The 139,995-nt window shown below is 37.4% G+C and overlaps 5 protein-coding genes across 12 annotated transcripts; 2 read left to right on the top strand and 3 right to left on the bottom strand.

Annotated features, from left to right (window-relative positions):
• The first annotated feature begins 29,108 nt into the window (after window positions 1–29,108).
• Window positions 29,109–39,647, top strand: LOC136205289 (pentatricopeptide repeat-containing protein At5g27270). 7 transcript variants are annotated; one of them, XM_065995813.1, is made up of 9 exons: window positions 29,109–29,727; window positions 29,941–31,336; window positions 31,518–31,829; window positions 32,129–32,233; window positions 32,319–32,406; window positions 32,535–32,656; window positions 36,945–37,009; window positions 38,194–39,345; window positions 39,463–39,647. In XM_065995813.1, exons 1-8 carry the CDS (start codon window positions 29,191–29,193, stop codon window positions 38,761–38,763), a joined length of 3,195 nt encoding a protein of 1,064 aa, XP_065851885.1. In that variant the 5' UTR covers window positions 29,109–29,190; the 3' UTR covers window positions 38,764–39,345; window positions 39,463–39,647. The 7 variants fall into 7 exon arrangements, with proteins under 7 accessions (XP_065851885.1, XP_065851884.1, XP_065851887.1 ...); XM_065995812.1 differs by having other exon boundaries at window positions 38,194–39,350; XM_065995817.1 differs by having other exon boundaries at window positions 29,596–29,727; window positions 29,925–31,336; window positions 38,194–39,350.
• Window positions 39,648–46,827: 7,180 nt separating this feature from the next.
• On the top strand, window positions 46,828–60,027 carry LOC136206802 (NADH dehydrogenase [ubiquinone] iron-sulfur protein 6, mitochondrial). Its single transcript, XM_065997978.1, has 3 exons — window positions 46,828–47,078; window positions 59,530–59,614; window positions 59,724–60,027. Exons 1-3 carry the CDS (start codon window positions 46,965–46,967, stop codon window positions 59,831–59,833), a joined length of 309 nt encoding a protein of 102 aa, XP_065854050.1. The 5' UTR covers window positions 46,828–46,964; the 3' UTR covers window positions 59,834–60,027.
• Window positions 60,028–60,277: 250 nt separating this feature from the next.
• On the bottom strand, window positions 60,278–65,844 carry LOC136205112 (4-coumarate--CoA ligase 2-like). Of its 2 annotated transcripts, none has more exons than XM_065995596.1 (4): window positions 64,546–65,844; window positions 61,243–61,378; window positions 60,906–61,119; window positions 60,278–60,825 (listed from the first exon to the last, which is right to left on the bottom strand). In XM_065995596.1, the coding sequence occupies exons 1-4, from the start codon at window positions 65,581–65,583 to the stop codon at window positions 60,597–60,599; spliced, it is 1,617 nt and encodes a 538-aa protein (XP_065851668.1). In that variant the 5' UTR covers window positions 65,584–65,844; the 3' UTR covers window positions 60,278–60,596. The 2 variants fall into 2 exon arrangements, with proteins under 2 accessions (XP_065851668.1, XP_065851667.1); XM_065995595.1 differs by having other exon boundaries at window positions 60,281–60,825; window positions 61,180–61,378; window positions 64,546–65,842.
• Window positions 65,845–69,087: 3,243 nt separating this feature from the next.
• Window positions 69,088–75,664, bottom strand: LOC136207354 (triosephosphate isomerase, cytosolic-like). Its single transcript, XM_065998621.1, has 7 exons — window positions 75,580–75,664; window positions 74,674–74,745; window positions 74,513–74,595; window positions 74,350–74,424; window positions 73,477–73,609; window positions 73,137–73,231; window positions 69,088–69,371 (listed from the first exon to the last, which is right to left on the bottom strand). The coding sequence occupies exons 1-7, from the start codon at window positions 75,662–75,664 to the stop codon at window positions 69,297–69,299; spliced, it is 618 nt and encodes a 205-aa protein (XP_065854693.1). The 3' UTR covers window positions 69,088–69,296.
• A 5,179-nt stretch (window positions 75,665–80,843) lies between these two features.
• On the bottom strand, window positions 80,844–81,649 carry LOC136207166 (FAS1 domain-containing protein SELMODRAFT_448915). The gene has a single exon (XM_065998455.1). The coding sequence runs from the start codon at window positions 81,603–81,605 to the stop codon at window positions 80,898–80,900; it is 708 nt and encodes a 235-aa protein (XP_065854527.1). The 5' UTR covers window positions 81,606–81,649; the 3' UTR covers window positions 80,844–80,897.
• Between the last annotated feature and the right edge of the window lie 58,346 nt (window positions 81,650–139,995).

Genomic DNA, 139,995 nt, shown 5'->3' with positions numbered 1-139,995 from the left:
AGAACCCAAGTCAATAAATGCAAGTAGGGAATGCCACCAATATGGTAAGTAGATGGAAGAAGAACTGTAATGAAGTACTCATACTCTCTCTAGAAGACGAGTCAGGATGGTGCTTTTACATTTGAAATTAAAAGATAGATAATTCAACCTACTTGTGGGAATGTCACCTAGGCCATATAAACAAAAAAACACATGTTCAAGCTTCATCAAGAATGAGCTTATAAACTCAGTTGATTTTTGAATCAATGGACACATGTAAGTCTTGTTTAAAGGCAAAGATGACAAAGACACCCTTTAGCAATAAAGGAGAATGTGTATCAGACACTCTATGACTAGTACATTCAGATGTAGTTAGTCATATGTCAACACAAGCAAAGAGAAAGGTTCAGTCACTTCATTAGTTTCAAAAGATGATCATACCAGATATTGATACATCTTATTGATGAAGCATAAGTCAGAAGCTTTTGAGAAAGTTCAAATGATTCAAACATGAAAGATTATTTCGATTAGATCGAGGCAGAGAATATTTTTCAAATGTTTTCCTGAATTATCTAAATGAATATGGATTCATTAACAATGGACTCCTCCGTATACACCACGATGTATCTGAAAGGAGAAATTGTACTCTTTTAGATACAGTACAATCCATGATGAGCATAACCTCTCTTCCAAAGATGTTCTAGGGCTACACCTTGGAAACCGCCTTATGTACTTTACATCGAGTATCCACAAAATCCGCCAGTTCTATTCCATTTGAATTGTTCATGGAAAAGAAACCCAGTTTCTCTTTTATGAGAGTTTAGGGGTGGTCAGCATATGTTAAACACATCACATCAGATAAGTTAGATTCTAAATCTAACAAATACTTCTTCATTGGATATCCGAAAGAAAAGTAGGATATTACTTCTATCATCCAGATGATCGAAAGTAACAGTATCCAAAGACGCTATACTTCTAAAGAAAGAGTTTCTTCTACAAACACAAATAGAAAGCATAATTTAACTTGATGAAGTTCAAAAGGAAGGATAGGCTGAAATAGCGGAAGCGATGGTGGAACATGAATCTGTCTCACAAGATGGGACGCTGGTGACATTACTAACTCATAGGTCTGGTCAAGTTCATCAAAATCCCTAAGAGATTTTGGATTTCTAGTGGGAGCCGATGAAATCCCAAAGAGATTTGGATTTCTAGTGGGAGACAACCTAGGAGGTTCAAGTATTAGACAATAAACCTACAGCTTATGAGGAGACTCTTGCAAGCCTATACATGTAAACTAGTGGGAGCTCGTATGAGCCTTTACATGTAAACTTGGGAGCTTGGTCGTTTACTTAGTATGACATTTCGATGATATTCTACTAATGGGAACGACATAGCTACACTGCAATTGGTAAAAGATTTTGGTTATCGGATAAAATTCTCCATAATAGACTTAGGAGAAGCAGCTTACATCTTAAAGATTAAGATCTAAATTAAGAAGACTGCTTGACCCCTCTCAGTCTAAATGCATTGGCAAAGTGCTCAAAGCGTTTCGCACTAGACCTAACATCATTGTTACTTTAAGCATGACAAAGTCGATTATAGGTCAATCCAAGTGATGGTCACTGGATTGCTGTCAAGGACAATCTTAAGTACTTAAGATAAACTATGGACATGTTCCAAGTATATGGAGATGATAAATTGAAAGTTGAAGACTTTCATATATAAGTCATCATACGGATAAAGATGATTTCACAGAATACAAGTTTATTCTGAAAGAGGTATGGTTAGCTGGAATAGTTCCAAGCAGGAAACCGTAGCTGAGCCAAAGGTCAAAACCAGAGTATGTAGCAGCTTTGGAAATAGCTGATCGGAAGTTTGGAAAGGAAGTTCATTAATAAACTAGGTGTGGTACCTGACATTGTTAATGAGATTAACAATAGAGCTATTGCTCTTGCTAAGGACCCGCAGTCTCATAATACGTCCAAACACTACCTCAGTCGTTACTATCTCTACCGAGAGATAACAACAAGAGTAGATGTGAGAATCAAAACGGAGTGCCCATAAAAGGACAATCTTATAGATCCATTTAAAGAATGCCCTAACCCCAAAAGGTTCATAATGGTCATACGAACGCTTTTGGGAATGTTTTTAGAAACAATTGGCTTTAGTCCAAGTGGGAGTATGTTGGGGTTTAGTGTCCTATAGACAATTGTTCTAGGATATAAACCAGCTGTAAATGAATTGTTCTTTATGTCATTTGTTTTAATAAGATATGGTTTCATAACTGTATAAAGGCAACCTCTTTTAAAGAACTAAATAAGTCTAATAAAAGGAAATCCCTAAGTTTATTTAAAGTGATTATAAAGTGTTCATACAAGCATTAAGTGAGACGAAACATTATAATAAACTAATAAACTTAAAACCACCCCAAGTCAAATGATATCTTTTGAATAGGGATTGACATAACAATGTTGAGACTTGCATGTAACAATGTTTTATGTTGAGACAGAGAGTTGATCTCACAAGCTTCAGATATGCAGATATCTGGACAGTTACATGGATCCAATGAAAGGGGTTCATTAGGATTGGGGACCCGGCTTGAGATAACAGGATGGGTAGATTTATCCTTGTCATCTGTTCATCTCATTGGTATTAATAGGTATAAGTAATCCTAAGACTCAAAGGAATGTTAATTAGTGATTCTGGATTATGGAATGTGATGCTTTGATCCTGTTGTAACACGATCCATAACAGGAATGACTCTGGGGTGTGTACGGCAGACGTTGGGTATCACATGAAGTAATTGCAGGATAGTTATACATTGGATTGAGCATTTTTCACTCTTGATAAATGGGAGATACGTCCAAGGATCGATTGTGGAAGACTTAACTCTAAATCCTTGCAAGGTGATAGCTTAAGACTTGAAATGCAGATTTCACTTAACCTATCTAATTGGAGTTAACTCGGCATGTACAAGTAAAATGAACGTCTCGCTATATATGACTTGACATTATCCATAGTCATAAGATTCTGTTCAAGGATGTAGTTGACAAAGGATCGAATTATACTGTAACTAATACGAAAAGGTCAACGACAGAATCAACCTGTCTTCTTATAGCTCTGGGGGAATGTTTCAGATCTGCCAATCACAGTTCGCGTACTCATTCCGTTATACAGAGATTAAATATAATTCTGAGAAAATTAATTTAATGGTTGTATACGGCTAGAAGCAATAAGAACCTAATGGGTCACACATAAGACTTGGAACCCAAAAGAGAAACAGATGTTAATTAATTGACGGAAGCCCAACTGAGTCCACTAAGGCCCAGTAGTATAAGGGGGGTGATTTATGTATAATAAATACATAAAGGAATTAATTTAATTTAAACAATTATAATTCGATTATGATTATGAATTAAATTAAGGGTAAATTTCAAATAAAACCCCTGTGGTTTCACTAATTTTCAGATAAAGGACTGTGGTTTACTTTTTGTCAAAACGAGGATTGGGGTTTCGCACTTGGATTAATGCTATTAAAACCATCTTTAACGACCTGAAAATGAAAATTTTTAAGAATTAAAGTTGTTCAATGTCATATTTTTTATGGAACTACATTTTCGATTTTCGAAAATCATCCTTTTTAGAACTTTCTCTCTCTAAACATTAACTTTCCCTCTCTTTATCAAACGTCATCTAAACAATCTCAAAATAAAAAAGTTGAAGAATTAAAGTTGTTTAGAATATTAGTAGTTCTTAAAATATGTCATTTTTGAAGTCGTCAATGGTGATTTTAATAGTATCAATCGAAAAAGTCCTTATTTTGCTAAAGTTGAAAACCCCAATCCTCGTTTTGACAAAAAGTAAACCACAGTCCTTTATCTGAAAATTAGTGAAACCACAGAGGTTTTATTTGAAGTTTACCCTTAAATTAATTATAGGATAAATAAGTTAGGAGGTTTAATGAGATTAAATTGCTTCTATTATTATCGTATCAATAAGTTATTATTATCTTTATATTTAATATAATTATAGATAATAACAATAAGAATTTTATTCCGAATTAAATTCTTATTCAGTAACCTAATTCTATCTAACTAGGGTTTAGATGGAAGAGGCTATATATACCCCCTTAACTGTGAATTTCGGCCAAACCTAGTCTCCCCGCAGACTGAGAATTTCGACCCCTACAGTAGAGGATGGAATTCCACCGATTGCTTCTGAATCAATTGATTTCATCTCTTTCTTTTTCTCCTTGATCTTGTGTTGATTAATTAGAGGCAATCTATCTTGATTGCTATTACTTGGTTGAGTTCTAATCGTTTACTTATATGTTTTGCTATGTTCATGAATGTAGAAAAGACATACAAAATGATGGCCTCCTCAGAACCCTTCAGAAGGAGCTGGAGGCTGTGCTCAGGCAGGAGGAGCTTCTTTGGTTTCAAAAGTCTAGGAAGTCCTGGATAAGAGATGGGGATCGTAATACCAAGTATTTCCATCTTTCTACCATTATTAGAAGGCGGAGGAATAGAATTGATGCCATTAAGGACTCTAATGGTGATTGGGTGTATGAAGATGAGGAGATTCGGAGATTGGCCCTGGAATTCTATAAGGATCTGTTTAAAGAGGAGCCTGTTTATCTGGAGAGGGCTCACTCTGTTGCTACCTTTCCTATGATTGGAGAGGATAGCATTTAGGATGCCTTTCACCCTATCTCCCTGAAGGAAATAGACCAAGCCATTTTTAGTATTGGGGCTACTAAAGCTCTTGGGATTGATGGTCTGCCTGCTGGGTTTTACCATAAGCACTGGGAGGTTGTGAAGGAAGGTATCTATAATTTTATCATAGGTGTTTTTAATGGTTCTCAGGATATAGAGCTGGTGAATAGAACCCTTCTGGTTCTGATTCCTAAAATTGAGAAGCCTTCTTCCTTTTTGCATATGAGACCTATCAGTCTTTGTAATGTTCTTTATAAGACTGTTACAAAGATTGTGGCTAATAGAATCCGTTGCATTCTTCCTGAGATCATCTGCCAGAATCAGGGAAGTTTTGTGCCTGGTAGACAAATGATGGATAATGTGGTGATTGCCCAAGAGATGGTCCACACGATGAAGATCACGAAGGGGAAGAAAGGCATTGTGGCTCTTAAGTTGGATTTGGAGAAAGCCTATGATCGCATCAACTGGAGTTTCCTGATGGAGAGTCTGGAAAGAGCAAGGATCCCTGACAGTTGGAGAAGGTTAATTAAGGTTTGTATCACTTCTCCTGTTTTTCAAGTTATGATTAATGGTGATATGTCGGAGGAATTCTCTCCAGGCCGGGGTATCCGTCAGGGTGACCCAATGAGTCCCTTCCTTTTCGTTATTGCTATGGAGAGGTTGTCTCATCTGATTCAAGATGCTATTGATAATGGGAATTTCCACCCAGTGGCTATCAATAGTTTCTGTCCCCAGGTTACTCACTTATTCTTTGCAGATGATGTCCTAATCTTCCTGGAAGGTAATGAGGAGCAATTGAGTGTTATTATGGATATTCTTGATTGTTTTTGTTCGGCCTCTGGGCAGAAGCTTAATGTCCAGAAGTCTAGGATGATGTGCTCTAAAAATATGAACCAGAGAGTCTGTAAAAGGTTAAGTGATCTGTCGGGTATTCCTCTGACTGGCTCCATAGGGAAGTATCTGGATATTCCCCTCCACAGTGAGAGAGTGTCTAAGGTGTCTTTTAAAGATACTTTGGATAAAGCTAATATGAAGTGTGCCATGTGGAAAGCCAAGACTCTCTCTCTCGCTGGCCGCCTTACATTAATTCAATCTGTTAATTGTGCGACTCCCAATCATATTATGCAGGCTTGTCATCTTCTGGATCCTGTGCTTAAAGATCTTGATAAAATTAACCGTAGGTTCCTGTGGGGGGAAGCTGAGGAGGGGAGAAAGATCCATCTTGTGCCTTGCCTAAAGATTCAGGAGGTCTGGGCATTAGGAAAGCTAAAGATAATAATAAAGTCTTATTAATGAAACTCCTATGGCGAATGTGGCAGTGTCCTACAGCTCTTTGGGTCCAGCTCTTATGCGGGAAGTACTGGAAGGATAAGGTGTTGGGGGGGCCTAAGGAGAGAGTGGTTAATTGTTCCTTTCTTTGGAAAGGCATTAGTGCTGTGTTTGCTGAATTTTGTTCTGGGATTGGGTGGAATGTGGGTAATGGCAGGTCCATCAGTTTCTGGAAGGATATTTGGGTAGGTAAGAAGCCTTTATTGGAGGTTTGTACTTCCTTGCCTCTGTTGGACGTTCAGGACTGGAGGATTGCTGATGTTGTGGATTCTGAGGGTGAGTGGATTTGGGATAAATTTGATTCATACCTCAGTCTGGAATCGCTCCTTTCTATTAGAGGGGTTCACATTAGTAATCAAATTGAGGATCAGGATAGTTACTGTTGGGCGCTGACAAACAATGGGGCCTATTCGTGTAAATCTGCTTTTCAGGCATTCTATCAGGGTTTGGATTCTTCTTCCCTAGGGGTGTGGAAGATAATTTGGGGCTTGAAAGTACCATACCGCATTAGGAGCTTCCTGTGGCTTGGGGCTAGGAATAGGTTGCTTACTAACTCGGATAGAAAAAGGAGGCACCTGGTGGATTCTGGACCCTATGGCAGATGCAGAGGGTTTGAGGAGACGTTGTGCCATGCTCTTAGAGATTGTGAGAAAAGTTTAGAGGTTTGGAGAAGAATTCTCCCTAGGGATGTGCTTCCTTCCTTTTTAGCCCATTCTGAAAATAATTGGTTTGTTGATGGTATTAATGGGATTCTTCTGCCTGGGAATCAGGGTGTTCTTCTTTTTGTGGCGGTGTGCCATCAGATTTGGAGGTGGCGGAACGAGGAGATCTTTGGAGGAGGAGTGGTTTCTATGCCAAATGTCCTTGATTTCTTTTCTAAGAAGATTAGTACCTGGGTTGAGAGTTTTGGTGAGGACCCCTTAGCTAGGGTGGTTCAGAGGAAGGAGGTCAATCTTTTAGGCTGGTGTAGGCCGAGTGAAGGTGTGGTTAAGCTCAACACTGATGGTTCTTGTCTGAGAGACGGGAGAATTGCTGCAGGAGTGGTCCTTAGAGACGATAGAGGCAGGTGGGTTTCTAGCTTCTCTCAGAATTTGGGTATTGGTTCTTCCTTTTCTGCAGAGCTTTGGGGGATTCTCTCTGGCCTGAAGCTGGCTAAGGATCTAGGGGTGAAGAAGCTTCTGGTTGAGTCAGATAACCAAGAAGCGGTTAAAATGATTTCTGAGGGCAAGTCTGTTTGCCGGAATAGCTTGAATATTATTAAAGGCATTAAAAGGATTGGGTCCTCCTTTGAGTCTATTAAGTTTGTTCATATTTATAGGGAGCAGAACCGCGTCGCGGACCGTCTTGCAATGGAAGGGCACTCTGGTTTGCTGGGTCTTTCTACATTTTCTTCTCCACCGGGCTTCATTTCTTCTTTGATCTTGGAGGATGTGGTGGGGGTCAGTTTTCCTAGACTGATCCCGGGTTGAGTTGTTTTGTTTGTTTGTTTTTTTTTCTTTCCTTTCCTACCAAAAAAAAAGACATACAAAATGAGAAATTCGTTTTGCTCCTCATATATCAGGTCAGTTCACGATTTTGCGGATTCACGGAGATTGAACCGTCGATCGTCACGATTTTTGGACAGGAGCTTCTAGATATATTCTTCCACGTTTCCACCGTTGGGATTGTCGTTCGGAGGTCTGGAAGGTCTGTTCGGGTAGGGACAGATTGGTAGACAGTTTTCCATCTCTTTTGAAGTTGTGGGCACTTCGTTTGCAACGGTAGATTGATCGTCATAAAGTTATTTATGTTCAATCCCTCCTTATATGAAATAACAATTGACGGATCTTGGGAAAAGGAAATAGGTAAAAATTTTATATTTCCGCTGCCAAACGTTTGCCTATTTTCCTTCATTATTTTATTAGAAAAAAAAGATGCATAAGCATACGGAGGAGGACCAAAATTAGGTTTAACCTGATTTGTAAAAAAGAACGGAGACGAGTCATCCATTAACTGAAGACCCGCGGCTGTTGCATGAGGAACACCCCCCGACAGATCGTTGATTTTGTGATAGAAAACCGAACTTTGATGGACAGTGGTCGACAAGCAAGGAAGATCAGACTGCTGCATCTTTGACGGACAGAAAAACAAATTCCGATCGATGGTTGACGGCGATAGGAGTCGGACGACTAGCAATGTTTTCCATAGCCAAACACGCGATATGGGCGACTGCTGATTAGTCAGTGGTGGTCATGTCTGTCAATCAGCCAGGTTACGTATGAGCGGCATATTCGTTGTTTTGACTATGAAGATCGATCGCTAATTGACTTGGATTGAAGGGAGAATCAAACCGCCATCCGAAACTCGGTTGAAGGGAGAAAGCTGATTCTGTGACGTATGTGAACGAGGGTGGTGCGGCTACGGATGGAATATTAGTGGATGTCGGGTTGTAAGACGTAGACGCTGGTAAATATATTAGATATATTATTCTTACATGGTATCAGTGTAACAATGTTTTAAACACCAAATATCCTAATTTTTAACTTTGTCTAATTCGATGTCTTCCTTGAGGAAGAAGAAGAAAAAAAAAGTCGTGTGAAGAAAAAAAAAGAAGATTTCGAGAGAATATGGGTGGATTGCTTGACAATTTCTTATCGTGAGAACGAGTGATCCCGCTACGAGTAGTGCTTGTCTTCTTGGATTTCTTTCTCTTTTTTTTTTCTTTTAATTCTCTTCAATACTTTCAAGTACCCATTTTCTCTTAAGTAAAATTTTGAGTTTAGTAGTCTTATTTTTCTCCCGCTCAACATTGCAAAAACTAGAAAGTTGTTTTTGTTTCTGGTTCATCTCGATGATTTCTTTGATCTTGCACTTTATTTTTTTTCTTTCTTTCTACGCCATCTTCAACACTAGTTTTGCTTTTCTTATCTTGAGTTCTTGCTTTTCTTGTTATTTATACATTTATTGCTTTCATCTTGAATATTGTGGGCATATTCTAATGACTACTAGTGGCCAGAGGCCATTTTCTCTTTCTTCATGCCAATAACCATTTTCTATTTGTTCGGTACAAGCTGACAGTTCGCCCACTCCCTGTTCAGCTTGAGGGGGAGTATTGGAAGAATACAATTGTTTATAGTTTAGATTGTGTAGTGTGTGTTAGATTAGGACCGAGTGTTGGACTAGCAGTCCAATTGAACTTGGTTTCTTAGTTAATCTAAGTTTATGTTACAAGAGCTAGATAAAGATTCGTCTCCATGAGATAGTGAGAGACTTGATATATAAGAGAATTCATTATAACTTTTATACTCCTCTCTCTATCTCCATTATACATATATCCTTACTGTATATTCACCATACACTCAACGTATATTCAATAGATGATAGGATACATATAGAGATAAAAATAAATATTGTGATAGAGATAAAGATAAATTTTAATCTTCGTTACTATCACTTCCCCTCTCATTCCATTGTCTCATCTAACTCTCTTATTCATTAACTTGAAAAATAATTGGGACACTATACTAAATTTTTAAAACTAAAAAATGTAAGAAATAATAAATTTTGATAGAAACAAATTAGGTTTTTTCATTTGTATAAGTTAATCCCATATTTAATAACACTACTTGATATTTCAAAAAAAATAAAAATAAAAATAACACTACTTGATATAAGTAACGGACATTTTCTTATACTGGTATCTCCTAAAATAACAAACATGGGGACAATTACAAAACTAGCACCTTTTAAGGGGTTAGTTTTCTTTTCTAACTCCTTTTGAAAAACTCACCAAAACTAACACATTTCATTAACTAAATTCCAACCTTGCCCTCCTCTCTAACACTCCGCTCCCCGCTCTCTAACATTCAAACTTCTATCTCTCTAACCTAACACCCCGCTATCCCTCTCTCTAACTTTCCGACGATTCATTACCCGATTCTGTACATTTCATTCGGTGAATCTCTATTACTTCGAGTGGACATGGCGAGAACACGAAGCTCAAACAAACAATCGAATTCAGAAGGAAGGACGAAAAAGAGGGTAAATAACTTGACTTTAAATTTGCGATTCTCTCTTGTATTGTATGTACATTTGTTGGGTTTGAGAATGAATCTTTCGTTTCGTTTCGTTTACTTCTTCTGGTGTTAGGGTTTATCTGGGTTCATCTGGTGTTAGGAAGTCATTCGGTTTGGTCGAAATGCATCGATATGTATGTTCTATCGGCAACCTAATTGTAGATAATACATAGATATAGACAGTCTAATTACCGATAGAACATAGATACCGACGACCTAATTGTCGATAGAACATAGATACCGATGACCTAATTGTCGATACAACATAGATACTGACGACCTAATTGTCGATAACTCTCTTATTTTAGCATACGCTAGCTCATTCTAGCTCAACATTATAATTAGCTTAATTGCATGTGAGCTGATGATATATCTACAATAAATTTCAACATGATCGTGGACACAAAAGGAAGAGAGATGAGCATGGCTCTTCTTTGAAGAAGAAAGCCAATGAGGACTCTGAATATAAATACAAAAAAGCATTTGGAACGGAAAGCGTCATCACAGTTAGGTGTAACCTAGAAGCAACAAAACATATAAAGGAGTTTTTAACACAAAACCAAGTAAATCTATTTAGGAAGAGTTGCTTCGGGCAGTATTTGGATATGACCAATACAGTATTTGCAGGAGTCCTCTGTCATACCCTTTTAACAAGGGAGATCATATGTGAAGACCTCAAACCCAGGGAGCTTTGCTTCAAAGTTAGAGGTGTTGAGTTGAGATTTGGGGATTGGGAGTTTGGACTCCTAAGTGGGTTACGGTTTGGAGACATGGAAGCATTTACCGAAAGGTTTAGTGCGCTAAATAAGCCGGATAGATTTAGGAAGAAGTTTTTTCACACAACTCTACACCAACCTTTAGAGACGTGGACACAATTATGAAGCAAACTGTTTGGAAGAATGAATCTGATCAGGATGCAGTTTCATTTGCCATGCTGTACTTTGTCATTGGCTGTGTGTTGGATAACACTACCAACAAACAAGTGTTGGTCCCGTGTAACTTAATATGATTAGTTCCAGGGGGGGTTAGGAACTAATATAACTTTTTCGCTTAATAAGGTTGACTTAATTAAATGTTTGATAATTTAACTCAGCTTTAGGTCAGTAAGGCTGAGTGAAGTGTGAGACAGCTTTAATCAGACACTGACTAGAGCTGTTTCAATTGTGAGTTGGGAGATAACACTTTAGGTCAGCTTCCAACTCAGCACTCAGATTACTCAGCGTCGGCTTATACAAATTATGAACTGAGTAATTTAAGAAAGCAACACATTCATATATATATCAAGAGAAAGGGTTAGATATTACTCAGCAGACTTATCCTGGTTCGGCCTCACCGCTTACGTCCAGTCCCCAGAATCCTTCAGGGATTTTTCAATCCACTACTGAGCTCTTTAAAGGTAGAGCACAAACTGTTTACAAAGCAATTGAGTATGCAAGAGTACCGTCCTCTATTCGTCTACTCAATCCCACTGAGTGCTATAACCGAACACTCAGATTTTCTCTACCACTGAGTACTAAAACCGAGTACTCAGCTTCACTCTTCTAACCTTTACAATTGATACAGGATTGTTCTCACTAAATGAAGAACACTTTAGATGGATACAAATTCACTCTAGACTTTTACACAATGATTGGAATTGGGTGTAAGAACTTGCTTTTTCTAATCAGACAGCTTCTCTTTTGGATCTTTTAGCTTAGTGAAGATCTTGCTTGTCTTTTTTCTTTTTGTAATTCGGCAAAAGATCCAAATGATGAACTTGCCCTTTTATAGCAAATTCTGAAGCTTCAATGATTTGAATTCGCACATATCCATTGAATTCAAACGGTCTTCTTTCGTCACCTACTTCCAGAATTACAGGCCAATCTTGTCGTATGAATTTAGCAGGCGCCAGGCTTGCCAGTTTCGTCTTCTTGCACCGGGTTCGTCTTCTAGCGCCAGGTTTGTCTTCTTTCCAAATGCCAGTTGATCCATGCATCTCGAAAAGGTCTTTGATCATATTTCCGAGGCTTCTGATTTGTCGCAGAGATCTGTCGGACCTTGTCTTTTAGTAAACGGATCATTCGTGTTGTCCTGACAACTACTCAGCTTGATTGCTCGACTTTGCCTTTAAGATATCCTTTGATGGAGCTGAGTTATGTTCTACTCAGCTTCTTCGATCGGCTTCACCTTCAAGCGTTTATTCTGAAGAAGACTTTTCTTTTACAATGCTGAGTTTGTATTTCACTCAGCTTGTGTGGCTTATGCTGACTTCGTTCTACCTTACTTTTAGTTCCTGTTCTCGTTAGTAGACATACTCAACATTGAACAAACACATTAGTCCAATGAAATCAAAGTACTTAAATTTAATTGTTTTAATCATGGGATTAACTTAAATAATTTTGTCAAATCAAAATCATGTGGAAAGGTGTTTCAACAAACTCCCCCATTTTGATGTTGGCAAAAGTATTTAATCAAGGAACTCAGTGTTGAGCATCCCTCATGATTGATGGCCTTTTATTCTTATGAGATTACTCCCCCGTAAGGGTTGCATTTGTTGACTTAGTTCAACTCTATGTTGGGGTTTAGTGTCCTATAGTCAATTGTTGCGGGATACAAACTTATTGTAAATGAATTGTTCTTTATATCATTTGTTTTAATGAGATATATGTTTTATAACTATATAAAGGCAATCCATTTTAAGCACTGAATAAAGTCTAATAAAAGGAAATCCGTAAATTTGTTTAAAGTGATTATAAAGTGTTCATACAAGCATGAAGTGAGACAAAACTTTATAATAAACTAATAAACTTAAAACCACCCCAAGTCAAGTGATATGTTTAGGATTGATATATCACAGTTGAGACTTGTATGTAACAATGTCTTCTGTCCGACAGAAAGCTGATCTCACAAGCTTCATATATATAGATATCTGGACAGTTACATAGATCCGGTGAAACGTTGTTCATTAGGATTGGGGATCCGACTTGAGATAACAGGATGGGTAGATTCATCCTTGTCAACTGTTCATCTCATTGGTATTACTAGGTATAACTAATCCTCAGACTCAAAAGAATGTTAATTGGTCATCCTGAATTACTGAATGTGAGACTTTGATCCTGCGGTCCCACGATCCTTAACAGAGATGACTCTGGGGTGTGAACTGCAAAGGTTGGGTGTCACAGGAAGTAATTTCAGGGTAGTTATACATTGGATTGAGCATTTATCACTCCCGATTAATGGGAGATACATCCAAGGATCGCTTGTGGAAGACTCGACTCTAAACCCTTGCAAGGTGATAGCTTAAGAGTAGAAATACGGATTTCACTTAACCTATCTTTTTGAGTTGACTCGGTCAAGAACAAGTAAAACGAACGTCTCGCTATATGTGACTTGACATTACCCATAGTCATAAGATTCAGTTCAAGGATGTAGTTGATAAAGGATCGTATTATACCGTAACTAATACGGAAGGGTTAACGACAGAATCAACCTGTCTTCTTAACGGACTCTGGGGGAATGATTACAGACTTGCCTATAACATACTCCGTACATCATTCCGTTATGCAAGGATTAAATATAATTCTTAAAGAAATTAATTTAATAGTTGCATACGGCCAGAAGTAGTAAGGACCTAATGGATCACACATAAGATTTGGAACCAAAAGAGAGATGGATATGATTAATAGATGGAAGCCCAATTGAGCCCAGTAAGGCCCAAATATATGGAGGGGGCCGGAATTTATATATAGAAATAAGGAATTAATTTTATTCCATTAATCCTAATTTGATTAGGATTATGAATTAAATTAATTAAGAGATAATTAAATTAGGAGTTTTAATTAGATTAATATACTCCTATTATTATCCAATTAGGTTATTTATTATTATCCTAAATATATTAGATATATAGTGAGATAATAATTAGGAATCCTATTCCGAATTGGATTCCTATTAAGTAACCTATTCCTATCTAACTAGGGTTTAGATACAAGCAACTATATATACCCCCTCCCTATAGGAATTTCGACTAAGCCTATCCCTTCCCCTTATAGTGATTTTTGAAATTGCTAATTAGAGAGAGAAAAAGAATTCCCATCCCCTAGTTCGTGGACAAGAATTCATACGGCATCCCATTGATTGATTAATCTTATTCATCCCTCTTTCTCCTTGATCTTGTGTTGGTTAATTAGAGGCAATCTAATTTGGTTGCATCTCATAAGGGTTGATTTTATCTTAACCTCGCCGTATTCTACTTTGCGGTTGGAACCTCGGAGAAGAATTGTGGGCGCTTCTTTAACAACGGTAGATTGTTCATCGAAAGGTATTCCTTCTTATCCCTCTTTATATGAAATAACGATTAACGGATCCTATGGTTAAAAGGAAATAGGCTAAAAAATTTATATTTCCGCTGCTATACCTTAGCCCTAATTTCCTTCACTCTAAACCTTCTAAGATCTAATGGAGTGAGACTAAGACTTGAGTTCACTGACTTAGTTCAATTCTAAACCTTCTAAGATTTAATCGAAAAGAGTCTAAGGTCAGTTTCTGAAGAAGGTCAATACTTGGAACATTTAGTCATTACTCACTTTCAAATATAGGTATCAGAGTTTGTGCTGAGTATGATTTACTTGTATATTCTTTATGTTCACAAGTTTTAATTTGTTGTTCAATGAATATTAAATGAGACAGATCAGCATATAAACACAACAAGTAAGCATCACATATATAAAGACAGTTTGGATAAAAGATGCTTATATATAATATTACTCAGCTTAACATGAACATGCCATAAAATATAAGTTACAAGCAAAGACTATAGACTATTGCTAGCTCTATTTCTTAATATTGGCTTGAACTTGATTCGACTTGGGTTTGGTTTGGGCAGTTCGTTGTTGCTGAGTGTGGGTACTCGGGACAGCAGAAGTTGAGCCAAGAGGCTTCTGCTAAGTTCCGGTAGCTGGCAGTTTAGCTTTACCTTTCTCCCCCGTTTTCTGCTGAGTTCCAGCAGCTTGCTTCGTTTGATCTTTCTCCCCCGTTTTGCCAGCATCACGAGATGGAGGAGGAGGAGCATAGAAAGTCCCTTGAAGAACAGCACGAGCCAGTATCGAGGAATACTGTTGCATTTGACTCGTACTCTCCCTTAGACCTTGAAAGACCTGCATACCATCGGCCATACTTGAGGCAGGGATTTTTATGTTGGCACTGAGCATACTGAGTAAATACTCTTGAGATTTCCCGATGCAAGTTATTGATTCAGTCATCCGTGCATAGGATTGATAGTACATCTTGAGCAGCATAGTATCATATGACTGACGTTGAACATTCGTGTGCCGAACATGCGCAAGTGTGGATTGAGTGCATTGCAGAATCTCATTGGTCTTGACCTGGTCAGTGTCCATCTCTTCTTTGCTTAAGTTGAGTAGGCGAATGGCTTCACCGATCTGTTCGATGGAGCATTGAGAAGAGGAGGAGATAAGGTCACGAGCTCCGGTCAGCTCAGAGGACAGCTGGGAGAAAAGGTGATTGACCTCGGCAGAGGTTGCATATGTTGAGTTCGCAGCTGATAAGGCATTAAGTTGTCCTTGGATGGAGTTCTTGTGATTTACCATCATCAGCTAGAGTTCATCCAGCTTCATTATAGATTCCTGCTTGGGCTGCTGTGAGACTAAAGAAGTCATGACACTCATCAGTTCCTTGAGACCCTTAAGTTCGGTCAGAAGTTGAGTGACAGAGGAGAATTGTGTTGGCTCAGCAGGAATAGGCCCAGCAGCATTGGCGTGAGACTGATGAATATCTTGAAGTAGAGCTTGAGCTGAGTCGATGATTTTCCTCCCAGACTCAGAGGCATTCAGATAAGCGTAGGATTCACCAGTGTTTTGCTCAGGGGCCGTATTGTTGTCAGCACCGGATGGAGGAGGTGTTTGGTGCTGCCCGGAAGCGGAGGTGCCAGCTTGGTCAGCAGCTGCACTTTTATTTAGACCAGCAGCATGAGCTGACTGGTTTTCTTTCTGCTTGATAGGAGTAGAAAGAGGTGATCAGCAGAGTTATTATCCTGCTCAGTGTCAGTATGAGGTTGAGTAGAGTTTGGAGGTTGAGGCAACTCAGAGTTGTCTTGAGCAGGAGGAGTTTCCTTTGCTAACTTGTTGGGTTGAGCAGCATGGACTTCAAGCACTTGCTCAATGGAAGGATAAGCAGAAGTTTCGGCAGAGATTGGACCCTTAGTGACTGTTGGGTCGGCTTATTCCTCAGCTCGAGAAACAGAGGCTTGTTTTTCCTTTACTTGGTCCGGAGTTGGCTCAGTGATGGTGGTGAAAAACTGGAACTGAAGCCCGGTCAAGTCTGTGATTGGGTCCCTTAGTGGGGATTCATCCAACAGATCGATGATGTTGGGTTTTTGGGCTTTGCGTTTGAAACGCTTGTCCGTACTGACCTTTGGAGTTTTGGTTGGAGAAGAGTTGGCAGCAATAGAGTCAGGTGACTCAAAGGAAGAGTTTAGTCCGAGGTCAGCATCAAGGCCTTCCACAACCTTGTCTTTCACTAGTGACTCAGCTTGGTTCTCTGTTTGCTCAGCAGTAGCTGTTTCACTTGGCTCAGCAGGACCCATCTTGTCAGCATGAGATTGATCCTTAGTACGACCTAGTTCTTCCTCCTGATCACAATGAGTCTTCTCCAAATCAATTTCTTGACTTAGCATGAAGTGTGATTCCTTTGTAATCACAAAGTCAAGTGGGTTAGCATCGATCGGCTTCAACCCAGAGGTTTTTTTTCTCTTCAGAGGCTGATCAGGTGTTTCCTCACTTTCTTCCTCAGGCTCAACTTGCCTTTTCTGTTTCTCAGCTGACTTAGGTTCTCCTTGAGCTTGCTCAGCAAGAGCAGCTTTCTTCGCACTAGACACTATCCTAGTCTTCTTTGGAGCTATGTTAATGTCTTTGGTTGAGGATTGGTCAGCTTTCCTCTTTCTTTCATTTTTGGTTCGCACAGCAGGTTGTTCTTCAATCATAACTTTCTTCCCTTTCTTGGTCAGCTCAGCCTGTGCTTCTTCAACCATATTATCCCCTTCCATATCATCCTCAGCGGGTGCTTCAGTAACCATAGCCCCATTTCCTTTCTTATGTTTTATAGGTTGGTTGTAAGCTAAGCCGAACAGCACTGCTGCGGTGATTTCCGTACCCTCAATCTTAATTTCTTCTATTAAGCTGACCTGGTGATCCTGAAGTATTCTAGTGATGAGTGAACCCATCCTGAGGATCCCGGTGCTTCTTTGGAATGCTCCGATGAGAAATACGGGCATGTTGAGCGGCTTGTAGTTCAGCATGTGCCAGATGAAGCACTGCTCAAAGTTGGAGGCTGAGGAGGAGGAGTTGACCTTGGGGAACAGGAAGTTGGTCAGGATATAGTGGGCTTGCTTTTGAGGCTGACCCATGCAGGTGCTGGCGATTTCTCCTTTGTGGTTCTTTGGTTTACAGAACTCAACAACGTAATTAACTCACAAGTAGTCGTTCATGCACCTGAGCTCAGATCCTTTTTCCTTCAGCTTTAACAGTTTAGCGAGATAAGACGGGGTGATGATGATATCCTTGTTCTTGACCTTGGTGATCATGTAGTCATCATTATCATCGGCAACTCTTAGATTCGTGTAGAATTCCCTCACCAACTGCGGGTAAGTGGTTTCAGGGAGAGAGAAGAGCTCGGTCCAGCCATTCTTTAAGATCCACTCGCAAAAGGGTTTCTCAGCTTTTACGAATCCTTTGGAGAACCAGCGGGAACGTCCGTTCCTTAGGTTTCTTGCTCATTTTCTCCTTCTTCTTTTTCGATGGAGTTGCTTGGTCAGCTTGAGGGTTTTTATGAGCCATGCTGACCTTGGGAACAGTTTGGTCATGCTGACCATAGGTTTTTTCTTGAGACTCTGTGGAAGTCTCTTGATATTCTTGCTCAGCAGGAGATGGAGGGTTCATATCGGAGCGATTGTCGTCGTAATCGTTGCCGGAGTTGTTCTAGGAATCGCTAGACATGTTTTCTTGAGGATTTTTGAGAGAGAAAAGTTTAGAGAGAGAGAAATCGAATGCCAAAGATTTCGAGTGTAAAGAGAAGTTAGTGGGAAATCATCCACTATATATAGACGTTTCGAGTTGATCTGATAGGTCGGAATGGCGGTTTGTCCTCGAGTTAATCAATCGATAGTTATCTCTGGCATTAATGACACATTCAGCGCATGGTTTTCTAATCATTATGCCTACGTCATCCTAGGTGGCTACTTAAATGCGTGTGCAAGCATTTATTGTGCAAGTGGCTTTACTCAGTATCTAGGATACTAAACATTTGGAGTTCCGAGTATGTTGTTTCGTATAGAGGGGATGTTTAACATGCATAGTAACTCACCACATTGTAATCACTCAATATATATATATATCTACTCAACATAGTGATTTCATGGTATCCATGTTTGCTCAGCATAGGATAGTTACATATCATGCAATAATCACTCGGAATATGATAATCACTCAACATTCATTTAGCACAGAAATTTATTGAAGAGGATTAGACATACCGATAGCTTCCCTTAGTATGCTAAACTGCTCACGAGCCAAGGGTTTCGTGAAGATATTCGCAAGCTGTTCATCAGTTGGAACATAGGTCAGCTTGATCTCACCATTGAGTACATGGTCTCTGATGAAGTGATGCCTAATCCTGACATGCTTCATCCTGCTGTGTTGGATTGGATTTTTAGATAAGTCAATGGAACTCTTGTTGTCGCATTTGATTTCGATTGTTTTTGTTTGTACTCCATAATCCTCTAGCTGTTGCTTAATCCATAGGACTTGTGCCACACAGCTTCCAGCAGCAATGTACTCAGCTTCAGTGGTTGACAGGGCAACTAACGACTGCTTCTTGCTGAACCAAGACACTAGACAGCTTCCAAGGAAGTGACATCCTCCTGAGGTACTTTTACGCTCCAGCTTGTCTCGTCCATAGTCAGCGTCCGTGTATCCAATGAGTGTGAAGTCATTTGTGTTTGGATACCATAAACCTGCATTTACTGAGCTCTGCAAATATCTAAAAATTCTTTTCACAACTATATAGTGAAATTCCTTAGGGCCAGCTTGATATCTAGCGCAATAACATACTGAGTACTGAATGTCTAGCCTACTCGAAGTTAGATAAAGTAGAGAGCCAATCATACCTCGATATAACTTGCTGTCTACTGACTTACCTTTCTCATCAGCATAAAGCACAGTGTCAGTACCCGTTGGGGTAGATATGGGTTTACATTCTTCCATATCAAATTTCTTTAATATCTCCTTAGCATATTTGGTCTGACTAATGAAGATGCCATTTTTACCTTGTTTGATTTGAAATCCAAGGAAGAAGTTGAGTTCTCCCATCATTGACATCTCAAACTTAGTTTGCATCTGTTTGCTAAACTCCTTGCACATAGATTCGTTAGTAGCACCAAAGATAATATCATCTACGTATATTTGTGCCAACAAGGTATCTTTACCCTTTTTCTTAATGAATAAGGTTGTGTCAGCTTTACCTCTGACATAATTCATGGTCAGCATGAAATTAGTCAACCTTTCGTACCAAGCACGTGGTGCTTGTTTCAGGCCGTACATGGCCTTTTTGAGTTTATAAACATGGTTTGGAAATTTTGGATCTTCAAACCTTGGAGGCTGACTAACATAAACCTCTTCGTTTATAACTCCATTAAGAAATGCACTCTTAACATCCATTTGGAACAACTTAAAGTTCATAAAGCTAGCATATGCACATAATATTCTTATTGCCTCTAATCTAGCTACAGGTGCAAAGGTCTCACCATAGTCAATACCTTCCTGCTGACTGTAACCTTGAGCTACAAGTCTGGCTTTGTTCCTGACTACATTTCCCTGTTCATCTAGCTTATTTCGGAATACCCACTTTGTTCCTATGGTCTTTTGATTCCTAGGTTTTGGCACTAAATCACATACCTCATTTCTCTTGAATTGATCAAGCTCTTCCTGCATCGCATTGATCCAAAATTCGTCGTGCTCAGCTTCGGTGAAGTTCTTTGGTTCATGGACTGAGACGAACGCAACATTACTGAGATATCTCCTGAGTTGATTTCTGGTCATCAAGGTGTTCTCAGCAGCATCAAGAATGGACTTTTCTGAGTGTCCTCTTGGAATTTTGATCTCTTTGGGCAGTGTTGAGTTTTCAGGAGCAGGTGTTTCAATAATCTCTACAGTTTTAGATTGGTCAGCAAAGGTAATTTCAGGTTCGTTTTTACCTTTGGTCAGCCCTTGTGGTAATGACTCAGCGGCTCCATTTTGGTCAGTGGAAGCTGAGCATGGGTCATCTTCGGTAGGCTGATTTATCTTCCCTGCAGGGTCAGTTTCATCGAACTCAATATGTACAGACTCTTATACGACCTGAGTTCGTTTATTGAACACCCTATATGCTTTGCTGTTTGTTGAGTACCCTAAGAAGATAGCTTCATCAGCTTTAGAATCAAATTTAGCAAGGTTGTCTTTCGTATTAAGAATAAAGCACTTACAACCAAAGGCACGAAAATATCCAATGTTGGGTTTTCGTCCTTTCCAAAGTTCATAGGGGGTTTTCTTAAGTATAGGTCTAACTAAAGCCCTATTGAGTATATAGCAATCTGTGTTGACAGCTTCACCCTAGAAATACTTTGGAAGCCTATTATCACTCAACATTGTCCTAGCTATTTCTACTAAGGTTATGTTCTTCCTTTCAACTACCCCATTTTGTTGAGGAGTTCTAGGAGCAGAAAAATTATGGTCAATGTCGCTGACTTCACAGAATTCATCAAACTATTGGTTTTTGAATTCTCTGCCATTATCACTTCGGATGTGAGCCAATTTTAGGTCTTTGTCATTTTCAAGTTTTCTAATCAGTGTTGAGAACATCTCAAAAGCTTCATCCTTGCTACTCAGTAAGATGATCCAAGTATACCGAAAGAAATCATCTACAATGACCAAGGAAAATCTCTTACCACCCAAGCTCAGCGGCTGGACTGGTCCGAAAAGATCCAAGTGTAGTAATTCCAATGGACGCTTGGTTGAGACTACATTTTTACTTTGAAAAGACTTTTTGGTTTGTTTACTTTGCTGACAAGCATTGCATAATTGATTCTTCTCAAATATAAGTTTGCGGAAACCCTCAACTAATTGCTTTCTTGCTAATTTGGCAAGGAGGTCCATGCTTACATGACCAAGTCTCCTATGCCATAGTCAGGAATTATCTTCCTTTGACACTAAGCATATATTTTTCGAAAACTTCTTTTCTAAACTCAGCATGAAAACATTGTCAACACGAGGGGCAGTTAAAATTAAATCATTTGTTTTTCCCTCGAGTATCCGACACTTAGTGGCATCAAATACAACCTTTCTACCGCTGTCACACAGCTGAGCAACGCTCAATAGGTTATATTTGAGACCCCTGACTAGGGAGACTGACTCAATAGTAGGATTTCCTCCAATAGTACCTGATCCTACTATCTTACCCTTTTTGTTGTCTCCAAAACTTACATTTCCTCCTCGTTTATGCACAGGTGTGATGAACTGAGTTTCATCACCAGTCATATGCCTCGAGCATGCGCTGTCAATATACCATAGCTTTGACTTCTCAACAAATCTCAGGCTCACCTGCAATTGAACTAGTTATCTTTAGGTACCCAATTCTTTTTGGGTCCTCGTTTGTTAAAATGAACAGGTGAAGCATCATATTTTATTTTGTGACGGCATACATTTATGGTGTGGCCATCTTTCCCACAAAAGTCACAATGAACAACCCTTTGAGGGTGTTTCCATTTTTGGTCAGCACGATGGTGCTGAGCATACCAACACACACTTACAGTGTGTCCTCTCTTTCCACAACAGTCACACTGACTGTTCTGCTGAGTGTACCATCTTTGCTGACTGGTACCCGAATACTCACCATTTGGATAGAACCTTTTCTTAGCCGATGGACTCAGCTGGTTCTGTATTAAGGTGATGTCCTTTCTCAGTTTCTTAGAATCTGATTGGACTTCCGAGACAAACCGATGCATGATTTTTAGGTTTTCATCTTGCCTGGTATTGTCCTGGAGTAGATGTCGGAGGTCACTGAGCTTGACCTCTTCAATCTCATCACACCGCCTGCTGAGTGCTCTTATTTTCTTGTTACACTTTTTGATCAGTGTATAGAGATCACTCAGGGCATTAACCATTTCATTTCTGAGCAAGGGTATAGATGTTACCTCATTAGAGTGTTCCTTTTGGTCAGACCCATCGGAGAGGTCAACTTGCTCAGATTGGCAGTTGTCAGCAGCTTCATCGGCCATGAAACAAATGTTTGCTGACTCGGTGGCATCAACTTCTGACGAGTTTGACTCATCGCTATCACTCCATGCGGCCACCATTGCCTTTCTGCTTCCTTTCTTGTCCTTCTTTAAGGTAGGACAACTTGACTTGATGTGCCCAGTTTGATGGCATTCGAAATAAGTAACAGGCTTAGTGCTGTCCTTCTTATGTCTGTTGTCGCTAGATTCATCTCTGTATTTATCACTTCTTTTGAATGGCCTTTTACTGTTCTTGTCGCTTTTCCTAAACAACTTCTTCATCTTCCTTGTGAACATGGCCATTTCCTCATCATCTGATGAGTCAGCTTCTATTGAGTCAGCTTTCATGACAAGAGATTTCTGCTTCTTGTCCTCAGACTTTTCTTTGACTCAAAATTCTTCATGGAGATCTTGTGGGTCAGCAAAGATCTAATCAGCTCATCATATTTGTACGTGGTTAGGTCCTGAGCTTCTTCCACAGCTGTCTTCTTAGCTTGCCAGCTCTTGGGGAGACTTCTTAAGATTTTCTTCACCTGTTCTTCTTCTGTGACGTTCTTGCCGAGTCTCCTAAGCTCATTTATGATATTGGTGAACCTTGAGTTCATCTCAGAGATGTCTTCATTTTCGTTCATCTCAAACATCTCGTATAATCTCATGTGTTGATTCACCTTTGACTCCTTGACATTGCTTGTTCCTTCATAGGTCACCTCCAGCTTCTTCCAGATTTCCCGTGCTGACTCACAACCTGAAATTTTGTTGTACTCTGTAGCATCTAACGCACAGTGAAGCATATTGATAGCCGAAGCATTATTTTGCAATTTTTTAAGGTCATCCTCTGACCACTTAGACTCACTCTTGACAGACTTTACTCCGTCAATAATTTCATAGGGAACAAACGAGCCTTGGACTATAGCCATCCATGCACTCATGTTTGTTGCCTGGATGAAGTTTTTCATCCTATTCTTCCAAAATGTATAATTTGACCCGAAGAACAAGGGAGGCCGACTAATAGATAATCCCTCAGGGAGTATCTGTGTTGTTTGATTTCCTGGGAGGAAACGAGTGCTGTTCTCAGCCATTTACAGGGATCAGCTCAAGATAGTTTTATCTTGAATAGTGAGCTACTGAGCTCTGATACCACTTGTTGGTCCTGTGTAACTTAATATGATTAGTTCGAAAGGGGGGGGGGTTAGGAACTAATATAACGTTTTCGCTTAATAAGGCTGACTTAATTAAATGTTTGATAATTTAACTCAGCTTTAGGTCAGCAAGGCTGAGTGAAGTGTGAGACAGCTTTAATCAGACACTGACTAGAGCTGTTTCAATTGTGAGTTGGGAGATAACACTTTAGGTCAGCTTCCAACTCAGCACTCAGATTACTCAGCGTCGGCTTATACAAATTATGTACTGAGTAATTTAAGCAAGCAACACATTCATATATATATCAAGAGAAATGGTTAGAGATTACTCAGCAGACTTATCCTGGTTCGGCCTCACCGCCTACGTCCAGTCCCCAGAATCCTTCCAGGCTTTTCAATCCACTACTGAGCTCTTTAAAGGTAGAGCACAAGCCGTTTACAAAGCAATTGATTATGCAAGAGTACCGCCCTCTATTCATCTACTTAATCCCACTGAGCGCTATAACCGAACACTCAGATTTTCTCTACCGTCGAGTACTAAAACCGAGTACTCAGCTTCACTCTTCTAACCTTTACAATTGATACAGGAGTGTTCTCACTAAATGAAGAACACTTTAGATGAATACAAATTCACTCTAGACTTTTACACAATGATTGGAATTGGGTGTAAGAACTTGCTTTTTCTAATCAGACAACTTCTCTTTTGGATCTTTTAGCTTAGTGAAGATCTTTCTTGTCTTTTTTCTTTTTGTAATTCGGCAAAAGATCCAAGTGATGAACTTGTCCTTTTATAGCAAATTCTGAAGCTTCAATGATTTGAATTCGGACATATCCATTGAATTCAAACGGTCTTCTTTCGTCATTGATAGGTCAGCTTCCAGAATTGCAGGCCAATCCTGTTGTCTGAATTTAGCAGGCGCCAGGCTTGCCAGTTTCGTCTTTTTACGCCAGGTTCATCTTCTAGCACCAGGTTTGTCTTCTTGCCAAATGTCAGTTGATCCATGCGTCTCGAAAAGGTCCTTGATCATATTTTCGAGGCTTCTGATTTGTCGCAGAGATCTGTCGGACCTTGTCTTTTAGTAAACGGATCATTCATGCTGTCCTGACAACTACTCAGCTTGATTGCTCGACTTTGCCTTTAAGATATCCTTTGACGGAGCTGAGTTACGTTCTACTCAGCTTCTTCGGTCGGCTTCACCTTCAAGCGTTTATTCTGAAGAAGACTTTTCTTTTACAATGCTGAGTTTGTATTTCACTCAACTTGTGTGGCTTATGCTGACTTCGTTCTGTCTTACTTTTAGTTCATGTTCTCGTTAGTAGATATACTCAACATTGAATAAACACATTAGTACAATTAAATCAAAGCACTTAAATTTAATTGTCTTAATCATGGGATTAACTTAAATAATTTTGTCAAATCAAAATCATGTGGAAAGGTGTTTCAACAACAAGCTCTTCCTTGGGTTTTGGAACTTGCTGAATTTCCAACATTGTTTAACGAGTTCCTGTGGGGTGTTTTGGCCTGGGATGTGACCTACAGGTCTCTTGTCAATGTGATGATTGGTGGAAAAGGCCGAATTGATCAGTTACGTGCTTATAGGGATCGTTTGAGGACTAACCGTGTCTCATTCAACCTATATGGTTTTACACATGTCTTTCAGGTATGATGTGTGTATATTCTATATACTAGAAATGTTAATAATAGGCATAAATAATGAATTGGAACTTTGTTGCAGGCTTGGTTGTTGGAAGTATGGGATGCCACCCACGGATGGTATGAGAAGAAAGGCACTCACATCCCACGATGGATACGATGGAAAAAGACCGGTATCCCTAAATTGACCAACATTATAGCCATTTTTGAAGTAAGTTGACCAAACATTGTGCCTATATGTGTCACTATTATGCTAGACATCTGATTGACTTGTTTATTTGTACATGTGTATTTTTAGTCGGGTATAGAACCAAATGCCACAAAACTTACAGCTGAAGATGGGGAGAAAGAAAGCTCCTGGTATCAACATCTAGTAAACCATATGGATGGTCTGCCGTGTAATTATGACCAACTGTTTACCGGTTTGGAAAAGGGGCAAGAGGAGGAAAAAGATGAAGGCATGGAAGAAGAGGGACATGAGGAATTGGGTACATATGAAGGAGGAGAGGTTGATGTAGAGGATGACAGTGAATCTGAGACTGATAATGATGAAAATGCCTTCATTGTCTCTCCTAGAGTACCTGTCCAGAAGAATAAACAATCTGGTCTGGAACGACTAATGAGGAGGATGTTTGCTGAGCATGAGAAGAAAATGAATTACAAGTTTGTTGAGCAAGAGAAGATAATAACTAAACAGTTTGGTCAGCAAGAGAGGAAAATGAATGAACATTTGTCTGCCTTTGCAAATAGATTGTCCGTTGTAGAACGTGATGTGCAGGAACTGAAGTCACAACGAGATGTGGAACGTGGGATGTATGAGGGGGAGGTGCATATATATGAGAGTGAGATGTATGAAGTCATCAGAATGGCCGGTTCTTCTGGTACTTGTGGAACATACCGAAATGGATCCGTTCTCCTTCTCATTCTTGCTTCATCATCAATCTCATTCAAACTTGGTTGAACATTATCAATCGACGGTTCTGAAACGGATCTTTGGCGATCATCGTTATCATATACGTGATCATCATTGTCATATCCATTGTAATCGTTATTATATCCATGATCATCGTTATCACAGCCATTATCATATCTTTGATCATCCCCGTTCACTACATTCTCATACCCACAATTGTGATCCAATGTAATATCGTCTAGCCCAAGAGGGGATTGGGTATATGGATTCATGACATGTTTTGCCGGAGCACGAGTCTCAATTGCTATGTTGGGAACACAAGAACTTATTCTGGTTGCCTCTACTTCAGCAACATTTTGTGGCCATACTTCAGCAACAATTGGTCGTCTTACTTCGGCAACAATTGGTCGTCTTACTTCCGCAACACTTGGTCCCCGTACTTCAGCAACAATTGGTCGTCTTACTTCCGCAACACTTGTTCGCGGTGTCATAGAAACATATAATGGCATCACATCGGGTTTATTCCATTGACAAAACTCAATGAATCCAGCAATATCACTGTCATCCACTATGTCTGCTAATCTTTCAAAAAGTTTATTTGGACCGTAGGTTGGGTGCATTGCCATTTGTATGTCAAAACAGGTTGCATCAACATTCAACGAAGCGTGAATTCTATCTCTCAAAGTTTGATAATCAGTTGGTGTTGAAAAATGGAGCACCTTCGATTGACCACCAATGTATATCATTGTGTCCATGAGCCCCTCTTTTTTCCATTCTCCATCCCACGAAAGCATACACAGACAAGTATTCGGGGTGGACATATTTCTGCATTATCATAAAAACAGAAGTAAATTATATATTATTTGTAAATTAACGAAGAAAGCTACCGAAACATATCATGGTATACACATTTCAAACTATAAGATCCGTCGATATACGTCGATATAACATATATATCGACACCTATCGGCACATATCGACACATAAGACTAACTCCTTTATCAATATCTGTCATATATCTACGATGCATTCTCGTGATAGCTGTCGATATTGATCATATATCGACAGATATCGACGGAAGATCAAGAGATGTTTTTTCTAGAATGATCTGTTAATAAGCATTAAATACAGTTAATAATCACTTTGACTTTCACTCTTTTTCGAATATCACTCTATCAATTAAATATGAGTCTTGTCTGTTGAGATTCCCCATTAACATTACAGTTCTTTCTCCTATAAATATACGCTTTGTCTGTTCATAGTTTATTCATTCTAGTAAACTCTTAAACACTCTAGAGCCAAAAATGGAAGCGCCACCTCCACCACCTCCTCTGCCTGAATTCGAAGCACTAATAGCTTCATTCAGCGATTCGTTCCGTGAAGGGGACACAGACGAAATAATCCGCTTCATGAGGGGCATGGCGAACACCATGTCTTTCGCTGCAGATGCCATGACTGACCATCTAGAGTCAGTTAAGGAAAAAAACAGGCGGCTAAAGAGGATAATTAGGCGCCTCAAAAGGCAGTTGGAGAAGTTTAAGATGGACTACGCTGACGCCCTTTTGGGTCCTGAGTATCTAAATGTTTAGTTTATGTATTTTTTGTTTTTAATGTTTATGTACTTTTGTTTTCTGTGTTTTGTGTTTGTGTCTCTTTTGTTTATGTGTTTTGTGTTTGTCTCTTATGTTTTATGCATTTTTTTATTGTGTTTTTGTTCGTTTTTTGATGTTTTATGTACTTTTTTCTTTATTATAATATAAAAATATTGTTCTTATCTATGTTTAATGTGTTTTGTATTTGAATCTTATGATTTAGAATAGAAAATCACATTTAACTGAGGTCGATATATGTCGATATTCATCAGCTATCGACGCAGATATGTCTGTCGATATTCATAAGATATCGACCCTTTCGGGAAAAAATCGCAGAGTGATGTTCCAAACCAAATGCATGTTCCTACGACAATGTCACTGTTTTTAGGGATTCGCACGACCAGGAATAACATGAAAAGGCAACAACAACAATATACATTGAGTTTTAGAGAAACAAAATTCTACATCTTAACCATGAATGGACAAAGCTTTAAATATTGTAAATAAATGAAAAACTTACATGATTATATAAAATCTTGAAGCACAAACTGTGGGTTGGATTGATTGTTGTTCGTAGTCTGTAAATTGATTTGTTCTTTAGAAAGAGAGAGAGCGCGAGAAAAAGAGAAAAAGGGGAGAAGACAACGTTATAATAAGGTTAGAGAGGAGGACAAAGTTGGAATTTAGTTAATGAAATGTGTTAATTTTGGTGAGTTTTTCAAAAGGAGTTAGAAAAGAAAACTAACCTCTTAAAAGGTGTTAGTTTTATAATTGTACCAACAAACATGACATAAGTTTTTTTCTTTATCTAATGGGTAATTAATTTATTAGTCCATATATTTTGATAAAACACACTGTTTAGTCCCTGTATTTTTAAAAACACATGGTAAGGTCCCTAACCTTTTTCTCAATGAACTGTTTAGTCCTTCCGTCTGTTTGTTAGATTTTTTACCGTTTATTACTTCAGAAATGACTAAATTACCCTTTATTATTTACCTTCAAACTTTAGAAGAGGAAATCTTATTTAAAAGAAGAAGCTATTTGTATGGAGAACAAAAAAAAGAAAAGACCAAATGCTTATGAATTTGAACGATTAAGAAGAAAATCAAGAAGAATAACACTCAAAGTTGATTTCAGATGCATTAGAGTTTAAAGGAAAGGAAAAGAAGAACGCAAATCCAAATTGACTAACAAAATCTTCATGAGAGTCTAACGGCAGGGACTAAACAGTTCACCGAGAAAAATGTTAGGGACTAAACAGTTAATTGAGAAAAAGGTTAGGAACTTTATCATGTGTTTTTAAAAATATAAGGACTAAACAGTGTGTTTTGTCAAAATATAAGGACTAATAAATTAATTACCCTTATCTAATCCATATTCCCCTACCTATATCCCCTAATAAATGCTCCATTATAACGAGGGGAGGGGAGGGGAATTGTCCTCTTCCAAACTTTCTGCTTCTCTCCATTGATAAAAATTGTGATTAACCAAACCAGATTAAGTAAGAAGAGAAATGGACTCTGTTATCCTCCAATCCCCTTTCCTCCCTTTACCTCCAAAGCCAAAATCTAAATACTGCCAACCACCTAAATCAACCGCCAAAATCTCCATAAAATCCTCAATTCATTCAGACCCATGGTCCTTAAGCGATGGCAATGTTTACAAACCCAAACCCAAATCCAAGCACCCAAAGAAGCAACTCTCAGATGACAACGCCAGGCGCATAATCAAAGCCAAAGCTCAATACTTGAGCTTGCTGCGTAAACACCAGGGTCCTCGCGCCCAGACTCCCAAGTGGATTAAGAGAACGCCTGAGCAAATGGTTCAGTACTTGGAAGATGACAGAAATGGCCACCTTCATGGGAAACATGTAATTGCTGCCATAAAGACTATGCGGGGAATGTCAAGGGTCAGAGATGACGAAAGGGATGTAAGATTGGCGATGAGTGGCTTTGTGGGCAAGTTGACTTTTAGAGAGATGTGTATTGTTTTGAAGGAGCAGAAAAGCTGGAGGGAGGCTAGAGACTTCTTTGCCTGGATGAAATTGCAGGTCTCTTTCTTTTGATGTTTTTGCTGAAACTTTATATAAACATAAATCAATCTAGTGCTGTTTTTTTTTTGTTGTGATATGTATCAATGTTTGCAAGAATTCGTTGTTGTTTATCATATGAATGACTTGAACCCAGTTCACTTCCCTTTCTTATTGTTCTAGAAAAAATTCCCAGATATTAATTTTGTGTATAACAGACTTTTCTTTTAACAGTTAATCTATCGCCCAAGTGTTATAGTCTACACAATTCTTCTACGAATATATGGACAAGTTGGAAAAATTAAGTTGGCTGAGCAGACCTTCTTGGAGATGCTTGAAGCAGGATGCGAACCTGATGAAGTTGCTTGTGGTACTATGCTATGTTCATATGCCAGATGGGGACGCCATAAGCCCATGCTTTCATTTTATTCTGCTATACAAGATAGGAAAATTATACTTCCAGTTTCAGTTTACAACTTTATGCTGTCCTCTTTGCAGAAGAAATCACTTCATGCAAGGGTCATAGATTTATGGAGACAAATGGTTGCTAAGGAGGTTGCATCCAATAATTTTACTTATACTGTAGTCATCAGTTCATTTGTCAAAGAAGGTCTTCACGATGAGGCTTTAGAGATTTTTAATGAGATGAAGGACAAGGGGCAAGTGCCTGAGGAAGTGACATATAGCTTGCTTATTACTGTGAGCACCAAAAATGGCGACTGGGATCAAGCTGGGAGATTATACGAGGACATGAGATCTTATGGAAGAGTGCCTAGTAACTTCACTTGTGCTTCACTTCTGACAATGTATTACAAGAATGGAGATTATCCTAAAGCTCTTTCACTCTTCATGGAAATGCAAAGCAAGAAAATTGCTGCTGACGAAGTTATCTTTGGTTTGCTCATTAGGATATATGGGAAACTTGGCTTATATGAGGATGCCCAGAAAACGTTTAAAGAGATTGAGCAACTGGGTTTGCTGAGTGATGAGAAAACATATTTAGCTATGGCTCAAGTCCATCTAAATTCAAGGAATGTCGAAAAAGCTCTGAGTGTTATTGAAGCGATGAAGTCTAGGAACATTTGGTTATCAAGATATGCTTACATTGTTCTATTGCATTGCTATGTTACGAATGAAGATGTGGACTCTGCAGAAGCTACTTTTCAAGCTCTATCAAGGACAGGACTTCCTGATGCTGGTTCGTGTAATGACATGCTCAAGTTGTACCTGAAACTTCATTTGACTGAAAAAGCTGCAGCTTTTACCATCCAAATAAGAAAAGATCAAGTAAGGTTTGATGAGGACCTTTACAAGACAGTTATTAAAGTGTTCTGCAAGGAGGGCATGCTAAGAGATGTTGAACAGTTGATAGAAGATATAGGTAGAAACCAATCATTCAAAGATAGTAGGTTCTTCAAGACATTTTTTAAGCTTATGCATAGACAAAACCAGGAAAGCAAAAACATTGCGGCCTTCGTTCAACCTGACACTACAGCTCTCGGGCATGTCCTTACTCTGTATATGAGACATGACAACTTAAGCAAGATAGAAGAAATTCTGAAGTTATTGCTTGGGAGCAGTGGTGGTTTAGCTATAGTGAACCAACTTGTTAGCAACTTCATAAGGGAAGGTATGCAAAATGTATACTTGCACATTTTAGAATCAGTTTTATTAGTTAAATCTGCATGTATAAGAATTTTATTTATTATTAATTTGTTATTATTATTATAATTTTCTGAATGCAAATCAATTTTCCTGTTTTTCCCCTGCTAATTTTTAAAGTGTGCTTGTATAACTCGTGTTCAACACAGGTGACATATGCAAAGCAGAGGCCGTTACTGTTCAAGCTGCAAAGCTAGGCTACAAATTAGAAGATGAGATTATTGCTTCATTGATTAGCTTATATGGTAAAAGACAAAATTTGAAGCAGGCTCGAGAGTTCTTTGAAGCAGTTGCTGATTCCCCAGTACCTGGAAAATCAGTAGTCAATGCAATGATAGATGTTTATGCCAAATGCGGTAAATCAGAAGATGCATACTTTCTTTACAAAGAAGTGACTGGTAGAGGACACAACCTGAATGCTGTTGGTATCAGCATAATTGTGAAGGCATTGACTAATTCAGGTAGGAATACTGACTCTTCAGTCGAGAAATTCACAGGTTTCGAATATTTTTTGGGAACTATTAGATCTACGGAAGATTTTATGCAAGCAATTAATACCGTAGATTTTTTATTAATTGTTTTCATCTCATACATGATAACCCTCATTACGGTAATACATTAAAAAAAAGATCCATTCACCTAGGTTGGTAATTTATCTCCACTAAAAGGAAGTTATAAAAGGCTTGCTTCATGTGTAGTTCATAATACTTTCTAACCTAGTTAAGTGTGTGGAGATTTTGATTACTGAATGCATTGTCAGGAAAACATCAGGATGCAGAGAATATTATTCGCAAGACTATCCAGGACAGTGTGGAGCTCGATACTGTGGCATACAATATTTTTATCAAGTCAATGCTAGAAGCAGGTTGATACTGTCTGTCTACCTCGATTTTGAAGATATTACAAAAAGAAATCATGCATTGATCACAGCACTTTCCTATATGTTGCAGGTAGATTGCATTTTGCAGCGAGTATCTTTGAATACATGCTTTCTGTGGGTGCCACTCCATCAATTCAGACATACAACACTATGATTAGGTGACAAGCTTGATGGAAGGAAATGACTCAACAAATTTTATACCCGTGTGTTTGTCTGTATTTAGGGAGTTCCTTTACAGTTTTTATTTTTTTTTATTTTTTCATTTTTTTACTGCTTGCAAATGCAGTGTGTATGGACGAGGCAAGAAACTTGATAAGGCTGTGGAGATGTTCAATACTGCTCGGGATTCAGGTGTCCCTCCGGACGAGAAGGCATACATGAACATGATTTGCTACTATGGCAAGGCTGGTAATTGCTTATCTCTGCCTCTATTTCATAACTAGTAAATTGATGTTTTACTAATATCTGCTTGTAATTACCTCAAATATCTGTTCTTTTAACTTTGTTTTGTGATTGGTATTCGTGATTACTTTGAAAGTAATGGATAGCAGAAAAAACACTAATTTTAAGTAGCAGCGAAGGAAATGTAGATGGACCGAAGAGAGTTTGGCCGCTAAGGAAAAGGTGCCGAAATAGTCTTTTATGGAACCAATTGAACTAAAAGCTCAAGCTTATAGTTAAAGGTCCACTTCATATTAATAATAACATCCGACACATTTCCCCACACGCAAATGCCCACTGTGCTTCAAGCGTACACAACACAGGTCCATATTACCATGTCCTGCAATTAAATCAACAAATGGGGCTGCCATGAATCGAACCCTAGACCACTTGGTCAAACCGGCTCTGATACCATGCCATGGAATCAATTGAACTAAAAGTTCTTCATATTAATATCTGACATAGTCAATGTCATATTTCTGAGCATAACCCTATGCAATCAAGGGAGCTTAAAATTAGGCAACAAAACCATCATGATTCATTTTTACACTAAACACCCACTTACAACCAATAACTTATTTTCCCGATTGAAGAGCCACAAGATCCTAAGTATGATTATGGTTAAGTCTTGTCATTTCTTCCTTCATTGCCTCTTGCCAACTAGAATTAGTTGCTTCAATAAGAGATGAGGGAACAACAACAGAGTCTAAGGAGGCTACAAAAGACTTGGAGAGGGTGACAAGATATTATAAGATACAAAGGAAGAAATAAGATAAGTGAAAGTGCGGGTACCTTCACAGAGAGCATAGGAAGGTCAAGGCTAAGATCTGGAGCTGGTGAAGAATCTGGAGGCGAAGCAGAGGAGGAACCCTGGTGTTTGTGGTGGTAGGAGGTGCTTTAGTCACATGCTGCACATATGGAGAGTAAACTTCATGAACAATAGGCGGGAAGGAACAGAAACAACATGCTGTTTAGGTTGGGAAGGAACAGAATCCACCTGTTGTCTTATAGTATAAATAAGATAATCATCCTCTAAGGTATTAGATAGATAAGGAGAAGACAAAGTGGAAGTAAAGAAAGGAGTATCCAGTGGAATTAAAGAAAGGAGTATCCTAAAATATGTACAAATAACGATCTAAAGGGGGAAAATAACAACATTAACCTTTTTGTTGACAAGAATAATCCACAAAGACACTTAAGAGCTTTAGGATCAAGTTTGGATACTTGAGGCCTCGTGTCCTAAACAAAGCAAGTACACCCAAACACCGTAGGAGTGAGCGGAAACAACGTTCGCAGAGGGAAAAGCAAAGAATAAGGTTGTGACCTTTAAGTACATATGGGGATATACGATTAATCAAGGAACAAGCACTGGAGACAACACCAACCCAAAATTCTTTAGGAAACTGCACTCAGGCAACATCTAGTAAGTGCCGATTTTTTCGCTCGGCCACCCCAGCCTGTTGTGGGGTGATGACAACATAAGAAGACTGGTGGATAATACCATTTTGTGAAAGATATGTATTAAAGGAAGATGACAATATTCTTTTACATTGTCACTTCGCCAGATGATATTTATTAAATTGAGTCTGATTTCAGGATGGAAAGCACAGAACATGATAAATAATTCTGAACGATTTTCATAGGATATATCCATGTAACCGGAGAATAGTCATCAAGAAAGGTCCCAAAATAACGATAACCCAATTTTGACGGAACAAGACAAGGGTTCCATATATCAGAATGGACCAACAAAAAAGGAAAATCAACTCATTTATTTATGGAGGAGGATAAGGGACCCTATGGCGTTTTTGCTAATTGACAAGATTTACATTCTAACATATTTTCATGTTTAAGACTGGGACAAAGTTATTGTGATACTTAAAAAGGAGGATGACCAAACTGACAATGATGTTTAAGAAGAGAGGGAGAGGTACTAGCACATACCACTGTCTTGGAAACAAACACAAGACAGAATCAAGAAGATACAATACAATCCATCATTTGTTGTTCCCCTACCAAGAACATGTTTTGTCTCAAGATCCGGAAAAATGCAATGGTCGGGAAAGAAAGAGGCACAACATTTTAAGTCTTTGTTAAGTTTAGTAATCGAAAATAAATTAAATGGTAACTGAGATACACATAAAACAGATGATAATTTAAGGGAATGTGTGGGATAAGTTGTTCCACACCCAATTACTGAAGCTAAGGTAACATATGGCAAAGAGGACGGGAATTTGATTCTGATAAAATACCTGAATTGTCGGTCATATGATCAGTGGCACCGGAATAACAATGGGAAGACATGGATAAGGAAGCAATATAGTTACCTGTATTAGCTAGTGTAGATGTTGAATAAGATAAATCAGCGGATATGTCAAATTTTGCCATTTGGAAATTTCAACACAGAATAATACCAATAGAATACCCAATCAACAGAAACACCAATCAATAGAATACTATTAGGCGCCAACAATAGATTATACAACCAATTCTAACAGCAACCGATAGCCAAATACCATAAGCAAACAGAACGCAGGAGATCGTTAAAGCCAAGAACAGAAGCAACAGATTTAGAGGACATTCTTGAGACAGCTGACACCAAAGAACCACCGAAAACGGTGGGGCAACATCGGCGGAAGAATGGCAGAGATTCAACGAGCCATGCGCTGTAACACACCGGAAAGTGGGGCGGCGCATCTGGAAAGAAGCGGTGCAAGTGGCTCATACGTGGTGATTCCAGTCACCAGGTTTTAACAGAAGGCCGATCAGAGGCAGGAGATTCCATTGGAGGCGGCAGTGACACAAACGGAGGTGTTGAATAAGATCACCCAAGAGACCCAACCTCACTGACCAACACTCACTGCGAAACTCAACCCAGAAAACAGAAACCCAAAACTTAAATGCCCTAGACTATGATACCATGTAAACATAGAAAATGGGAGAAATATATTGTATATTAATCATATGCAATTACATTTATATACATTCTGTGTGCTATATAAAGCAAGCCAATAAATCCTATTTATGTTGATACCCTATGATTAAGCTACTAATAAGGTAAGCAAGTTGGTAGACAGACTGTAATGTCTGTAGCAATCTCAAGACCCGAAAAATGTAATGATCGTGAAAGAAAAGGTCACAACAGTTTTAGGTCTTTGGGAAGTTTACTGATAGATAGTAAATTAAACAAAAACTATAGTAAATTAAACAAAAACTGAGACACATAAAACAAAGGATAATTTAATTTAATGAATTATGTTACATGTGTTGTTCTATAACCAATTACAGAAGCAATGTACCCATTCGCTAAAGTATAATTAGGCAATTTAGATGATGAATGGAAAGGCGATAAAATGCTTGGATTACCAGTCATATGGTCAATAGCACTCGAGTCAATCACCCAACAGTTAAATGACATTGATAGGTAGGTAAGCAGCAAGATTAGCAATTTTAGTCAAAGTCAACAATGGACATGAAAAGATACGAACAGGAGAAGAAGCTACTGCTCTTGGCAGTAAACCAGAAAACCCAGAACTCAAAATACCAAGTGCTCTGATACCATGTTATGCATAAATATTTAGTATATTTCTATGGGCACAATACATGTATATTTACAGGAATACTAGTGCTAAATAATAGCAAACACTATAATCTCAAGGGAAAGCAATAACAAACTAGAAAAGGATAAATGGACTGGGCTAAGCTCTACCCCCCACAGGGATCTGAGAATTCCCTTTCCACTCAGAATGAGCAAAGCCACTGCAGAAGGCAGAAAATAACAAACATAATCGTAATTGCCTCTACCCTAAAATCAGTGTCACCCGTACATAACAGTTTATCCCCCTGCTAGCTACCCCTTTGTCCTCTCTATTGCAACATTCTCTTGCTGATTTGTTTTCTTGCTCCTGGTATACACTCTCGAGGTTTAAGGCTCACTGGTATTGGTGTTTAAAACATGTTTAGGCCCATGGTAATGTCTATCACTAAACTAGGAAAGGGAATAAATAGGCTTAAATCCGAATCCCTATAGTTAAGCTATCTACAGCTGTATCTTCTTTCTGTAATACTGAATAATAGCTGAAAAGAGACATCATAAACTTAGTAAACTACTTATTCCATTGTAATTTAGCACTGAATTTTTCTGTGAGTTGGAAGATTCACTTCTTGAATTGTTTCATGGTATTTTGATTCTTTGGTTGGTGAGTTAATCTCTACTCTGCTCAAGAACTTTAAGATTGGAATTTTTGTCTTGAAGGTAAGACACATGAAGCATCTCTTCTGTTCACCAAAATGCAGGAAGAAGGGATAAAACCAGGAAAGGTATATTTATGTATTTACCGCCAAAACTTAAGAACTTGGCTTGAAGGATTTGCACCATGATCTTCTTTAAGTGTCTTTACGAAAGCGTTTTTAATGATGTTCCTTGACAGAAACGAAATGATATCACTTTCAGTCTCTAGTTGTGAAGCTGCATGAATTTGAATTTCGTCATGGGATGTATTGTTTACTTATAGAAGGCCTAATACATCACCAACTCCCTGAACTTGTCCATAATAGTAGATTGGCTCCCTGAACTTTGCAAGTATCTCACCAGCTCCCTAAACTTGCTTATTTCGTATCACTAGTTTCCTAAACTTGTCCATAAAAGTTGATTAGCTCCCTAAACTTTGCAAGTGTCTCACCAACTCCCTAAACTTGCTTATTCTGTAACAACTAAATACAAAAATCATAATATTAACTCGGATTAAGATGCAAAAATACCCCTAACGTTTTGGGCTAGGAGTATTTTTATCGCTAACGTCTAAAATGGTGCAATTTTACCCCTAACATTAGTAGCCAAGAGCAAATTTGTAAATTTGGTGAATTTTTTGAATCCAATTCGTACAAAAGTCAGTATTTTTTTTTTCACATCCCAACATATGTTTGTGATTTGTTACTGATAAAATGACGCACGTGTGAAGTGTAGATGACAAGATTCATGACCGAGAAGACAGTTTGATGAATTATTTCTCAAATTAACCCAATTTATCAATGTTAGGGGTAAACTTGCTCTTGGCTTCCAACTTTAGGGGTAAAATTGCACCATTTTAGACGTTATGGGTAAAATTACTTCTAACCCAAAACGTTAGGGGTATTTTTGCACTTTAATCCGAGTTAGTATTATGGTTTTTGTATTTAGTTGTTACAGAAGAATAAGCAAATTTAGGAAGCTGGTGAGACACTTGCAAAGTTCAGGGAGCTAATCAATTTTTATGGACAAGTTTAGGGAGCTGGTGATACGAAATAAGCAAGTTTAGGGAGTTGGTGAGACACTTACAAAGTTCAGGGAGCCAATCTACTATTATGGACAAGTTCAGGAAGCTAGTGATGTATTAAGCCATTATAGAAATTACACTTTTTGATATGAACTTTTTTGCTCTCAAATGGAAGAACAATCAATCTCGTAAATAAGTTGTTTTCGTAAATAGAGATCTTACCTTCCCTTCTTCAATGGTTTAATGCAGGTTAGCTACAACATTATGATTAAAGTATATTCGACAGCAGGACTTTGCCGTGAAGTGGAGGATGTTTTCCATGCCATGGAGAGAGATGGGTGGCCGCCAGATTCCTCCACATACCTCTTTCTTGTTCGAGCATATACAGAAAGTTCAAAAAACCTGGAAGCAGAAGAAACCATAGATGTTATGCAAAAGAAAGGCATCCCACCTTCTTGTGCTCATTTTAACCTCTTACTCTCTGCTTATGCAAAAGCTGGTATTATGGTAGAGGCTGAAAGGATTTATAAGAAATTGTCAATAGCTGGTTTGAGTCCTGATATTGCTTCTTATCAGTCTATGCTTAGAGGTTACACAGAGTATGGACATGTGGAAGAAGGAATACAATTTTTTAAGCAGATCAAAGAGTCTGCACGACCTGACAAGTTCATTATGAGTGCTGCTGTGCATTTATACAAATTTGCTGGAAAGAAATCGGCAGCTGACATTCTTTTGAAATCCATGGGAAATATGAGGATCCCATTCCTCAGTAACCTTGAAGTTGGATCAAGAGCAGATGTATCTAATGTGTCAGAATGACCGGAATTGTCATTTTCATACAGACTGATGGAGAATTCTATTGAGTGCATACTATTTGGTAAAGTGGTCTTGTTATTCTACTTTGCTCATATGGTCGAGCTACATGATTATAAAGTCTTAGGATTCAGGAGCAAGCAATATTCCGGTGAGTAAATATCACTTCATTTCATGCTAGCACTGATCATAAGTTGATCAAATATGCGGTCAAAGCTAGGGATTTTAAATGCTATATTGCATAATAGAGGTGACCTGGCACTGGCTTTGCTGTCCATCCATACTTGTAAATAATGCATGGAGAGAATCGGTAATTGGAGAATGTTAACAAGAAAATGCATATATGATGTGCATAGATAGGATAGGAGCAGTTGGCATGTGTAAATTTTGGCATTTAGAGACTACATTTCAACTTTGATACAGCACAAGAGCTAGCTTTTGAATCCCCCAGTCATAGCAGCAACCTTCCATTGATTTTGCGGAAGTTTTGAGCTCTCATAGAGTGAGTACACAGCTTGGAATAACACAACAGGCTTCTCTCTGCTGTGCTCCCAAATTTTTGCTTGTTTCAGCCACTGATGCGGACAGGTAAGGTAAGTAGGACCGCAAAATTTCTTCTTCTTTTTCTTCAGTTTTCCTTTATCATTCTTTTTCTCTTTTGTTCCTTTTTCAATTTATTAAAGTTGAACTATAATTTAATTTCAGAACGGAGATGGTGGATGCAGGGCCGGTTGGTGACAATTTGGGTTCCTCGGCGAAATATGAATTTTAGGCCTTTGCACATAATGAAATGTATTTATATGTAATGCTCTCTTTTTTGGCTGAAAAATACCTTATGATTTTGAATTAACAATTTATTAATTTTTACATTTTTTTATCTTTAAGTATAATAGTAGGTCCATCTATTTATTATTAAGTCCCCAAGTTTTGTATTTGTGAACCATTTAGACCATCGTTTATTTTGGCATAATTCCTCCGTTAAGAATGTTTCAAGTACAAAATTGCCATTGCTTGTACATGAGAAATGGTGGTGGGATGGGAAAGCGGTTTTGGTGAGATGGTTTGTTATAAATCCTACTTAAAATCATCCTAAGGTTTGTATTAAAATCATTCTAAGGTTTGTATTAAACAAGTCAGATATTGACAAAATTCATTTGGTTATTCAGGATCCATTACAATACTATTGAGAGATTAGAGATTATAAATATGTGGATATGATTTATTAATCCTTTTATTTAACATTTTAAAACACTTCTTTTAGTATTTCATCTAATTATTCATTTTATTTCTTTTATTTGGGTGAAAAAGCTCACATAAAGCGGTAAATAAATACAGAAAATAAAACCTTAAATAAATACAGAAAATAAAACCTACTTAAATTATTACAACTTTCTAAATGGGGAAGGGATCCATATTTTCATATGAGTGTATAAGAGAATAAATGCCGGTACGAATGAATGAATGAGGATTCTAATGAAGGTAATAAAGGAAACAGTGAAATTGAGGTGAATGACATTTATCCCTATCATATTTTTTTTTTATCAATGAACGTTATACGGATAAAATAGTTGGATTTACAATTTGTTTGTTCCTATGAAATTTATGTGAAAATTACATGATATTTATACTATTCAAGTTCCATTGACCTCAGAATGCATAAATATGTGTATAAAGTAGTGAAAATAAGCTTCCAAACACGAGAACCAGTCAAAATAGGGTTTTAGGCGATCGACATCTGTCAATGAGACAATATTCGTACTCTTATTATCTTTAGGCGTATGTTTACCGTCAGTAGTATTCACATGGACCCTAATGATCACAATGAATTTGGTCATTCACCGTTAGATGTAGGCTGATTAAAATCCTAAGGTGGAGATTCAAAGCATCCTAAGGTTTAGATTTAATGAGCCTACATCTAACGGTGAATGACAAAATTCACGTGGTCATCAGGGTCCATGTGAAAAATACTGTGTTTACCGTTTACCTTGGACAATATTCCTATGACTATGTCCTATTGGGCAGAAAGAAAATAGAAAAACCACTAAATCGGAGGCATAATCTCAAAACCTTATCCTAGATGTAAGGTTGCAAATGAGCTGAGGCAAGCCTGATCAAGTTCGACTCGTCCTAACATCAATGAGTTTGAGACGAGCTTATATTTGTGTTTGAACTCGGCTCGTTTAGAAGCTCATTGTTCACGAGCTGCTCATGAGCCAGCTCGTTTATCTTGTTCACGAGCTTATCTCGCGAGTTGTTCGTTTATTTTGTTCATGAGCTTGCTTATGAACAACTCTTTCTTTTTGTTCATGAGCTTCCTCATAAGCAACTCGTTTATTTTGTTCACGAGTTTTGATCGCGAACAGCTCATTCAGCATGTTCATGAACAAGCTCGTTAATTGTGTTCGTGAATGAAATAATATCAAAATAAAATAATAGCATATTTAGCAAATGGAATAATACAATTTTACATACATAAACATTAAAACCTCATTTTAGTCATTAAATAAAAAATAGTGTGAGGAGAGGGATGCGAAAATAAAAAGAAGAATGGGAGGAGGAGAAGTGGAATGTGAAGTGATATGATGATGATGATGCATAAAGCCACCTAAATCTTTTCCCTATCCTCATAATCTAATTTATGTTTTACTATACTATCAAATAAAAGAATTTTGGAATGGTCCATATATCAAATTATAATTATTAAATATAAATAATGTTTGATATTATCCATAAGATTATTCACGAGCCTCTATCGAAGCTATTCGTGAACATTATAATCGAGTTTGTTCATGAACTTGTTCGCGAACCTATGACTGAGTCTGCTCGCGAGCTTTAGAGCCGAGTTTTGTCATGTTCAAGCTCGACTCGTTTACGAATCGAGCATTTAAATCATGTTCGCGAGCGACTCGTCTATAAATTGAACCGAGTCTAGCTTTTATCAAGCCGACCATCGAGCCACTCATGAGCGGCTTGGCTCATTTACAGCCCTACCTAGATATAGTTCAATGCTTCCTTTATGCTTCCTTTGATGATTAGATCTTCTGTAAATCTTGAATTAGGGAGATTTGAGGAAAATTTTGTTAGTTGTTTAGAGAAGATGTCTTAGAAATCAGAGGCAAAGCACGCTTTCAAGTTGTTTAAAGAGAGATGTCTTGCAAGTCTCGACTGTTTTGTGTGTTTTTTGGTAATTTTGAGAGTTTCTGAGTAGGACGATCATAATATCTTCGGAGAATTGTAGCACAGTTAGGAATTGGAATTTGGATTCCATTATAGGCCAAAACCCCCCCAATACTTATAGTTTCCCCCTTCTACAGTGTTGCTATTTGAAATTTCCAATATTGTTTGTGGTGTTTTCAAAATAGTTCGGTGTGTGTATGTGTATTTTGAATTTTTTTTTACCATAAAGAACAAAGGAGTGGAGGCTAATTCTCCGTGGGGGTTTTAATTTGATGATGCCGAAGTATTGCTACCTGAGATTTAAACTGACTTCTTTCGCAACATCCCTAAAACCCCAATCCAATGATCTATTACATATTAATATATAACATTGATTAATATGAGTATATTTTAGATTCATTTCATTTTCATAATAAGTTTCATATGCATAATGCGATTAACATGTGATGAGAAGGTGATTGGCGATATGTTAAGTCTTAATGAGGTGTGCAAGGTTATTAGCAAGACGTTAACACTTAGTGAATATTGATGTGTGAGATAATGGATACGCATGTTCATGATTAATATAATCGCATTTTAGAATTGTTTCATTTTAATAACAAGTTTCATATATACAATACGATTAATGTGTGATTAGTAGGTGATAAGTGAGGTGTTAAGATTTAATGATTGGTTAGCGAGACTTAATTGAGTTAGGACATAAATGAATAAAAGGAACATGAATTTACAGGATAAATTACAAAAATGGTCCAATTTAGAAGCTAATTTACGTATCTAGACCCATTATAATACCTCCTACTAAACTAGACACTTTCAATGGTATCTTTCCCAATACCCTTAGTATATATATATATTATGACTTAACCAATTCTTGCCTAACATTATTTGTACAAAGACAAACCGCAATTTCTGTGCGATAGGCATGTGATTTCTTCTGCAATTTTGGTGCGATTTCTTACTGCGATTCAATGGGAAATGTCAGATTGAAGGTAAATGACAATCTCTTTGCATGTTTATGGTTTAGTCTAGGATTTTGTTGCGATTTAGGATTTAATGTTTCACGGTTTAGGGTTTTGTTGCGATTTTGGTGCCATGGTTTAGCAAGTTGTCAAAACACGAAATGGAAATGTTTAGGAAGACTTCTTTCGGGCATTTGGTGGATATGGAAGTGTATTATCCACTCCCATATGCCATAGTGTAATAACTATTGGTCCCTAGTAAGATATAATAGTTCTAAGGGAGGGGGAGGTGAATAGAACTATTGAGTAATTTTACGCCTTTAAAACTTTTTACTCAAGTCAATATAGTGTAGAGGGTAATTTCAGTATTAGAGGCAATTTCAGTCTACTGAGCTATTCAACAATTCATTTTGCTAAGATTGCTTTAATTTCTGATAATTCTCAACTTAGAGGATGACTTTTTATTATCAGAGATTCTGAAGAACGTAAAGCAAGTGATATGTAAAATATGCACAATGTTAAGAAAATTCAGAGTGTTGATATGTGAGATAGTTCAGAGCATAAATAGTTCAGTAGAAGTAAAAGGCAATATCAAGGAGAGAAATACTCAACAGATTTATATTAGTTCAGCCTCTTGCCTACGTTCAATCCTCAAGATACCTACTCTTGAACTTTAATCCACTAACAATCTCTTTCAGAGGTAGAGAACAAACCTTTTACAGAAAAGCCTAAGTTTGAACGAAGTACCTTCCTTCACTCAACACTCACACTAATGCACACTTTACTACTTATGAACAAATTAACAATAACTACTGCATACAATCAAAAGATTACAAATTTTCAGATAAAAAATGTATTTGAACTGATCGTTCTCTCAAAAGCTTATGGAAATATGAACTTTGTTTGTGTTTAACACTTTGTTCTTTTTTTGCTTTTTACAGTATATCTCGTATATGGATTTTTGCGCTTGAAAAACTCTTGTTCGAATTTGTCTTTGAGATTTCTTTATATAGGCAAAAATTCAAACTAGCCGTTTGAATCCAAAAGATGTCCGTTGAGAAGAAATGTCCTCCGTTCTTCTATGGGTTTTTTGGTTTGTCTGACGAATTGCCAATTTGGAAAACTAGCCGCTTCTGATTTAGAGGACTGTTGAGAAGGTTCATCCAATGATCTTCTCTGGTTTTTGATCTTGCAAGTTGGATCGTTTCCATTATTGTGTATGGAAAGAGAGATGAGTTGTTTTGCACAGATGACTGTCTTCTGTGATGAACCAGATATGGCAAGCTTAGGGAAGACAACATAGTTCTCTTCTTTTGAATGATGACTTGGGCCTAGCTTCTGATTCGTTGGGCTTCTATCTTATAATTCTAGGCTTTTGGTTCGTTGGGCATTGCTTCTATTTGGGCCTTTAATTAATGAAGGCCTTTTGCTGATTTTTGTTAATGGACTCAGAAGCAACCTTATACGCCTTAATAAGTTTTCAACACTTGAAAAAATTGTTAGTTTATAAGGGCATATTTAATTCTGATTTTTTTATACAATTGAGGGATCTAGTTCCTTAATGTAATTTTTTATCATAATCAAAACTTAATCAGAATTGAGTTTCAACAATAACTAGAGAGTTAATCCACCAAACCTAAAAAATAGAGAGATGTGGTTCAACATCAAAGGAGTTGAACTCAAATTGGAGATTGGGAGCTCAGACTGATCACCAGGTTGAGATTTGGTGATCCGAAGGCAATTTTGCAAAGGACCCCAAATATCTTCTTCATAAACATTTTCTATGGGATAAAAAATGGATTTGAGCTTATATCATCTAAATCGGGGTTGCATGTGAGATTGAAATCCATGACATTTTTTTTGCCTAGTCGACGAGTGTCAACTTCAACGGTGGGATCACAACTTGATTGAACAACATTCTCCTTCTTCACAACTCACGTTAGTTGTGCATCTAATGTTCGTGGTTCAAAAGTAACATGTAGTGGGATCACATCGCTTGGATTCATTCATTAATACTCTATGAAGCAATCAATATCACTAGAATCAACATTAAGAACTACTATTCTATGATTACGTGCATAAGTGTATACTTTCTCTTGTAAAATCTCAAAGTTGATTTTTGTTGAAAGCCGAAATAACTTTGATTCACCACCCACGTATGTCATGACTTTTCCCTCTATTTTCCATTGGTCGTTCCACGTAATCACACAAAAAACATGGTTGGTTGACATACTGCTATAGTTGATAAACAAACACATTGTGATACAAATTAAACAAAAACAGTCTAAAGAAAATTACGTTGTAGTTTGGACAATTGCGGACCTAGAGGAGAAAACTGAAAATAAATGTTCTTCGCAGTACTCCGCAGTTTCATGAATTGCGAACCCTATTCTCATAAACCCTATAACTAACTACGAATCGCAGTATACAATTCTGCAAAGCCAATTGCTTCGCAATTTACGATTCTGTGGAGCAAAATCATAAACTGCGAACACTACGGGTTGGATAAATCCTCCAAATTTCTATCTCCAACATTAGCCTTAAAATACACAAAACTAACCTATGTAAAAGAGTCTATGTATATAAAATCAACAAAATACTTATATAAGAGATTGGATCTTGGATTGATGTATGAAATTGAAGTTGGATTGCAAATGATGAGAAGTGAAGAGTAATGTTAGGCAAGAATTGGTTAAGTCATAATATATATATATACTACGGGTATTTTGGAAAAGATACCATTGAAAATGTCTAGTTTGGTAAGAGGTAGTATAATGAGTCTAAATATGTAAATGAACTTCTTAATTTGGCCAATTTTGTTGTTTACCCGAATTCAAATGGTTAAATTAGAGTTAAGGAGTAAAATTAACGGTCGATATTGATGTTTGGGAAAAGCGCCTTATTTTTCTTCGGGGATTTAAACTCCAACTCATCACTTTTCATCACCTAAAAACTTGAGAGCATAATTCTTTCCACTAATACTATTTTTATAGAAAACAAGTGAAGCTAGGAAGTATAGTTTTTTTTTTTTTTTAAAATTGCGTGCAATGCGCTTACATTAAAGAAGAAAGAAAAATCCCCACTAGACCCGGATGTGATTCGAACCCATGACCTCCCTAGTCATAGGTAAGCTTTCAACCACTAGATTAAGAGCTTCATCACTAGGAAGTATAGTTAGTTAAAAAAGATAAATGGAAGATGAGTGATTTGAAATTCTGAAATCCTAAAACATGATTCTAGAATTGTGTATAAATTTATGACTGTATTTGGTGAGTTTTTATGTTGTTTAAATCCCCTATAGATGGTTTAATTGACATGTATGCATGGACTTTTAAAAATATAAAAACCTATTTTAAAAATAATCATATTGTGTCATATTTTTTTTTATCTAGTTTACATGTAAGTGATAAAATATTTTTCTGTATAATTTAATGCTTTAATTCAAGGATAAATTACACAATGATCATAATTAACAAATTATTTATAACTGTGTGTCAGACTCTTAAACAAATTTATTTCAATGTCAAACAAATTTATTTAAATGTCATATTTGATGGTTTTTTTAAAACTGTTTTTATTTGCTGCAACTGAATAACTGAAAATTTGACAAAAATAGAAATAAAATTATGATATTCTGATATTTTAAAATTTAAAATCATATAATGATAAAATGCATAAAAGCGATTTTCATAATTGTAAATAGTTTTTAAAATAGGAATTTCTGTGTAATTTTCCCTTAATTCAAGGTATAGATGAAATTATTTTAGTTAGAGCATTACTGGATCGAAATTGAATTTTATGCCAACCAACCATGTTGAGGAAAAGTGTATTAATAATACAAGGTTGTTCTTTTCAAAAAAAATAAATAATACAAGGTTGTTAACCCAGAACCCAACACTTTCCCTTATTGAACTTCCTACCTATAAATACGTATTCAGTGCAGATTTTTCGATGGGCTGAACACTCCAACCAATTTTAGAAGCCCACTATTCGATCCGTTGTGTTCTGCATTAAAAATTTAAAAGTACTTCTCTCTCTCCTCTCTCAATTGGCAAGTTGGCAGTATCTCCAATGGCTTCAAGTTTGTTCAGAACCCTAACCAGATCCTCGAATTTGGGTTCCACCACCAGAAATTTCAGCCTCGTTAGCTCCCAAATCAGCAACCACACTGCAAAATGGATGCAGGTACCTTTTTTTGATTCATTATCAATTACATTTTAGCATATTTCTGGGCCTTCTTTTGGCATCTAATGGATTCGCTTTTAGGCGGCAGTAGTAATAGGTTTTCTCTAATATGCTTAAGGTTTAATTCTTTACGTTTTAAGTTTTTGAAAAATAGAAATTTTAGTTCATTGATCTTATTTATGTTACTTTTTTTTTTCAATTTCTCCCAAAATTCCGAGTTGGTATAGAGTTAGTGGGCAATAATATTCTACTCTTGTTTAATTAATTTGTTCATGCTGATGGCTCTTTTTGGTTGCGAAATCTCAAAAGAGTGGCCAGCAAATACTATTTATAGGTGAAGTCGATGATCTAAACGGTGGCAAATGTGACTTGTTGTTCCACTACTTCAATTTGTGAGAAATTATGAAGTTTTATCCTAGCAGAATCAATATTTATGAATTAGAATGATATTGATTTTTTAATTTTATCCACTAGAGATTATAAAGAAACATTTGGCACCAGAATCATTACTGCGAAGTTGCAGTCTATATTTATAACATGGTAGTATTACTATAACAAGAAATGGTACGTTCTATGTCTGTCTAAGGAGGGACTTGTGTCTGGTGGTTACCTAGTGGACGGGGCAATAGCTTTCTAAGGCATTGGCTAATGGCAAGAAATCAGATTGATACCAGCCACAATGGGACTGGACATGACCCATAGTCCATGGATAAGCAATGGGAATCTTGTAATAGGCTATTTGACTCTGTTCTCTTAAATTATTATAACCTTCTTTGGATTATCCCTTACATGAAAATTTTATGCTTTGCCTGTGAGTGATTGGCTTACTTTAGGTTATAGATGTCCTTCAGGGAAAAAAATCAGTAGGAGTGGAATTCGGAAATTAAATGAAATTTTGTATGAAAATAAATGTGGAACTTACTTATAATCAGGTTATAGAGGTGACAAATGAATAATGAGACTGCAAGGTCAAACTACTAGAAAAGTGCTCATGCAGGCTGGTTCTTGGGTATATAATTATATATGTATTGTAAGTTTGTATTACAACTAGGTACTTGGTATTAAAGTACTCAAGCTGCGAAAGAGTTTCTTGGGAGGATTTTAAAACTCATTGTAATCTTCGATTCGGCACTCCTGTTCATAGCAATAAATTGGTCCGATAGTGACACTGAAAGAATTGGGGCTTGTCGATGATTACTAGAGGCGGTTTATACAATTGCTATCCCGTGCTAGCACCTTGGCAGTAGAACAAGGAGTGGAATTTGTATTAGTAGGTTAAAGGAAACGATTGCCATGGAGGTATAGCTACAACTCCCAAAAGATTTGACAACTCTGAGATTGGCAAGGTTGTATGAAAAAGGGAATTAGTGGTTGGGAAGATGGATCTCTTAAAGAATTTAAAATTTCAGATTGTTGTTCTGCCCAAACTCCAATAGCGAGGGGTTGGAATAGAGCTGAAATGGAAGAAGGGAGGGCCAAAGGGCTCTGTTTCATTTGTGATGACTCTTGAGTAAAATGATTGAAAATGGCTGCTTAGGTTGGAAGGGATTGAAGATGAAGTAATATTTGGAGGAATGCCTTCCTCCATGGTCGTGTGACATGCATTTTCGACAGTGTGAGTAATGTTATAGGTCCTAGGCAGCAGCAGATTAGGGTAAAAATTTCAATTTCAGAAGCAGAATAGATAAGTTATGGTTTAGTTGGTTAAAAAATTAGCTTATTTTCAAATAAGTTTCAGATAAGAGTTTATCTCTTAGTTTAAGGCTGTGCCTGTATGGCTGGCTATTTAAGTTCTAAGTAGATGAATTTAAGGGAGTCAGAATTTTGTGTTTAAATTATAGTTTTTGAGATCATAGGGTTCTTTCTAATAAAGCCCTAAAATTATAAATCGAAGTATGTCATAAGGGTAGAAAAAGCACTAATTACTAACTCACGTCCCTTAACCAGAAATCGATCCAGGGTCAATAATATTCATATTAAAATTTAAATGGAAAAAAGAATTTCTATCACTTCATCATGCATCCTTTTTCTATTTTCTTTTCCGGTTTTTTTTTTTTTTTCTCTCTGAATCTATTTATGTAGAGGGGTTGTTATATGAATTAATTGTATGTTACAGTAAACATTTCAGCATGTCAAGAAAACATGGGATCTTGTTGAGTTCTTTTGGTGTCAGAGAATGAAAAGTTTATTGCTTAGTTTTCAGACATTGATTTAAGCTCTTGGTGAATATCTTCACACAAGAGTATCACAAGTATATTCTTGTTTTCCATTTGTATAGCTATGTTAAAGTAATAAGCATTAGTTTTATCTTGACATTTATAGAGATGTTGTGAAGCATATCATATATTCCTCTCTTTTTATAAAGGGAAATGTTGAAAAAAGATTTATCAAAGATATACTGATACATCTAATTCCATCACATGTAATGAAGTATAGATTAAGAAATAAAATTGGTGGCCCTTATCCAACATGGACTGTCGTTGTTTACCACGATTAAGGGTTTTTGACTTGGTAATTTCTGAAAGTTCAAATGCTCAGATGCATAATGCATATATGGATATATGTTTCAATTGTGACCTTTTTCATACATTTGTGCTCCTTATTTTTTTAATGAACATCTATAGCACCCTTATGTTCCTTTTGTACTTCAGCTACATGAAGATAAGTTCCTATATAGTTAGTACTATGAATGCTGGAGGTACTTGAATACTGTAATTTTAGTGATGAAAGTATATTGTATTACAATTCATATCAATTACAGAATCCTACATATCTATATATACAAAGGTGATGTATGGGCAAAGACATGGGCACAGGTATGGGTATTGAGCATGGTCTGTCTGTACCCTATCTTCTACTGTCTTGAGTACAGTACCCTATCCTCTACTGTCTTGAATACAGTAATAATATTGAATTCTGTAACACTCCCCCTCAAGCTGGAGCATAGATATTTATCATGCCCAGCTTGTTACAAATATAGTTTACCCGAACCCCATTTAAGGCTTTAGTAAAAATATCTCCAAGTTGCTCATTCGTCCTGACATAGCCTGTAGAGATAATATTTTGTTCCAGTTTTTCACGGACAAAGTGACAATCTATTTCAATATGCTTGGTTCGTTCATGAAATACTGGATTAGAAGCAATATGAAGCGCGGCTTGGTTGTCACACCATAGTTTGCTGGAGTATTGACTTTGAATCCAAGTTCAGATAGAAGATGGCGAATCCACATAATTTCACCAACTGATTGGGACATGGCTCGATATTCGGATTCGGCACTAGAGCGAGATACGACATGTTGCTTCTTGCTCTTCCACGAAACTAAGTTTCCTCCAACAAAAACACAATAGCCTGTAGTGGATCTCCGATTTTCCTTATCTCCTGCCCAGTCTGCATCGGAGAAACATTCAATCTGTGTATGGCCATGATTCGTATAAAATATTCCTCGTCCAGGTGCTCCTTTCAAGTAACATAAGATCTGTTCTAGTGCAATCCAGTGATCAACAGTGGGAGAAGACATAAACTGGCTAACAACACTAACAGATATGCTATATCAGGTCTAGTCACTGTAAGATAATTCAGTTTTCCCACCAACCTTCTATATCTACCAGGATCTTCAAATGGCTCTCCTTTTGATGTGGGATGTGAATTCGGAGTCATGGGCGCACTGCAAGGCTTAGCTCCAGATTTTCCTGTTTCTGACAACAGATCAAGAAGATATTTTCTTTGAGATAGGAAGATTCCTTTTTTACTTCTTGATACTTCAATTCCCAAGAAATATTTTAGAGCTCCCAGATCCTTGGTATGAAATTGGCCATGGAGAAATGTTTTTAGAGATGAAATGCCTGAAAGATCACTTCCTGTAATGACAATATCGTCTACATAGACGACAAGGAGAATGATACCTGATGCAGAGTGTTTATAGAAAACAGAGTGATCGCACTTGCACTTCTTCATCCCAAACTTGTCAATTGCTTGACTAAACTTCCCAAACCATGCTCGAGGACTCTGTTTTAGGCCATATAGAGATTTACGAAGACGACAAACCTTGCCATACTCCCCCTGAGCAACAAACCCTGGTGGTTGCTCCATATAGACTTCCTCTTGAAGATCCCCATGTAAGAACGCATTTTTGATATCCAATTGATGCAAGGGCCAATTAGAGCAGGCTGCCAGTGAGATAAAAAGCCGAATGGAGGCCATTTTAGCTACTGGAGAGAACGTATCAGAGTAATCGACCCCATAGGTCTGAGCATACCCCTTTGCTACAAGACGCGCTTTTAAACGAGCAACTGAGCCATCAGAATTAAGTTTAACAGCATATACCCATCGACATCCAACCGACTTCGTGCCAGGGGGTAAATCTACCAGATCCCAAGTACCATTAGCATCTAAAACATTCATTTCATCGATCATAGCATTGCGCCATCCAGGGTGTGATAAGGCCTCCGAGACGGATTTAGGAACAGAAGTAGAGTCAAGTGAAGTAACAAGACAACGGGAACTGGGGGAAAGGTTAGTATAAGAAACAAAAGCTGAAAGAGGGTAGGTGCAGGAACGTTTACCTTTCCGGAGGGCAATAGGAAGAGCAATGTCATCTTGACTCATGGCAGAAGGCGGATCTGATGCCGGAGCAGATATTGGTACTGGACTAGAAGCAGGAGGATGCTGACGCCGAGAATAGACCTGAACGATGGGTGGTTTAGGCGTTGGTGGGGGCACAGGCGGTGGAGCATAGGAGACTCGATAGACTAACACATTATCATCGTCCGGAGTAGGAAGTAAATCAGAGGAGACAGGAAAGAATGGAAGGCGTTCCATAAAGGTGACATCAGAAGATATGAGATACTTATTGAGAGTTGGACAGAAACATCGGTACCCTTTTTGAAGACGAGAGTAGCCAACAAAGACACATTTGAGGGCTTTGGGGTCAAGTTTAGTAAGGTGTGGTCGAACATCCCGAACAAAGCAGGTACTCCCAAAAATGCGTGGGGAGATAGGAAACAGTGGTCTGTTTGGAAATAGGGTACCATAAGGAGTCTTGCCGTGTAGCACTGTGGAAGGCATTCGATTAATAAGAAAACACGCAGTCAAAACTGCATCAGCTCAAAAGTCTTTAGGAACATGTGTGTGAAATAAAAGAGCTCTGGTTGTTTCAAGGAGGTGACGATTTTTACGTTCAGCGACACCATTCTGAGACGGTGTATCAACACAGGAGGATTGGTGAAGAATACCGTTCTGGAGCATGAAAGCTTGAAAGGAGCCAGAAAAGTATTCTTTAGCATTATCACTTCTTAAGGTGTGAACAGAAACATTAAATTGAGTTTTAATTTCAGCACAGAAAGCAGTAAAATGAGTAAATAATTCAGAACGATTTTTCATTAAATATAACCAAGTAGTACGTGAAAAATCATCTACAAAGGTAACAAAATACTTAAAACCAACTTTAGACACAACAGAACAAGGTCCCCAAACATCAGAATGAACTAATTCAAATGGAAAATTGGACCTTTTATTGACACGGGGATAGGAAGACACACGATGGTGTTTAGCAAACTGACACGACTCGCAATCTAAAGTAGATAAATTGTGAAACTGAGGACACAACCGCTTCAAAAGGGGAAGAGATGGGTGTCCTAACCGACAGTGCTCATCAAACGGAGTGGATACAGTGGAGCAAGCAATAGGTCTTCTAACATGAGTATCCAACACGTAGAGACCTCCAGATTCTCGTCCACTACCAATAATCTGCTTCGTCAGGAGATCCTGAAACACACAATGATCAGGAAAGAATGAGATAGAGCAGTTTAGGGAACGAGTAAGTTGACTCACGGATATTAAGTTAAAATCAAAACCAGGTACATTAAGTACAGAGGAAAGAGAAAGTGCAGGAGTAGGATTAACAGTGCCAGTGCCCAAGACGGATGAAGTGGTGCCATAAGCTAGTTTGACATGGGAAGGAAAAGTAGGAGAGTAAGACGAGAAATGTTTTGAATTACCTGTCATGTGGTCTGTGGCACCAGAATCAATGACCCATTGGGAGGAGGACGAAAGAAGGCATGTAGTGGTGTTACCTGACTCGGGAAGAGCAGTGATGGACGAAGATGAATGTTGAGCAGCTAATGTTGCTTGGTACGTGGCATACTCGGCTGCAGTAAGGGTGTAGGTTGGATCCGATGCAACATCAGTAGTGGCAACATGAGCAAACCGATTCCTGGAATTTTTGGTTTGTAGTTTCTGACAGGTACGCTTAGTATGACCAGGTTCATGACAATAATAGCACACAATAGAGCGGCTGCCCTCTCCGAAGTGTTTGGCGTCGCGAGTGATACCCTTAGTCGGACCCGTAGGAGAGCGGCCTGACCCATGCTTGTGACTGATAAGAGCACTAGAGGCGGGAACAATAGGAGGAGCGGAGATAACAAGCTCACTACGTAGAACACGAGTAAGAGCTTCCTGCGAGTTAGGAATGTCAGCACCAGAAAGAATTTGAGAAGTAACACCCTCATATTCTGAGCCGAGTCCACATAAAAATTTGAGAACAAACATTTGGTCTCGTTGAGTTTGTAGGACTTTGATATCAGTACTCAGAGGCACTAACTCTTTCAACTGTTCAAAAATTTGCATAAGTTGCATATAGTAGTTCTGAACTGATTGACCCTGTCGCTCGGTAGTGTAAAAAGACTTGTAGATATCATATATGCGTGAGATATTACCTCGACCAGAGTAGACAAATTGCAAGAAATCCATCAATTCTTTGACATACTCACAATGTTGAATCATGCCGACGATACTCGTATCAATGGAATTCTTAATCTGAATGAACAAACAAGCGTCATCCTCCAGCCAATCTTCGTCAGTTGTGTTTGGAGCATCAGATAAGTGACGACTTTTCCGAATACTGCGAAGATAGATTTTGACAGTTTTGGACCAATCAACATAATTCAAGCCAGTCAATTTGTGGTCAGTGATTTTCGGAGACACTGGAATAATATTAGTAACAGTAGAATGATGAGTTTCGACTTTCTTTCCGTCTGCCATAACTACTCAAGAAATGGAAATTGCACAATGTAAGAACTCCAAATAAATAACACAGGAACTGCGGAAGTGTAAGAGTTCCACCACACTTCACAAAGTCAGCCAAAATAGATCACAACCCACTATATAGTACAATGGAGAGACTGAAAAAAAAAAAAAACAAATTGGAACAGGAGAGCAGCAGCAAAAGGAGTGGCACACAGGAACCCTAACTCTGAAAAAGTGCAGGAACCAAACAACTGACCGGAGATTCTGACAGTGGAGGACGGGGCGACGCCGGAAAAGGAAGTCCGACGAGAAACGGCCGCCGGACGCGCCTCCACTCGCCGGCGCGTGGGTTACGGGTGGAAGATGGAGACGGCGCGTGAGACACGCGCGGCTGGTCTGGTGGCCGGAGTTGCACGAAATGGCCGATCGGAGGACGGGTTGTCTGCTAGGGGCGGTGGTGAAGTGGGGAGATGACCAGAAAATAATACCCTTCCTCAATAGTCTATACGCAGGGATAGAACCAGAGGGAAAAAAAAAAAAAAAACTAGAACCACTACTCACAAGGGCAACTCTGATACCATGTAATTTTAGTGATGAAAGTATATTGTATTACAATTCATATCAATTACAGAATCCTACATATCTATATATACAAAGGTGATGTATGGGCAAAGACATGGGCACAGGTATGGGTATTGAGCATGGTCTGTCTGTACCCTATCTTCTACTGTCTTGAGTACAGTAATAATATTGAATTCTGTAACAAATACTATCTATATTGATTCTCGAAGTACCTATCATGTCAAATTTTCACTTATGTAACATGTGAATTATGTCTTGGCTGATTTTTTTATACTGTGGAACTATGATCCTAGATTGATGGTCTATCTTCTCTCATGTTAAAGGATGAAATTGGGTTATGAATTGCTTTTTTTACATGCAGTTTGATGAAATTGGGCTTGTTATCCATTTCTATTCTAATATTTTCTTACTACAAGGTGTCACGGGGACGGGTCTGTCCCCTAGGCCAAATCCTCGTGTAGCGCCGAGACTTCCCAAGTCCTCAGCCAGAAAATCCATTCGGAAGGGGTCTATCCCCTTTAAGCGTCCCGTCAATGCGTCCATCGGTATTCCGTCCCAGAAGGTCCCCCTGTATGTCAAATCTCGCCCTATAAGGAGAACTCTCTATGGGCTATCTCAGAGCCCATAATGTCCATAGGGTTCCACCCCTATGGAGACATTCGCCTCTCTCCACGAAGGTCCAATGCCTGACTCTCCTAGTCCCTAGTGGATTAGGGTGAATCGCTTAAGCCAGTATTTGTACCGACCCAGGGGTGGCGTAGATTTCCAAACTCCCACCTCACACTCTCCCCCACTTGGAGGATCAAAGTCCTCGTAGATAGAGCTTGCCTCCTTCAGAGAGAGTTCCACCATAAAATCGAACGCCGGTACCGAGGTTCCGCTCAAGACATCTGCACTTCTATTTCTCCAAACTGATTTTCGCCCACTCTTGAACTCTTCTCGTTTGTCTCTGGAAATGGTTTCAACTTCAACCATCACTCAACTGTTCCGCAATTTGCAACTTGAACGTCTTCGATTGAAAAACTTTTCTCACATGGCAATTGTAAGCTCATTCTTCAACAATAGCAAAAGCAATTTTTATAAGTTTTTGAAATTTGAATTTTTTTTTCTATTATTAAGGATCTTCATACGTGTCTTCTTCCTCTATCAAGGGTCTTTCATCCCGTTTATCTTCTATTATACATCATAATCTAACCCACCCTTCAAAATATCTACCGTATTATACCATAAAGGGGGTCCATACGGGTCCAATTCCTCCCAATCTCCCCTCCCCCGTTGGAGGAATCGCCGGAACGACGATTAGTTTTAAAAGGTTTGATACATCAACGAAGAATCCTCATGTCGACTTGCCACTGAATCATTCACAGACTCCGACTGCTTGATACTTGCTCTTGTCTCCGCTTGCTCACATTCTCAATGTTTTGACCACAATCTTAAAAGCTTAAAAGCTTGCCTCCTAAACACATTGTCTCTTTTCAAATTTGCACTTTGCAAAAGAAACAAAAGAGCACCACAGTACCCGCAATATAAAAATGTGAATGTTGGTACTTGAATACATTTAATGTTACTGTACCAACATTCACAACGAAAACCAATCATCAAGAAAATATTATAACACCCATTACTCACAAAACACAAGTACGGACACTTAAAACGGTTGTTCCATTATCAAAGAACTTTGATTTACTGAAATTCTGATGTTGATGACATTCTTCTAGGTAGAAACCGCTACATCAGCTGTTTGCAACATCCTGTTGTTGCCCGCATCGCAATCCCTCAGCACTATGGTATTAGTTCTCTTCAACTTTCTGCTGCAAAGCTTTCAGGGGAAATCCAAGGTAGGCCTGGTCTTGTTTGCTGAAGGCTCAAACCTTCCTTCATTTCTTGCCCCTTTCTCGAGCTTCAGTTCGATATAACCTTCTTCCTCGACTCAGTATGTTGGGTTGCTTCTTCCTTCTCCTCAAAGTGAGTTTGAAGTTGAAGTTGAAACCCACCATTAAAAACCCAAGGGCTTTTTCATCGATTTTTTGAGATCTGCCTCGCTCAATTTTTGATCCTGTGCTTGTTTCGCCGATCTTGCCTTCATGGGCTTGATAGGATCGTTTCATCTCACTAGTAGAATGTCCCTTATTTGGTTGGACATGTCCACAGTTTGTCAAAACCATTGCTTGCTGCCCTTACACAAGCCCTTACACAAGGCACTACCTGATTCTTATCTTCTCTTTTGTTTTTGGCATTTTTTATTGTTGGTGTCCTAGTAAACATGTCTTTACTGTAACTTGGAAGTTATAAATTTCCTTGCTTATGTTCATATTGTTCTTTGAAAGGCAAATTTATATGTTCTCTAATTAATGGTGCATGAAATAAGTAATCACCTATTAATCTGTTGCTTGGACGTTGATTGTCTTGTTGGAAACAGTGTCATTTAAGTCAAGTTGATACAACGTATTGCTTGAGCTTGACATTTTTCCACATCTCAAGGCTTAGCTTTTGGTATAAACTGAATAAAATCTTATGATCATGGATTACTCAAATATTATTGAATTTGACTTGACTCAACTTGATAATTATTTAAAACTCAAGTTTATCTTTTATATTGTTTGGGCCTAGTGGTAAATACAACGGGCTATTGTTCTATAATTATTTAAAACTCAAGTTTGGCTTTATGCCGGGAAGATCAGCTATGGAAGCCATCCATCTAATGAGACAATTAATGGAGCACTATCGAAATAAGAAGAAAGACTTGCATATGGTTTTCATTGACTTGGAGAAGGCATATGATAAGGTACCAAGGGAAGTAATGTGGTGGGCCTTAATAAGGAAAGGCATCTCGCGGAAATATATTGACATCATAAAGGACATGTATGAGGGAGCATGCACGAGTGTACGCAGCTGTGTTGGGAAGAGTAAAGAGTTCCCTATTACGATTGGAGTGCATCAAGGTTCTGCACTAAGCCCATTTCTTTTTGCCATCGTTATGGATGAACTAACGAGTTCACTTCAAGATGGTATACCATGGTGCTTGTTGTTTGCAGATGATATTGTGTTGGTTGATGAGACGAAAGAAGGCGTGGAGAGGAAGTTGGAACTATGGAGACAAACTTTAGAATCTAGAGGCTTTAAGTTGAGCCGAAGTAAGACAGAATATTTGAAGTGTAAGTTTAGCGGCGATAGGAGTAGGGATGCAGAGACAATCACCCTAGATAGGAGAGTTGTTCAGGCATCGGATTGCTTTCGGTATTTAGGATCTATTATCCAAACAGATGGAGAAGTAGATGGAGATGTTGCTCATAGGATTAAATCTGGTTGGGTGAAGTGGAAGAGTGCTACGGGTTTCTTTTGTGACCCCGACATGCCTAATAGATTGAAGGGAAAATTCTACCGCACGGCAATCAGACCCGCACTGTTATATGGTACGGAGTGTTGGGCAGTGAAACACTGTCACATCCATAAGATGTTGGTGGCGGAGATGCGTATGTTGAGATGGATGTGTGGTCATACAAGAAAGGATCGGGTGAATAATGAAATACTTAGAACAAAAGTAGGGGTTACATCTATTGAGAATAAAATGAGGGAAAACCGACTAAGGTGGTTTGGCCATGTAAAACGAAGAGCGCTTGATGCGCCGGTTAGGGGGACTGAAGAGTGGCAAAGGGATGTAGTGGTGAGGGGTAGGGGAAGACCTAAGCAAACTTGGAGGAGGGTGATCGAGAGTGATATGAGTTTATTGGGGATTGAGGAAAATATGGTTGTGGATAGGACAGAGTGGAGGCGGAGAATTTGTGTCGCTGATCCGACTTGATTTCACGGTTTTATATGATGGTTCATGTTAGCCGACCCCGAATCATTTCGGGACTAAGACTTTGTTGTTGTTGTTGTTCTATAATGTATGATTTCCAGTATCTGTTCAGAAAAAAGATCAAGTAGTTAGTTAGCACGTTAACCTGTTCGAGTATATAACACTTCAAGTCTTCTGAACTTTGCCTGATCTACTTGAGATCCAGGTTTATTTGAATAAAATCAAGTTGAATCTGATTTTTTTTGCTGGTCAAGTTTAATTTAATAGCATTGAGTAACTTGTCTTGTGCAGGTCCCTTAAACAATAAAAGATCTAATAAACATTGGTCAGTGTAGTTTAAACTGAGTAGTGCTTTGGGAAGTGAGTCTATAATGGCAGGTAGTTATAGTCTTGTATTATCATATCGGAGATCTGAATTAGTAGACAAGCTATAATCTATGTCGCATTAAAATGGAAACAGACACCAAAAGGTGATATTTGTAAAGAAATATAGAAAATAGAAATGTGGGGATATTTGCAAAGAAAAGTGTAGGGGTAAATTTATAAATTTGAAAAGGGGATCAATGCCACTTTTTTTTAATTGTTTAAGGATGCATTTGCATTTTTTTAAATATATACACAATAAAAAAAGCACATGCAAATCATATAAAAGTGAAAAAAGAGGATTTTTTTCATTTTGAAATCTTGTAGAAGATCCAGAAAATATTAGGGAGTTAATCAACATGTGATTGGCTTCGGTCTACTTTTGAGAACACATTAAAACACATTGCATTTTTAAGAAAAAAGGTTCCTACTTTTCGTAAACTTATTGAATTGTGACCCGGAATATTTCATATAAGTTTCCAAGAGTTTCAGTGAAATGTATAAACTCTTCAAAATCAACACTGGCTATAATATCTTGCCTTTTGAGATTCGTGCTTCATGCCTGTGGTCTTCCACTGAGTATGAGTTTTTTGTTTAAGTTTGTGGCATTTATTTTCTGATTGGGAGAGCTGCACTAAAGAAGTGAAATCGCTTGTAACCATGTGTGTTTTTTTCATTTCTAGGACACTAGCAAGAAATCTCCTATGGAGTTGATTAATGAAATTCCCCCCATCAAGGTTGAAGGCAGAATTGTTGCATGTGAAGGAGGTTAGTTCTTGTCTTGATAGTTGGGAATTAGTTGGTTTCAAATTTTAACTAAATAGTACTCTCCAAGTCTCCTATCCATAAAACGCACATCTGTTGTTTGTTTTTTCAGACATGAACCCTGCACTTGGACATCCAATTGAATTCATATGCCTTGACTTGAAGGAGCCAGCTGTCTGCAAGTATTGTGGTCTACGCTATGTCCAAGATCATCATCACTAGTTAATGGGTACCCTTTTATTTGCAATGTTAATGACCTGCATGGGGTATATGCTGTTATTAGGCAAACTGTGTCTGTCTATCTTGTTTCAATCTTTTTCCGTATTTGTTTGGGGATTGTGACAAATCCATGTATTAATGATTATATGTTCAATACCAACAGAATAAGGATTTGAAATGACCATTCTCATTTCTCATGCTTGCCTTGCAATTTTATATAACTAACTTCCCTCTACTTTCATCTGCATTAGGCTTTTTGGTTTTCCAGTTTAGTAATATTCAATGCATGCTGCTGATTGTGCATTTGATTCACAATCATGGAGTGTCTATTGTCCTTTAGAGTTGCGTCTGATTTCATGCTCGAAAAGTAATATAGAAATAATGATTTAGCATTATTAGAGGCCATGTTTCTTGGTTGTAACTTTTAATGTATTGGGGTATAATTGAATAGTTTGTTGAATGGCATCTGTAGGTTGTATTTGATGAGGTATTTTGTGAATAGAGAAAGGGGGTAGATAAGGAAAAAGAAATAGTGAAATTGGGACAAAGACTTGCAAAAAAGTGAAGTTACTTTTTCGGGAAAAACACCATTTTGTTCACTATAATTAGGTTCACTATAATTAAGAAAGAATTACATGGATTAGCAAATAAAATTTAAAAAAAAAAGGTAGAAGTATGAAATAAGATTTAGGAGGATGCTTCCTTCCTTGTAAATAGGTTTATGTGATGAAGCCAGCAAGTATAAATCCTAATTATTAGAAAGAATTTAAGACGATAGGGAGGAGGGTGTGGCTAGCTTGGTTTTTAGATCTTTTCTGAGTATCTTTCCTGATGGAGACTTTGGAATTGCATGAACGAAGTAGACTCTGTGCAGCCTTTTGTAGAACACCACCTGGTTTGCTATGTATTCTTTGACGGCATGTTCAGTGAGGTGAAAGCCGTTGGATGGAACAACAAAAGCAACAGGAACTTCACCAGCAGCTTCATCTTTTTGGCTGAAGTGAAGTGAGGTTATTATAAGCATTTGGTAGATGGAGTTAAAAGAAAAAAGGGGGATGACAGTAGTACAACTTACGGTACAACAGCAGCATCTGCAATAGATTGATGGTGTAAAAGAAGAGCTTCAAGTTCAGCTGGTGGTACTTGAAAGCCTTTGAATTTGATGATTTCTTTGAGTCTATCAACAATGAAAACTTCATCATCATCATCTACATAACCAATGTCCCCAGTATGAAGCCAGCCTTGAACATCTACGGTGTTGGCTGTGGCTTCTTGGTCGTTAAGATATCCTGTAGACAAGTATATATTATAAGAGATTCCAAAAACAATAGCGTTTGAAATTGATTTACCTTTCATAATTTGATGACCACGGATACAAATTTCACCAGGCTGATTGTAGGAGAGGGAGGTACCGGTTTCAGGGTCAATGACCTTGAGCTCTGCATTCCTAACGACGGTGCCGCATGAGCCTGACTTGGTTGGGAAGGGTTGCTTTGCAAACCCTAAGCACATTGACACCACTGGCCCTGCCTCTGTCATTCCATATCCCTGCTTTGCTTATCATTTCATTACATCACAACAAAACAACCTATTCTCACTATTTTATTTTATTTTAATTAGAATGTGTTAAATTAAGTTGTGAATGATCTACTTGTTTCATTAATTAGTTGTCTCACTCATCCCTGAAACTATCTTTCTTTCTACATCACAAATCCATCTACTTGTATTCTTTTCATTCATTTAATTCCACGTCTCTACCTTTTGCTTTTGGTTATGACACTCATTTATTATGACTTTGTTATCCTTTTTTTAATTATGGAAATTATCATCTCCCAATTAGTAATAGTTTGAGTTCCATGTGAAACTTCAATGTCTTTCAACTCATTTCTCTTTTTTTTTTTTTTGAAGAGAAGGAAGGTTTAAGAAACAGCCCTAAACAAAACAAAACAACGAAAAACGGGGTCCGGGGAGAGGTCCCACCACAACAACGTCTACCGTTGCGCTAAGGCTCGATTTGAGGCCATACTACCATCATAAAATTTCACACAACAGTGGAATCAAACTAAAAAAATGAAACAACAATACTTTTTTCCAAGAAAGCTTCATGCCAAAGTGAAGAAGCCAAAGTGAAGACTCCAAAGTTCTGAAAGGCTGAACAACTACTAATATTAATCGCAAAACTTCTCGGCAAATACCATTTCAATCCCTAATTAAGCCACCCGCAGAAGCCCATCTAGAGTCATCTTTACAAGTACCGTCGATGTTAATTTTGGCCCAGTTTCTAATAGGAGGATGCCAACAAATCCAAGAAAGGACTTTATTCACTTGGGACCCCTGGCTGTGAATGCTATCAAAAGCTCGAATAGAATTAAGAGCCTGGTTTTTTTATGAGGTTGAAGTCGATCGCATGAAGAATTTGATCCTTATAAGCGAGGTTGTTCCTACCTTTACAAATCCATCATACCGCAAAATAATGTGGATTGCCCAACTCTTCTCCTCCCAAGAGAAAGAATTGTTTAAATTAGTAGCCATCCAAGCCGAGAGGTGAGCATAGAAAAAAGCATTTTGAAAATGGCCAAGGATGAGAGAAACCCAAAAAAATGCATGATTATAATCCCTCAAAAGGTCAATCATTGCCTCGGAAAATCTGACAGTTTTCGTTAGTAGCAAGTTGGCACCCATACCGGTTTTCGTTGGACAATAATTTTTCATGAATCGTGATCCAAAGGAAGAAACGAACTTGTTCCGGCATGTGAAGGCTCTAAATAATCTAACAGAGTTCAGGTAATAACCTAAGGGTAGCTTAGCCACATAGAGAAATTGGTTTTCCTTTAACGTGCTTCTTTAGTAGAATGGCCCAAAAGGTCTTTTTCCTTTGGTTTTATATTCTTATTTTGAAATAAGGAATTAAGTTTGTATAGGCATTTTGGATGCTACTATTGAAATAGACTTTCTCGCTATATTTTGTGCTACTCCGCCCATTTAGTTATTCAATGAAACAAACTATTCGTTATTGGAGCAGATAGCAACAACCACCATTTCATATGTATTTTTGATTTTCCAATGGATTTACATCTTTCATTAATGGAATTTTTTTGACTAGCAGTCCGTAGCATTTAGTGGGAGAAGCCCCGTTTCTATCTATTGTCGACTCCTTGCTTCTAGTACTGGTTTATCGATAACTGCTCTATTCTTGACCCGGAATCGGGCATGAAGAAAGCGGCTTTCCCAAACCTATCTTCAAACAACTATCTTTCACTTCTGAATCCCAAACAATTTGGTTTGGGGTTATTTGAAGCAGTTGTTCGAATTTCTTATGATATGCAACTGAAACAAGTTCTTGCCTACAATATAGGGTCAAAAAACCAAAATAAATGATTTTATTAACCCTTATAAAAGGAAAACAGATTCTTGAGAAGCCCTTATACGCTCATGTCACGTCGAGGTATTGTGACGTATCTCCTAAAAATTTATTCGTAGAAGCTTCTGATTGTGGACCACCCTTGCTTCATCACTAGTAGAGTGAATTCCTGAGAAGGAAGAGGGGCGTAGCAATATTTTGACCATTCTATCTGTACTGAGAGGCAACCTCTTTGATAATACTCGGTTGAGTGAAATTTTCTTTAGAATGACCATACTGACCACACTTCGTGCAAGCTACATGAAGACCTTCATACCTAATCCGATACATCTCATCTTCGATCCAAAACTGAGCCAATAATGAGACATACAAATTAATCTCTACACACGAGCAAAAGGACCACGTTCTCAAATCGAGGTCTTTTTATCCACCTTCACAACTTTTCCACACATATTACCAGTAGTGAGGATGATGTCTTCATCATACTATTACACTAGGAGTTTAGAGAACCAGACCAAACCATAATAGAATCCAACATCATTTTAGAGACATAGAAATCCGGAAACCATAGACTTAAGTTAGCTAATAACCCAACAACATTATAATATTAGCAGGAAAATGGGGTAAGACTCTTAATAAATAGAATGTTTTAAATTAAGAGTTTTGATATATACAGCTCTAAGGACTGTATATAAGCATTTAATGCAATAGAGATATTGTTTTGGAAGTTCTAAATCTATATTTGTTATGCATTAAACTTCTAAATACAATAAAGTTTACTAATGTAAATGCATGAAATATTTAATAAGTATGCACGAAACTACTAAATATCAAACAATTGCATAGAATAAAATATATATTTAGAACTTCTAAAATAATTTTCTCTATTGCGTTAAATTAAATGTTTATATACCACTCTGAGGACTCCATATATCAAAACCCTTCAATTAATCCACAATCTACTTGTTTCACTAATTGTCTTATCCTTGAAACTATCTTTCTGTATCACACAATCCATCTACTACTTCTCTTTTCATTCATTTAATTCCACGTCTCTATCTTCTGCTTTTGGTTATGACTTCTCCTCTCTTTTTCTTAATTATCATTTCCCAGTTAGTTTGAGTTTCATGTGAAAATTCAATGTCTTTCAACTCATTTCTCTTTTTTCCCCTTTACATTAACTATCAATTTTCAAGTTTATTTAATCCTAATTTATTGTCAACTAACATAATATTAGGTTAACCGTTACATCTCTACTTTATTAATTAAATTATTTAAGAAAATGTTATTTTTCAAAGACAAATTAACGTAATTTTGCAAAAAGAAAAAGATAGAATTTCTCGAAAACACTAACCTGTCCGATGATAGCCTGAGGCACTCTATTACGCAGAGCATCCTCCAGATCCTTTCCGAGCGGCGCAGCCCCTGAAAGCACCACTCTGATGGAGCTCAAGTCATACGCTGCCACCATCGGATTCTTCGCCAATGCTAATACCAGCGGCGGAACCACGGCGGCCACGGACACTTTGTGTCTCTGAATAAGCTCCAACAATGTTCCTATCTCAAATTTGTGCATCAATAAAACCGCAGCTCCAGCTCTCAAAGAACATAACAAAACACTGTTCAACGAATATATGTGAAACAGAGGCAGAACGCATAACACAACATCTTCTTGTTTGAGATACAAGTTAGGGTTTATTCCATCCACTTGCTGAGCCACGCTTGTTATCAAGCTTTTATGGGTCAATATCACTCCTTTTGGAAGCCCTGTTGTCCCCGAAGAAAAGGGCAATGCTACTGGATCATCTTCCTCAAAATTCACTACATTTGGGATTTCGCTCTCTGAAATCAGTGTACTGAAATGCACACAGTTTTCCGGCGGTGCATCAATGGTGATGATAGTGAAGTCCAGGCCTTGAACATCTCTCAGCTTGTCTACATAGAGAGATTGCGTAATGATAAGTTTAGCACCGGAGGAACTAAACTGCTTGAGTATTTCGTTACGAGTGTAAAAGGGGTTGGCTGTAGTTGTAACAGCACCAATCATAGAAGCAGCCATGAATGAGTAGACAAATTCAGGGCAGTTTTGGAGAAGGATCATGATGACATCTCCTTTTTTGATTCCTAAATTGGATAACCCAGAAGCAGCTTTTCGAGAAAGGAGATGGGTTTCTGAGAAAGTGTAGATTTTTCCAGTTGAACCTGAAATAAGACATGGCCTATCAGAAAAATTGGGGAGGTATTGGAAGCAGTAATCATGAAGAGGAAGATGGTTAGAGATGGGAATGTCAGGCAATTTAGACCTGAAAACATGAGTTTGAGAGGAAGATTTGTGGTTCTGAGGAGAAGAGACTTGCTGTTTAGGAGGCTCAAGTGGGGCTATGGATATCATGATTTTTCAGGACAAAATGGGGAAACTTTGTTATGCTTTGTTTATGTGAAGCAGTTTTGTTTGATGACTTAGAATATACAGAGAGAATTAAATATTTTATTTAGCGTATAATGTGTGTGTTTGTGAGTGAGAAAGAGAGAAAGGAAAGAAAAGAAGAGAAGAGGGGAGGTAGGTTGGGAGAGAGAGAGAGGTAGGTAGATATTAGAAGAAGAAGATGGAGTTTGCCAATGCATGCCTAGCTACATCACTTTTTTTTTTCTTTTTTTTTTTTTTTTTAGGAAGACCATTTTTTGAAGAGGTGCTATTCAATTTCTCACCTCTCTCACATATGCTACTTTAGTTATATCACATGTTCAACAATTCCAAAATTACTTTTTATGACAAAAACTTCATGGAATACAATATGTCAATAGTTATAATGAGGGTAACTATCACTAATGACTATAATAAAGTTTTACTAAATCATTTTGGGATAAAGATACGTTTTTTTCATTGAAGTGTCCCAGAATTGATGTAAATTTACAAGATTTGGACAATTTTGATACTTTTTCTAATTTTAGGTAGTCTGAGAGTTCGAAATCCAGAATAATTTGTTTGGGATTTAGCGTCTGAAACACTTTAAATTTTTGTAAGTATGTCGGTGTTGTTTGATAAAACTGAAAATTAAGTGCTGAAAAAATAAGTACTGAATTTTAAGTACTGAATATTATAAGTGCTGAAAATATTGAATGATTTAATTTTTAAAAAAGTAAAAGTTGATAATGTTTAACTTAAAATGATAAGTTAAATATTTTGACTTATCAAAATAAGTGGTTTTTAACTTAATTAACTAATTTAAGTGGTGGAAAAACAACTGTTATCAAACGCACTTAAATTAAATAAGTGCTTAACATTTTAATTTAAGCAATTAAGTGCTTTATCAAACAAGGCCTTAGACTTGCTTTTTGGTAAACAAAAAAGCACTGTATGGGACTCAAAGTCCCAAAAAAAGATTTGACTGCGACTTAGAGTCCCAAATACTATTAATTTTTATTAAGTGCCCGAGACAAGTCTCAAATGTGCACTTTTTGTGATTCAAAGTTTTGGACATTTGTTCTGTACGTGACTTAAAGTTATTTACTATTTAGAAAGATCGAAATGAGCAAACTTTAGTTTCAAACTTCATATATAGTTTAGAGACTTTTTTTTTTTTATATATTTATTTTAGAAGCTTTAATTTTAGACATATATAGCTTACAATTTTAGACTATTTTACAATATTAGTTTCACACATTTATAGTTTGCAAATTTTCTTCAATAGTAAGAAGGTAAGACTATTTTTGTGAGGTCATATTTTTAAATGTCAAAAAGTAATACGAGATGATAGAATAATGTTCAAAAATACCAAATACCAAATATTATAAAATTAAGAATCGAAATTGTACAATAGTTAATACACAAATAAAAAATAAAAAAAAATTTAAGTTCTGCAATTTAGTCTTATTCGATTTCATTGTGGCTTTTGGTTCCTAAATGAGGTTCCTACTAATAGAATAATTTCTTCATCGGACCGTCTTTTTTCATAAATAGATTCTTGGGCATTGAGATGGTGAAGCTTGATAAAAAAAAACAAAGGAAATGAAATGATGCAAAAAGGATAATGTAGGATGAGTTCGAGAATCTAGAACCGACCTTTGAAAAAATGCAAGGAACACCATATTTGCTGATGTATTAAGTTGCCAAGACGAATCCATCGACTGTGAATGTATGAATGGTCATGAAAATGAGTGTACATAGTCAAAATTTCTTGGTGCAGATGGAGCAACGTAATATATAAACTAGGATGATGATTGTGATGGACGAACAAAAAAATGTAGACTGCGATGGTTGTGAGGAGCACCCACCATATGCAGTTTGAGAATGAAATGACATGGGTTGTGGCACTATATTGCCTCAGGGATCCAAACTCACGTTCTTCTATGTGTCACACCACGACGTCTATGTGGACGTGCATTAATCATCAACATGATATGTTACTCAATTTCATAAACTTTTAGTAAATTTCAGACATTTTTTTATTCGATTTCAGTTACTTTCAGCCATTTCAACATGATAAACCAAATTTCAATCAATTTTAGTCAAATATATTTTACCCATTTTCTGTCACTTTCGGTTATTATAACATGATATATTTTTTTTGGCATTCAGAGCTTTGTTTAACAATATATTAGGAAAAATCATAAAAAAAACTACAAAATTTACACAAATAAACATATTTCATATAATTTTATAATGTATATAACATACCAATTTTTAGGCTTTAGTGATAAGTTGGAAATTCAAAATGAGAGTTAAAATTTCATTCAAAAAAGAAAATTACATATTAGTGATACAAAAAAAAAAAAAACATTTTACAATGAAAAAACAAATTACAAACAAAATATAGTCAATCCATACAAAAACAACATTTGAAAAAATAATACTTTAAGTTGAAGGATTGAAGAACCAATTACAAGAATAAGGTTGTGAGAAAAAGGTAAGAGAGTTTTTTAGGTTCTTTTGTTTTTTCTTTCCAGAATTTTTAGAGAAAAAGGCAGGGTATTTAAGGTTCTTTAGAGGAAGAAGAAAAAGTTTTAGAGGAAAAATAAAACCTTTTGGGTACTTTTAGAAGTTATTTCAAAATTATACAGAGTTAGGGATGTAAATGAGGTGAGAATTCCCTGTTCTGTCGGTGATCCGCCCCGACGGGAATGAGGAATCACCGATAAGAATCCATATGGGACATGGAGAGTATAACGAATGAGAGAGTATGATGTTAATTGAATATAAGGCTGGTCCCATATTTTTTAAGGAATGAGTTGGAAAAATGTGACATGACAGGTTTAACCGATTATTTTTACCTGTTGTACACCAAAGTGTGAAATGAGACAAAGATTGTACACTATTAATGAAATTTACCCCTATGCTACAGACCATAAGCTTTTCTAGCTAATATCAACAAAATACGTGAGCCTAAAAACTATGCCCAAGCCAGTGGTGATCCTAATTGGCAAAAGGCTATGCAATTGGAATGCAAGCTTTAGAATGCCTATTACTTCTAGATGGATTTTTCTTGTGAAGTGTAATGCAGATGGCATAGTTGATATAAGCATAAATCTTGTCTGTAGCAAGGGGTTACACACAAGCGTATGGTGAAGATTACACATAATGTTTTAGTCCTGTCACTAAAGTCACTACAGTTAGATTATTCTTGGCTATTTTTGTAGAATGTTCACCAAGATGGCATAAACAATGCCTACTTGCGTAGACATATCAAAGAGGAATTGTATATCGCCCCACCAAAAGGCTATTATAAAGCTCTTCCTTGTCAATATTGTAAGTTTATCTAAGTCCTTATATGGACTAAAATAGACAGGTCAATAGTGGAATTTAGAGTTTTCCAATAAGCTGTTGTCAATGGATTTTTGCAAGTTTATTCATGATTATTGTCTCTTCATCAAGCATTAAGATGGTGAGTTTTTGGTGTTGACAGTCTATATGGATGACATCTTAATTACGAGATCTTCATATTCCTTAATTCAAGAAGTCAAAAATGAATTTGACTATGCTTTTACTATCAAGGGATATGGGAATGAAGAAATACTTTCTAGGGATTGAATTGGCATGTTCTTCCTCTAGAATTTTATTGACTCAACAAAAATATATAAGAGACTTAGTGCATGATGCATGCTTGATTAATGCCAAAGTTGCAACCGATCATTTTCCTTCTGGTTTGCAATTTGATGATTTGTCTCAATCTTGTCCTGAACCTGAGAAGTATAGAAGACTAGTTAGTAGACTTCTTTATTTACAATTCACTTGTCCTCATATTGGGTATATCATCCAACAATTGAGTCAATTTATGACTTCACCAAGAGATGTTCATATGCAGATTGAATTACATTTGCTAAGGTACCTTCAAAGTACACGAAATCTTGGTGATATCATGCTAAATAATATCATATGCACGACGTCAACACCACCCTCATTTCAACCCAAGTCCAATAAAGGCCCAAACAACGTTTATGACGTCCGATGGCCCACTTTAGCAGCCCCATTGTGTCCATTGCGGCCCAAGCCCAATGAATAACAGCCCAATGCGGCTAAATAGGGTTCTGACCTCCAGATACCAGGGGATCTTCCAGAATCCTACGAGATAAAGTATTCCCCCCAGGATTTGAACTCCTTAAGGGATTAGGAATCTTAGCTCCATAATGATTCATCCTTAAACTTAATCAAACATTATAAATAGGTAGGTATAAACACAAGGTTCGGTACGTTAACTACTATCTAAAACTAGTTCATACCCTTACATTTGGTATGAACTAATTCTATTAAGATGAGCAAACTATGGAGGCCATTTACTCGGAAATTAAAGATACCAGCTGCAATTATCAGCCCTTATCGGTATAGTCTCCACATATTATAGTTTTTCTCTTCTACATTTCATAACAACATATAACCTTTTTCTTTTACTGAAATTATTGGTAATTATGAGTTTCACATAGAAAAACACTGATCTGTCAGCATGGATTTGCACTGGAGATTATTCACTTTTTGCTTACTTTGTTAATGCTTGTACCTTTTACTATGGATTGCCTTTTGGTTGGTAATCCATAGTAAAAAGTACAAGCCTTGAAAAGTTAGCAAAAAAAGAACAATTTCCAGTGTTTGGATCTAATGGTCAGACTGAATTTTTGAAGTCACAATGGAAAAAGAAATTTCTGAATACTAGAAATATTATCCTCAAATAAATAGTCACCGTCTACCACAGTTATTTCCCGGTCTGCTCTATGACATCAACTTTATCAAGATTTAATGTTTCCTAAATTGTAGACAAGTGTCATACCACATTGTGTATGCTTGATGCTTGGGAACTTAATATAGAACACCAGAATAATTTCATTTTCATGTGAGGTAATTTCCTTTGACCTATTCGGTAATGGGAATAAACACGTGAAAAGTATAATGTCCATCCGGTTGGTTTTGTCAAAACTACAAATATTTCTTGAGCAACATTATACCCCAAATAGGCAAATATACCAAGTATTCCCTTTCAAATTTCGGTTATTTACATATATATCGTTTGTATGCTATTTCTTTACTTATGTTGATAAACATCTTGTGATTTGTCTTGCAGGTTGCTCATACTTGTTCGGATTGTTGCCTTAGCATTGTTTTTAATGTGGAGGATCATTAATCCAAATGAGGATGCAGTCTGGCTATGGGGAATGTCTATTGTTTGTGAGATCTGATTTGCTTTTTCTTGACCAACTTCCAAAGCTTTGTCCTATTAATCGGGCCACAGATCTTAATGTCTTGATGGAGAAATTTGAAACACCTAGCCCCATGTACCAGCTACATGGGGCTAGGTGTTTCAAATTTCTCTTTCAAGACATTAAGATATGTGGCCCGATTAATAGGACAAAGCTTTGGAAGTTGGTCAAGAAGCCAAGAGAAAGCAAACCAGATCTCACAAACAATACAATAGACCTTCCCCATAGCCAGACTGCATCCTCATTTGGATTAATGATTCTTAACATTGTTTTTAATGTGAAGGATCATTAATCCAAATGAGGATGGAGTTTGGCTATGGGGAATGTCTATTGTTTGTGAGATCTGGTTTGCTTTCTCTTGGCTTCTTGACCAACTTCCAAAGCTTTGTCCTATTAATCGGGCCACATATCTTAATGTCTTGAAGGAGAAATTTGAAACACCTGGCCCCATGTACCAGCTACATGGGGCTAGGTGTTTCAAATTTCTCTTTCAAGACATTAAGATGACATCAACTTTATCAAGATTTAATGTTTCCTAAATTGTAGACAAGTGTCATACCACATTGTGTATGCTTGATGCTTGGGAACTAAATATAGAACACCAGAATAATTTCATTTTCATGTGAGGTAATTTCCTTTGACCTATTCGGTAATGGGAATAAACACGTGAAAAGTATAATGTCCATCCAGTTGGTTTTGTGAAAACTACAAATATTTCTTGAGCAACATTATACCCCAAATATACCAAGTATTCCCTTTCAAATTTCGGTTATTTACATATATATCGTTTGTATGCTATTTCTTTACTTATGTTGATAAACATCTTGTGATTTGTCTTGCAGGTTGCTCATACTTGTTCGGATTGTTGCCTTAGCATTGTTTTTAATGTGGAGGATCATTAATCCAAATGAGGATGCAGTTTGGCTATGGGGAAGGTCTATTGTTTGTGAGATCTGGTTTGCTTTTTCTTGACCAACTTCTAAAGCTTTGTCCTATTAATCGGGCCACACATGGGGCTAGGTGTTTCAAATTTCTCCATTAAGATATGTGGCCCGATTAATAGGACAAAGCTTTGGAAGTTGGTCAAGAAAAAGCAAACCAGATCTCACAAACAATAGACCTTCCCCATAGCCAAACTGCATCCTCATTTGGATTAATGATTCTTAGCATTGTTTTTATTGTGAAGGATCATTAATCCAAATGAGGATGGAGTTTGGCTATGGGGAATGTCTATTGTTGGTGAGATCTGGTTTGCTTTCTCTTGGCTTCTTGACCAACTTCCAAAGCTTTGTCCTATTAATCGGGCCACAGATCTTAATGTCTTGAAGGAGAAATTCTAGGTGTTTCAAATTTCTCCTTCAAGACATTAAGATCTGTGGCCCGATTAATAGGACAAAGCTTTGGAAGTTGGCCAAGAAGCCAAGAGAAAGCAAACCAGATCTCACCAACAATAGACATTCCCCATAGCCAAACTCCATCCTCATTTGGATTTACGAAAAACCGACTCTAATGCTTTGCGTTTTTGCCACGGTTGTTAAACAACCGTGGCTAAAGGGGTCTTTAGCCATAGTTGTTTGTAACAATTGACTCTAATGCTCTGATCATTAGAGTCGGTTGTTGTAACAACCGACTCTAATGCTCTAACCATTAGAGTCGGTTGTTGTAATAACCGACTCCAATAACCCCAATGACCAAAATTAATTCAATTGTAGCATTAAAATTATTAAAATTACTATACAATATACAATGCATCATTGCTCATTAAAAAAACATTCAAATAACTATATACGGTAACTAATTAATTCAATTTCTACAACTCAATGTCAATCACAATACTATAATAATTTTGCATACATAGAAATGTAGAATGCTTCACAAATTCATGCAAATAGACTAGAAAAATTGAAATCCTTTCTCTATGTTGAAAACATGAAATTGGGTGGTGTAAACAAGTTTTGGCCAGACATCCTAATAGTTCTCGATTCTCAAACTCAAAAATTTATGATCCCAGGTGGCAACATTCTAATCCTTTATATAGGAGTTCGTAAGGAAATTAGATAGAGATGATCTAATCAATGTTGTCCAAGTTCATGGCAATGAAATTAATTCACCAACGTTCTTGCTAGACTGCTAATTTAATACTGAAAGCACCACATTTCAGAATTGCAGATATGTTTCATAATACTGAGAAGCAACACAAAGGTCCTCAATACACACAGATGAGAATAAACTAAATCAAAAAGACAAGGCTAGACTTACTTCTTGTGCCTGAGCAGGTGATGCAACCTTCCCTGTTCCAATTGCCCACACAGGCTCATAGGCCAGAACAACATCTGTCCAGTCCTTTACCCGCTCTGTCATCAAAGTAAAGTATGGAACTAATTTAAGAAATTTAAAAGCATTTTAAGATAATGGATATACTGATGCATAAGAAAACATTCAAATTACATCCTTATATATATATATATATTTGATAGACTTTTTTTTTTTGAATCATTTGATAGACTTTTATATTATTCATATGCGTGAAAAAACTTGCAAAAGATTAACATAAAATATGTTAACTACCAACGCTGAAAAATGCAACCAGAATGCTTACCAGCTATGGCTTTGGTTTGTGCAGCAACAACATCCAAAGTAGACCCTGCTTCACGCTGCTCCAAAGTCTCACCAACGCAAGCTATAACTTTCAAACCTTTGGAAAGTGCATATGCAACTTTATCTCCAACAAACTAAAATGAAAATGCTTACATGATCAGAAACTAGGTAGGCAAGTGCAAATCTTGATTGATGAGCAAAAAGCAAACACTTATGAAGAGGCACTCATCAGCATATCAAGTACTAGAACCTTTTAGGATAGCTTACCTCATTTGACTCGCACAAGTGACCAAGGATAACCCAATGAATACTGAAAGGGATAAGGTACCAAAATAGGCCTATGGTTTTTAGGGAAGTACCAATTTAGACTCAACGTACAAAATAGCACCAATATAAGCTTAACATTTAAAAAATAGTACCAATTTAGGCTTCGATAATGGAACGAGACACGTCTTTGATATTACTCCGTTAAGTTCTGTCAATAGTACGTGGTGGGAGAAATCAAAACTTAACGGAGTAAAAGGAAGGAATGACGTGTCCAATCCGTTATCGAGGCCTAAATTGATACATTTTTTAAACCTTAAACCTATATTGGTGCTATTTTGTACGTGGAGCCTAAATTGATACTTCCCCAAAAACCATAGACCTATTTTGGTACCTTATCTCATACTGAAATAAGTCCTTTACTAAAATAAAGAAAGCCGTTATTTAGGAGGCTGAAAAGAATACAAAAAAAAAGTCCGCTTGAACTGGTTGATTGAAAGCAAAGAAAAGAAAGTTGAAATTATTCAGCATAATCGAGTGTTGCATGGTGTTATCATTAAAATACAAAAAACCAAAAATTATTTCCTCAATGAAGTATGTCAAATTATACCTTTCCCAAACATAAGATTAAAGTGATTCCGCTTTTCTTTATCTCCACAGACTTGATAATTTCAATGAACTCAGGCTGATCACAGCCAAAACAAAATACAAAGTAAGGAAAAACACTTACAAAGTTTAATGCATTATAAGTTAACAACCATCCAATTACTTACCTTTAGAGAGGCTCCACCAACCAAAAAATCATAAACATCAGGTTGTGCAGCCAAATCCTTGCATTTTGCATCACTCACTGACCCTGAAACGCAAAAACAATTAAATATAATTACTCCAAAATGATTAAATTCCGCAAGCAACTACAAGCAATAATGCACACAGAGTAGCTTTGTTTCCCATTCTGCCCGGCTCCTTCCTTCGGGTTTCCATCTTGAAACGACGACCAATTGTGCTGCAAATTGTGCAAAATACAAACTATTTAGCATTCACAGCATCACAAAGTACAAGGGCTTGAGCAACCCATTCTATTCTAAGTAAGCAATTCTTCACCATTATAACCTGATGCCACCAAGAAAAAGTCAATAATGCAGCAGCCGAGGTAACTGATGAATACATACTAAAAAATCCGAACTATATCAAATGTTTTTCCCTAAAGAACAGAAACTGTGAATCTGAAATTTAGTTCAACAAACCTGAGGACAAAGATTCCGAACTATATCAAATGTTTTTCCCTAAATTTAAGAATGGCTTTTCAAGCTAGACATTTTATCAAACAGAAACAGAGCGCCTAATCAGTAAATGAAGAGAGTTCAAACTAACAGCCAACTGTTTGAAACATGAATCACAAATTAAAAGAACCAATTTCATTCATCATACCTGAATCATCATAATGCTGGCTCTATTACTTTTACTTCGATCAATCCTCTGCTCATTCTCATTTCCATAGGACGACGAACTCCTAATTTAGAAGTAAATATTTACCAGGAAAACGAATTAGCTAACTTATATGCAAATGAGAGCATAGTAAAACCCTAATTTAATTTCGATAATAATAATAATAAAGAGATAGAGATATAGGTATAGGTATACCGGAAGGGATGTGATCAAGGGATATTCCAGTGCTGGAGAGAGCTTGCTGGACGTATTGAGGAATCCTATTAGTGTCGCTGTACACAGAGATGGAGACCGGCCACAATAGTTCAATTTAACAAAGGCGGAACTTATGTTCTGAGCGATTAAGTGGGGATCGCAGCTCTTGGGAACCTGGCAGTTCTCTATGTCCCACCAGACAGACGTCTTCCGCGACCAGTACTGCGCCTCAGGGCGTCTCCTCCAGCCGAAGTTGTTGCTCCGGTCACATCTCCAGCCATGGCGATGAATAACAAGGGTTGTGGAGGCTCAAGAAAGCATCAGTATCACACAGTCAGTGTTGGCGCAAGAAGAAAGAAGAGTGGAAACTACGGGTGCATGGTCGGTTAACCAGTTCATTAAGGTTAATTCGGTCGGTTAACCATTTTATCGGTTTTTTAAATACATTAACCGTACATTAGTCCACTAAATTCGGTTAACCACTAATCGGTTAACCAATTATTCGGTCGGTTAACCTTTTTATTTCGGTTTCTAACCATTAGTAACTAAACATAAAAATAATAAAAGAATTCAAATTAAAATTTATTGCCAAATAAAATAAACTGATACATTTTAAAGTTTATGACATTAACTACCAACCAAATCAAAGTTTAATAAACTGACTCATAAATATTAACTGAAAATATCAAATCACATAATATGGTAAGGTTTTATTCTATCCTAAGTAGAGACATATGCGGAACTTTCTATCCCAAAAATTAAAACTATAAAAGAATAATGATCATGAAACCTAATTTTTTTGCCTCATGTAAATTAAAATTTCTATAAACTCTATTTCAACATAGGATAGTTAATGGATTGTATGTCAGTTTTTTTTCCGAAACTTAGTAACTTAGTAAGTGTAAATAAAATAGCATAATAATAAATTAATAATGGATGGATTGTATAATATAATCGGTGGAATAGAGTGGATTAATATTGTTAATATAATTGATTTTTTATATATTTTTAATATTTTATTGATATTCGGTCGGTTTCGGTTAACCACGGTTTTTGAAATACAAAAACCGTAACTGTAACCATTAACCACTATTTTTAAAATTAAAAACCGTACACTAGTCCATCGGTTTCGGTTAACCTTATTTTCGGTTTGGTTTCGATTTGGTTTTTCAGTTTTCCGGATTTTTGTGTGCATCCCTAGTGGAAACGGGTTTAGGTTAGGTCAAGAAGTAGAAAGAAGAGTGGAAATAAGTTGGCGCCTGTGTAATTATTCATATTATATAACGTGTTTAGTATTTGTTTGGGAGTTGGAGGTTAATGGAAGTGAGAGTTAAAGCAGATAATGGAAAGGGAAGGGAAAAATTAACCTTGTTTGACAATTTATATAATGTAAATGAGGATAAATGTTTAACTTTGTTTGGGAGTTTAAAAATTAAAGGGAATGAAGGTTAAATTTACTTTGCAGAGACAATAAATTTTAAAAATCTGTATGTTACTCCTATTAATCTCCAATTTGGAGGTTAGAGGATTTAAATATTTAACCACATTCATCTCCATTTACCCTCAAAAAATAACTAACTTAATACTTAACATTCCATTACTTTCATTTACTCCCATTAACCTCCTCCCAAACAAGGACTTAGGGTTGGTTATTCCAATAACCCACTCTGGGTTATTGGCGTGGGTTATCTTCATTACCGATGCTAATTTCCCATTAATTGGCATCGGTTAATTTTCAAACCGACGCCAATGACCTAAAAACTCAGCGTGTTTTATTCAATAGAAAATTTCGCGTCGGTTTGTTGTCTTAACCGACGCCAATAATGTATTATTGGAGTCGGTTGTTATAAACAACCGACTCCAATGACCTTTAGCCACAGTTTTTTAAACAACCGTAACTAATAAAGTGTAGCTAAAAGTTATTTCTGTACTAGTACTTGTACTTTTTACTATGGATTGTATCCATAGTAAAAAGTACAAGCATTAACAAAGTAAGCAAAAAGTGAATAATCTCCAGTGCAAATCCATGCTGATAGATGAGTGCTTTTCTACGTGAAACTCATAATTACCAATAATTTCAGTAAAAGAATAGGTTATATGTTGTTATGAAATATAGAAGAGAAAAACTATAATGCATGTGGAGACTATACCGGTAAGGATTGATAATTGCAGTTGGTATCTTTAATTTCCGAGTAAGTGGCCTCCATGGTTTGCTCATCAACTCTTTGGGCTCATGAAGCTCTTGTTCTAATTTTTTTTAAACTTTACCAACCAAATATTAATGGAATCATTATTACATTCCATTATATTACAACTTTGATTATATTACAACATTGATTATATTACATTGCATTACATCGTACCAAACGGTGCCTTAATATTTGTAAATCTCAATTTCTTTAATATTTACTATGGGGTTTACTCCGTTTTTTTTCCTACTTTGACTTTTCATATTAAAAAGGGTAATTAATTTATTAGTCTCTATATTTTGATAAAACACACTGTTTAGTTTCTGTATTTTCAAAAACACACGACAAGGTCCCTAACCTTTTTCTCGATGAACTGTTTAGTCCCTAATATTTTTCTCGGTGAATTGTTTAATCCCTTTTGTTAGACTCTCATGAAGATTCTATTAGTCAATTTGGATAGTAGAAACATCTTTCGTCATCATTGAAGCAGTTGACAGTAAACATGAGTTGAGAATAGGGAGGAAATTAAACTCGCCATTGAGAGTAAGAGGATTTCCACCTTCAATTCTAACAGAAAGAGTAAGCGAGAGAGATTTGAGTCGATTTCTACCTTCAATTCAAATAGGAAGAGTGAGCATAAATGATTCGATTGTGGGTTAGGGATTCAATCCTTTCTCATTTTTTTTGTGAGCGCAAGTTGTGAGAGAAAGACATAGAGGTGTGAATTGTTTTTTTACTGATAAATAGTAAAGGGTAATTTAGTTATTTCTGAATTCATAAACAGTGAAAATCTAACAAACAGGCGGAAGGACTGAACAATTCACTGAGAAAAATATTAGAGATCTTACCGTGTATTTTTGAAAATACAGAGACTAAACAGTGTGTTTTGTCAAAATATAGGGACTAATAAATTAATTACCCTATTAAAAATAAAAGTTCTAATATTTGGTACTATTTACCTTTTATACATAAGAAGTAGTTTCTTTTCCAACAACAAAGAATCTATGTTTTTCCAACATCAAAAAGCAAGTAAATCAAATATGCACTGACTCCACAATATATGTCCTTAGGGCTGGACGCAGTTCGGTCCAGTTCGGAGATTCAAGAATCTCCAGAATTGAATTGAACTTCGAGGATTCCTAAAAATGAATCTCTACGGATTGGATTGAAAATTTCGGTCCGGTCTAATTTGGAGATTCGGAGATTCGGTTTCGGTCCAATCCAGTACAGTTATTTGACGAGTTAAATAATAAAATACCTATACTTTTACCAAAAATAAATTAAAAACATAATTTACAAGATAATAAATATATAAAATTCTTAATAAAAATTAAATAACATGTATTTATAATACCAAATATTAATTTCAACCTAAATAAATTAATTGGTGAATCGAATTGCTAAAGAACAAATGAGTAACTTAGTTTCAAGATTAACAATTTTAATATCTTAGCACATGCAAATCTTAAGAAATTCACAACTTAAACTAAACAACAACAAATTAAAGTACAATAACAGAAAAAACTTGACCAGATTCTAACGAGTTAAAATTCAATAACAGAAATCAAAATTTGACTAAAGTCAAACACTACCAAATTATTTGATCTATTTTAATTGTCATATGTACACAAATTTTAGGATTTAACCAACAATAAAAAAGTAGTAGGGGAAACAATACCTGAAATTGAAATTGTAAACAATAAGATTTCACTTTAGAAAGGAAATTGAGGAGATGATGTCAGAACTACGATTCTCATGAACTAGAATTTAGAATAGAAAAAAAAAGAACAAGAATAGATAGAATAGAGAAGAATATAGAAGGAAAAAAAATTCATTAACCCATTGCATAATAAATTAGTACCATCTAATTCTCTTAAATAGGAAACGGGACAAGGAAAGTACAGTTGGCCTAACAAATCATCGTCCTAATAATTCTAACATACCTTAAATAAGAATAGGAAATATAACCTACCTTAAATCACCCTAATAATTCTAACCTACCTTAAATAAGAATAGGAAATACAACTTACCTTAAATAAAAATAAGAAACACAACACTTCACTAAATAGGAAAAAATAAAACTTTATATAAAATATAAATTTAATATGATAAACATTCAGTTCTTTCAATTCAGTTCGGTCCAGTCCAATCCAATTCGGTTATCGGTCCAATTCTGAATAATTTCGATCCAGTTCTTTGATAAAAAAGTCAACAGTCCAGTTTAGTCAAGTTCTTTAAAAAAAGTCAACAGTTCTGTTCAATTCTGGATCTTTTCACTCGGATATTCAGTCCAATCCAGTTTCTTCAAGATCCGCGTGCAGCCTTAACGATCATTCATAACTTGAGAGGGAGGTATCAGAATTGATGTTTGTCTATAGCAAAATATAGTGAGCTTGTTTGTATTAAATCATATCCTTTAGACTAATATCGAGTGACATACTATTTCATTTTCCTTATTTTATTTTTATCGTTGTATGTCTACGTGAGCTATATAACAAGGAAAGCTTCTTTCCTCTCTGTCAAAATATCAGTCTATGCCGGTAATTTATCTATCTTACAACATCTATACAGTAAAACCTCGATAAATGCACGTCTTTAGGACTGGAAAAAAATATTCATTAAGCAAGATTATTTATTTATATTCATTTATCGATAAATCAATATTTATTATTTTATAGATAATTTTTCATTGTAAAATGCATACATTGTTTTGTCGCAAATGTATCGTCAAAAGAGGTCTTTTAAGCAATGATCACTTCAAACAACTACTTGCTACAACATGATCAAAATATACTAGAAGTTGTGTTTGCACTACAAAAAAAAGTTAAGGATGATGTTCATTTTGGTTTAGATGGAAAGAAAAAACAATTAACTATAGATGCATTTTTTCAAAAGATGACTTCTAGTTTATTGATTGAAAGGTTTTGGTCTATATATATTTTGTACGTAATTCAATAATTATTCATTTGTATTTTTATTGAGCCCTTAAGGATTTAAATATTTTAATTACTTAATGCATTTAGCGAGGTTATTACTTTAGTCCATTGGTCCAAGTCGGGACCAAAAGAATTTATTATATAAACGAGGTTATTACTTTATCGAACATTCATTTATCGAGGTTTAACTGTATTTGGGATATGTAATGTATATGAAATATAATAATTAATTCAAAGAAATAAGAGCTACATTCCTATTAGTTAAACATTTCACCTATTTGCTAAGCATTAATTCAAGATGAAAAGAAACAATTGTATCCCAACTTCACCCCTCTCCATATTTCCAAAAAAAAAAAAAACACTTAACTTAATTTCTAAAAAGACAAAATCTATATAATTAACCCCATTATTAACATAAAAAAGAAACTAACGCACAAGTTGAATGATGCTTCAATATGAGACATACAAGACCCTGATGTTTTCCTTAAATCAATATGCTGGACAGGCTCAGGTGCGGCTGCCGGAGCCAGTAACGGGGCCGGCGGTGCTTCAGTAACCACCGGAGTAGTAGAGTTAGAACAACTAGAAGCAGGTGTGGTGTCCGTAACTGGAGCAGCCAATACACCATCTATCCCATGGCACCGAATAGAATGGCCGGCGGTACATAAATTGGGGCTAATTAATCTCACATTGTTGAGATAAAAACTTCTTCTGCCATTGTTATTGATATAAAGCTTGAAATCGGAATCAGAAGATGGAATGGTAGAACCAGATGGGATGTGTTGAAGATGGTCGAAAAGCAAAGGAGAAGGAATGGAATGACGAAGAAGGAAATCCGAAGGGATTGTTGTTGTTGAAAGTATTCGATCGTTAGGCATTAAGAAAGTAACATTTTGTTGAAGAGTATTATCAAGAGGAGACATAATATTAATAAGAGTGACGAAAGTGAAGTAATTAGCTCTTGCCATTTCATCAGTGGCGATTTGGAGTTCATGGCTTTTGGATGAATTGGGATTGACATGATCAGCTGCCATTGCCATTGATGATGCTGTGGTAAGAGCAAATAATAGGAAAGTGATGTAAGAAGTAGTAGCCATTTGAAAGAAAGATGATGTAGGAATGTGTTTTGTGGTTAACAACAAGTTTGTTGAGAGTTTTAGAGGAAGTTGGAATGAACATGCATCTATGCTGCTTTAACTACTTACTACTTCACGTTTCATGCATTTCAATATGCATCTTTATATAAAATTGCAATGCAATATTCAGTAGTGAAATTTCAAGTCTCGTTTATGGAAAATGATTCTATTTTTATTAACACGATTTCATAATGTTGGGTGGATAAAACACCGAGGACCAGAGAGATTTAAACGGGGCGGGGCGGGGCGGGGCGGGGCGAGAATGCATTTACCATCACCGTTCTCCGACTAGTCGGGGATTTCCCATCTCCATCCCCGCGAGTTAAACGGAGATAGATTTGTTCCCATTCTCATTCAGCGGAAAATCCCCATGACGGGGATCCCCATTCCCCGTTTACATATGTTTCAAAAACTTTTTCTCAATTTCCCATTCCTCGTTTCCAGCGGAAAATCACCGTTTATGTTTAAAAAAATAGTTATACCCGAAACTTTTAAGAATCAGTAGCTAATAATACCAAATATCATTCTCAAATTTTCCAAACCATAAAAAACTAAAAGTAAACAACCAATTATCTAATTAAAATGTATTTAAATCATCCAAAAAAAATCAATTATCACGGAAAATAGTCAGGGGTCCACCATCGGGGATTAACGGGGCGGGGATGGGGATCCCCATGGGACGGGGATACCTTTCCCCATCCCCGCCCCATCCCCACCACGTGGGACAAATCCATCCCCATCCCGTCCCATGGAGATTCTTATCAGGGATTTTCTGTCCCCGTCAGGGCGGGTCACCAACGGAGACGGAGAATCTCAGCCCCATTTACATCCCTAGACCAAAATATGAAATTGCACATGGAAAAAACATATTTTCCGTTAATAAATCTTGAAATGGCACATCTAGTAAATGTTAGGTTCAAGATTGCATTATTTCACATCGTGGAGACTAAGTTTGTTTTCTCCAATAATAAGACTAAATTTATACATTATTTTATAATTAATATATTAAAATTTTGTATTTGGGTAAGCTTAATTTGCATGTGAGATTTCTTGAATCTTTTTCTTATTTCAAGAATGCAAAGGAGGGACATGAACCCATTTCTCATTCAAAATCGCTTTTCCAATAATAATATTTGAAGCTCCCTTTATGCTTTCAGTATTGTCCTTATTCAAAAAAAACTTGTATTAGTGTATTAATTCCTTGATATTAGCCATATCCTAAACAACTCCATTCTGATACATCACAAGTTTTGAAGCTGCTATGTTAATTTGGAAAGGGATATGATATTGACTTTTATTTATTTATTTTTTATTAAAGGCGACGAGGAGAGTGAGTAGAAGTCGAACATCCCAACTATATTGGTATTCCCGAACAGACCACCACTCCCGATCCAATATTATTGAAGAAGAGCGAAAAAATCATATAAGGAAATAAAAATTAACAAAATCGATAGGCTAATCAACCAATAGCGTTATCATTAATAAAAGAAGAACAGAAACTTGGAGCTGTTGTCTACCATCTTGACGTCTGACTCATACGGTCAAAACCTGCAAGACTATCCGCCACTTTATTGTCCTCTCTGTAAATGTGGGAGACCACGAGATTCATCCCGTCAATGGTCGCTAGGCATTTAGTCCAATCTGAGTGCAGCTGCCATGGAATTGTTGCTGTCCGAGTCCGAGCGAGCTGTGAATATTTGGAAAAGCCTCATCAAAGCTTATTTCATTCCTCGCTTTCCAGAGGACCCAAACTCCGTAAACAACAGAGTTGTGCCAGAGCGCCTGAATCTGGGTGCTAAATTTCATAGTCAGTGCCTACATAATCATTTCATGAAGTGTTCGATCTCTGTGTAGCCTTCGGCCGAATAACCCCTCAATACCATCCCAAATCTGACCCGCGAACTCACAACGCAGCAGTAGATGATCCAAGGATTCCTCCTGTTGTCTGCAAAAACAACATCTGGACACTAAAGATATTTTGTAGGCTTAAAATTGTTTTTGAGTAACGAAAAACAGAGATTGATATCAGTTAAAATACCCGATGCTAGTTTCCCAGATAGCGCAACATTCCATTGCTCAAGATTTTTAATACCTAGCCCCCCTTCACTCAACGGTTTCATACATTTTTGCCAAGCAGTAGAAACCAGTTTCTTCTTCGTCACAGAACCAGCCCAAACAAAATTTTTTATACAACTGTTTACCTTCTTTAGCAAGCTCTGGGGCCATTTTTAAATTATCAACGAATGAGTGAATGAGCTCATAATCACAACTTTAACCAAAGTTAATCGACCCGCCATAGAAAGGACTTTTATTTATTTATGTATCTACTATTTGCTATTTTAAGAACGTTTGAAACACTAAGCGTCGGTTTTTTTTTTTTAGAAATTTTAATATCGTAACATTAGTTTTAATTTTTTTGTCATTATAGAATTTTTTAGCATATTTGGCATTTAAGCAATGTTTTAAAAACAGATCGTAAGTTGAATCGATTTGACAACTAGGTCAGAGGTTAATGAGTTCAACTAATTGACTCGAATTGGTTAAATCTATGACATCATAAATTATAGAATATATATATATAAGAGATCAGGTGTGACAGATTTTTTATGGTGTGACAAGCCTTATGGTGTGATAATGAAGAGACGATGTGACAATTTCGTAAATAAATGAAAATTCTAAAAAAACGTGCGGGGGCATCATGGTAATTTCACGGGCTTGTATAAATATCCCTCTACCGGACGGCAATTAGACCAGCATTGTTATATGGTACGGAGTGTTGGGTAGTGAAACACTGCCACATCCATAAGATGTCGGTGGCGGAGATGCGTATGTTGAGATGGATGTGTGGTCACACGAGAAAGGACCGGGTGCGTAATGAAATAATTAGGACAAAAGTAGGGGTCACATCTATTGAGAATAAAATGAGAGAAAACCGACTAAGGTGGTTTGGCCATGTGAGACGTAGAGCGCTTGATGCGCCGGTTAGGAGAACCGAAGAGTGGCAAAGGGATGTAGTGGTGAGGGGTAGGGGAAGACCTAAGCAAACTTGGAGGAGGGTGATCGAGAGTGATATGAGTTTATTGGGAATTGAGAAAAATATGGTAGTGGATAGGACGGAGTGGAGGGAGCGAATCTGTGTCGCTGACACGACTTGATTTTCACGGTTTTATATGATGGTTCATGTTAGCCGACCCCGAATCATTTCGGGACTAAGGCTTTGTTGTTGTTGTTGTTGTTGTATAAATATCCCTCTAGAACCGGTTTTATGTAGCATTCTCATTTCTCGGTTTTTAGTCTCACGCCGTAAGTATACTTCCTCCTCCTTTTCCGATCATTTTCTTCTCGGTTTTTTCCCCGATTTCCTTTTTCCGGCTCTCATTTGTTATTTCTCACTTTCTCTGTAAGTTCCTCCATACTTTTCGTGCATTTTTTTTAAGTTTTTGTAGTTATTTTCCATGGAAAAGGTTATGGGTTTGAGTAAGCTTTTTTTTTTTTCCTTTGTTCATGTTAGATCTTGGATTGTTCATGTTCTCAGTTTATTTGTTTAGATTTTCTGTTTAATTTATGTATTTTGTTTTAGTTTTGTTATTGATTTTCTAGGGTTTTGTGTTATGTATTTCAGAAATTTGTTTATGTGTATCTTCTCTGTTTTAATGGTGTTTTTGACAATATCTTGCATGCTTTCGGTTCTCATATTTTGTGTTGAGTTTTCATATTAATTTTTTTTTTCGTGTTAGTTTTCTGACTTGTTTTTCTAGGTTTTTGTGATATCGTTTTGGGAAAGTTGTGTTTTGTAAGTCTATTCTGTTTTAATGGTGTTTTTAAGAGTATTGATGTCTTTGTAATGTTGTTTGGAAGATTGTATTATAAGATTTTGTTGGAACAATATATGTTTTATGTTGAAACAATTTTAGTTTTGTGTTGCAATAATATACTTTTAGTTTCCTGACTTGTATTTTTTTTGTTGTTTTGCAGAATATATCATAATGGCTAAAAATCCTTCCAGTAGAAATGAACGTTTCCCTGAAAACGTTGGTCATCCTTCATTGCTTGATGCAATCAACTCTGAATATATACAAGAGGATGAAGACATGTACTATTTGTTTATATATGTACTAAAACATATGTAGATAGTATGTTGTCATGGAACAATATATGTATTATGTAGGAACAAGATATGTATTATGTAGGAACAATATATGTATTATGTGGAACAATATGAGTTTTTTTATGGGAATAATATGTATATTTTGTTGGTACGTTATTTGATTTCTCTTGGAACAGTATATGTATTTTGTTGAACTTAGTATTGTTGTTAATTTTGTTTTTTCTTCTGTTTCGAGGGACTCTGTACAGAAAAGTAATGAGGGGAGTAAAAAGAGATTTGTTAAGAAATCTGCTTCTAGGAAACAATTGTCAACTATGGATGTGCTTGTTGTCCATAATGACAAGGACATTGATGATGATGATGTCCTTGTTATGAATTTGTTGAGACATAAGAGGAAGAAGTTAGCTTCTATTGAGAATAAGGATCAGTGCATTGAAAGCAGTTCAGATGCATTGAATGATGTAGATAGTGATGGTGATGCAGATGAAAGTTCTTCTGATGGTGGGGATAATATTAATGATCCTGATTTTGTGATCAGTGCTAGTACACCATCAGAAAAAAGGGAGGAGAAGCCGAATATGTTGTTTCTCCCAAAGATGAAAAGAAAAAAATTGTTAGAGTGAATGTTAAAGGAGATGGTGGTGCTAGAATGAAAAGACAGAAGGTTGAGATTGTTAAATCTGGTTCTAAGGTGGTGAACCGTAGTCTTAGAATAAGGAAGGTGAAGAAGGACAAGCATGAGTTTGTTATGGAGGAAGAATTTACTGGTGCATGATTGAATCAAAAGGGTTCGTCTAATGGCTTTTATGAACTTTGTTAAGACTATGCCAGAGACACACAAACAAGCTATTAGAGATATAGGCTTTGGTGGTCTGTTATCTCTAGATCTCGGGAAGCACAATTCAACTTTTTGTACGAAGGTTGTGGCTTCTGTGGATACAGACAGATGTTGTTTTATCCTTCCGGATAATGAGCGGATTGAATTGAGTGAAAAATATTTTCATGCAGTTTATGGGCTGCCTTGTGGAGGGATGGAAATTCAAGAAGGGAATAATTCTAGTGGGGAGAGTTGGGTTAAGTTTTTGGAGACATGGAGGGAGACCTTTGGTCTTAAGAGTGGTAGTCCTGTGGATACAGTTGTGATTGATAGGCTTTCAAATTTGTTGTTGGTGGATGTTTGCGATGAGTTTATTTGGAATTTTGTCATTGTTGCTGTCAACTGTTGTATACGATCGACGAAGAACAGGTCATTGTACAATAAGTTTCTATTCAGTTGCATGAATTTCAACGAAATTTCAAAGCTGGATTGGTGCTGCTTTGCTTATAGACATCTTATGGATTCTGTTCGTGCTTATAAGTCTGATCCTAATCCGAATTATTTCACAGGCCCACTCCCATTTATTATAGTAATTGATTGAATGTGTTGGAACAATTGATTCAATGTGTTGGAATAATTTCTATTTTTATTTGGAACAATTTGTCTACTTGTTTATAACTTTTTCTCCCCTATGTTTTCTTGTGGATATGTTATTTTGATCGTCTGCAACATGGAGTTGATTCGAAGCCAATGATCTGTCCACTAACCTCTGTGTGGAACAAGGAGTTAATCTTGGATAGAATTAAGTTGGAAAATCTTTGTGGATTTGGCAATGGTATAGTTTTGAAGACATTAGTGCAATGTGAAGCGGAGGTGGAACGTGAAGCCCTGAAGGTACAAGGAATGAAGAAGAAGAAAGAAGAAGAAAAGAAGAAGAAGAAGTGAATAGAGAAGAAGAAGAATAATAAAATAGACCAGCAGAACAAGAAGAAGAAAATAGACAAGAAGAAGGAGTTTCTGGCTGTCCAAGTAACTTGATGGTATGCAGCTTGTTTTTCTTTGATATAGAAGATACTGTTTCTATTTTATGAATTACTAAATAGTCTTTCTATAAATGCAGGAATTCATGAATAAGTTTAAATCAGTGGCTAAGAGATTAACTACTGATGTTACTGAGATGTATATTTTTCTGGATAAAGCAGAAGTTATGTTCGACAAAAAATGATTTACCCGTGCGAATGAACAGATTGCTTGAGAACATATTTACGAAGTACAGAGTAAGTAAAGAAGAGAGGATGAGCCAGCATTCATAGTGAATGGTAGCAAGTCAGGAAGAGTATTTAAAGAATTTGATGAGGAAAATGATTTTTTTAATCTTCCTGGTTTTTGGGAAGAGTATGATGCTTTTTATTGGGCAATGGATGAAGAATACAACAAACAGTTAGAGAGAGAAAAAGAATAAGCATTAGAGAAAGAGAGAGAAAAAGAGAAAGGAGGAGCAGAGAAGGAGAAGGAGAAAGGAGGAGTACAGAAAGAGAAAGAGAGAGTAGAGATAGAGAAAGGACTGAAGTCAACAGAAAGAATAAATTCTTTTCCTCATTTTGAGTTGTTGAGCCAGTCCTTACATGATGAAGTTGTTGCAGATAAAATGTAATTTATTTTGTACTTGTTTTTGTATGTCCTGGAACAATTGTTATATCTGTTTGAAACAATTGATTCAATTGTTGGAACAAGTGGTGTTTGTTTGTTTTGGAACAATTGAATTAATGTGTTGGAATAGTTGATGTTACTACTTGGTACAATTTTAGTTTTAGAATAGATTTTTTTGTGCTCTAGAGTATAGTTTTTTTTATGTATGTGTTTTGTTGTTTTATGTTGTATGTAGGCCTGCTGATATAGATTGTATAAATGAAGATTTTGTAAATCTTGATGGAGATTCAGGCAATGGGGATGATGATTGTAATGATGAAATCTTGTAAGTGATTATGTTTTTGTTTTGCTTTTGGAACAAATGCTTCAGTTTCTTGGACCATTTCGTATATGTGTGGAACAATGTATCTTTTTGTTATGTATTTGAGTTGTTTTATATTTTGAACAGGGATGTTGATGCTTTGTCATCTAATGAAAGTGATACACACATGTCTTATGATGGCGATGATGATGATATAGACCTACAGTCTTTGCCTGATGATGTGCCAGACGAATTTGCAAGACTGTGCAGATGGGCTGACAAGAATTTATGTGCTGGGAGGACAGTTTACACAACTTTTGATGCTTACATTTTTGGGCATGAGGTGAATGCATATATTTTGGGGAGGGATCTTCGTGCAGTGACTGATATAGGTGCGATATGGTGTGGCCCAATTGCGTATTACATGAGGTATTTTTTTAATCTATCATTCCATGTTTGTATGAGTGATTATCCTTCTTTTTTTAATGGCATGTTTACTGTGTATCTTTTGTGTGTGTTTTGTACAGGCACCTCTATGATGTGCTGCAGAATAATGTGAGATTGGATACGTCCTTCTGCCTTGTTGATCCAAACAGGACCAATACAATTGAAAGCTTTAAAACAGTAGATGAGAAGGTCATGGTTTTGATAGAGAGATATGGATAGTGCGGCATCAAATGTTTGTATCTGATACCGCGAAACAAAGAGTATGCATTCTTTACTTGTACTGATGATCTAGTTTAGTTGGTTAATAATGTAGTTTAGTTGTACTAATGTGATAGTTTTGTTCAGCTATTGGTATGTTGGATATGGACTCTAGCAAGTGTACTAGGGTAGATGTAGTGTTGGCAAGACCAAGTGTCGTTTTCCACAAGGATTGAAACTAGTTGGTTGAACAGTTACCTTATGTGTTAGAATTCAAAAGGTTGGTTGGTTTGATTTTAACAATAGCTAAGCATGAACAGATAAAAATAAGTGAAATGATAGAAGTTAAAATAGGCCAAAATAAACAAGCACATGCCTAGCACTACGCCTACGAACAACTGTATTTAGACTATTCCTTCTTAATGAAGTAACACCATATTCCTGATTTGGGTATCTTTCTCATTAGTCACTAAGGTCTGATGTCCCAATTCCTAATATTCTAAGAAAGTAATATCAACCAAGTGTCTTTGCGTTAACATACAAGCAAGCATTAAGATTCAGAAAGCATTCATAAATGAAACCCCAATATATGGTTGTTTTCGTCTCCGTCCACTACAATATAAGCCAAATAGCTATTTCCATTACGTCGAAGCATCATCGTGCCATCTTCGGTAATTAACATGTAGATTGGATCCTAATCTACTCTTTAAGCATACTATTGACAATCATTCATGGATGGAAATACTTCATTAATTAAAATGAGGTACTTACAGTCGCCGTTTAATGGCTAGCTAGGCCTGCAAAAGGAATTACTCACTCATTTCCCTGAGTGAACAACTTGTTCCCCCAAAATCATTCTTCCGACAGTAAACATAAAAACAAAGAATAAAATAAAGGTGGCGGAAAACGAGACGCCCCCTTTATATGACTACTATAGTATTTATAGGTCACCAAAAACAAACCCTAAAACAAACCCTAAATACAAAAAGGACAAACAAAACAATCTCCCTACGCTTGGCGCAAGATGGAAGTTGTCTTGCTTTCCACATTTTTGCTCTCATTCTATCTCCTTTAGCTTGCTCGACCTGCACGTTTATCCGTTCCTTCCAAGTTGACCCGTTAATGCTATTGTTTATGTTGTTCTGTTCTTCTTGTAGCTTGTTCGTGAGGAATCCTTCTTGAACGGTTATTTCTGCCTGTTTCTTCCATTTCTGGTTGAAAACTATAACTCTGAAGCTCTTTTCCATGAATGTTCAGCCTCTTAAACTTGCTCATTTCACTCGTATCAAATTACCCCCAACTTGAACTCTTGCTTGTCCTCAAGCAACACATCAAAATAAAAGTGAAGGAATAGGCAATGATAAAACAAGTAAAAACAGATAAGTCGATGCACGATACAATCTTTAATAAAAGTGATAAATCACATAGCGGGGAGTTTAGGTTGCCTTCAACTAACCAAGTGGATTCCCTGATCTAATAGTGATCACTTGCAAGTGCTTCTGTTGTTTCGCTCAGTGCTCACAGTGTTTGCTCTCAATTTGGGTTGTTTAAGTCTCTCAATAGCAATGCATGTACATGAATAAGTTTGGACTTTGCCTTTCTGTCTAACAGAGAATTCAAACTCTTTTTGACAAAATTAGAATCATCATGGGAGGTTTAGGTGTTTCGTGAGGTTGGTGATTGGCTGGATATAGATGTTTGGCTGGCACAAGTACTTTCAAGGCTCCTGTTTTATTTTCTCTTTTGATTCTTTTCAGAGGGGATGAGTATTCTTCCTTTTTAGATTCTATCATAGGTTGTAAGGATTTTGGATTGAGTCCCCTATGTTTTGATAATTCTTAGAACATGGATTTTTGATATTAGCATCTTATTTCCTGTGGTTCCAGCCATGGGTTTAGAATATTGGTGTTTGGTGGTGCATATTTGGATGTGGGAACAAATGTTTGATTGTGAGTGTTTGGGATGTTCATCTTCTTGTGTCACGAATTGTTTTATCCTATTGAAAGGCAGACAAGGCAAAATTTAACCTAACTATTACATGCAAAGCTCACTCCAAAAGAAAATTATTGCATAAATATGCATGATTTGGGCACACGTCTCACTGGTTGTTTGCACTTGTTTAGTAATCAATATGTTCAGAGAGTCCACATGCAAAATGATCAACCTAAAACTTCTCACTAACGATTATCACAACGATTAAAAAATATGTGCATGGCAACTTAGCTATTAAAACTTATTCAAACAACACCTAATGAAAATGGATGGATGGATGAAAAAGGTGGGTGCTGCGCATAGGGTGGTGATGATGATGTACTTTGTTTTTGTGGAGGTTATTTAGTGATGCGATGCAAAGGACAATAAGAACAGTGGGGTGAGCAAATTATACGAATAGCTAGTCAGATGCTAAGACATTGTTCCCCTACCCCAACTTAACCAAAACATTATCCTCCATGACAGACAAATGGGTAGGAAAAACAAACGCCAACAGATCGCGCAATAAACAACAGCAGCAGCAAGCCAAACAAAGGATATAGAGAAAGAGAGAGATACATATTACACGGTTGGAGACTGGGAGGACTCAGCCTCCTCATCAGTATTGGATTTTATTGCGGTTGGTGTGATTCCTTCTTCCATAATCTCATTGTTCTTGATGGGGCTCATCTGAAACATTTGGTTTTGGAGCAGTGTTACTGTTTCCTTCGAGAATAGCTATTATGGCATGCAGAGTTTCCACTTCTTGCTCGTACGAGTTGATTCGCTGCTCCATGACTCTCATATTGATTAGGATGGTTTCCATACTCATTCTGGCTACAATGCGGAAGATCTTATCATCATCAACACTGGGTGTGGTCTCCGGGAATGCACGGAGGGGTGTGAGATGAACAGGTTGGGGCATTTTATCTTCTGATCTTCTTCTCTTAGATGGACCATGTGTGTCCTTGTCTTTCTTCTTGAGTTGCTCAGCCTCTCTCCACAGGTACCAAACACCCTTGATGTCACAGCAAATTTCAATACGCTTCATCACATGCAAGTTTAAAGGTTCTGGACTGATCGTTAGTGTGGTAATCTTTGGGTCAAAGAACCCAAGATTCTGAGCAATGGTCGTGATGAACGGTCCACAATAGAGGTCAGTTACATTTTTCTTTTGCTGCAGGGATGCTATGTACTCAGCAAAATAATACCCAACATTCAGTGGCTTTTGGTCCTGCAAACACACCAGGGCGAAAAGGTCAGCAGATGGAACAGTAGCTTGATAAACCCTGCCAAAGAGTGAACCAGTAAGCAACCAATGCAAATATTTCAAGGCATAGCTCTCGATACCTGAAGCTTTCGATGAACTTGGGTTATAGTCTGTGTGACCGATGATGGCATGCTAGAAGGCGTTGGCATCAAATTCTTGAGGAATTTCTCTGTAGGCCGAGAGGTAAGGCTCTTCGTTTAGTTTGGTTCGGTCGACCAGGCCGAGAAAGATGTTCATCTTGTTCACTGAGCAGCTCATATGATTTCCCATAAGTCAGAACTGATAGCGCTTATGGTGGTTAAGATCTGTGTACTTGGCGTCCCTTTGGAAAGTGGAGATAAACTCCATCATGAGCTCGTGATAGGTTAACTCCTCAATGGCTAGAAATTTGTCCAAGTTTGCGCCTTTAATCATCTGTCTGACTTCTGCATCTATACCAACTTCTCGCAGACTTTCCCAACATATTTGCTATGTTGCGCATAGCTCGGTATTCTGAAAAGCTTCATAGTTCTTCTACTCTACCTCGTTGGAGAAAGTTAGGAGATGCTAAGATAAGACAAGGGAGTCTTGGGTGCTGGAACTGACATCGGGTTTCTTTTCCTTTCCCTTAGTGGCGGTTGCGGACCTGGTGTTCTTGCGAGCCATGGTGTAGAGAAGGAATTCAAGGTTATCTTTAGGGCAGCGATGGTGCAAATGTGAGTGTATGGTGAAGGTGGTGCCTTTTATACACAAATGAGGTGGGTGATGAACCATCAGGGGTGGTTCAAACCGTTTTGACCAATAACATTCCTTATTCCACCATGAGAATATGGAATTCTTTCGACGTGTTTGGGACTAGGGTTAACCGCATCAATGCTTGCGACCATTATGACTTGCAGCTTGCCGCCTGAAAATTCCCAATTAAATGACAAGATGGCTCGGGCGGTGGATGTCCTGCGAGTGGTGAAAAGTTGGTGGGGGAAATGATTGTTCGTACATCCCTATGTACTTAAGAAGATTTTTATTCAAATGTGGACTTAAAGCAAAACGTTAGAAATTAAAGATAAAACAACGAAAGATAAACACTGATAATTATCCTAATTATGCTTAATAAATAAATAAAAAAAAAGAAATTTTATTTTGTTTTGATTAGGGTACTTACCTCCCTTCGTTTATCGTGGTGTGTTCAAACAATGGGTTATACCCACTGTTCCTGGAGGTTCATGAACAAGGTAGTGTTTCAAAGCTGGCCATTGACCTTAAAAATTTCCCCATCGTTGTTCTGGATTGCAATTGCTCTGTGGGGGAATACTCGATGTATAGTGAATGGTCCTGAGCACCTAGAGTGCAATTTTCCAGGGAATAGTCGCAAGCGTGAGTTGTAAAGAGCACATGTTCGCCTTCTTTAAAGCTCTTAGCTTGAATACGTTGATCATGCCACTTCTTTGTTTGGTCCTTGTATTTAAGCGCGTTTTCATACGCGAACAATCGGAATTCATCCTGTTCATCAAAATTTAAAAATGTTAGTGCCCAGTATGCCTTATGCTCTAACTCAACTGGTAAATGACATGCTTTTCCGAACATAAGCCTAAATGGGGACATCCCTATAGGTGTTTTATAGGATGTTCGGTATGCCCATAATGCATCATCAAGTTTTAGAGACCAGTCTTTCCGTGAGGAATTTACTGTTTTCTCTAAAATGTGTTTCAGCTCCCTGTTTGATAACTCGACCTGCCCACTTGTTTGGGGGTGATATGGGGTAGCTATACGATGAGTGACCCCGTATTTCTTAAGAAGCTTCTCAAACAGGTTGTTGCAAAAATGAGTACCTTGGTCACTTATGGTTGCTCTTGGCACTTCGAATCTGGCGAACAATTGTTTTAAAAAATTTATGACCACTCTTGCATCATTTGATGGGTATGCACTTGCTTCAACCCATTTGCTCACATAATCAACAACAACTAGAATATATTGATTTCCAAAAGAGATTAGGAATGGCCCCATGAAATCCATACCCCAAACGTCAAAAATTTCGCAAATAACTATGTTGTTTAAGGGCATAGCATTTCGTGCCAAAATATTACCTGTGCGTTGACATTCATTTCATCTCTGAACAAACCTTCGGGCATCCTTGTAGATGGTTGGACAAAAGAATCCAACTTGAAATACCTTTGCGGCTGTTCGGTTTGCACCAAAATGGCCACGAGATTCTGAGGCGTGGCATTTGTGTAAAATTTCCATGCCTTCTTCTTGACTCACACATCTTCTGAGCAGTTGGTCTGCACATAATTTAAATAAGTGAGGCTCTTCCCAAATATAATATTTTAATTCAGAATAAAACTTACGTTTTTTATTTGTGGAGTAGCGAAATGGTTTTATTTTGCAAGCCAAATAGTTAGCAATATCAGCAAACCAAGGAAGAGTAGAAACGACAAACAGTTGTTCATCAGGAAAATGATCGAGGATATCTGGCTGTTCGATTTCTGTTGTGGCTTTAATCCTTGATAGATGATCAGCTGCCAGATTTTTGGAACCTTCTGATCGTTTATCTCCAGATTGAATTCTTGTAGGAGTAACAACCATCGAATCGGCCTAGGCTTTGCATCCTTCTTGGCAAACAGGTACTTTAACACAAAGTTTGTTGGAGTTTAGTGTCCTAAAGACAATTGTTTTAGGATATTAATATTAATGAATAAATTGTTTATTAAATTATTTGTTAAATTATTTGTTTAATCAGATATATAGCATTAAAATGTAACTATATATAAGGGCACAAATCTTTCATAACGGAAGTAATCCTAAGTTTGTTTAAGCAGTTATAGAGTGTTCATACAAACATGAAGTGAGACTATACTTTATAACAAGATCAATAAACTTAAAGTAAACCCAGGTCAAGTAATATGCTATAGGGGTTGACGTATTACTATTGAGACTTGCACGTAACAGTGTTTTCTATCGAGATAGAAAGCTGATCCCACAAGCTTTAGATATTCAGATATCTAGACAGTTACATGGATCCGGTGAAGGAGTTCATTAGGATTGGGACCCGACTTGAGATAACAGTATGGATTGATTTATCTAATGTGTCAATTGTTCATCTCATTGGTATTAGTAGGTATAACTAATCCTCAGACTCAAACATTCGTTAATTAGTGATTCTGGATCATGGAGTCTGGTACTTTGATTATGTGTGAGCATGATCCAATAGGTGAGAGCCTGGGGTGTGTGAGAGCAGTGTTGGGTATCACACAAAGTAATTGTAGAATAGTTAATGTCAGATTGAGCATTCGTCACTCCCGATAAGTGGGAGATATATCCAAATGGCCGCTTGTGGTGAATTAACTGAAATCCTTGTAAGGTGATAGAGTTAAGAGTATAAATGGATATATCACTTAACTTATCTTTCAGAGTGAATTCAACCTGTACAAGTAAAACCGGGCTCTTCGTTATATGTAACCTTGACACATTCCATGGTTATAAGGAATTGACCGACAAGATATAGTTGATGAAGGATCGTATTATACTATACCTAATGCAAAAAGGTTAACATCAGTTATCAACCTGACTTCTTAATTGCTCTGGGGGAATATCATATGTTCTGCTAGTAATAGCTCGCGACGGTGTTCCGTTATATATATGTTGGAATTAATCGTGATGAATTAATCTCAAAGGATATATATGGCCAGTGGCAATAAAGGACCTAATGGGTCACATATGAGACTTGGAATCGAAGGACGAAAGTGTAAATTGGTGAGACACTATACATGGGCCGAAATTCATTAATTAAAATAGGGATTATTAATTTGATTTAATTATAAATTAGATTATGATTATAAATTAAATTAAAGGATTATCTGATAATATTAATTAGAGGTTTTAATGTGATTGAAACTGTAATTAATTATTCCTAACAATAATTAAATTATTAATTTGATTAATAATAATTATCTAGATATAATTAGTTATTATTTGGATAATAATAAAGTGTTTATTTAATTATCTAATTAGTAATCCTATTCCGGATAAGATTCTAATTAATTAATTACCTAACACAACTAGGACTAGGGTTTTGAGAAGTCTATAAATAGACTCCATAGCCTAGGAATTTAGACACACACAAGATAAAAGGAGGAGGAACTGTTCCGTCTTCGTCTCGACTAATTTACATTATTTTTTACTCTCTCTTTATTTCGTATCGATTTCTGTTAGAGGCAATCATTACGATTGCTATTATTAAGGTTGATTACTGATTAGTTATTGTTTTTTGTGTTGAACAAAAACGTTCGTTGCTCACGGATTGGATATAAGAAGTTGCGGACACTTCGTTTGCAACTGTAGATAGTTCTTCACAAAAGGTAATTCATTCTATCCCTCTTTATATGAAATACCAATTAACAGATCTTGGAAAAGGGAAATAGATAAAATAGATAAAATTTTATTATTCCGTTATGCCTAGGCTTGTCTATTTTCCTACATTGGTATCAGAGCCTATGTTAATCTGTTATTTCATATATGAAAACAAAAGTATTTCAATCAAACTGAATGAATATTTATTGTTAGGTTAATTAATTAATTGGTTAGTTTAATTAATCTAAAGATAAATAAGTTTTGATTACTTGATAATTAAAACTGATTATGCATAGTTCCTGATTATTTCGGTTGATAATCGTTTAAACGAAACTTAAAGGTTTTATAGTTAGATAATTAAAACGTTTTGTTTTGTTAAATCTAAAAGATAAAACTGATTTCTTTTTTTCTTTTTTTTGGTAAGAAGATAAAACTGATTTCTAATATTTTGAAAATTGTCTTGAAATTGTTTTAAAACAATTATATATATAAATGTATTTATTAAAAAATTTTAAATATATATATATATATATATATATATATATATATATATTTGGGGTCGCGACTTGTTGCTGCCTTGCGCAGCAACTAGCAGCGGGGACGCCGCTGCCGCTAGGGCAGCGACTCCCTGCGTCTTGCTGCTATCGCAAGGCAGCAGCTGTTGCGACGGGTTGGGCCGATTAAATCGGCCCGGCCCAATGGGGGTACCGTTTTAAAATCGTTTTTAAACAGGCCCGGTTATATATATATATATATATATATATATATATATATATATATATATATATATATATATATATATATATATATATATACGTTTCAGAATACAAAAGTTTGTTTTGATTATCAAAATGAATTTATTTAAAAGTTTGTTTTACCTAAATATTTGATATAAGTAATTCAAAGCGTTAAATTAATTATACGAATTAATTAGGATATGCATAATACTATTTTGTACATGTTATATGTAATAACCTAAATTGTGGATATATATATATATATATGCAAATAGTATTATCAGTAAAAAAAAAAATTATTTGATTTCAAAAATTATTATTTGAAATAAAAGTTGTTATTTAAATATAATATATTATTAATTGAAATTTCAGTTTTACTCCTAAACTTTAGCCACTACTTTTGAAAACCTAGTTTATGTCAAAAAGAAAAAAAAACTGTTCACTCTTTCTCTTTCAAGAAAGAAGCCGCCGCACTTTTGCCTCTCTTTACGTTTTTGAAAGAAAAACTAGAATCTAAATTTTGCTGCACTCTTTGGATCTTCTTTGTACCTGGAAAAGACTACCAAAAGCTATTTAGGTAAGTTTAATTCTTTCTATAATATTATATTGTTCTTCATAGGAAACTGTTCCTCAAAAAATTCCAGAGACCTGTCTTTTCCAAGCTTGAAAACTGTATCTAAATAATTTTCTTTCTGGAACTATTCACCTCCTATTCCGTAGACTTCCTCTAGGCTTGGATTTAGTGATTCCTTAATTTGCTTTTTTTTCTTTTTTGATTTAATTGTAAACGTTTTAGCCAAGCAAATATTTTTTTTCATATTATATAAATTAGCTTTGTTCATGTTGTTGATTATTTTATTGGGGTTTGGTGGTTTTCCTGCAAAACATTTTAATTACAAGTTGATTTCAAATTAGGGGATTATTTGTATTAATTATCAACAACTTATAAATGACCATTTCTTTTTGAAAACCTTGCTTGCTTTATAAAGCTTTTAATTGAGTGATTTTTTTTGCCATTGGCATTTTCTTTCCAAACCATTTCCGCCAATTGAGTAACAATTTCATAGTCCATAGTTAAGTTTACAGATTACCTAAAATGTTAATTACCCCATTAGTTTGGACATGATTAATATTAGTTGATTCGTTCTTCCTTTTCTTTGAACCTATAGGAAATCCCGATAATCCGCAAATTGACTGATTCGAACTTTTAGGACGCTCACATCTGCTCGAATATTCAGGTGAGTGGTAATTATAGTACATGACACTGTTTGATTGAAATATTAGACTGAAAAACTGTTTATAAAAAAACTAGCGTTTGACTGTATATTTTCGTTTCTAAAAACGTATAGCTTAAACCTTATGTTTACTAAATATCTGTAGTATTAGAGCGTATATTCTGGGAACAGGCCTTTATATTGATTTGTTTTATTACCAGGTACAATGAATTTATTAAAATTTGGTTTGATATGATTCGTAGTTTCTGATACGCGATTTATCGCAGTTATTACCTCTGTTTTAGAAATCTGATAATTCGTTCAATCAGTTATGATTTTTCTGATTTATATATGTATACTATATGTTTTCAAACTGGTACAAGTGCTCAGTATATCTGTATCTGTTATCTGGCCTCTCACCGATCTTCATAACATTAGGTCATTGCATTTGTCTTTGAGTCAGGTTGTCAGTTGTCAGTTTATCATCAGTTGTGTCAGCATTAGAATCATGCATAAGATCGGTGAAGGCGATTATCTGTTATCTGTATCTGTTATTGGTAGCGCTTACCATTTATCTGGCCCTGGTGGTGTGCAGTATCACCACTCTGTTACACTGTACCACGTGTTTTAAGGCTTTTGTCTTATTTTCTGATTATACTAATATTTGATATTTTGAATGGTTTCAGTGTTATGTTTGACAATTGATTGTCAGCGTTTTGGAATTGATTATTTATTATTGCCCCTCTAGTTTAACTGATTTTGAAATACTATATTTTGAACTATATTTGTCATGATTTAAAAGTATCAGCTTGCCTGCCTGTTCCCTTTCTGTTGTGTGCTATAGCTACTGCTCACTGAGGTTTTCGCTCGTATAGACGAAAATCTCATACCACGTTGAATCTTTCTTTTTCAGATTAAGGTCTCTGTTCGTGAGGTAACCATTGGATTGATGTTGAAGGAGACTGCCTAATAAATTAGTTTTATATTATCTTTGGAGAATCTTGATTATTGAGGTTTAGACTTGCACATTTGATTCTTTTAAGATTTATTCATGTAATTGAGACAAGTTTGATATTCTGTTAGTAAATTTTAGAATTTCTATTAGTTCAGAATTAAGGCTAGCATAGATTAAAGTTAATTTAATTTATGCGCCGATCATGGCCTGGGTTGGGTCGTGACATTATATTAATCTAATACGTACTTGCTACAATTTGATTAGATTCAATATAAAGGATACAAAATTAATAAGATTAAAATTGGATGTAAATTAATTTAAGTTGTTAATTTGATTAACTCAAATATTACATAAATAGTTTGTGTAATCAACCAATTAAATTAAATTTAATTGAGTGTTTGTATGTTTGGCGTTATGGACATATTAGACCCTCTATAATAGTTATTCAGTCTTTTGGTATTTTAAATAGGACTTGCGTGTCTTGTCTTCTCTTACTCTCTATTGTATTTCTCTTCGCATCCAATCCCTTCAAGTAAATTGAAGTTTCTTAGAAATTGAGTATTGTTGTAATTCGAGGCGCCAAGGAGAAGACGGAGGACCCAAAGAGAAATATGTAATAGTTAGTATTTCCCTAGGGTTGACCCTTTATTCCGTTTCTGGCTCAACGGAATAAACTTAGAAATATGTTCATAATTGTCAATGTTGAATGTATGAGCGTCTGATGAATGCTAAAGCAAATCAAGACTAGGTTAGATTATGAGACTTTAAATAAAACCCCTCACTAATCAACAGTTAAGTCAATAAACGAGTTATTGTAAAAATCGGTTGCCCCTCCCTAATATTATAATTCAGCCGACAGTACTGGGGGTCTTAGGGTTGTTAAGTAAACTCAAGCTCAGGGTCTTATGATAACACCTGAATTATCGAAAATCGTTTTCACGAATACAGGGTAACGACTTGGATTAGGTTAGAATAATTGGATGAGTAAACTCATGTTGTTCTAACCTAATGGGCAATATGGTTGGGATTGATAAACGAAACATATCAGTTACTAATGTGGTTAGTAACTGTTAGGCATGAAATTGACTACATTTAAAGGTGTTAATTATAATGAATTAAGGGTGTTTGTAGTGTTTTATTACATGAAAGAAGGCCTTATAGGTGTTTTTATGCAGATAAGGAAAGACTTAGCCGAATAGACTGGAAGCAGCCTGTTCGCACTACCAAGAGGAGATTATGCCATTCTTTGATCCAGCGGTCAAACGCTGGAACCCCTGATGATGGACAACGACTAGACGAGAGGCAGGTACGACAGTAGCTGCTGGCAGAAAGGCGGAGAAGTGCAGGCGGAAAGTAACAAGATGACAAGAAAGCTCGACCCTTGAGTGTTCAAGGGTCAAAATGATCTTCAACCACTTTTAGCAATTTTTAGATTTCTAAACTCTTGACTTTATTTTGTAATATATTTCGTGCGGATACTTTTCTAGTACGTTTTTTTAGACTCTGACCTTTCCTTTAAATAGAGGTAGTAAGGAAGGAAAGGCATCGGATAATTTTGGAAGAAAGAAGTTTTTAGACTTTTTGGATAGATGGAGTTTGAGAGCTTTGAACTATCTGATTGCTCACTCGCCTATATGAGTGAGTAATCCTTTTGAATGGGCTCGGCCAGTAGGGGCCGTTAATGTAAGTTCTCTATCCTAGTAATGAATGAATGATGTTTATGTATGAAGTGTTTGTTGAGGTTATATATTTGATTGCGTATGCATGTATGCTTGTGTTAGATGAATGATAGGACACTGCTTTCATCTTCACTGAACTCTCTATCAAGCATCCAACCCCGAAGCAGAAATGTTAGGTGGTTTTATCAAGGGTTTTCTCTTTTGAAATGTTGCTTCAATCTTAATGCAAGAAAGAACAAGCCTTTAGGACGCTATTGGTTTTAGTAAGTCTTAGAATCTTAAGAACACACGAGAGTTGACTTAAGTGAGAGTTAAAGCAGAAACCTTGGCTTCAGTTGCATTGTTCATGATTCAGTAGGGTAGAGCTTACGGCAACCTGTTTCGATGTGCACAGCCTGTTCACCTTGTTATCATCTTCAACAACTCATTTTTATTTTAACACGTAAAGTAATCTGTTTAATCTCCAGTTTTCACGACTACCAACATATGTCAATATAAAAGAATCACGCACTACAAACACCCTTTTCATAAAGTATTTCTCATAAACTTTGGTCATCAATCCCTGTGGATACGATACTTGACTTATCACTTTATTACTTGTATCTAGTGCACTTGCTAGAGTCCATTCAGGAGACAACAGTAACCCAATAACCTAAAAGTCACATGGTTGATGTGATTGATTGCATGAATCTACCTAATGAATAAAAGTTAGCTTGTTGAGTAAACTCAATGTGAAATTTTAGGAGTTAGGATTCTAGCTCACTAAAGGGTTTGTGAATATCCTTCGAATTAATATGGAGGGTTATTAATTTGGTAAAATAGTGGGAGCAATTTAAAAACATAAAAGACCAACGTATTTAAATTGTAAATGAATTAAAAAAATGAATAACATCCTTCACTTTTTCTCACTCTCAGGTTATAAACAAATCGTACTCTAAAAACAATCATGTCGAAAATCGATCTAAGAAATATCCTTACCGATAACAAACTGAATGGTTCAAACTTCACCAACTGGTTTTGTAACCTCAAAATCGTTTTGAAGTTCGAAAAGATAGGGTATGTATTGGATACGTCGATACCGGATGCTCCAGCCGATGATGCACCAATTGAAGAGATTGATGCCTATTAGAAGCATCGATCCGATGATGAACACACATGGTGCATCATACTTGCATCGAGGACACCAGAACTACAAAGGCAACATGAGGAGATGGATGCCTATTCTATGGTCATGCACTTGAAAGAGCTGTTCAGGAAACAGACTCGTTGTGAATGTTTTGAGATATCAAAACTGTTGTTTCACTGCAGGATGCAAGAGGGCACATCTGTTATGACACATTGTGTCAAGATGATTGGATATATCACTAAACTTTCTAGTATTGGCTCTCGATGGATCATGAACTAAGTGTCGACTTACTTCTTACATCCCTCCTAGAAAGTTATTCCCAGTTCATCATGAACTACCAGATGAATGACTTAAGGACCTCTCTTGAAGAGCTCACCAATATGCTCAAGATATGGTTGAGTCGAACATGAAGAAAGATAAGGTGGTACCCGCTCTTGTGATTGAGGGATCAAAGAAAAGGAAATGGAATTTTCCCAATCCAAAATATCCCAAGAAGAACAAAGGGGGCAAGCCAGCCCAGGCCAAAGGAAAGCAACTCAAGAAGCCCAAAGGGGAATGCCACTTCTGTGGTAAAGGTGGGCATTGAAGGAGAAATTTCAAGGAGTACCTAGCTTCTCTCAAGAAGGGAAAGAACGGTGCTTCAACTTCTGGTATGTTTTATATTGAAATTAATTCAATTTCACAGTCTGAATCTTGGGCATTGGATACCGGATGTGGATCTCATATTTGTACAAATATGCAGGAACTAAAGCAGACTAAGGACTTGAAGAAAGGAGACGTGAATCTGCGAGTTGGAAATGGTGCAAGGGTTGTCGCACTCGCGATTGGAGATTATGATCTACACCTACCATCAGGACTTGTAACAGAATTAAAGAACTGTTTGTATGTTCCAGAGATGTCTCGAAACATTATTTCTGTTAGCTGTCTAGTTGATGATGGTTTTCCTGTTTCAATTAAGAACAATAATTGCAAATTTTATAGAAACAACATTTTCTATTTTTCAGGAATATCATTAAATGGGATTTATATTTTGAATGATAAGATTTCTGCTTTCACATTGATACCAAAAGACTTAGACTAGATAATTCAACTTACTTGTGGCATTGTCGTTTAGGCCATATAAACCAGAGATGCATGCTTAATCTACATCAAGATGGGCTTATAAACTCGATTGATTGTGAATCAATGGGAACATGTGAGTCATGTTTAAAAGGAAAAATGACAAAGACACCCTTTATCAATAAAGGTCAGCGTGTATCAGACACTCTAGGATTAATACATTTCGATGTATGTGGTCCTATGTCAGTCCAAGCAAGAGGAGGATTCAGATACTTCATTAGCTTCATAGATGATCATACTAGATATGGTTATATCTATTTGATGAAGCACAAGTCAGAAGCTTTTGAGAAATTCAAATGCTTTAAGAATGAAGTTGAAAATCAAACTGGAAAGACTATTAAGATACTTCGATCTGATCGAGGTGAGGAATATCTTTCAGAAGAGTTTATGTATTATCTAAATGAATGTGAAATATGCTCACAATGGACACCTCCTTATACACCACAACACAATAGTGTGTCAGAGAGGAGAAATCAAACCTTATTGGATATGGTACGACACATAATGAGTACCGCATCTCTTCCAAAATCATTCTAGGGCTATGCCTTAGAAACTGCCCTATTTACCTTGAACCGAGTTCCGAACAAATCCGCCAGTTCCACACCATTCGAACTATTCGTTGGTAAAAAGCCCCTCTTCTCTTTTATGAGAATATGGGGATGTTCAGCATATGTTAAACGCATTGTGTTAGATAAATTAGATCCCAAATCTAACAAGTGTTTCTTCATTGGATACCCAAAAGAAACCATGGGATATTACTTTTATCATCCAATCCTTTGCTTTTTCTGTTTTTGTTCACCTTCTTTCTCTTTTTCTCCCTTCAATCTTTTCTCACTTTTTGTAATATGAAATCCCAGTTCATTTTCTTTTGAAACTTTAAGATAAATTACAAAAGAATATAACAAGGCCGATTCTAGTAATCATCTCCACCATGTAAAATTGGAAAACTGATCCTGATGGTCATTTTAGTTTAAACATAACATTGCTACTCTATCTGTGGAGTTCTCCAATATAAATTACAAGCATCAAGAAAAAAAATAAAAGGAATAGGAATGTGATCTGAACACAACATACATGATTCAAGAATCAAGGGAACTGGAATGAACCTCCAATTTGGTCAGTATAAGATGGAGGATTTATAGCCACCCAAAGAAGTGAAATTGTGATTGCAATCAGTCCTGGCCACACAAATACTATGGTTGGTGTCCTTCCCCTTCTTCCCATTAGCCCTTTCGAGAATGGATACAGATTAGCTAACACCAAGGAATTGAAGAATACCCCTCATATTAATCTACTCCATTGCGGTATCATAATGTATATTGTTCTGCTGAATCCAACTAAAGAATGTATGTATTCTGTTGGATTGTACAATACAAGAATAATATTGGAACCGAAAATAATATTAGTGTTTTTGTAAGAACAATATAAGATTCCTTTTTGAAGGACATAAGTATTCTGTTAGAACAAGAGGAGCAGTAATTAAAAAAATTCTTGCTTTTATATAAATACAAAGAAAATAAAAGTTAATGACATTTATACATATCTAATGTAGCATAAGAATATGTATATGAACAATATAAGTATTCTTTTCAATGTAAGGATTATGTTGGAACAAGTAAGTTTTTTTTAAAAAAAACATGCTATATTAAAGAATTTAAGTATTTCCCTTGGAACAATATGAAATTCTAGTGGGAATAATACATGCTTTCTTCTGGAACAATGGATCAGTAATTCAGAATAATTCGGAAGAATAAACTATTATCTTGAAATCAGTTTGCTTTTGAGGCTTCATCTTGTAAAATAAAAAATCAAATGAAATATTAATCACTGTTTGTTTAAATATAAATAACGCATGTTATATATTTCATTAAAGTTGTCATTGTTGATTAACTGAATACAGATTTACTTTAGTCTACATTAAATAAAAAAAATTTGATAGAAAGATCATAGAAAGGTGTTTTCGAGAAAAACAAAAATAGAAGTTGAAAAGAAAACTTACGTTATTTCTTTCCTATTTCTTGACAGTTTATAATATTATGGTGGCACAATTGATGACAACCTTTGCACATCCTTTGCTTTTTTAGTTTTTGTTCAACTGCTTTCTCTTTTTCTCTTTTACAATCTTTTCTCACTCTTTGTAATATGAACCCCGGTTCCTTTTTTTTGAAACTTTAGGTTAAATTACTAAAGAATACAACATGGCCGGTTCTAGTCATCATCTCCACCATGTAAAATTGGAAAACTGATCCCGGTGGTCATTTCAGTTTAAACAGAACATTGCTACTCCATCTGTGGAGTTCTCCAATATAAACTACAAGCATCAAGAAAATAATAATAAAAGGAATAGGAATGTGATCTGAACACAACATACATTATTCAAGAATCAAGGGAACTGGAACGAACCTCCAATTTGGTCAATATAAGATGAAGGATTTATAGCCATCGAAAGAAGTGAAATTGTGATTGCAATCAGTCCTGACCACACAAATACTATGGTTGGTGTCATTCCCCTTCTGTCCATTAGCCTTTTCGCGAATGGATACAGATTAGCTAACACCCAGAAACTGAATAATACTCCTCATATATTAATCTACTCCATTACGGTATCACAATGTATATTGTTCTGCTGAATCCAACTGCTATTGCTATTAAGTTTATCATCATTATCACTATTGGTGGTATCATCAATGATGTCCATTTCACTACGTAAAGGTCTGCGAACTCATCATCCACATCATCACCCCCTGATTTTGATGCCAGTGTGAATGAGATTTCTATTTTTGCTATCACTTTCAGCAGCCCCTGAAGCATTGCAGCAAGGTGGGAACTTGTCCCTCCTATCAACCAAAATTGTTCATTTCTCCACCACTCTTCTAATGCAATCCCCGAACATTTTATCTCCAGCAATGCAAGTAAACACAGGGTAATTGAGATCATAAGGAGGTAAACAATGAACGTCATGTTCAAACTCTTCATAATAAACTGCCCCGAGAAGAGTGATAGTGCAGGTAAGAAGCAGTACATTATCAGGAAGATGGAAGTAAATTGGTAGATACCCACGTTTAGATATCCTCTGCAGTATTTTCATTCTTGGGCTGGATAGAAGAGCATTGTTGCGGGAGAAGAAAATCTCCACCGATCCAGTAGCCCACCTCAGGACTTGATGAAGCCTATCTGTAAAATTGATGGGAGCAGTGCCACAGAAGGCATCAAATGAGCTAACACCCAGAAACTGAAGAATACCCCTCATATTAATCTACTCCATTGCGGTATCATAATGTATATTGTTCTGATGAATCCAACTGAAGAATGTACATATTCTGTTGGATTGTAGAATACAAGAATAATATTGGAACAGAAAATAATATTAGTGTTTTTGTTAGAACAATATAAGATTCCTTTTTGAACGACATAAGTATACATAAGTATTATGTTGGAACAAGAGGAGCAGTAATTAAATTTTTTTTTTGCTTTTATATAAATACAAAGAAAATAAAAGTTAATGACATTTATACATATCTAATATAGCATAAGAATATGTATGAGAACAATATAAGTATTCTTTTCAATGTAAGGATTATGTTGGAACAAGTAATTTTTTTTAAAAAACATGCTATATTAAAGAATTTAAGTATTTCCCTTGGAACAATATGAAATTCTAGTTGGAACAATACATGCTTTCTTCTAGAACAAGGGATCAGTAATTCGGAATAATTCGGAATAATAAACTATTCTCTTGAAATTTGTTTGCTTTTGAGGCTTCATCTTGTAAAATAAAAAATCAAATGAAATATTAATCACCATTTGTTTAAATATAAATAACGCATGTTATATGTTTCATTAAAGTTGTCATTGTTGATTAACTGAATACAGATTTACTTTAGTCTACATTAAATAAAAAAAAACTTGATAGAAAGATCATGGAAAGGTGTTTTCGAGAAAAACAAAAATAGAAGTTGAAGAGAAAACTTACGTTATTTCTTTCCTATTTCTTGACAGTTTATAATATTATGGTGGCACAATTGATGACAACCTTTGCACATCCTTTGCTTTTTCGGTTTTTGTTCAAATGTTTTCTCTTTTTCTCCTTTCAATCTTTTCTCACTCTTTGTAATATGAACCCCGGTTCCTTTTTTTTGAAACTTTAGGTTAAATTACTAAAGAATACAACATGGTCGGTTCTATTCATCATCTCCACCATGTAAAATTGGAAAACTGATCCCGGTGGTCATTTCAGTTTAAATAGAACATTGCTACTCTATCTGTGGAGTTCTCCAATATAAACTACAAACATCAAGAAAAAAATAATAAAAGGAATATGAATGTGATCTAAACACAACATACATTATTCAAGAATCAAGGGAACTAGAACGAACTTCCAATTTGGTCAATATAAGATGAAGGATTTATAGCCACCCAAAGAAGTGAAATTGTGATTGCAATCATTGCTGACCACACAAATACTATGGTTGGTGTCATTCCCCTTCTTCCCACTAGCCCTTTCGCGAATGGATACAGATTACCTAACACCCAGAAACTGAATAATACCCCTCATATATTAATCTACTCCATTACGGTATCATAATGTATATAGTTCTGCTGAATCCAACTGCTATTGCTATTAAGTTTATCATCACTATGGGTGGTATCATCAATGATGTCCATTTCACTACGTAAAGGTCTGCAAACTCATCGTCCACATCATCACCCCTTGATTTTGATGTCAGTGAGAATGAGATTTCTATTCCTGCTATCACTTTCAGTAGCCCCTGAAGCACTGCAGCAATGTGGGCACTTGTCCCTCCTATCAACCAAAATTGTTCATTTCTCCACCACTATTCTAATGCAATCCTCGACCATTTTATCTCCAGCAATGCAAGTAAACACAGGGTAATTGAGATCACAAGGAGGTAAACAAGGAACTTCACGTTCAAACTCTGCATAATAAACTGCCCCGAGAAGAGTGATAGTGCAGGTAGGAAGCAGTACACTATCAGGAAAATGGAAGTAAATGGGTAGATACCCACGTTTAGATATGTTATCCTCTGCAGTATTGTCATTCTTGGGCTGGCTAGAAAAGCATTGTTGCGGGAGAATAAAATCTCCACCGATCCAGTAGCCCACCGCAGGACTTGATGAAGCCTATCTGTAAGATTGATGGGAGCAGTGCCATAGAAGGCATCAAATGAGCTAACATCCAGAAACTGAATAATACCCCTCATATTAATCTACTCCATTGCGGTATCATAATGTATATTGTTCTGCTGAATCCAACTGAAGAATGTATGTATTCTGTTGGATTGTACAATACAAGAATAATATTGGAACAGAAAATAATATTAGTGTTTTTGTTAGAACAATATAAGATTCCTTTTTGAACGACATAAGTATACATAAGTATTTTGTTGGAACAAGAGGAGCGGTAACTAAAAAAATTCTTGCTTTTATATAAGTACAAAGAAAATAAAAGTTAATGATATTGATACATATCTAATGTAGCATAAGAATATGTATGAGAACAATATAAGTATTCTTTTCATTGTAAGGATTATGTTGAAACAAGTAAATTTTTTTAAAAAACATGTTATATTAAAGAATTTAAGTATTTCCATTGGAACAATATGAAATTCTAGTTGGAAAAATACATGCTTTCGTCTAGAAAAAGGGATCAGTAATTCGGAATAATTCAGAATAATAAACTATTCTCTTGAAATCAGTTTGCGTTTGAGGCTTCATCCTGTAAAATAAAAAATCAAATGAAATATTAATCACTGTTTGTTTAAATATAAATAACGCATGCTATATATTTCATTAAAGTTGTCATTGTTGATTAACTGAATACAGATTTACTTTAGTCGACATTAAATAAAAAAATTGATAGAAAGATCATGGAAAGGTGTTTTAGAGAAAAACAAAAATAGAAGTTGAAGAGAAAACTTACGTTATTTCTTTCCTATTTCTTGACAGTTTCTAATTTTATGGTGGCATAATTGATGACAACATTTGCATATCCTTTGCTTTTTCAGTTTTTGTTCAACTGCTTTCTCTTTTTCTCATTTCAATCTTTTCTCACTCTTTGTAATATGAACCCCGGTTCCTTTTTTTTAAAACTTTAGGTTAAATTACTAAAGAATACAACTTAGTCATCATCTCCACCATGTAAAATTGGAAAACTGATCTCGGTGGTCATTTCAGTTTAAACAGAACATTGCTACTCTATCTGTGGAGTTCTCCAATATAAACAACAAGCATCAAGAAAAAAATAATAAAAGGAATAGGAATGTGATCTGAACACAACATACATTATTCAAGAATCAAGGGAACTGGAACGAACCTCCAATTTGGTCAATATAAGATGAAGGATTTATAGCCACCCAAAGAAGTGAAATTGTGATTGCAATCAGTCCTGACCACACATATACTATAGTTCGTGTCATTACCTTTCTTCCCATTAGCCCTTTCGCGAATGGATACAACTTAACTAACACCGAGAAACTGAATAATACCCCTCATATATTAATCTACTCCATTGCGGTATCATAATGTATATTGTTCTGCTGAATCCAACTGCTATTGCTATTAAGTTTATCATCATTATCACTATTGGTGGTATCATCAATGATGTCTATTTCACTACGTAAAGGTTTGCAAACTCATCATCCACATCATCACCCCCTGATTTTGATGTCAGTGAGAATGAGATTTATATTCCTGCTATCACTTTCAGTAGCCCCTGAAGCACTGCAGCAATGTGGGCACTTGTCCCTCCTATCAACCAAAATTGTTCATTTCTCTACCACTCTTCTAATGCAATCCCCGACCATTTTATCTCCAGCAATGCAAGTAAACACAGGGTAATTGAGATCACAAGGAGGTAAACAAGGAAAGTCACGTTCAAACTCTGCATAATAAACTGCCCCGAGAAGAGTGATAGTGCAGGTAGGAAGCAGTACACTATCAGGAAAATGGAAGTAAATGGGTAGATACCCACGTTTAGATATGTTATCCTCTGCAGTATTGTCATTCTTGGGCTGGCTAGAACAGCATTGTTGCGGGAGAATAAAATCGTCACCGATCCAGTAGCCCACCGCAGGACTTGATGAAGCCTATCTGTAAGATTGATGGGAGCAGTGCCATAGAAGGCATCAAATGAGCTAACATCCAGAAACTGAATAATACCCCTCATATTAATCTACTCCATTGCGGTATCATAATGTATATTGTTCTGCTGAATCCAACAGAAGAATGTATGTACTCTGTTGGATTGTACAATACAAGAATAATATTGGAACAGAAAATAATATTAGTGTTTTTGTTAGAACAATATAAGATTCCTTTTTGAACGACATAAGTATACATAAGTATTCTGTTGGAACAAGAGGAGCGGTAACTAAAAAAATTATTGCTTTTATATAAATACAAAGAAAATAAAAGTTAATGACATTTATACATATCTAATGTAGCATAAAAATATGTATGAGAACAATATAAGTATTCTTTTCAATGTAAGGATTATGTTGAAACAAGTAAATTTTTTTAAAAAAACATGTTATATTAAAGAATTTAAGTATTTCCATTGTAACAATATGAAATTCTAGTTACATGCTTTCGTCTAGAAAAAGGGATCAGTAATTCAGAATAATTCGGAATAATAAACTATTCTCTTGAAATTAGTTTGCGTTTGAGGCTTCATCCTGTAAAATAAAAAACCAAATGAAATATTAATCCCTGTTTGTTTAAATATAAATAACGCATGCTATATATTTCATTAAAGTTGTCATTGTTGATTAACTGAATACAGATTTACATTAGTCTATATTAAATAAAAAAAAATTGATAGAAAGATCATGGAAAGGTGTTTTAGAGAAAAACAAAAATAGAAGTTGAAGAGAAAACTTACGTTATTTCTTTCCTATGTCTTGACAGTTTCTAATTTTATGGTGGCACAATTGATGACAACATTTGCATATCCTTTGCTTTTTCAGTTTTTGTTCAACTGCTTTCTCTTTTTCTCCTTTCAATCTTTTCTCACTCTTTGTAATATGAACCCCAGTTCCTTTTTTTAAACTTTAGGTTAAATTACTAAAGAATACAACAAGGCCGGTTCTAGTCATCATCTCCACCATGTAAAATTGGAAAACTGATCACGGTGGTCATTTCAGTTTAAACAGAACATTGCTACTCTATCTGTGGAGTTCTCCAATATAAACTACAAGCATCAAGAAAATAATAATAAAAGGAATATGAATGTGATCTGAACACAACATACCACTACAACAAATCATCACTTGGGCCACGGTTGGAATCGTGGCATAAGTATAACATTTCCGTGGCAATACTATTTAGCCACGAAAATTCAAGGTTGGTACTCCCGTGGCACAAGTGAGCGTGGCTAGATAGTTGCCATGGGAAAATAATGGTTGTGGCATAAATCGGTGTTTAGGCCACAGGGAAATCTGTGGCTAATCATATCCCTTTGCCACGGGTAAAATTGTGGCAAGCACAAAATACTCGTCGCAAGACATAGTAACCTATGATTATTAACCCCACTTAGTCACGAACATAACCGTGGCGAATATCGAATAATTTGTGGCTAGAAACCTTGCACAGCCATGAGCAACATTGTTTCAAGCTTGATCAAATATTATAATAATTTAAAATATTTTTTTACATTAGTTTAAAGTAAAAATAAAACAAAATATATGTAATCGAAAGTATTTATTAATGAAATTGTTAATAAGTACATCAATTTAATTTAAAATATCAATGTACAAAGCTATTAGCATATCTAACTATCCTGGATGTTCTAGGACTTCAAATATCACATGTCTTTGATCCTATTTTTTTTACTTCACGTGTACTTTTTCAAATATGGAGACAGAGTTCTTTAATCAACACAAGTTGTATCCTGAAAAATACAGAAAAACTTAGAAGGTAAGTATTACACAATAACACCAAATTTTTATACAGATATAACAAGAAAAAAACAGTTCAGGTTATCGTTTCAATATAGAGCAGAAAAAAATAGTTACACAACTTGTGCTAGAAAATGTCATATAGATAATTAGTAAAGCATGAAAATGAACTTGGGTCCATTATATTATAGTTGAAAATAAAAGTGGAAAGCTCAGAATCAGTTGTGTATAGCTGAGTTGGGTGCATTATATTATCATTGAAAAAATAAGTGGAAAGCTACCATCTTTTCTCTTCCTACACAATCCTCTCCAAAACATATTCTATTTCACTAAAGTTAGTTGGATTCTATGGCATATATGTTCACATTCACATACATTATACATAAGTATAGAATCAAATTTTAACCAACTTTATAAAGGTTCCCAAGACGCAAAAATAACAAATGAAGGGTTAAATTCCATAATAAGTAAGACTGATATTAGTCCTTTATATGCACTCTCAACCAAACGAGAGATTATCCTTGTCTGTTGTGGCTTGTCATACAAAGTAAATTGATCATCTTAAGCATATCTCAAACAAAATAGATGGCCTAAAATTCAACTTACATGTCAACATACTCGTAATCAAGCATCCTATTAACATATTCAAAGCACTAAAGGTGAAAATTTAAATTGCAGCATAATCAAAATAAGTAATTTGAAGAGCTCCTTCAGTGCAATAAGAAAGAAATCTCACCAAATTTTTGAAGAGCGCCCAATTGGTTCTACTTCTACCTTAAACTTCATCCATGATTGTCCTCTACATCAAAGCAACAAACTTTAACCTATCAACCAGATTTTTGAAACCACTAACGAAAGAAGCAAGATATAGAAATCAACTTTCGACACAGATAAGTTATCGAAATCAGCTGCATCCACAACATATCTGCAAACACATAACCATCAATGTTAAGCTTATTTCTAACAATATGTACTTAAAAAGGTATATGCTCAAGTTTATATATTTCAGAGACAAAGGAAACAATGGGATGGATCATATATTTGACTTAAGGTATGTTTGGTACACTAGTTGTTTCTCAATCCTAACGAAACAATTTGAATTTACTATTCAAAGGAAAACAACAAAAATGAGAACCAAGCGGCACTATGAGCATGTGAAATTAAAAGATCTACAAGCACACGAGATAATGATCTACAACAAGACTAATCTAGCTTAAAGAGCAAAACGAAACCCTTGCCCAACTTCAATATCCTCATAAGTATAGCCCCACAATAGTAACTACTCGAATTACACCGCAAATGTGAGCTAAATTCATATAGCTAAGCATCAAATTTCATTTATTATTTTGCTATTACTTCATGAAGAAGATGCTAAAAGATGATACGGAAACTCACATGTTAAGCATAGCTTGAAAAAATCTGGTCCCAAAATACTAGAGGGTCAATGAAGCATGAATCCCCAAAGCAAGATAAAATTTCCATTATAAATTGTTTCATCCCATAAATTCATACTTGATTTCCTATCTTAACAAAGGAAAATGGATAAAATTTGCATGCTTTTCTACCTAAAAAAATTCAGCTGTTCAATTTTGCTAGGTATGGGTGTATTACTGGTTAGCTGTTTATAGTACCTTGCACAAAATACATTTCTTACCAAACATGCCTAAGATTTGTAAGAAATTTTTACAGTGATCAATCTAAAATTATGGTCAGGTCAAAAAAGAAAATGTACAACATGAAATTGAGCATTAGAAGCTGAGCTCAATACGAATATCATTGTAAAACTGATAGTCTGTATTCATAATCTAATCAACGTTACAGAGCTAAACTTTGGTAAGGTCAACATCCCCATGTGGCAAACGAGAGTTCCCCAAGCCATCGTGCAGCCAACTGATACCAATTTTTTTTATTGGAAACGAAAAGGACAAACATACAAAAAACATGATACAAACAATAATCGTAATTTGAGTCACCTATATTCCAGCATTAAATGACAGAGCAGAACAACTAAAGAAAAGCACATATACAATGTAGTTCATATCGAAAACATCCAAGAAACTAAACGTCTTTCAAGTTTGGAAACAGGGTTATGCGAGTATAGTAAAGAAAAAAGGCAAGACATACACAATAGCTGAGACGCGCGACAGTAACTCTCCCACATGCTGCAAAACCTTGGTTGACCTCCAAGATCCCACAACTTTATTGTGACATTCCCTTTTGTTAAGACTAGAGTGAGAAGTTTTCTTGGTAGTTCTGCTGCGTTAGAGGTGAACCAGAGGAAATCAAATTTGGGATCTAGAATCCCTAGTTTTGCTTGTTTGGGGGGAAACGAAATATTAGGGGGAAAGAGATAAGTTACTTTTTAGTAAGAGAATGAGGAGATTTTGAGTAAAATTTAAGGCGCTAATGTATGTTTGCCACAAAAAACGTTTTCCCATGGCATAAATATAGCATTTGATCATAAGTTTGCACTAAAATTTATTTTTCCGTGGCTAAATAAAAATACGCCACGAATTTTGAATTCCCGTAGCATAATTCGTGGTGCAAGTGATCATTTGTTGTAGTGTACATTATTCAAGAATCAAGGGAACTGGAATGAACCTCCAATTTGGTCAATATAAGGTGAAGGATTTATAGCCACCCAAGAAGTGAAATTGTGATTGCAATCAGTCCTGACCACACATATACTATAGTTGGTGTCATTCCCCTTCTTCCCATTAGCCCTTTCGCGAATGGATACAACTTAACTAACACCCATAAACTGAATAATACCCCTCATATATTAATCTACTCCATTGCGGTATCACAATGTATATTGTTCTGCTGAATCCAACTGCTATTACTATTAAGTTTATCATCATTATCACTATTGGTGGTATCATTAATGATGTCCATTTCACTACGTAAAGGTCTGCAAACTCATCGTCCACATCATCACCCCCTGATTTTGATGTCAGTGTGAATGAGATTTCTATTCCTGCTATCACTTTCAGCAGCCCCTGAAGCACTGTAGCAAGGTGGGCATTTGTGTCACGACCCAACCCAGGCCATGACCGGCGCATAAATTAAATAATCTTTAATCTATGCTAGCCTTAATTCTGAACTAATAGAAATTCCAAAATTTACTAACAGAATATCAAAGTCCTCTCAATTACATTAATAAACCTTAAAAGAATCAAACTATTCAAGTCAAATCTCAATAATCAAAAGTCTCCAAAAATAATATAAAGCTAAATCATTAGGTAGTCTCCTTCAACATCAATCCAAGGGTTACCTCACGAACAGGGACCTTAATCTGAAAAAAAGAAATATTCAATGTGGTATGAGATTTTCATCTATACGAGCGAAAACCTCAGTGAGCAGTAGCTATAGCACACAACAGAAAAGGAACAGGCAGACAGACTGATACTTTTAAATTATTACGAATATAATTCAAAATATAGTATTTCAAAATCAGTTAAACCAAAGGGTCAATATAAGATAATCAATTCAAATACTGGAATCCAATTGTCAACCATAATCCTGAAGCCTTTCAAAATATCAAATAACAGAATAATCAGAAATTATGGCAAAAGCTTTAAAACACATGGTACAATGTAACAGAGTGGTGATACTGCACACCACCAGGGCCAGATAAATGGTAAGCGCTACCAATAACAGATACAGATAACAGATAGTCGCCTTCACCGATCTTATGCATGATTCTAATGCTGACACAACTGACGACAAACTGACAACTGACAACCTGACTCAAAGACAAATGCAAGGACCTAATGTTATGAAGATCGGTGAGAGGCCAGATAACAGATACAGATATACTGAGCACTTGTAGCAGTTTGAAAACATATAGTATACGTATATAAATCAGAAAATCATAACTGATTGAACGAATTATCAGATTTCTAAAACAAAGGTAATAACTGCGATAAATCGCGTATCAGAAACTACAAATCATATCAAATCAAATTTTAATAAATTCATTATACCTGATAATAAAACAAATCAATATAAAGGCCTGTTCCCAGAATATACGCTCTAATACTAAGGATATTTAGTAAACATAAGGTTTAAGCTATACGTTTTTAGGAACGAAAATATACAGTCAAACGCTAATTTTTGATAAACAGTTTTTAGTCTAATATTTCAATCAAGCAGTGTCGTGTACTATAATTACCACTCACCTGATATCCAAGCGAATGATATTTCAAGAATCCCGATAGCTTGCCACTCAATCGACCGAAGGAATATTGTTATATCCTATGAATTCAAGTGGGGAAAAGCATTACTAAATTTATCTAAAATTAGGATCGAACCTAAATTAATGGGGGTTAATATTTTGTTTAGAAAGAAAAGAAAATGAATGGAAACAGTATATTTAGAGTGCTAAACATAGTTATTTTGGTTTTCTGGAAAAGAAAAAAAAAGATTAGATCAACGTAATAGATAAGGATTTGGAAATGTTAACCTAACTAAGATTAAAACATAGTCTTTCTTACATTTTAAAATGAAATAGTCAAAATAATAAAGATATAGGATATAGAATAAAATATTAATAATTTAAATCAAAATCTACCCAACTCCACATGGTGGGTTTTGCCTGGAAAAAGAAAAAAAAAGCTTCTTTTTTTTGTTGTTTCTTTCCTGGATTTCGAAATGCACCCAAGGAGTAGCCAAAAATTGATATTTATATATATATATAAGATAAAATATTATCATGGAAGATTTACTTATTAAACTAAAGAAAAAGATGAGTCATTGGGACATGTTTCAAATCATAAAAGAGAACATCACCATTTGAACAAATAAGACAAAATCTAATATAATGATTTCAATAAATTAAGTTTTCCATAAAGTAGGAAATTACCTACCAAAGAGTAAATCGAAAGAGGCAGTAGAAGCTGCTAGGATTAAATTTGCAGGTACTCCACCCCACTTTCAATCGCCGGCGACAGTGTTTAAGGAAGAGAATAGTTTTCTTTTCTTTAAGATAAAAAGAGGAGAGTAGGTTTAGAATTGGTAAAGTAAGACCCACGTTTATATATATATATATATATATATATATATATATATATATATATATATATATATATAATAAAATGGAATAATAAAAAAAAATATAAATACTTAATTATTTCATTTCAAATATGATAAAATTAGGATTGTTACATTCTTCCCCCCTAAGAGAAATTCGGTCCCCGAATTTAAATTTCTATGACACTAACCTGGACTGTCAAATAAATGAGGATATCTAACTCGCATCTCAGATTCGGTCTCCCAAGTGGCTTCACTACTTGAGTGGTTTTGCCAAAGAATTTTGACTAAAGGAACTTCTTTGGATCGCAGCTTGCGGACTTGGCTATCTAAGATCTTTATTGGTTGCTCATCATATGAAAAATCATCTCTAACTTGTATAGTTTGAGGTTGAAAGGCATGGGAAGCATCAGGAATGTATTTCCTAAGCATCGATATATGGAATACCGGATGAACCTTAGAGAAATCAGGTGGAAGAGCTAAACGATATGCAACTGCACCAATCCTTTCAAGAATCTCAAACGGACCTACATAACGCGGGCTCAATTTTCCTTTCTTGCCAAAACGCATGATTCCTTTCATCGGAGAGACCTTCAGAAACACATGATCACCGATCTGAAATTCTACATTCTTGCGCCTCGGATCAACATAACTCTTTTGCCTACTCTGAGCTGTTAAGAGTCTATCACGAATAATACGAACTTTATCTGAAGTCAACTGTATCAACTCAGGTCTAGTGAGTCTCCTTTCTCCAACCTCATCCCAATAAATCGGGGACCGACACTTACGACCATACAAAGCTTCATAAGGTGCCATCTCAATGCTAGCTTGATAGCTGTTGTTATAAGCAAATTCTACCAAAGGCAAATGATGATCCCAATTTTGACCAAAATCAAAGATACAAGCTCGAAGCATATCCTCTAAAGTCTGAATAGCCCTCTCTGACTGACCGTCGGTCTGAGGATGAAACGCTGTGCTAAACTGGAGTCTTGTACCTAGCGCTTCTTGAAATTTCTTCTAGAATCGAGAAGTAAATTGAGCACCACGATCTGACACGATAGAGACTGGAACTCCATGAAGTCTAACAATCTCATCGATGTATAACTGAGCAAGCTTAGAGAAATCATAGGTTGTCTTCACATGAAGAAAATGAGCAGACTTAGTTAAACGGTCGACTATCACCCAAATAGAATCATACCCTCCCCTAGTACGAGGCAATCCTACCACGAAGTCCATAGCAATATTCTCCCACTTCCACTCAGGAATAGGTAATGGTTGGAGCAACCCAGACAGTCTCTGATGTTTCGCCTTGACTTGTTGACAAGTAAGGCATTTAGCAATAAAGTCTGCAACATCTCTCTTTATTCCACTCCACCAGTATAACTCCCTTAAATCTCTATACATCTTAGTGGAACCAGGATGAACTGTATAAGCTGAACAGTGTTGTAGACACCGAGTCGGAGGACCTGTGACGAAAACCTGAAAACAAGACGGTTGAAGCGATTGATTCCGGAAGTTTTGAAAAATATATAAAGAATAATAAGCGGCACGGCGCGGGTGCTTAGCGGCATCTGGCACGCGGACGACAATGGTCGAACGCCCGCTCGGCGGCGCGGGACATGCGCTCGGCGTCCGTCGAACGCACCGCAAGTGGCACGCTCTCGACGTCCGAGCAATGCCCGGGTCCGGTGGCACGGGGCGCGCTCTTGTGGGCCGCTGAGCGCACGTGCCCGGTAGCGCGAAGCGTGCGTTTGGCGGCCGCGACGTGTGAGCGTCCGGCGGTGCGGGACGCGCGCTCGGCGGCCGCGGGGTGCGCACGCCCGATGGCTCGAGGCACGTCCTGAGGGTCGTCGGGCGGGCGCCCAACCACGTCGGGCGAACGCCCGACGGAGGTTGGGCGCGGGCGCCTAACCTAGCGTTGGGCGCTCGCCCAACGCCGTTGGGCGATCGCCCAACTCTTGTTGGGCGGCCGCCCAACAAGGTTGGGCGGTAGCCCAACACTAGGTTGGGCGGCCGCCCAACCCCAATGGGCGACGCCCAATTTCTTTTGGGAGTCGCCCATTGGTCCGGGGACCCGTTTGCCTATAAAAGGCACGGATCCCCATGCAAAAAAAAGAAAAAAGAGGAGGGAGGGATAGCTTCTCACACTAGAATATTTTTTCTAGAGAGAAGAATTTGATTTTTTTAGGAGAAAAATTTTTTTTCCTAAAAATTGAAAATCTCCAAATTCCCTAAGTTCAATTTTTACTAAATTTTTCATAAAAAACGGAAGCTCGCGGTTCGTGGAATCAATCGGCTTCGACTGTCAGATACCGAATTCAAGGTATTATCCGAGGACTAGACTCTTTATTTTATTTATTCTCTTCTCCTATTTTTTTTTTATATACTATAGTGTTTATTCATTTAGTCATTTATTTATTTTGTCACATTTTATTTAATTAGCGTATTTATTTAATTTTCGTTTCGTGTTGAATAAAATTCGGTTTTGTTTTAAAATAAAAAACCTCGTTTTGATATCCCAGTACGAACCGTGATCCGATAAAAAGGTAGTTCGGGTATCAAAAACGTTGTCATTATAACATTTTAATTTAAAAGAAATTTCCAAATAATGTTTTGAAATAAAAAACGTCGTTTAGGAATTTCCGTCTTCGACTATGATCCATCTTTGGTAGTTCGGAAACCCAAAACGATTGAATTAGATTTAATTTAAAGCTTTTGAATAAATCTGGAAACATTTAGGAGTGCTGCTGTAATTTACCTATTCTGTCACTAAATGCTGTTTACCGACGGATTTTCCGTCGGTAAATCTGCCAAAATGTAAAAAATGTCATTTCAGTCCCTTTTTCTTAACTTTTAAACTTTTAATCCTTAGTACATATATATAAATATGTAATATATGTTTTTCAAATTATTTTAGAACTTTAGCATATATAATCATTCTAGAATATTTGTATATTATTATTTATTCCATTTTACAATATAAGTATAAGTATATATATGTATTCCTTTTTATTAATTTGGATATGTTTTAAATGTTAGTTATTTGGTATTTTGAGAAATAATTAATATATATTAGCATATGGTATTTTTGGTATTTAAAACTATAGTAGTTATGTATATGTATAGTTTTTGGAACATTTGGGTTATTTTAGTGATTATTGTATAAAATTATTTTTGGATAAGAATTATTTTCTTAGTTATAGGATTTACTTATTATTTTCACATTTTCAAAGTATAGATATATTGTACCTACTATTTTTATATATACATATAGCTTCTTTTGTGTTAACTCTTATTTTATATTCTATTTTTGATTTAAATGTATATACGTATGTACAAATTATTTTCTTTCCCCTTTGAGCCCATTCTTGAGTCCATATTTCAAATGGGCTTTATTTAAGTGTAAATATTAGTTAAAATAAGTTTATTGTTGTAATTATAACAATTAGAGAGTCCATTAAATAAGTGGGGAAAATAAATCACAAAAAGAGAGTTTTCAGTTGAATTATTTAAACTAATAAGTTTTTAGATTTCTAATGTAAATAAATAGAGTCATTCTTGTTAATATTTCGAATCGTTTCTCAAAACACCACGTTTCAAAACCTTAATCCGTTCCAAAGGCGGATTAAATGATCATTGTAATTAAAATCGTTTTCTTTGTGAATAATAGAGTTTTGAATCATTTTCTCAAAGAATTTGTACAAAATAAAATTGACTTGTATGTTTAAACCATGTTTTCTCATTAAAAGGTTTTTATCTCAAACGTTTTCAAATACTCGAGTCGTTCCAACGGCGATTCGGGTAAATTTCATCAAACGGGGTTTTAAAACGCACCTAAATCGTTCCAACGGCGATTAAGGTGCGAACCATGTAAATGAACTCGTTTTGGGGAAAATAAGTTAATGTAGAATGAACACACAACATCACATTTAATACGGGTGTAAATAAATCACTTCTTTCTTCCCCCTCTCTGTGTATGTATAAACATGAATGGGTGATTCTTTACTGATGTGGCTTTTCAATAATATATGCTCAAAACGGTTTCTAAAAAGAGAAAGAAAAGGGTTTCAAATGAATTTTAAACTTAAAGAAGTATATGATTAGTCCGTTATCGCCTAACATGCTGAGTAGGAGGCCGGTGGTTCATAACCGGGTGATGTCGGGGTGCCTAGTAGCCTTTCTCTGGAAAGGAGCTAGCCTTCTCGGCTCGTACCTAAGTTTCCCGAACCCACACCGGTCTCCCGCAAGGGATCGGTGTTCATTTTCCCATTCGTGGGTGGCGACTCTTCCATATCTCCGAGCTCCGGTCCTGCCGAGCAGCTTGATTCCACGATTGGTTGCTTTCGGCGCCAATCACCGCTTACGTCGCCATGAGGTTGTCCACCCCCCGGTCCGCCCGGGAGATTAGGCCGCGGCACCTCGTCTAACAAGTGGCGACGCTGCTGGGGAAGCGAGAAATTTGATTCCGGAAGGCGTGTATTAAGCCCTTAACGGGGACTGATCATTTTACTTCTTTTCGTATGCATTCATATGCATTATTGCAAACCCTTTGGGTAATTTCCGCGAAACCTCTAGCGAGAGTCCATTCGTCGCTCGAAAGAGGCTAGCGTAAGTTCCCCCTTACAGTAAGGCGCCAGAGGGTCCCCATCCATTCGTTAGGGGCGAATCTGTGCGGTCCTGTGAGGTCCCGCGGTCAGCCGTGTCAGCATATAGTAGCCTTAGAAGTTTCCATAGGATTACCCGTTACTATTTTTGATGTGATAAATGAATCAGTTCGTGTTTTCAAACCGCCATGATACGTGTCTAATCCTAAATTATGTAAAGAAAATGAGACGATGCGTTAATATATACTCATGAATCGACATACTAATTACCCTAAAACATCGAAACGATTTGAACTAAAGACGACTTAGTCATCTCATATGAATGAACATGTGCGACCCGCCTTGTCCCTTTCGGTGTCCCGATGAAGGCACGTGTTCAGGAAATGTGTTATGACGTAAGCACGTATTAAGTATGAATCGGTTTAATGTTAAGGATAATTACATTTCGATACAAAAGACTATATTAACAATAGCCGTTATTCACATTCTTTAAATAAATTGGGATAAAACGAGATCAAGACGAAACGAAAACGAAGAACATTTCTGTCCTGAACGACCCTGTCATAACGCGAAAAGTTTCGCACAAGTAGCCCGTCCCTTCCGAATGAAAGACGAGCTTTTACGTTATGCCTCGTGTCGTTCTTAAGAGAAATGGATGTGTCCGTACAGATGACTAAGAAAATAAAGAAGAGAAAAATGAACTAAACGACCAAAATCATTCCGAATCTACGATATATATCAATACCGAGAGTAGTTAAAGAAAATAAACCAATGTCGTTGAATACGTGCCTCGGACGAGTGTATACCCCGTTTAAAATCTCGAAGCCGAATTAAGCCAAACCATATAATTGCGCCATATGGACGAGACTGCGGGTTTTGACTAACGACTCGATCATTTCGACCGTTACCAAAACTGCAAGAAATATGGCCCGATATACGTGTTTGCTTAAATTCACGCCTAAAGGAAAGAAAACGGTGATATCCTCGCTTTGAACAAACACGCGATTTAACGAAAGGTTGGTTTTCTATAACCACACTAAGATGATATATCCCGTGGATTGGGAAGAACAACGAACTGTTGCTAGCCGAAAGGTTACTGTGCGCTCAAAATAAGACTCGCCGTCTTTTTCACGTAGCTAAAATGAGCAAACGGATCCTCGACGCTAAGAACAAACGCGTTACACGATGAGTCCGTTCCCATAAAATAAAATCCAAAAGTGATTCCATCACTAAATAAACATGTGGTTACGTCTCTCGATGGATCCAAAAGATCCCGTTGTAATCCAAAATCGAGACATGAACCCACGCGAACAAAAGGGAACGACTCATCGACAATAACGAACGATTGAACTAGAAGAATAACTCGAACCACGTCTAAAAACTGAGACGCGCTCAAAGGGAGTCAAAACCCGAATTAATGCGTCTCGCAAAAGGACAAAAGACGAGTTATTCTGAAAGGACAATCCAACTTGGTCAATTTCTTAGTCACCAAACGTGGATACGTCAAAACGAACTGTGTTGTCTGATGAATGATTTAATTTCCCGCAATAATCGACGGCATCACGCGTCCCCTGGACCGCAATGTGAGCCAAAAACCAAAATCCTAGAAAAGAGACCTGGACCGACGAGTGTGTGGAGGAATAAGGGTGGAAGAGAGATGTTGTGATACATGTAAATAGAACTAACGTTTGTTCTTCTTATCTTATAATCATAAATAAATAAACGCACACACCATGAATCATGCATATAAAAATCATGCATATATACTAATGGATACCGTTTGCGCAGACGTCATCATTAAGCGGTTGTGGTTTCGCGAGAGTAATCGGCTTGTCAGATAATTCGATCAGCTACGAGTAGACAGTTCGGAATCAGTAGTTGTGGCTTCTGAATCATCTTCGTCTGGGTATACTCAGTCTTCCGTCAGTATGTCTGCGACCGATGAGAAAGTGGCTGAATTGGAGAATTCTGTGAACAATATCAATGATCAGCTGGCCGCGATCTTGGCCCAGCTAGCTGAGTTAGCACTGAAGGAGAACAAGAGTGGTAGTAAGCGTGCTGAGAATGAGGTGAACGATGGCCCTCGCTTTGGGAACGAGGAGGATTATCAGGATTATATCCGAAAACATTTAGAGAAAGAGAAAGCTAAGGAAGAGGAGTGGAAGCAACACATCACACAGGAAGTGCATGACTTGCGCGGGGGAAGTTCCGGGAGTCAGGACTTTTATAACTTGAAGAATTGTTTATCAGCAATAGCTTTGCCTTTGAAATTTCGGCTCCCCGACATGAAAAAGTTCGATGGAACTGGAGATCCCACTGCTCACATGAATCAGTATGTTGCTGTGATGAAGCACACGATCCTGACTGAGGATCAAGTCCTGGGGCTGTTTAACACCTACCTAGAGGGGGCTGCCCTCATATGGTTTCATGCATTACCAATGGTGATAAAGAGGGATTGGAAAGAATTAGCGAAGTCATTCATCGCTCAGTATAGCTTTAACACCATGCTGGAGGTCATTTTGAAGGAGTTAGAGAGCACTAAGCAGCAGGCTGGGGAATCCTTTTCCGATTTTGTGAAAAGATGGAGGGCTAAGGCCGCAATGATGAAACAAAAGCCGCTCGAGCAAGATCAGATCCGAATGGTGGTTGGCAACACGTTACCGTATATCAAGAATGAGTTACGGTATATGCCGTTTACGGATTTCAATCAGATGTATAGTTGTGCCTTGACTGTCGAAGGTGATGGGGAGCCGAAGAAAGCTTATACCAAGTGGACGAAGTCTGGATATAGTGCCGGAGGGCCTAGCGCGAGTACGGAATCCGCAGCAGTGAAAGTGGTTGATCTTAATGCTATTGAAAAGAGGCGGTTCGCCAAGTTCGATCAGACCTATGCTAAAGTTTTCGAGCGTCTGCAGAAAAAGGGATTGTTGAAAGCCCTTACCCCGTATAACAAAGCTCAACCTACTCCGCAGATTCAGGCTAGAGGGTACTGTGAGTTCCACAGCAGTTATGGACATACGATTGAGAATTGCGAGAGGCTGAAACACGAAATCCAAGATTTGATTGAGGAGAAGAAGATAGCTGATCCTTCGTCAGCAAACCCTTCCGTTAGGCGCAATCCATTGCCTAATCATAGGGTGAGCGTGATCGGAGCTGGTTTGACAGAAACTGTAGTAATGGAATCCTTTGAGGAAGATGTAGAGGAGTTGTTGGACTCCGTCGAAAAAAGCAATGTGGGAAAAGGTCTGTATGTGTCCTTCTTGGGTGAGGAACGAGAGGATGAACCGATGGAAGAAGGGTCAGATGGTGGAGCACCGTATGATGAGGATAGTGCTGAAGAGACCGGAGAAGGGTCGTCTCGGACTATTGTGCCAGATTTGAGTTTGTTTAGTGGAGGAAGAGATCCCGAGGTGCACTTGCGTGAATATATGCACAACATGTTTATTGAATCCTTCGGAGTAGATGAGATTGCTCAGTGGTTTCATCATTCGCTGGTAGGCGAGCCTTTGGAATGGTTCCACTCATTACCCGACTCTTGCAAGCATGATTGGGATCAATTATCAGATTTATTCTTAGAAAAGTACCAAAGAGCCGAGGACAGGGCCGCAGAGCGCTTCACAATGCAGATTGGACCTATCAAGCGTCCGCTACCGAGGGTTAGCAAGTATAATGGCAATAAGGATCCTATGGAACACCTTCATTTTTACTTATCGGCTATGGCACCCTTGGGTTTTAAAGAAGAAGAGATCACTAGCTTGTTTTGTAATTCGTTGATGGGTGAACCGTTAATGTGGTACATGTCGCTGCCGATGTATGTTAAGACCGATTGGGCAGCAATAACGAAAAGATTTATCAAGGAGTATACAGTATGGATGCTGGCAGAGCAAACCCCTGACTCCCCGTCTTACCAAACACCTGATGCGGTGTTAGCAATGCCTAGGTATGGTGGATACCAGGATCCTGTGGAGCATGCGAGGATATTTCGCAATCATATGTATGACGCCGGATTTCCGCAGTGTGAGTTGCATGAACATTTTCCGGAAACCTTGATGGGTGAAGCCTTATTGTGGCATCAGGGTCTATCAGAGGAGGAGATGGGTCATTGGATACCGCTCCGAAATGCCTTTGTGGCGAGATATGAAATGTACATTCCATGGACGGGATCCCTGGATGATCTGGACATGATTAGGCAATTCCCCGAGGAACATTTTGTGGATTATGCTAGAAGGTGGAGGCACCGTTATGAGCAGTGTAATGAGACAATGAGCGATAAGGTGCAGCTTATGTGCATACAACGAGGTGCTATTCCGTTGGCCGCAAGGAGGATGAGTCGGGTGTCCCTCCGTGACTATGATGAGTTGATAGGTTGGGCTTTGTACGGATCGGCGAATCCCTTTTTCCTGAATCCGAGTGTTCCTCACGTCATGGATTTAATGGTCGTGGACATTTGGGAGAGTTCCTCGGACGAGGAGGATGCCAATCGAAGGGTTCCTATTAACATTTGGGACGAATCGGATGATGAGCCGGAAATTGCGGTAATGACGAGATCAGGTCGTGTGGCCGAGGGAAAGGCACCAATGGTAGAGACTGAGATTGGAGAAGGGTCGGCTCCTAAGCCCGATGACCAAGTTCTTGAGCAGTTGAAGAAGACGCAAGCTAAGTCTACGGTCTAGGAAGTTTTATGCCATTCTAAGTACCATCGTGAGAACCTGATGAAGGAGTTGCAGAATTTGGTTATTTCCACCGATACTGAGCCGGCAGCGCTAGTAGGGGCAATTATGGCTCGAAAGAAGACTGAAATCACATTTACTGACGAGGATCTCCCAGAAGAGGGGAAGGCTCATAATAAGCCTTTGTATATCCGAGCGGAGATTAACGGAAAGAAGACTAGTTGCATGATGGTCGATGATGGATCGGCCATTAATGTTTGTCCTTTGAAACTCTTGTCGAAGTTGAGAGTGGAGAGAGGAGACCTGACAGCCTCTGAGACTGTGATTAGAGCATATGACGACAGCCGTAGGCACATTGAAGGAGTCTTCAAGGCCAAGTTGAAAGTGGGGCCGCACGAGGAAGAAACTGAGTTCACGGTGTTGGATATCCCGGTAACTTTTGCTGTGCTGTTGGGACCCCCTTGGTTCCATAAGTTAGGAGGTGTGCCCTTCACGCTCCACCAAATGATTAAGTTCCCCTTCGGGGAGGAGATAGTAACAATTAGAGCTGAGAAATTGAGCTCGGTGGCAGCACTGGGAATTGAGCCTCAACTTTTCTCCGGATTCCAAGTCTCCGGGATTTACGAGTCGAGCATGACCACCGATGTGGTGAAAATGATGAAGGGAGGTTTCATCCCGGGAATGGGTTTAGGAGCATACCATTAGGGGCTGTCAGAGTTTCCGGACTTTAAGAGTCAGAAAACCCGGAGAGGTTTGGGATATGAGCAGGGGAGTCCGTCCAATGCGAGTGCTGAAGGAAAAGTAGGCTTGAGGAAGTATTTTGTGAGCAAGGGGCATGGGAAGGCATATTCAGGAACCCCCGAGGCATGGACTAGCACGGAAGGGAAGATTCTGCCAGGGTTCGAAATCTTCAATGATGTTGCCGACTGGGGCAAAGGAAAGGCGAGCTGCTTTGTCGAAGAGATTATGATGCTGGATTTAAATGCCGAGGAGCAGGTCATCACCATCGAAGCGACTGCGGGAGCGGTGGACGAGCCTAGTACCCCCAAGGTTCACGAGGAGCCCGAGAACCCTGATGATGAAAATTGTATTACTGCTTTGTTTGAATCAGATGATGTAATCACCCATGCTATCAATGAAATGAATTCTGATTTTGCTTACTTGCTTGATGTCGATCATGATCATTCCATGCATTCTCATTCATATAACATGCCTGCGTTTGAAATCAATACAATAGAAATGTCAACTTTCAATCTTGGTACGGATGAAAATCCTAAACTTATACAAATTGCTCAAGCATTAACTATTGAAGAGAGAAAAGAATTTGAGAGAATAATTAAAAAATACGAAATTGTATTCGCTTGGACATACGAAGACATGCCTGGAATTGATCAATCAATCGTAACCCACCGCATTCCAACTTACCCCGAAGCGAAGCCCGTAAAGCAGAAGCTCCGACGTATGAGACCAGAATGGGCAGATAAGATCAGAGAGGAGGTGAAGAAACAGTTAAAAGCAGGATTCATCGAAGTAATCGACTATCCCCCTTGGGTCGCGAATGTGGTGCCCATCACAAAGAAGGACGGCAAAGTGAGAATGTGCGTTGATTACAGAGATCTTAACAAGGCATGCCCCAAGGATGAGTTCGCATTACCTCATATCGACGTATTGATCGACAGCGCAGCGTCAAGTGTATTACACACGAATGTGGACGGTTTCATGGGCTACATGCAAGTTCAGATGGCCGAAAAGCACAAAGCGAAAACCTCGTTCACAACTGAGTGGGGGACATACTGTTACAGGGTAATGTCGTTTGGTTTGAAAAACGCCGGGGCAACTTACCAGAGAATGGCCACAGCACTGTTCCATGATATGATACACAAGGAGGTAGAAGTCTACGTGGATGATATGATGGTCAAATCAGAGACAAGAGAAGGGCATTTTGCCGCGCTCGAGAAGTTTTTGGCCCGAATCGCAGAATTCAAGCTAAGGCTAAACCCGAAGAAGTGCTTTTTCGGCGTTTCATCGGGGAAAATCTTAGGCTATGTAATCGGAAATAAGGGAATCGAGGTGGATCCTGATAAAGTGAAGGCCATACAGGAGATGCCGGCGCCGAGAAATGAGAAGGAAGTGAGAGGGTTTCTGGGGCAGGTTCAGTATATCAGTTGGTTCATAGCAAGACTCACCGCAATCTGCGAGCCAATCTTTAAGTTGCTAAGGAAAGACCAACCCGCTGTTTGGAATGATAAGTGTCAGCAAGCTTTGGAGAACGTCCGGAGCTATTTGTCTAATCCGCCAGTGCTGAGACGCCTAAACTAGGAAATCCGCTTCTCCTCTACGCAGCAATTGAGGAGCGATCTATTGGGGCAATGTTGGCTCAAGAGGGAGACACCGGTGTGGAGCACGCGGTGTATTATTTGAGTAAGAAATTCCTGGAGTACGAGCTCAAGTACAACATGATCGAAAAGACATGCGTGGCAGTAGTATGGTTGACAAAGAAACTGCGACACTATTTCCAATCGTGTAAAGTGATCATTATTTCTCGGATGGACCCCGTGAAGTATCTATACCGAACTCCATCCTTGACGGGGAAGTTAGCCAGATGGATGTTACTTTTGTCCGAGTTTGACATTGAATATGTGACGAAGAAGGTTATCAAAGGGAGGGTTGTGGCAGAATTTCTGGCCAACCAGCCCCTGAATGCAGAGGAAGAAGAGATAAGTTATGATTTCCCCGATGAGCACTTGAACGCAATCGAAGTTATACCGTGGAAAATGTTATTCGATGGAGCAGTTAATTCGAATAGAGCCGGAGTAGGAGTACTACTTACCTCATCGGAAGGAGAAAGGATCCAGATGGCCAAGAAGTTATCCTTCCCTCTCACCAATAATATGGCTGAGTATGAAGCGTGCATTTATGGCTTAGAGTCATTAGCGGCACTGGGAGCGTCATATGTCGAAATCTGGGGGGACTCAAAGTTAATCATTGAACAGGCACAAGGAAACTGGGAGGTAAGAGAAGAAAGACTACGTCCATATCTAGATCAGCTAGAAGGGTTGGCACAAAGATTCAAGGAATGTCGTTTCTATCATATTCCTCGAGCATAGAACCAGGCGGCGGATGCCTTGGCTACTTTGGTGTCAGTTTGGGACAACCCCCGGAACCTTGCTTCGAAGCCGTTGGTATTGAGAAGATCTCACAAACCATGTTACGAGGATGTAATGCTGTTAGGGACAGATGAAAAACCATGGTATTTCGATATCGTGAACTTCATGAAAGATGGGACATATCCGGCAGAGTCAGAACCTAGGGATCAAGCTGTGATTAGAAGGCTAACTTGTCAGTTCGTCATCCACAACGACTTGCTTTACAAAAGGCACGTTGATGGATTACAACTCAGATGCTTGGATGCGGGAGAAGCCCGCGAGGCAATGGAATCAGTACATTCGGGAATTTATGGAGCCCATATGGGAGGAGCAGTACTAGCTAAGAAAATTATCAGACAAGGCTTCTATTGGCTCACCATGGAAAGAGATTGTAACGAGTATGCAAAGAAATGTCACGATTGTCAAATCCACGGCGATTGCAGTCATCTTCCGGCCATGGAACTACATGTGCTAGCACCTATTTGGCCATTCGCTGCCTGGGGCATTGACATCATCGGCGAAGTAAGGCCTAATGCTTCAAATGGACATAAGTTTATTGCAGTCGCCATCGATTATTTCACCAAATGGGTAGAAGCAGAGTCGTTTAGCAAACTGGGATCCAAGCAGATGAGAAAGTTCCTTGAAAAACACTTGATCACCAGGTTCGGAGTGCCTCATCACATGATCATGGATAACGGAGTCCAGTTTCAGGGGGAAGTAAGGAATCTTTTCCGAGAATATGGCATTGAACATCACAGGTCTTCTCCGTACCGTCCACAGGCTAATGGGGCAGTAGAAGCAGCTAATAAGAACCTTAAAAGGATTCTCGTAAAGACGGTGGAATCACATCGGAACTGGCATGAGCACCTCCCACTCGCGTTGTGGGCTTATCGCACGACAATCAGAACCTCGACTGGGGCAACGCCATTCTCCTTGGTATACAGAACAGAAGCAGTCCTGCCGATTGAGATCGAAAAGCGATCGTTGAGAATCGTAGTGGAAGCAGAAATTCCCGAAACGGAGTGGGTGAAGAGGCGATATGAGCAGTTGGCTTTAGTTGATGAGAAAAGGATGGAAGCCCTTTACCATGTACAGTTATATCAAAGAAGGATGGCTCAGGCTTTCAATAAAAAAGTCAAGACCAGCCCTATCAAAGAAGGAGATTTGGTGCTGAAACAGATCCGTGTGATCGGGAAGTTCAGGCCTAACTGGGAAGGACCATTCGTCGTAAATAAGATACTAAGCAAAGGAGCGGTGAAGTTAACCACAATGGACGGCATGGAATTCTCCGAACCTACCAACCTGGATAGGCTTAAGAAATGCTTTTCGTAAAAAAAAAAAAAAGAAAAATAAAGAAAAATTCCCGATAGGTTGAAAACCCGCAAAGGGCGACCTATGCAACAATAAGGGAAATCCCAATGGGTGAAAACCCGAAAGGGCACTCATTTAAAAATTCCGGGATAGTAAAAGGGGAGGAGAAAAATCGCCAGGATCCGAAAACCGACAGGCAGGTCCTGGTAACAATAGTTATAACTTGAGCAATTACAAAAAACAATGTATAAGAGACTAAGTATTTCTGTTGGTTGTAAATAAATAAAGGCATGAATATATTTGACGAGAATGATTGGAATCATTATAATCTACCGAATGCATGGTAATATGAATCACGGGTTATACATTTCCTATCCTACTTTTCACAAAAAGCCTACCTACTATCCACCCCACTCCCTATACATCAGCTATACATCGGAGAAACCCTAATAAAAGCTACAAAGCAACAATGAAAGCTACAAAGCAACAATGAAAGCTACAAAGCAATAATGAAAGCTACAAAGCAATACATAACGAGCCTAATACGGAGGAAAGTCCCAATAGTTCTCAAAATCTCTCAGGTGTGATGCCCGCTCCGCAGATAGTGCCTCCTCGGCAGCACGCGCTCTCTCATCAGAAACTCGCGCTCTCTCATCAGAAACTCGTGCTCTCTCATCAGCAGCTCGTGCTCTCTCCTCTGCAGCAAGGCGTCTGATTGACTCATCACGCGCCCTCTCCTCGACGGTAAGGTGACCCTCAGTCTCCCGTCGCATCATCCCCGACCAGTGGTCGTTCCTCTCTTGATACACATGACCAACTCGGGCATCAGCTTCCCGCACTAGCTCGCTCTATCTCCGCTCATGGGCATGCAGATCACTCTACAGAAAAAGAAAAAAGAACAGATAAAAGGCAGCATAGGCAAAAACATAAATCATACATACATGCATACATTTCACTACACTAAAGTACAGTAATGATACATACCAGGTGATCGGTGCAGCGCAAGCTGAGGCGGTCTCGGAGATAACCAGACAGCCCCACGTAATCCGTACAAGTCTCTCTCATGGTCAGAGAAGCGTCCGAGGGATCAAACGGGACCCTCGAGGAGAAGATAGGAGGGGCCGCCTCAAATCCCGCGTAAGGTGCCCCGGACTCATCATAGAAGATCGTAGCATAATCTCTCCCATAGTCTGGTATAGGCACGCCTAGGGAAGACCTCTCCGGTCGGGCAGCGCTGGAGGACTCGCCAATGTAGTAGGGCTGCTCGCACACTGGCGTCTGAGCCCGAGTGCCGTCGAAGAAATCAGATAAGTGGGCACTCCTCCAGGATCCCTCCTGCAAACAAAACACACCATTAAACCTCTGAACATCTCATGAATAAAAGGGGTAAAATAAAAAGGGAATGGAATCACTTACCGGGACCTCCTCCTGACTAAAGACTGCCGCGACAGCCTCCCTCGAAAATACATCCGCCACCGGATCCACCTCCATCGCCGCCGCCGGGGCATCCCTCGCGCTCAGCAAAGTAGACAAGTAAGGCTCACGACCCCTGGCGTGAATCCACACCGCTCTACCAACATACCGACGGGTCAGGTCCCGACGAATGACCGATAGTGGCAGGGTCCGCACCGCGAACATAGAGACGGGGATCTCGCCCGGCATCCAGTGAGCGTCCCTAACTCCGGTGATGCCTCGATCCCCTAAATACCACGCCCGCACGCAGGGGCCGGTGAGCACACACTGCTGCTCCTGGATCATCGATACATATGTATAACCAGGGCCGAAGTCGAGGTCGTCCCATCGGAACTTAATCTAAAAAAATGCACAAAGAGAAAGTCAGAAAGACTCAAACAAAAAACCAAGCATGATTAGGCAAAATCTACCTGTGTGAGGGTCAGCGAGTCGATCCGATCCAGAAGCCGCGACACTGTCCGACTCCTCTCGGCGCTCAAGTCAAAATCCCTCCACTGAGTCATGATAGGCGGCCTCAGTACTCTCGATCGAGATCGAGACCGGCTGGGAAGGATGTGTCTCTCATACGCCCACACCTGCGGTAAAAATGAGGACTAGGAATGCGAAAAATACGAAGAAGATAGGACGGATAAGTCTAGAAGACGTCACGTACCAGCAGAGCAAAGGTATAACCATCGAAGTCCTTGCGCTTCCGGCAAGTCAGATCCAAAAACTTGTAAAGAAAGGCTAAGCCTGCCCCCGCCCAATCGTAGGAAGCCGCTGCATCCAAATCGCTGAGCGCCTGAATGAGGCCCACATGTACCTTCCCGCCTTTTGTGCGGAAAATCGTCTCACTCAGAGCATATACCAAGAAGCTACGAACCGCCAAGTCGGTATCGTCAGTCTCGCAAAAATCTCGTCTACTCAAGAGGCTCGCGATGGAAACAAACTTCGCCGGAGTAGACTTGGCGCATAGACGAACTCCCGATCCAATCAAAGCAACAAGCCTAGCAGGGTCGACCCGCGGTCGCATCATACCAAAATGGAAAGGGACGGGAGTGTTGCTCCCTCGCAATCCGATCAATAGCGAAAAATCTCAAGGCGAGATAGTCATCTCCCCAAAGGAAAGGTGGAAGGTGTGGGTCGAATCAACCCACCGCTCACACAAGGCCCGTAGGCCAAAAGGATCGCATACCCCGTTGGTGCGGGGCAGCGCTGCAATAAAGGGCTCGAAGCCCAACTCACGCACGCGGGCTCTCGCCGCGGCGCCTAGCCTATCATACCACGAATGAACCTCGGCGGTGGTCCCCGAAATCTCAATGAACTAAAAAGGAACAAGATAAGGAAATTTAAATACAGCTCCTAAAGCATGCAATTGATAAGAACGCGTTAAGACTAGGTATTCTTTCATTTTCTAACCTAGAGACATTCGGTCAGTTAGGACCAATTTTCTGTAAAAATCTCTCATGTAGGGTCATTCACGTAAGGTTTAGTCAATTCTTTGATCCACCCTCGTCTGCGGTGACGAGGAGCATAGATTAGGCTTTACTATTCACGTGCATTAGTTAAGTTTTTACTATTCACGTTTTACTATTCACGTTTTGACTGTTCACGTTTTTACTATTAACGTGAATTAGCTAAGTTTTTACTATTCACGTTTTCACTATTCACGTGCACTATTTAAGTTTTTACTATTCACGTGCACTATTCACGTTTTTACTATCCACGTGCACTATTCGCGTTTTCACTATTCACGTTTCTTACTATTCACGTGCATTAGCTAAGTCTTTACTATTCACGTTTTTACTATTCACGTTTTTACTATTCACGTGCACTGTTCACGTCTTCACTATTCACGTCGTTTTTACTGTTAGCATGCATAAATTCGTAGTGTCACTATTCACATGCATATAGCGCGCATTCTTACAAAGATAAACAGGTGTTACTTGTAAATAAAGGAATTCACGTTTTCTAGCTAAAGTCCTCTAAGGCAGTCTAAGGGTTAGCATGCAAATCATGTTCGTATAGGAATGCTAAAGCCTAGAGTTTGAATCGAATAAAAGTGAGAAATTACTTACCTCGTTGCAGCGTGTCCTGCTCAAATGCGTCGTAGGGTCGTGAAAGGTATCCACTCTATCCAGGTTTACGTAAACCTCGTCCATGCCTCTAGTGCCATCCCATTCATCTAAATCCATCCCGAGAATAATCCAAATTGAAGTCTAGTGAGAGAAAGAGGGGAGAGAAGGTGTGGGGTTGAAATGAAACCCCACCACCTTATATAGGAAAAGGGAATGGCATTCCTGTAAATAGTGAAAAAGTACTGATAACAACCCAAATTATTCTTGAATAAAGAATAAGGGAAAATTAATAGAAATAATGGCAAACCATTATTCCTTCTAAAAGAGATATTTATACATGATTAATGTGGCATTAATGATAATTAATGCAGGGGAGAATATGCAAATAATAAGGAAAATGAAGGAGTCTCTAGCATTATGCCACGCCACGTGGACCATGGTGAGATACGCCATAACGAGATACGCCCGATGAGAGCAAGTAGCGGAGACCCACCATAGCTCTCAAAGAGAGCGTACATACGCATTGACGGATCAAAGAATATTATCCCAAGGACCAAAAGGGATATTCACCTTGAGAACGCCGCAAGAAGAACCAGATGGCGGATCTCCACGGTTCAGCACAGTGAGATCCGCTGGCGAACCTATGAGGCGAATCTCCTCTTTCACCTGATTCATCACAGTAACGGCTAACCGCCAACTCGGCCATAAAGATCATTAAATGAATCATTAATAGTCTTAAACCACCAGGTTAAGAGTAACTTGTAACCGCCATTAAATGAGCATTAATGGAGACTTTCTAGTTACCTAGAGGTTACGAATTCCCCAACTATATATAGCCTACATCCCTAGGCTATCAAGGTACACACATTCACTTATTCTTTGTCAATTCAGTTTGCTCTCTTGATCTTCCTTACTAACTTTGGCATCGGAGTGTCCCCGGCCGATCCCAACGGCGCCTCACAGGGACGTGCTCTGATCAAGGATTTTTTCCCGTGTTATCAATTGGTGCGGTGATCGTGGATCTCTAACAAACAGAAGATCACAAAATCTTGATTGTATAGAGTTTCACAAAGAACAAAACAATGAAGTCAACAGAATAGAAATCACAATCTCCAACTTTGGCTCAATCAGTACAACAAATCTATCCAAAGATACGGTTCTCCATATATTGGTGGGAAAGAGTTTTCTACATTAAATCTGGAATTTTATGATGAAAAAGATAAGTTTCCTCCCATTTCTTATTCCATTTTTTATTAAAGAAAATTGAGATCCCTCACTCTTATAAAGTGCTATGAATATCGTTACATGTTATTATGATAAATCTAATAAATTGTAAAAGATGAAGTCATAGACGCAAATCTTTCATTAAACCTTGCATGCTTACTATGCCCTCATATTTTTATGCATGACAAGTGTAATATGATATTATCATTGAACCAGTACAAACGCATTTATAAGACCCGTGATCTTGGGATTTACAAAAGGAAAAAATCATCCATTCGATGTGATTTTGTCATTTGATATTAAAATATCATAAAATTGCTCATGTAATTGCAAAGGATTTAGATCTAGTCGGTCTTTTGGGTGAACAATCATATAACTATTAGAAGAAATTGCAAAAAATCATATTTGGTTTTCCTTGTACAATTCACCATCTATATATGGCTTTTCTCCTATTTAGTACTTTTAATATCAAAAATTCATATTTTTTAATATTGTTTTGTCAAACAGTTATTTCATTCCCTTTTTTACAAGGATGTGTTTATTCATATAAAAACTGTTTATCTGACATTATTAGAATTTCTTTTACCGACGTAAGAGAATTGAACATATTAAATCAATTTGTGATCATCATGTAACTGTCCCTAACTATTAAGGCCATTATGGGTTGATGAATTGCCAAATTGGATAAACAAAACTTTCATGTCTTGAGCTAACTACAAAACTGTGCAAATGTCAGTTTCGAATGAGAAGCATCGTAAAACATCTTCGCCACGAAGACAAGGCTCTTCTCGCAGAGGTAGGTCACCTCCCTCTCTAATACGCTGACGTAGTAAGAGGCCTATTGATACACCCCGGAGTACCGGCCCACCACCATCATCCTCCCGACCAGGAGACATTGGTCATGTCCCCGTAGGAAACCAAGGAGGTCATGACCGATTACATATAGGCGGTTCAGGCAGCGGTGGATCAGCTGCAGAAGCATTGGCCAAAAATACAACATGTAAAAGCTTACAGGAGGATCTGATCCGGAGAAAACCCCGCAATATGGCGAATCTAATTGAACGATGCAAAAGCATTCAGGGAGGTAGATGACATACGCCGCAAATCGTTATCTCCATCACATAAAACCAAAGGCGAATCTCACAATCGAGATCGTGAGAAAGACAAAAATCGGGGTTCTTCCTCCATAAACAGGACTTTAGTACAAGTAATATAAATATTCCAGTGGTCAAATTTGAGGGGGTACCCAATCTAAGATTATTACCACCCTTTGGTTGGCCACCACACTGAAGCTTGCTGGGAGCTGGCAAACTAGATAGCTTTGTCCAGAATAACAAATAACAAGATGACAAGCAGAAGACAGATCCCAAAAATAAATTCAAAAGTGTCATTAATGTCATGGCGGATGGACCAGGGTATCAGCCACCCGTGGAAAAAGCAAAAATATCCGCTCTAGATAAAACATCCCTCCATTGCTCCTTTTGCAGAAACAGGTCCAGTAATCTCTCCACATACAGATGCGTTGACAATTGAAGGATGGAAGATGAAATGAGGCGGATAATGGTAGACACGGGCAGTTCTTGCAATATCATCACCATAGGTACATTCTCACCAACAAAGGAGGAGTAATGATTAGCAGGAACCAAAAGACGGTTCAAGAGACCTACTCAGCATCACTATCAATTCGCCCACAATCCAAAGAGGACGAAGGTGAGAAATATTAACTTGTCACTACAGCTTTGGGCGACACAGAAACGCTCCTTATTGCTGATGGAAAGCGGGTACGAATCGCCAAAGGATTAAACATCATTGAGTCTGAAAGCCTATTTGCATAGGAGAATGAGATCCGTACAGGAATAAGCCCAGATGTGATCACTCGTAAGTTAAACATCATTAAGGATGTGGTTCTAGTTGCTCAGAAAAGACGGAACCATGGGCCTAAAAATCAGTATTTTTACATATTCTTATATGTGCATTAAACTGTTATAGTATCCTATATTTTATAATTTATTCTTTCTCGCCATACTTCTTATATTCACTTGCCTAGCTTTTAGTGCTGATATACATCCAGTGGCTGGCGAATCATAAGTTCCACATGTGGATCAATTACCTCAAAGATAGGACAATTGATCCCATCACGGGCGGATCCCCTTTCCATAAAGGTAAGAAGCACAGACCCTCAGGAGCTTTCAAATAAGCTCAACTCTCTCCTCAAAGATAGGAGAACACTCTCATGGGCGGATCCATCTTTAGATGATCACCATTCGGTCGGACACCATTCGGTCGGACACCATTCGGTCGGACACCATTCGGTCGGACACCATAAACGAGTTAAAACATTCCTTGGACACAAGGACTTTACACTCTCTCACTCCCTTCCCAAAGAAGGGTTCACAAAGTCCTACGGGCGGATCGCTTCACCTCAAAGATAGGTAGCAAGTTAATCCCCTGGGCAGCTTTACTTCCTCTAGAAGGAATAGAACAGCTTCTAAACCTTCACAAAGGTTCACACATTGGGGTACGGCTGGCCACCTACCCTAAACAATCGGAGAAATCGTAAACCAGATTCTAGAAAATTACTTGCTAAGGGATTCATCTCCAAATAATGAAGCCTCGTCTCTTCATCTCCAAATAATGAAGCCTCGTCTTCATCTCCAAGTAATGAAGCCTCGTCTTCATCTCCAAATAATGAAGCCTCATCTTCATCTCCAAGTAATGAAGCCTCGTCTTCATCCAATTCATAAAGCCTCGTCTTTATCCAATTATTGAAGTCTCGTTTTCATCAAAATTAATCCGCATCTTCATCATAGAAATAACAAAGTCTCGCCTCCACAAAATGCACAAAAGTCCCTAAATGGCTGATCATTCTCACTGATCCCTAAGGGCGGGTCATTCTCCTCAATATGGCAGAACTGAAGAAAAGAAGTCCCTAAGGCGAATCATAATCCTATGTGGTAGGAACAAATGGCCCCATCTAGGGCGGGTCCACTTTCCTCCAAGATAGAAAAATAAAACACGGCGGATCAAGCCCTGATCACCGCCAGGATTAAAACATTTCTCAGACGTGAGATCTTTACATCCTTCAAAACTTCTCTCAAAAATAGGAGTTTTCTACACCTATGGCAGATTGATCCACCTCAAAGAGAGGAAGCAGATCAAACGCTTACGGTAGCTTGATTCCCTCAAAAGGAATACCAAGCACACAAACCTTCACCAAGGTTCAAGCCTTCACAAAGGTTTTCATACAAGGGTATGGCTGGCCACCTACTCTAAGTTGCCTTGGACAGATCACTCAAAGATAGGTAGCAAGTTGATCATCAAGACTAAGCCATATGAGATCCACGGGCGGATCTCTAAGGCGAATCTCCTTATAAACGGTCAGAGTTCACAGACAACGCAAAAATCTCCATACATTGGATCCTAGGGAAAGAAATCCATAAAGCTTATCATAAGCCTCTAGGGATATGGTTGGCCACCTACCTCGAGACATAACAAGTTTGAAACCTTGAGAAAATTCAGAAGAAGTTTGAACACTTAAAAGATCAATAACATGGAATACGATTAGACAGCCCTAAAGAGCTTTTTATACCTTTAGGGGGGCTTCTGATAACAACCCAAATTATTCTTGAATAAAGAATAAGGGAAAATTAATAGAAATAATGGCAAACCATTATTCCTTCTAAAAGAGATATTTATACATGATTAATGTGGCATTAATGATAATTAATGCAGGGGAGAATATGCAAATAATAAGGAAAATGAAGGAGTCTCTAGCATTATGCCACGCCACGTGGACCATGGTGAGATACGCCATAACGAGATACGCCCGATGAGAGCAAGTAGCGGAGACCCACCATAGCTCTCAAGGAGAGCGTACATACGCCTTGACGGATCAAAGAATATTATCCCAAGGACCAAAAGGGATATTCACCTTGAGAACGCCGCAAGAAGAACCAGATGGCGGATCTCCACGGTTCAGCACAGTGAGATCCGCTAGCGAAC

This window comes from Euphorbia lathyris, chromosome 9 (genome assembly GCF_963576675.1).
Source record: "Euphorbia lathyris chromosome 9, ddEupLath1.1, whole genome shotgun sequence".
Classification (NCBI taxonomy): Eukaryota; Viridiplantae; Streptophyta; class Magnoliopsida; order Malpighiales; family Euphorbiaceae; genus Euphorbia; species Euphorbia lathyris.
The sequence above is the reverse complement of the archived record's forward strand: the minus strand, read 5'-3'. Positions and strand labels throughout refer to the sequence as shown.

Excerpts from the sequence above, each read along its gene's own strand:
- LOC136205289 (XM_065995813.1), top strand. The coding sequence starts at position 29,191 with ATGGACTCTGTTATCCTCCAATCCCCTTTCCTCCCTTTACCTCCAAAG. Across the intron at positions 32,657-36,944 it reads TTGCTACTATGGCAAGGCTG|GTAAGACACATGAAGCATCT; the intron begins GTAATTGCTTAT and ends TTTGTCTTGAAG. Across the intron at positions 37,010-38,193 it reads AAGGGATAAAACCAGGAAAG|GTTAGCTACAACATTATGAT; the intron begins GTATATTTATGT and ends GGTTTAATGCAG.
- LOC136206802 (XM_065997978.1), top strand. The coding sequence starts at position 46,965 with ATGGCTTCAAGTTTGTTCAGAACCCTAACCAGATCCTCGAATTTGGGT. Across the intron at positions 47,079-59,529 it reads ACACTGCAAAATGGATGCAG|GACACTAGCAAGAAATCTCC; the intron begins GTACCTTTTTTT and ends TTTCATTTCTAG. Across the intron at positions 59,615-59,723 it reads AATTGTTGCATGTGAAGGAG|ACATGAACCCTGCACTTGGA; the intron begins GTTAGTTCTTGT and ends TTGTTTTTTCAG.
- LOC136205112 (XM_065995595.1), bottom strand. The coding sequence starts at position 65,583 with ATGATATCCATAGCCCCACTTGAGCCTCCTAAACAGCAAGTCTCTTCT. Across the intron at positions 61,379-64,545 it reads CTCAGGCTATCATCGGACAG|GGATATGGAATGACAGAGGC; the intron begins GTTAGTGTTTTC and ends TAAGCAAAGCAG. Across the intron at positions 60,826-60,905 it reads GCAGATGCTGCTGTTGTACC|CCAAAAAGATGAAGCTGCTG; the intron begins GTAAGTTGTACT and ends ACTTCACTTCAG.
- LOC136207354 (XM_065998621.1), bottom strand. The coding sequence starts at position 75,664 with ATGGCTGGAGATGTGACCGGAGCAACAACTTCGGCTGGAGGAGACGCC. Across the intron at positions 74,746-75,579 it reads TCGCGGAAGACGTCTGTCTG|CACAATTGGTCGTCGTTTCA; the intron begins GTGGGACATAGA and ends CACAATTTGCAG. Across the intron at positions 73,610-74,349 it reads TAATCTTATGTTTGGGAAAG|TTTGTTGGAGATAAAGTTGC; the intron begins GTATAATTTGAC and ends TTTTCATTTTAG.
- LOC136207166 (XM_065998455.1), bottom strand. The coding sequence starts at position 81,605 with ATGGCTACTACTTCTTACATCACTTTCCTATTATTTGCTCTTACCACA.